The sequence below is a fragment of the Crotalus tigris genome, unplaced genomic scaffold (assembly GCF_016545835.1).
Source record: "Crotalus tigris isolate CLP2741 ecotype Arizona unplaced genomic scaffold, ASM1654583v1 scf7180000023637.1517150, whole genome shotgun sequence".
In the NCBI taxonomy this organism is placed as follows: domain Eukaryota; kingdom Metazoa; phylum Chordata; class Lepidosauria; order Squamata; family Viperidae; genus Crotalus; species Crotalus tigris.
Genome location: NW_024100094.1, coordinates 1403254 through 1517150, shown reverse-complemented (window position 1 = coordinate 1517150; position 113897 = coordinate 1403254). Strand labels below are relative to the sequence as shown.

Genomic DNA, 113897 nt, shown 5'->3' with positions numbered 1-113897 from the left:
TATATAATTTGATTTATAATGCATAATTTAGCAATATTATAATTAATAAAAAGTTTAATAGGTTTCCGTTGGGATCAAGATGAGACTTTATATTATTAGAAATAACACAGTGCTTCCCAGCTGCTAAAAGGTGTTCAGTTTGGTGTTCTGGAAAGGAGAGATGATTTTAAAAATAGTTTATATTTTTATATTTTGCTTTTAGAATCATAGCATTTGAAACTTTATTGTGTTAATTTTATAAGTATATTAGATGTGCTCTAAGGTGAAAAGGGGAAAGGGAAAAAAAACTAGAATTTAATGAAAATATTTTTTTCAATGTTAAATAAAAGACATTTAAAAACCCTCTTTGTGAACTGTAGTGTAACAGCTTGCCACATCCTGTTGCAGTGGCCTCTTATGTGTTGAGCAACAGAAAAGTTCCTTTTTGAGGCCTTTGACAGGTAATGTGACCACATGATAAAGTACTTCTCTTTCATTCTTGTGACTTTTTTGTGTTCATTCTTAAACTTTATGCTCACTTTTTTTAAAAAAAAAAATATGATGTCAGTGGAAAAGTGAGCATGACTATGGAAACTTCCACATTGTAAAATTGGAAAATGTTTTGGGAAACTGTGGGTGTTAACTTGATAATTTCATCAGATAATACATATTTTTAAAAAGTATGCAAAGCATTACTAGGAAGAACTGCTCACCTATAGGAATATTCTAGGGTGCAATAGGAATATTCTAGGTTACAATGTTATATCCCCTTACTTAAAATAAGGTCCATTGAATTAATTTGTGCTTGTTGCTGAGTTTACACATATATACTGTATATGATTGCATCGCAACTACTACACATTAAAGCTTCTAGACTTTGGTCATAAATGTACAGTATGATTTTCAACTTTTCACTTATCTTCCTTAGCTCATTTGAAAAATCAACATCAACCTAATTAATCTACATAGAAAAACATCTTATTTCCAAAAAGATATAATTATCACATTTGTCTCCAAATGGGAAGAGAAGTCATCAATGGAAGAATATAGTATGTAGGAAGGTTTATGAACCAAATAGGTACTAGAACCTTATATTTCTAGCAGTTGGAATCCAGTGTTTCAGAAATAAAATAATCCTGTATTTCAAAATAAAATAACCAAAATAAATATCAAATAAATGGGTCAGGACTCATATTCTACATTCCATAAATGGTATCATTAATAAAATGAATAAAGACAATGATGTCTTATTCTGTGGTTTTGGATCCACTGGAAATGTACCAGAAAACAGACACTAACATTAAAATACTTTATTTTCAACTTGACATGAATTACAATGCTACACACGTCCTTACCTGGGAATAACTCAGTTGGATTTAGTTCCTAAAAACTTTCCATAAAATTTCACATGAAATTTCTTTTCAGTTTCAGACACTTCCTGAGGGAATGAATTTAAAACCACATTTTTATCAATGCTTGTGTGTTGTCCTATCAGTTGCCCACAGAGCTCTGGTGCATAGTGTGCATCAACAGGGATTTGTTGTCCCAGCAATTTTGTCCTCATTTACTTGGAACTAACCTGCAATGGATGCAGGAAACCCTGCTTCCAAGTAGACCTGAATAAGATGGTTCTGTTCCTAGTGACAGCTAAATGCTTTGGTTGGCTAGGGTTCACAAATCAAAGCTTTTTTAATTTGTTTGGCATGGAAACTTATGGATTCCTCCTTGCTGGAGGAGCCCACAGTGCCTCAGTTTATGGAATAGCAGTAGTAGCGTGTAGTGGATATAAAACATCAATTCCTTCCATGTGGAATTGGGCTTAAATGATTTCTGTAGGAGTAGGTAGAATGAGCCATACACTAATAGGATTTCACAGCAGGCAAGATAATGAAACAAGCACTGGAAATAAAATATTTCCTCCTAGCTGCCTTTACTGGTGAAGGACACTGTGATCTGTCCTTACAGTTTCCAATTCTATTCCAGGAATGTTAAAGACGAATATTAACTGCTGGTTAGTTTGTGGCCCTTGCCCCTAATGTAACCAGCACCATGGAGAAGGACTTGACTCTCTTTCCTGGCAGACACACCGACTTTTCAGATTTGATGGAGAAAGTTTGACAGATATCTTTATCATATGCTAGATTTATGTTTTCTTAAGCCTAATTGATGAGATATTCCTTTTGTTATGAACAGGAACCTTCCCATTGTAAATAAACGAAGCTAGGCTGAAAGTCAGTTTAGTGCATCTGCATTACATATTCATTCTCATATTACTGGTGTTTGTATAATGTGTTGGAAAAGTGATTGTGAACAGTCAGGGATTTTCCTGGTTTTGTTCAGTTTTCCCCTAATTCACTTCTGTTAGCAACTGTGTTTACTATAGCATACTTACCTACTAAACTACTCCTTTCTTTCCAGCTCTTCTGCGTCTTTGGAGTACTGATGACACATGGACTGGACCTGTACATAATGCAGGCGGTTATGTTTGTGTTTGCATAAAACATAGTTTCTATTAACATTTCTCAAAGGTCCAGCATATTCCATGTATGTGTGTGTGTGTGAGAGAGAGAGAGAGAGAGAAAGAGAGGGAGGGAGGGAGAGTCAGTCAGTCTGTGGGGTTTTTTTTCACTAGATTGTCTGCCATGTTATAATTTTGTCACATTTTAATTTTCTAAGGTATCAGATCTTGGTCAGATGTGCAAATACATCACTATTGGGAGTCTAGTTTTGACACAAGCTGATAGAGATCCAATGTTTAAGAGGTGGATGGCAGAGCCAAGACCAGGTTAAGAATCAGACTAGGTGGAGAGTGCAGGTCATATTGGGTCTAATAAGGGAACTTGTGTGGCCAGTCAGATCCACCAGTTGTTCAAATTAAGTATGGAACAGCAGAACTAATCAAGCACAGCTCATTTCTCCAGTCATCCAGCCCAGCTTAGTTTAGAGCTGCAGTACCTTTTTGGAGTTCATGCAGGTTACTATAAATTTTGCTGCAAACTGCTTTGTTGGTGTAAAGCTCTGTTACTCCACCATGGCAACTTTAAGATGTGTGGATGTCAACTCCCTAGCTTGGGAATTCTGGGACATCTTAAATTTGTCAAGGTTGAGAAACTCCTTGTAAGGAAGTAAGTAGGTAGGTAAGACACCTCTGGTGCAAGGTTTTTGAGGAGTTTATAAATAAAATGGCAGATTCCTTTCCTCAGTATCTGTTCTCTCAGGGGCATTCTGGGATTTGTGATTTAAGTCCTTTCTATGAAAAATACTAAACCGATCTCACATGCTTTTAAGAAAAGTTCAACAGTGCAGATCTGCAATCTGCGTGGATTCCTCTTGCATAAACACATGGAATTATCTGGACAGGAACGATCAACAGCTTTCAAGCAAAGGGAAATATGGGCTTTCCCAGGATGGTTCCATGACGTGGGCATGTGTTTCCCCTTCCCTGGGATGTTAGGAAAGCTGCAAAGTGGTGACAGCAGTACTGATGACATTTTGCCTATCTCAGTGTCAATCAAGCCATGGCAGGGGCCGCCAAGAGATGAAAAAAGGGATGTTGTGCAGCTCACTGTTGATGGCCTTTGCCAGGTTCAGTCATTTCCTGTTCATTTGCCAAAAATCACAAGTGCTAAATGGACATAACCAGAGTGTGGGAAACTATGCAGCCCAAGAGGAGGAGAAAAAGACCCACAAGCAACAATAATATTGTGCTATCAATCCATGCAGGTTATGCTGTTATTACTACTTTCAAAGTATTGTATAGATAGAAATACTCCTGATGGATTTTTTTTTTTAGCGTATGCACGTGCAGGTGATCATTAAGGAAAATTTATGTATTTTGTAAATACCATTTTTGACAAAGCAAAAACACCACTTTCAGTTCCTTCCTTCCCTCCCTCTTTCATCAGTTCTACTGTGGAAATATCAGCCTATGGAATCCCACTTAAAGAATCTTAGAATATTCAAGGATTCAGGACTGTACCCTATAGTTTTGGATGCTATGCTTGCAAACTTGGCAGTTTATTTGCAGCACATGAGTGTTTATATAGAAATTGTGATCTAATATTTGTGTTCAGAAACATCCCTAATATTTTTTTTTCTGTAAACAATAATGTAATGAATGCATTATAGCCAAGACCCAAGTCCTTTTCTAATGGGATCCCTGATTTTGCATACAAGTTAGCATGACTGTTTGGGTCAATGTTATCACTTATATCACTTATCACTTGATATCTGTTGCTTGCTTATGCCAGTTAGTCTGAAATGCCCTTGGATGTTACTTTAGCACAAAAGAGTGCTGGAAGAATGTAACCAAATGATCTCTAATTCTGTTTTCTCTCTCTCTCTCTCTCTCTCTTTCTTTTGCAGTAAATGAGATAATAAGGAATGATCTTTCCAGCACCCATGTCCACTGACAAATGGTCAGCTAGAAGTTTAGCTGAGATATCCACATCAAATAATTGGAAGATAATCCCCGGTACCATTCTAGTCTTCCATTTTGTTGACTGTTTGGAGCTGACAATTACCTCTTCTCTTTGTCTATGCATATATATATATAAAGGAACTGGTTGACTTCAGCTAAGAAATGCCTCCTTCTAAAAATCATCTCAAGGAAAATGGAGGAAATGAATACAGTGTGGAGTATTTTTATGGTTAAAATAGGAAATGTGATAAAACTGATAACCAATCTCAAAAACTGATTTTGTTTCTTTCGGGCTCTACTGGACAACAACCCTGGAAGTGCCTTATTTTGTTCGTTTGTGGCATCAGGGAATTGTATTGGCAGTGTTTAATTCGTTGCCATCCAAAGTGTTTCTCAGCACAGAAACTGTGTCAATTGGTATAGATAGAGCAGTGTTTCCCAAACTTGACAATTTTAAGGCATGTGGACTTCAACTCCCAGAATTCCACAGCCAGCAACGCTGGCTGTGGAATTCTGGGAGTTGAAGTCCACATGACTTAAAATTGTCAAGTTTGGGAAACACTGAGATAGAGGAACCCTACTGAAAGTAAATTAATGTGTCTGAATTCCAGGTTTTGTTTTTTTTTCCAGTTTTCTCTCTTGAACTGTATTTGACATCCTGCTGCCTTATTCATGGTGCATTTTAAAACCAAAATTCTCATCTCAGCTATACATTTTCAGCCAGTCTCATTTCTTTCCTTAGGTATTGTAGAACAATTAGTAATACTAGCTTGTCGGTATATTGACTTCTCTTTGGTTTCAGCTTAGCACAAGGTAACTGAGCAGCACAAAATATTAAGGTTGATGGACAAAAAACATTTGAAGAAATCTAACTTTTGCTCAACTGATTGATGTATATGCATGTAGCAACCTAGCATATACGCATGCATATTGTGCGTATATGTATGTGTGTGTGTGTACACATACGCAAACATAATATGTTTAGTATATTTAGTTGCCTTTTGAAAGTTTTGAATTTAGCAATAATTTCTGCTTCTAGGAATGCAGTCCAGATCCCAAGAAATGCCGTTTTTGTTTTTGTGAAGTTATTTTGTTTTAGGTAGTTCTGATTTTATTTTTATTTTTTTGTCTCACGCTGATAAGCAAGCACTTTAGACAGTGGAGAAGGATGTGTATCAAATATGCATAAATTCCCAAATGACAAAGAATGGGTTAAAGCAATTGTAAATACCGCTACTGAAGAATGTAAAATATTTGTTCAGTTATAAGATAATTATTCCACTGAAGCCTTATAACTCTCTGCTAAATGTACAACAAATATTACCAAAACCAAATGTTTTAATATGCAGCCCTGTATGATTTCGGAATACAGTAGTTTCATGTTAATAGATACAAATAAATTTAAGCAAGTAATATAGTGTTTAACATTGTATTTTGTACAACCATGTTACATGTAGCTAGTATATTCATTCACATAAATGGAAAAAGCATGGCTTCATTTTTAAAGCATCTTAACATTAACGTTGTGCCTTAGGAAATACGTGTGACCTGTGCCACAGGAATAGAAGTGGTAACTAAGTGCACTGTACAGTTAATGGAAACTCAACCGGTTTCACAAAAAGGTGAAACAGTCCTAACTATTTAGAAATATTACATAATCTGTACAATTGTGTCTTACTTCCTTTTTTAGAAAAAAAAGCCATATTTGTAACATTTGCACATTACTGTGAAAGTATAAGGATATAATATGGCTGTATGTAAATATTATGTTAGTTGGCTGATTTTGCAACTGTTTAGCAAACCATTTATCTTGTACTTAGCTTTGAGGGGGATGCATGCATAACTTCTAAATGTGATATCATGTATAGCTACAGCTAAACTTGTAGCTGGAAAAAAAATCCAATAAAGCACAACTTTCTGCAGAAAGCTACTCCTTTTTTATTTCTGGGTCAGAATGTTTCATGAAAGAATTATGTTGTTACATGCTATGTTGATTTTTTTATTTATTGTATCCTGCCTTTATTATTTTTACAAATAACACATCCAGCAGAAAACATATCCAACACATCTTCCTCCTCTTATTTTTCTACACAACCACAACCCTGTGAGGTGAGTTAGGCTGAATAAAAGTGACTGGCCCAAGCTGGTTTTCATGGCTGAGGTGGAATTAGAACTCATGATATCCTGCTTTCTAGCCTGGTGCCTTAACCACTAGATCCAACTGCCTACAGGTAGTCCTTGACTTATAACCAATTGTGAAAGTGACCACTCAAAGTTACAACAGCACTGAAAACAGTGACTTATGACCAGTTTTCATACTTATGATATTTGCAGCATCCCCATGGTCACGTGATCAAAATTTGGGGGTCATGTGATTGCTATTTGTAAGCTTCCAGCTGACTTCTCACAAACAAAGTCAAGAGGGGAAACCAGAATCTCTTAACAGCTGCAGTGATTTGCTTAACAACTGTGGCAAAAAGGTCATAAAATGAGGCACAACTCACTTAACTGCCTCACTTAGCAACAGAAATTTTGGGCTCACTTATGATTGTAAGTTGACTAGCTGTGTTTAGCTCTCTAAGTAACTATTTTCTCCATACTGCAGGTACTTCTATTTTTTTAATTATTTTCAGTCCACTAAAAATAATCATTTAAAAAAGTCACATAGAACTATTTCCACATAACTTCTATTCATTCATTAACAAAAAAAAAACTTGTACAGAGCTACAAGGTTTTGGAAATAGCTTGCCAACAGAACTGGTTTGTTTTCATGTTTCTACATTTAAAAAATGTAGTTGCCAAGAAATAAATGGATATCTATTGTAATTCTCAGATGTTCCGTTCTCTTACTTTTTTAAAAAGGTAAATTGATTGCCAAAGAACTTTTGATTCGGATACAATAATGTGTTGGGTGAGGTTCCGACCACACAAGCACAATGCTTGATTTTCAACAAAAATCACACCACAATGTTTGATTTTCAACAAAATCAAATAACTTGTTCACACAATGTCAGACTTCTTTCTTTACCATTGTTTTTTATTTATTTCTTTTAAGCTGCTTTGCAGATTCATTACTTCCAAGTCTCATTCTAAAACACAATGCATCTCTTGTTATATGCATTTATGAATAAAAACTGATATCTGAAATTCTGCTCTATTGGGAATTTTGCTCTTAATTTCTGGTTAGTTTTAAGATTGAATGAATACCATATGAAACAAAATGAAGTGGGAACAAGGTCAAAGATTAAACACTGCCATGAAAATAATACATGCATATGGGATTAACTCTACTGGCCAGTTTCTTATTTTATTGTACTGCCTCCATTAGTGCCCAGTTATTTATTTCTCAAGGCTGAACTACCAAATTTGGGCTGCAAAAATCTCAATAACCACTAGATAGGAGGAAATTGATACAGACAATGCTAACACTTTGCTGCCTTCTTATGGCCTTGTGGGTTTTTGCAGGCCACCTTATTTGAGAAAAGCAAAATGCACTAACTTCTCAAATTTTCTTTCTGGCAAAAGTTGTAGATTATTTCCATATTGGCGTTTTATACTAGGGACAAGCATCTTGCCTGTCCAGGATCACATGAAAACCTGCAAATTTCCTTTCTTGATTCCCCACCCCCCACCCCCAGAATTACTGAACCAATCATTTTCTCTGACCCCACAGCCAAAATGTCCTAATTTGAAGGCAGGTAACTCATTGAATGTATAGCATTAAACCTAAATAATTAAAATTAAAAACAATTTCCCCAAGGGGAATAATAGGAAGTTTATTTCAAACGCTTGAATGCTGATATGCACAATATGTTTTCACACTCAACTGTGCTCCCCAAATCTTAAAATGTGGTCTTCAAAAAAATGGCTATCTCTATTTTGTTTTATTCCCCTGCCCCCAAGATGATTTCATAACCTGCAGAATCTTGTATCACCAGCACCAATTGCAACATGGTGCACATGTTCAAGTCACTCCCACCTATTTAGTGTGTTTCACATCCTGAATAATGCCTTGTAAGGAGAACAAAAATCCTAGTTTTGATCCTACTGCTAAGAGATAAATATACATTCAACCAGTACAAATACACAGCTTGACACACTAGCTGTTCCTCAGAGTTGGTGTCCCACGTGATGTTCTCACGCAACACAAAAGTGAGCAGTAAGGACAAACCAGTGATAGGAAATGCAGTTGGTTGAGCAACTACATTCAGACATTTCTCATGATCACGGCTTTCAGGCTTTGTAGATTAACTTCATTGTTTATCATTCTAGGACAAAAATGTCCCAATTCCCTGGGCCTTGAAATTTTGCTAATGATCTCTTGCGTTTTAAAGCCTTTCAGTGCAGCCAGTCCCATTAATAAAATTATGTCAAGATCCAGCTGACAAAAATTCATTACATAAGCTATATTCTGCATGATTGGGGGATGTAATATCAGTGGGAAAAGGAACACACCCAAGAGCATATTTTGGAATACCCAGATAGCTCTAAATACCTTTTACATAAAGTAGAATACATAGCAAAAATAAGGTCCTTAATTCAATTGGAGTGCCTCAGATAAAAGGGCTGTAAAAAAACCTTCAGGTTTTGGAGAACTATTACCAGAGTACACAGCATCAATAATGAATGGCACCATAACAGTTTTAAATAGATTGTTACTGTTAGTTTAAATATCAGGATTTGAATTACTATAATCAACACTGACTAATTAACATTCTAGTTGAAGATACAGACTATATCCATTACTAAAGTGGGTAAACCCAGGTGGGTTGAAGTTGTGAAGTTGGGCCACAAGTCTTATATTTCTCAAGTCTTCTTATATACAGTAAGTAATATCATATTGGAGTTTAAATAATGTCTATATAATTCTATACTGAACTGTTAGCATCTATAACGGGTGTCCAACCTTGGCAAATTTGCTGGCTGGGAAATTCTGGGAATTGAAGTCTACAAGTCTTAAAGTTGACAAGATTGGACATCCCGGATCTATAATAATATATTACACTATCATTTTTTTCAAAGGATACACATGGAAAAAGAAATTCTTTAAAGAAACATTGAAATACAAACCAATCCTTTCTAATACCATCTAAGAACTATTCCATCATTTAAAACAGTGGTTCTCAACCTGTAGGTCGGGACCCCATTTAGGGTCGAACGACTATTTCACGGGGGTCGCCAACAACGCAGTCTGCCATTTTTTCCCCCTTTTCCTTAGCTGTGCTACTCCCTTTTATTTTATTGGCTTTTGAAAGCCAATAGAATAGACTCTCTTGAATAGAGTCTAATTCTATTGGCTTTCAAAAGCCAATAGGAATTGTCCAGGCTGTCTCTGCCATGCTGAGCCCACCAAAAGTCCCATTCTGCAAACGGTGCTGCACCAGTTGAGTAGTCCTCGACTTACGACCGGTTGAGTAGTCCTCGACTTACGACCGGTTGGGGGTCGCGGCATTAAAAAGGTTGAGAACCACTGATTTAAAAGAACATCATTGATTGAAAACTCATACTATTTTTTTTACAAAATATTTCCATTTATTTTACCTGTTGGGTGCTAATGTATAAGAACAGATATAAAGTTTTACATGTATGAGACAATGTTAAATAAGCACGATCGAAGCTGAAATGTCCCTTATGCCTAACATACTTACTCTCTCAAAGAAAAGCTGAACAATTAAGCAAGGAAGGAAAAACAAAATATTTTTAAGACCCAATCATTAATGGTGATATCTTCATTTTATATAAGCAAACAATATATGGGACTGGTTGTATTTTAAAAGATCTAAATTATTTGTCTTTAACAAAGGGTAGCTACCTATAGGTCTGGTAATTGACCTAAAACCTTAACATTTCCCTTTCCGTTTTCCACACACCCTGTATCACAAGATTTAGGAATAATAAACATTCCATCCATTTTCGGCTGACGCACTTCAACACAGGAATTGAGTTACAGCATAACTGTAAAATTTAATGTTAATCGTTTTTCTAAAGGTGACAAAGAACAAAGAGGGATGGTTATTTATCATATTTATCTCGCTAATGTGGCTGATCTATTTGGATCAAAATTAAAGCCATCCTAGATCCAGATTTACTTTTTGTACTTTTGTACGTCCAGATGGAACCTGGAGATCCTTGGAATAGCACCAGATTTGTCACTGACTTCCCTATATGTTTACATGAAACGTTATTTGGTCCTAATTTTCATATGCATCATGGTCTTAAAAAATAGCATTATTGTTGCATGCTGGTTACAAAATGTTATAACGCTGTAATTCTTATACAAGCTAGATTTGTGCACGGTAGACATAGTTGTTGGAATACCACTGTAAATTTGAAAGAACTAAATATAACATACCAAAATACCTGCACTTCTTTGAATGGTTTTTCCTTCTTAGAGTGGGAATTAATTGCTCAATTGACTTCAGAATTTATTTAAGAATTTCTTTAGGCAAGATTTGTCAATTTTGTTACAAGAAGAAATATAATGGCTGTGGTTGTCCACAATTTTGAAAAAGCCCCACACAAGATAACAGGCTATTTCCTTATGATATCTTCCCATTGATTCTAAATGGAAGCTGTAAAACCAGGGAGGCTCCAGATGGCTGGAGATAAAATGATACAGTGACAAAAAGGATACTGAAGGTATAAGAGGAAGAATAGATAAGGGTAAGAAAGAGTGGGGGGTTCCTGCTTCTTGCAATTTTAAAAGTAAGATAAACCTAAGAATCTATAATATTAAAGTCACCAAAATAAGGGAAGGGAATAGCGGAAGAAAATTTTGCTTCACTATTATTTGTAATACCTGCTCTTACATTGGTAAGCTGAAATTCAGAGCGCTATGTCATCCTTCAATGTACATTTTCAAGATCACGTAATAAGGAATGTTCCATTTGGACTTCTAGTGGCCAAATCACTGTTTTGTTCATATATATGATAAGACAAGGTTGCCTATCCCTGGTCCAGACTGTATAGAATGAGGACATACAATTTTTTATATTTTAAACTGCACATGCATAAAAAAGCAATATTCGAAACTGACATGATCCTTGACCAATGGCCATGCTTGCCAGAACTTTATGGGAGTTGGAGATCCATAAAATCCACTGACTGTCCAGTGCCTTTTAAATAAAAGTGTCAGAAGTAATATATTCCTACTTATCCTTTCTGAAACACATGACAGTTTACTGCACAGTAAATGAACACTGATATGTAAAGCTTGCTACTCATGCATACTGGTGATAGTCAGGCTCTAAGATTGATTCTTACATTGAATGAAAATGGATTTTTTAAATATATGTTATACACATGCACACACACGTGTGTGTCACTGTTTTTTCAGTGAACCCTTCCTTCCTTCCCCCCCTCCCTCCCTCCCTTCCTCCCTTCCTTCCTTCCTTCCTTCCTTCCTTCTGTGAGGACCCACCCCACTTTGCATCTTAAGAAGACAGAACTCTTGGAATAATTCTTCCAACAGGAATCCTTTATTAAGAGAAAATGGTTGCAGGCATGCTAGACAGGAATTGGGGTTCAAGCTCTCCCATTCAAGGTTTTAAGGGGTTCCCCAGTAGTCCCACCCAATCAACCCCCCTTCCAGTGATAGTTTCAAGTATCACAATTCCATCCCCTTTCTTCTTCCGTCTGGATGGAGAATTCAGATAACTACATGAAAGGCAATTACTCTTCTTTGATATGTTAAAGCTTAGAGGCCACAATAAACACACATTCAGTCCTTTGAAGTGTGCTGAAGGAAGTGAGGGCCATAAAGCCCCTTTGCTCTCCCCCTTTTCTCCCTCTTATGGCAGAATCCAGAGAAGGCAGAATTGGGAGTTTCTATGTTTGATAAGTAAAGATGAAATATAATTGGATTCTGACATCCGGCCCCTCTGAACAATAAGAGAGATCCACCTGAAAGAAAACACAAGTAAAAAATTTAGTTAGGCTTGTTAGGATACTCTGTGTGAAACTTCTTCAATAGCTTCGGGGCTCTGACGTGACGTTTATGGACCCACTCATTTTGTGAGGCAGGGAGGTGTTTCCAGGCAACTAGGTACTGAGTTGTTCCACTATATCTCCTAGAGTCAAGGATCTCTTTTATTTCGAAGTGTTGTTCCCCCTCCACCATGATTGGAGGTGGTGGGGGGGGGATTTTTGGCCGTAGAGGTGAATGATGCTCTCTTTTCAGCAAGCTGCAATGAAAAATTGGGTGTATTTGCCTGAGGTTTTTGGGTAATTCTAATTCTACTGTTACTGTATTTATGATCCTTTTAATTGGAAAAGGTCCTATATATTTTGGTCCAAGTTTTTTACAGGGCTGTAGGGACTTTAGGTATTTTGTAGATAAGTACACCATTTCTCCTATAATGAATGGTGTAGGCTCAACCCTTTTTTTATCGGCTTGTGCTGTGTATGCCCGCCTAGCTTCATCTAGTGATTTTCTGACTAGTGGCCAGGTGTTTTGTAGGTTTTCCATCCATTCTTTCAGTGAAGGGATCGTTGGTTCTTTTGGGGTTAACTCTGGCATAGGGTTGAAACTTTGGCCGTTGGCTATTTGAAAAGGAGTGTAGCATGTGCTGGAGTGGACTGCATTATTGTAGGCAACTTCTGCAAAAGGAAGTAAGTCCGTCCAATCACTCTGTTGGAAATTTAAAAAACATCTCAAATATTGCTCAAGTACCGACTGGCAGCGTTCCGCTTGTCCATCTGTCTGAGGGTGATGGCTAGATGTCAGTCCTGAGTGGTCCCTAAGAGGGATAAAAATTCCTTCCAAAATGTAGACGTAAATTGCACTCCCCTATCAGAGATGATGCGTTGGGGTGCCCCGTGCAATCTGTAAAGGTGCTGGATAAAAAGTTTTGCTAAGGCCTTGGCAGTGGGAATTTTTTGGCAAGGGATAAAGTGCACCTGTTTGGAAAATAGGTCCGTGACTGTCCAGATAACAGTATTCCCATTGCTTTCAGGCAATTCCACTATAAAATCCATGGCTATTTCCCCCCAGGGGGCTGAGGGACTTGCCACTGGTTGTAACAGCCCTGGCGATTTCCCTTGCAACCTCTTTGCTGATGCACAGGTTGGGCAGCTGGCAACATAACTTTCTATGTCCTTTTTTATTGATGGCCACCAAAATTGCCGTTTAATTAAGTGTAAAGTTTTTACAAATCCCAAATGCCCTGCTGATTTTGTGTCATGGCAAAGTTGCATGAAAGTTAGTCTTTGAGTTGTTGGTATATATAACTTTTCCCCTACCCAAGGCAATCCGTCTCTCATTGTGCACACATGTTTGTTTTTCTTGAACCAATCATCTGTTTCAAAACTTTTCTGGAATGCAATCCCAGTTGGCTGTCAGTTGTGGTTTTATGTTGGCTTGGGTTCTTGTGGTACTGCGTGACGTTGTGATCTGGCCATTATTGTCTAGAGTCTGTGGTTCGTGCGCTGTTATATTGGGGCATGCGAGATTAGTGCATCTGCAGGAAGTTCTTCTTCCTGTAAATGTTGAGCTTAAATTGAATTGGTGAATGCTGGGACAGCGGCTTGTTTGGATGAGTTTCATGAAAGTTTTCAGGGCTTCCAAATTTTTGTGGTCAGTCCACACTTGGAAGGGAATTTTGTTGCCTTCAAGGAACTGGTGCCACGTGAATAATGCCCAACGTATCCCGTATGCCTCTTTCTCCCATACGGGCCAGTGCTGTTCTGTTTCCGTTAGTTTCTTGGATGTATATGCACAGGGTTGCAATACCCCTTCATCGTTTTCTTGTAATAGTACAACCCCCACTGCCACATCACTTGCATCCGCCTGTATTACGAAGGGCTTATCCATGTCTGGGTGCCGTAGTACTGGTTCGGCAGAAAACAAGTCTCTTTAGTCTATCCACGCTGTTGGCACCCATTGTCCAGTGTTAGTGGCTGGCTAGGTTTTACTGAGGATGTTATCCCTTCGTTTTAGTACGGTGGTGAGGGGCAAGGCTATACAGTTGCAAATGAGGGGATGAAATGGCGGTTAAACTTTGCAAAGCCCAGAAACTTTGTTGAGTGGCTTTCTTGTTGCTGGGCGGTGCCGTGGTACGAATGGTGTGGTGCCCATTCTAATACTGCTTTTGGAACCTCTCTGGGTCCATTTCAATGCCCTGTGGGGATATGCGATAGCCTAGGTAGTCTATCCTTTCCTGGTGGAATTCGCATTTTGAGAGTTTGGCATTTAGGTGAGCGGCTCGCAGCTTCTTTAAAACCGCTCTGACAAGTTTGACGTGTTCTTCTTTTGTTTCGGTAAAGATAAGAATGTAGTCCAAGTAAACAAGGACCCCCTTAAACAGGTGCTCCCTTAGAACGTCATTGATTAATTGCATAAAGACTGCAGGGCCCCCTTGTAATCCAAATGGCAAGACTTTGAATTGATAGCACCCCATGGGGCAGTTAAATGCAGTCTTCCATTCGTCCCCTTCCTTGATTCGCACGCGATAGTAAGCTTCCCGTAGGTCTAGTTTAGAAAAAATTTTCCCTTTCGATAGGGTTGACAGCAGTTCTTTCATGAGGCGGCAGCGGGATAGGTCTCTTCACTGATGTATTCAGGCCTATAATCCACGCATAAACGTTAAAGGAGCCATCCTGCTTCTCTTCTAAGAAGGAACGGGGGCAGCCACTTTAGGCTTGGCTGGCTCAATGAAACCTCTCTCCAGGTTTTTTTTTTATAAATCTTTCCATTTCCTCCTTATCCTTTGGGCTCATGGAGTATAATCTGGGCTTCGGGAGTTTTGCCCCAGGCTTGAATTCAATGGTACAGTCTGTGGGTCGGTGGGGGGGAAGCTCATTCGCCCTCTCCTCACTGAAGACTTCAGCAAGGTCCCTATATTCCTATGGTATTTCTGTTAATCTTTTTTCCTCTCCTATGGATGCTTTTTCTATTCTTGATTCTGGTAGCCTCCCTTGGGGTTTTAAGTCCATAGGGTCCCCCTCGGGAATTGGATTTTCTGTCGTCCTCCAATTTTAAACCGGGGTTCCATTTTTTCAACATTCCATCCCTAGAATCATTGGGCTTCCATACCTGGGGTCACCACAAACGTTAAGTCCTCTTCATGGATGCCCAGGGAGAGATGTATTGGCAAAGTGGCTAGGGTAGCTGGCACCCCCCCTGCTATGGATCCATCTAGCTGGCCAAATGAGATTGGTTGTTCCAGTCTCCTGGATGGGATGCCCAGATTCCCCACTGGTGTTGGGCTAATGAGGCAGCGGGTGCAGCCAGAGTCTATTAAGGCTTTCACCTTCACAGCTTCGGGCATGGGGGGGATTAATATAGTCACTGTTTTGAAGATGGGTGTGATGCATCCACTTACCAGGGGTTCGCCCTCCGAGCTTTCATCTGAGGCATCCACCGGCCCTGTGGTGTAGGCTGGAGTCCTTTCCCCTTGGTGAGCAGAGGTGGGGGTTTCTGCAATTTCCATCATTCTCATGGCCGTGTCTTTTGGCTTAGCTGAATACTTTCCGGGTTTGTTGATTGGGGATCTGTCTGGGTTGTGCTGGGGGGCCTTTGAGCGGCATTCTACAGCTCGATGCCCTTCTCTTCCGCACTTGAAACATCTCATTTGCTTCTTGGCTGTATCCCGATGATTTCAACGGTTGGGTGTCAGCAGCTCAGCGCGGGGGGCGGCTCCATTGTTTTCCTCGGCGGTGCCTCTAAATATGTCGATCTCTGCTTCCTCTGCCAAGACGTACCAGTCCTCAAGTCGATGTGGGTCCCCTCGGGGCAGGCAAGCATCATACAGATCATAGTTTAGTCCATCTTTGAAATGGCCAAGGAGGATGTCTTCTGGCCAATTCAGTTTGCTGGCAATGGCCCGGAATTCTTGTGTATACTCAGCCACTGGGCGTTTGCCTTGCCTCATCGTTGTTATTCTTTCACGGGCTTTGCGATCAGCCCGGGGGTCTTCAAATCGTCTTCTCAAAGAGGACATGAAACGGTTGAAGTTACTGAGTTCTGGGGCATTGGAGTCATGCAAGTTCACTACCCAATCTGCAGCTGGTCCATCCAGGGCAGATTGCACGATCCGGATGCGGGCTTTGTCGCTGGGAATGTCCTGCCCATATTCCTCCATGTAGCTGAGTACTTGGGTTAGGAAAAACCCCAAGCGTGTTGGCTCCCCTTTGAATTTCACCTCCAACGGTGGACGTCTTGGAATGGATCGGTGCCTCCGTTGTGGGTGGTAGTGTCTTCCGTCCAGATTGCCATCTGTGGTCCGGTAGGGGGTGGGGGCTCCTGGATCAGTAGATGTCCCTGGGGTTGCAGGTTCCACGTCCCCCTCGGTGTCTCTCCCTTTGTGGCTCCAGGAACTGGGGCGGACGTAGGGCTCAGTATTCTCCTCTCCTAGGGAGCTGAGAGTTCTCTTCATCAGGTCAATAGCTTTCTCTAGGATCCAGTCTGAGTACGGTGCCCAGCTTCCTCCCTCTTCACTTGCGTGCAGGGATTTCTCCATCTCCTGCTTCCATTATGGTTGCTTGGTCCCCCGTCTCAGGGTCACCTTTCTTGATTCCTTTCTCCACTCACTTTTCTTTCCAACGCCCATCGACCAGCGAGGCTTGTGGTCCTGTGTCTCCACCACTTCTTCTCCTGAGGAATCTGACCTCTCGGATCCCAACATCTGGCAAGGTTCCAACTGGGTCAGCGGCTCTCTTTCCAGGGAGTTTTCCCCCTCTCTTGCTCCATTGTCTGACATGGTAAATTTTTGCAAAATCCCCCGGCAAGGGTCTCCCTTCCAGGTGGATTAATTTTGCAAGTCCTGTCTAATGTAAGGACCCACCCCACTTTGCATCTTAAGAAGACAGAACTCTTGGAATAATTCTTCCAACAGGAATCCTTTATTAAGAGAAAATGGTTGCAGGCATGCTAGACAGGACTTGGGGTTCAAGCTCTCCCATTCAAGGTTTTAAGGGGTTCCCCAGTAGTCCCACCCAATCAACCCCCCTTCCAGTGATAGTTTCAAGTATCACAATTCCACCCCCTTTCTTCTTTCTTCCGTCTGGATGGAGACTTCAGATAACTACATGAAAGGCAAATACCCTTCTTTGTTACAATAAACACACATTCAGCATTCAGCTCTTTGAAGTGTACTGAAGGAAGTGAGGGCCATAAAGCCCCTTTGTTCTCCCCCTTCTCTCCCTCTGATGGCAGAATCCAGAGAAGGCAGAATTGGGAGTTTCTATATTTGATAATTAAAGATGAAATATAATTGGATTCTGACATACTGCCTCCAAGCCAGGTTTTGCCCAATCTGTATTTGTTCCTTTGGTTTTTCCTGCCTAAGTATAGGACTTTGCTTTTTTCCACATTGAAACTCATTTTGTTGGATAGGGCCAATTGTTCAAGTTGTCAAGATCTTTTTGGAGCCTGAGTTTGTCTTCTGGGGTGTTGGCTACTCCTGACAGTTTGGTGTCATCTGTGAATTTGATGAGTTCCCCTTCAATTCCCCACTGGTTACTTCTCTCCATGTGTAGTGCCATTGAAGACTACTCACTGAGTACGGTTTGTCAGCCAGTTACAGATCTATCTGGTGATGATGTTGTTTATTCCACCTTTTCCTAGCTTACTGAGGAGTTGGTTGTGATCTACTTTGTCAAATGCCTTACTGAAATCTAGGTATACTACGTCCACTGTGTTTCGCTGGTCTACTAATTTAGTTACTTTATCGAAGAATGAGATAAGATTGGATTGGCATGACCTGTTTTTAACAAACCCGTGCTGGCTGCTAGTTATGACTTAGTTTGCTTCTAGTTGTTTGCAGATCTGTTTTTTTTATTATCTTTTCTAGGATCTTCCCAGGTATTGATATTAAACTGATTGGTCTGTAGTTTCCTAGATCCTTTCCCCCCCCCATTCTTGAAGTTGGGGACCACATGAGCTCTTTTCCAATCCTCAGGTACTTCCCCGGTGCTCCAGGATTTGTGAAAGATGTGGTATAATGGTTCTGAGATAACATTTGCCAGCTCTTTCAGAACTCTGAGATGTAATCTGTCAGGTCCTGGTGATTTGTATTTGTCAAGACTGGATAGGTCAGTGATGGCAAACCTTTTAGAAACCGAGTGCTCAAACCGCAACCCAAAACCCACTTATCGCAAAGTGCCAGGGCCGTATCAGCATTGTGGTGCCCTCAGCGGGAGCGGGTAGACATGGCCCATTGGGTGGGTGTGGCTGTGGTGGTCACTGCAGACTGGGTGGGTGTGGCCATCTTGATGTTGCTCATTGGGAGGATGCCTATGGGGGCCAGGCAGGATTGGGGGAGATCCAGGGGTGTCTCTGATGGGTAGGGTGGTGGGCAGGAGGCTCATCCTGCAGGGTGAGGCAGGGGGCAGGGCAGGGGTGCCATTGCCATGGGGCAAGACAAGGTGAGGTAGGGGCCAAGGCGGATGCTGCCTGACACCATCAGCCCCTGCACACAGAGGCCAGCAAGCGCATGGGGGCCGATGGTGTTCGTTAGCAACCACAGCCTGCTGGCCCCTCAACCAGTGCACTCCGGGGCTCCAAGGCCCACTGCCAATACCAGGCCAGCCCTCCAGTAGCAGGCAGAGTAGGGGAGGGGGAGGCACGTGATGTAGACCACTGGACACACCTACTCCATCCCATCTGTTTCTGCTTGCAGTTGGAGAGCAGGTTGCTGCTGGTCATCTCCTTGGGTCCCCTCACAGATCTTGCTCTTGGCCCCCATGTGGAGCCTGTTCCACTCATGCACCTGACACACCTTGGCCCCGCCTTGGGCTGCTGTCACCAGCAGCTTGTGCAGGTCCATTAGGCCACCATCGCTACCTGGAATGGCAGCCTTGCCCATCACAAAGGAGGCAAAGTGGCTGGCTAGCAAGCTCAAGTAGAGGTGATACAGTACGCCTACGCCCAGCAAGCCAAAGGCCACCCCGAACAGAAAACTCCACATCCCCATCGGCGCCATGGCCCCCCAGTCCCAGCTAGGGTTGTGTGTCTCCCCCCCCCACTGGGCCTGGGTCACTTTCCCAGTTTGGGATGGCTTTTTGCTGGCTGGCCCTGGGCGTGCTCTACTACCTCTATGCAACTGCTGACCACTTTGCCTCCTTCATGCTGGGCAGGCCTGCAGCTCTGGGTGGTGGCCTAATGGACCTGTGTGAGTGGCTGGAGGCAGTGGTAGGTACCGAGGTGCGCAAGGGGAATGCAGGCCAAGAGCAAAACCCTCGAGGGGGTCTTGGGATGGAGTAGGCGTGTCTGGTGGTCCTCCAACTCTGTGTGCTGCTGGTGCCACCACAGTGCTGCTGCTGGAGGGCTGGCCTGGTATTCACAGTGGCCTACGCAACCCCTGCTGCCGGATGCTGTCAGCCCCCACGCATTCACTGTGGGTAAAGCACATTCTCCTCACACACCTCAATACCTATTGTGGTTGCCAGCCATTCGTGCAGGTCCATTAGGCCACCACCCACAGCTGCAGGCCCACCCAGCATGAAGGAGGCAAAGCGGTTGGCTAGGAAGCCCTGTGCAGAGGTGGTAGAACATGCCTAGAGCCAGCAGGCAAAAGGCCATCCCAAGCGGGGAAAGCCAGATCCCCATTGGCGTCATGGCCACCCAGGCCCAGCAGAGATGGGAGGGAGGCATGAAATCCTAGCTGAGACTGGGGGGCTATGGCGCCAATGGGGATCCGGCTTTCCTCACCAAGCAGGCCAGCCATGAGCCAATCTACAACTTCTGTGGCAGCCACCTGTGCTGGCAGCAACAAACAGACAAGAAATGCAGCAAGGGAGGGTAGCATCAGCTGGAGAACTCCCAAGAGTTGATAGTCAATGAACTGATGTATGTCTTCCTGGGAACGAACTTCATCAATTTAACAGGTTTCACACAGCAACCAGTATTTCGGAGAGAATTCGGAGGCTGAGCTCGTCCGGCCTTTAGAGTTATTACGGCGCACCAAAGGGAAGAGCCAAGTGGTGGGAGCTGACGTCGCCCAGAAGATCCCGGCGTTCCTGCTGCCGCCACCCCCCACTTCAGCCGGAGCTGGCGCGAGACCTTGCCTACCAGTAGCAGCCCGCTGCCGCCACCCCAGCCCGCCGCCCCGCCCCGGCCTCCTCCTCAGCCTCCTTGACTTTTTCGTCTGCCGCCTCGGCCGCTTCGCTGTGCCTGGAGGCCGCCGCCACCTCGTCCCCGCTGCCCGGTATGTCCCGCGTCCTGCGTGGCGGCGACCCACAGCCCGACTTTCTGCCGCTGGAGAGTGTCGGCCTGCCCCACCAGCAGCCACAGCCTCCCCCGTGGCAGCAGGCCTCGCCGCAGCCGCCCACCTGGGCAATCCGGCCCGGCGCTCAGCCAACCCTCGCTGCCCCGTGTGTGGCTTCCTTTTCCTTCTTCTCCGCTATCATTGCCGCCGCCGCCTTGTCGTTTTCCTCGGGCTCCACGGCGGTGCCTTCTCCAGTGACCTGGGCTCCCCGCGTGACTTCGCCCGTTGCCTTGGCGGCAACTGCCGCCGCTGCAGTGACAGCCAGCAACAAGAGGAAGCGCGACAATAAGGCTAGCACCTTCAGCTTCAATTGTACGCTGTTGCTGGGTCCCGCCGCATTGGGGAACGGGCCCTTGGGGAGGCTGTCGAGCAGGCCGGAGGAACCGGCCTATACTGGCACCCCGTGGAAGAAGACGAATTACAGTCCCGCCGTGGCTGGGTTGACTTTACACAATTTTTGGATATCCGGAGAAGCCATTGATGAGCTGCACGAGAGGTACTTGGAGAAGTTGACCCAGCTCTTTGAGGAGCATAAGGCCAAGTACGGGCTGCCCCAAGACAAGTACCTAATGATCACCTAACCGGCCACATTGGGCCAGCCTGGGACACAGAGGGGCAATATTTTTTAGAGAATGTTTGTTGTGGGTATGTGTATGTATGTAGATGAATGGTGGCCCTGTTATGTATAAATTTTATTATTGTATTTAGGGCATATGAATGTGAATATTTTTATTTTTATGTATATAAATTGAGTGTGAATGTGTATTGAGTGTTTGGGGTATGAGAATGGTGAAGTCAGGGGCGGAGCCTGGTACCCCCTCTGCTGAGTGCAATAGCAAAAGTAGGGGGGGCAGGACTTACCCTTGGGCTTGGTCTGTATGGAAAGCTAGTCCGGTCAGGAAGGGAGAAGGCTGGTGAGGGTGGGGGTACTCCGGGGAGGAGAGAAGGTCGGAGCATCCCGGTTATGACTGGGATGGGCAGATATGGCGGGAGCCGAGGGGCAGGCCATCTTTGGGGAACGAGGACTCGCTATATTAGAGCGATTCCTTGTTCCGGCCCCTCAAAAGGCTCATCCTGTAGTACTGGTGACAGGGGAGTACAGGGCCCTAGTTGTAGGCTGCTGTTGCTTAATGCCAGGTCCGTTGTCAACAAAGCCCCCCTTGTCCGTGATTTAATATTGGACAGCGGGGCGGACCTGGCATGTATAACCGAAACCTGGCTGGGCCCTGAGGGGGGTGTCTCCCTCTCGGAGATGTGCCCGGACGGGTTTGTGGTGCTTCATCAGCCTCAACATCAGGGCAGGGGTGGGGGAGTGGCAGTTATCGCTCGGAAGTCCTTGAGTCCTCATGGGATTCCTGCCCCGGAGGTTGTTGGGTGTGAGTCCCTCCTATTGAAGTTGGGTTCACGGGTTCAGTTGGGCTTGCTGCTGACGTACCTACCTCCCAGCTGCGTTGCATCAGCCCTGCCTGCGTTGCTGGAGTCAGTAGCCGAGTTGGTGGTGGAGTTCCCCAGACTTATGGTACTGGGGGACTTTAACCTACCATCACTCGGCGATTGCTCAGAGGCGGCACAGGAGTTCATGGCTTCCGTGGCAACCATGGACCTGACCCAGGTAATCCAGGATCCGACTCATAGGGGTGGTCACACACTCGACCTTGTGTTTCTCTCGGGGCAATGGAGACATGATCTGGAATTAGGGGGAATAGAGATCTCACCCTTGTCATGGACAGATCATTTCCTATTGAGGCTGGACTTCAGAGCATCTCTCCCCCATTGCAGGGAGAGGGAGCCGACTAGGTGGTTCTGCCCCAGGCGCCTAATGGACCCAGATCGGTTCCAGGAGGAGCTTGGGGAATACCTGACTCCCTTGTCCACAACTCGTCCGGGTCCCTGGTTGCGGCCTGGAATGAGGCGGCGTCCAGGGTCCTGGATCAAATTGCGCCTTTGCGACCTCTCTGTGGTGGTGGTCCCCGGAGGGCGCCTTGGTTTACTGAGGAGCTCCAGGAGTTGAAGCGCCACAAGAGACGTCTAGAGCGACGTTGGAGGGCCAGTAACTCTGAATCTGATCGATCACTATTAAGAGCCTATCTTAGGACTTATTTAGTGGCTATAAGGGCGGCAAAGCGTGTTCACTTTTCCGCACTTACTGCGTCCACAGAATCTCGCCCGGCCGCCCTGTTTAAGGTGACCCGCTCCCTTCTTAAAGTGGAGGAGGCGGAGGAACCCTTGCAGGGGAGAGCTGAGGAGTTTGTTCAGTTTCTCTCGGACAAAATCGCTCAGATTCAGAGAGACCTGGACTCCAACTGGGCAGTGCCAGCCGAGTTGCCGGGGGCTGGTCTTAGTCATGTTATCTGGAGCGAGTTTGAGCCTGTGACCCCTGATGAAGTGGACAAGGCCGTGAGGGCAATGAATGCCGCCACCTGTTTATTGGATCCGTGCCCCTCCTGGCTGGTTTCTGCCAGTAGGGAGGTGACACAAGGCTGGCTCCAGGCAATAATCAATGCCTCCTTGATGGAGGGGTCTTTCCCGCAACTGGTGGTGAGGCCCCTCCTCAAGAAGCCTTCCCTGGACCCAGCTGTTTTGAAGAACTTTCATCCTGTCTCCAACCTCCCCTTTGTGGGGAAGGTTGTAGAGAAGGTGGTGGCGTCCCAACTCTTGCGATCCTTGGATGAAACTAATTATCTGGACCCTTTTCAATCTGGTTTCAGGCCCGGCTACAGCACTGAGACTGCTTTGGTCGCACTGACCGATGACCTCTGGCGAGCCCGGGATAGGGGTCACTCCTCTATCCTGGTGCTTCTTGACCTCTTAGCGGCTTTCGATACCATCGACCATGGTATCCTTCTGCGTCGTCTCAGAGAGGTGGGGGTGGGTGGCACCGTATTGCGGTGGTTCTCCTCCTACCTCTCTGACAGGTCGCAGTCGGTGCTGGCGGGCGGACAGAGATCGACCCCTAGGCGCCTCGATCATGGGGTGCCTCAGGGCTTGGTCCTGTCCCCCCTCCTTTTTAACATCTACATGAAACTGCTGGGTGAGATCATTCGGCGACACGGGGTGAGGTATCATCAGTACGCGGATGATACCCAATTATATATCTCTACCCCGTGTCCTTTCAGTGAAGCAGTCGATGTGATGTGCCGGTGCCTGGAAGATGTGAGGGTCTGGATGGGGGTGAACAGGCTTAGACTCAACCCTGACAAGACCGAGTGGCTCTGGGTCTTGCCTCCCAAAGGTCAACTGGATGGTCCATCATTAGTCCTGGGGGGGGCAAATTTACCTCCCTCAGTGCAGGCATGCAACTTGCGTGTCCTCCTGGACTCACAGCTAAATTTGGAACAACATCTATCGGCTGTGGCCAGGGGGACCTTTGCCCAGGTTTGCCTGGTGCACCAGTTGCGGCCTTATCTGGACCGAGAGGCTTTACTCACAGTCACTCATGCTCTCATCACCTCAAGACTGGATTACTGTAATGCGCTCTACATGGGGCTACCCTTGAAGAGCGTTCGGAGGCTGCAGTTGGTTCAGAATGCAGCTGCGAGAGCGATTGTGGGCGCGCCAAGGTACGCCCACGTGTCACCTATCCTCCGCGAGCTGCACTGGCTTCCTGTGGGTCTCCGGACGCAATTCAAGGTGTTGGTTATCACCTTTAAAGCCTTCATGGCATAGGGCCAGGTTAGTTACAGGACCGCATACTGCCGCACAGTTCCCAGAGACCGGTAAGGTCCCATAGATTGGGCCTCCTTCAGGTCCCGTCGGCCAGACAATGTCAGCTGGTGGGCCCTGGGGGATGGGCCTTTTCTGTGGTGGCTCCGACCTGGTGGAATCAACTTCCCCCCGAGGTTCGAACAACTCCCACCCTGCCGGCCTTTAAGAAAGCCATTAAAACTCTCCTGTTCCAGCAGGCCTGGGGCTGATGTCCCGGGGGGGGGGGGCGGGACATGATCGGACTTGCGGTATGATTGAATTATTTTATTGTTTTATTTTCGATGATTGTTTTAATTTTCTACGCCGCCCTGAGTCCTTTGGGATTGGGCGGCATATAAATAAATTAAATAAATAAATAAATAAAATAAACTTGGGGTGGCCTTTGGCTTGCTGGGTGTGGGCATGCTCTACTACCTCTACTCAAGCTTGCTAGTTGGCTGCTTCACTTCCTTTGTGCTGGGCAGGGCTGCTGCTCCGGGCGGCAGTGGCAGCCTAATGGACCTGTGTGAGCTGCTGGCAGCGGCATGCATGCCCACAGAGACGGCTTTGAGTGCCACCTCTGGCACACATGCCATAGGTTCGCCACCACTGGGATAGGCATTCTACCATTTTCTTACTTATTTTGATTTTTGTTTCTAGTCTGGCTTTTGCAGTGGTTTTTTTGGTGTGTTGGGCTATGGTTTCTTTTTGTGTGAAGACTGATGCAAAGTATGAGAAGCAGCTCTGCTTTCTCCCTGTTGTTGTAATTTCCTTACCATTTTCTCTCTTTAGTAGGCCTACAGTTTCCTTGACTTTTTTCTTGTTAATATGTTGGAAGAAACTTTTTTTATTGTCCTTGAGTTCCATTACGAGTCTTGTGTTGTTCTCTTTAAATTTGCTTATGACCTCATGAAATCCTATTAAAAAGTTCTATTTACAGAGAACATTGGATAATTAACTGGTTTCAAAAGAGATGGAGTTATATAATCAAGATCATTGGGGATCTTGATTGTTGTTAATTTACTGACAAGTGTAGTCAGATAGCATGAAGTAAATAAACAACACAATATGTAACATTTAAATCTCACAGATTCCCTCAAATACAAAATGCTTTCAGTGGAATCTTTTGGTGTATCTGGGTTATTAAGACAAGAGCAATCATTTAAATAATAAACTTCTAATTGTGATAATATAAAAATTAACCCTCTATTTCTATGAGATTAATATTTTCTTAAACTCTTTTTACTTTCAAAGCTGTTCCAACACAAACTGGGTCCATCTCTGGTACATCTGGTAAGGATAATGGAAAAGATTCTGTGTGATTCATGATGTTTTGAATTTGTTGATTGAACTTTTTTACTTTTGAAATATAAAATATGGTAATAGAAACAATACAAATAGTAACTCAAACATAAACTAGTACAACAAACAAGAGAATACTAAGATTACTTCTCCACACATATAAATAGTCAAGGGAACTGGATATCTATAGCCGAAAAAAAAGGATTAGGGGTGACATGATACCTGTCTTCCAGTATTTGAGGAGCTGTCACAGAGAAGATGAGGTCAACTTATTCTCTAAAGCACGGTGTCAAACTCACCATGTCACATGACATGTCGCGATGTATCGTGACTTTTTTTGCATTGCCAGAGCTGGGGTGGGTGAGGCCTCCGTATAATGCAACCGGCCCATGGGCTGGCAGTTTCACACCCCTGCTCTAAAGCATCAGAGGGCAGGATAAGAAGATAAAAGTAAGATCCAATCTAAAACTGAGAAATTTCATGACAGAGAGAATAATTAATCAATGGAATGGCTTGCATCCATAAATTGTGGGTGCTCCATCACTGGAGGTTTTCAAGAAGAGTTTGGACAACCATTTGTCCAGAATGGCATAGGGTCTTCTCTTCAGACAGGAGGTTGGGCTATAAGATTATAAGACCTCCAAAGTCTTATAATTAAACCCTGTTATGCTGTTATTCTTAGACCCTTCCCTCTTCCCAGTCATATGAATCAGATGAAACTTATTAAGAGATAAAGAATTTCAGAAGCCAAATTTTGTATATTTTCCTAGTTCATTTATAAAGTTAACAATATTTTTCTATAATAGATCCAATACAAAGAATATTATGAGTATTCTGTCTTTTTTTTTTTTTTTTTGCCAAACTTCAAAAAAGATACATTGGCTTTCTTTCTGGATCTGGAATTGGAGAAGCTATTTTTACGCTTCTAACCTGATTCCACATATGCATGAGAGAATACTTAAGGAAATGAGTCATTTCTTTAGTATAGAGAGGCAGGGACAATGAGAATAAAACAGAAGGTAGCAGCCCTTTGCAAACTCTCTTGAAGAGAGAATTTTATAAAATTAAATCTGTATGGGGGGAGAGAATGACATCCTTGCAATTTGTTTTCTGTTTGAGACAGGTGTCTCAGGATTTATTTTAGGGTGAATCTATCTGTTTGGGATCTTGAAATATTTATCCATAAATAAGCATTAACAGAGGGATAGAATCAAAATCACGTGAAGTATTAATACCACTCTTCAATGCCTTGGTAAGGCCACACTTGGAATACTGCATCCAGTTTTGGTCACCACGATGCAAAAAAGATGCTGAGACTCTAGAAAGAGTACAGAGAAGAGCAACAAAGATGATTAGGGGACTGGAGGCTAAAACATATAAGGAACGGTTGCTAGAATTGGGTATGTCTAGTTTAACGAAGAGAAGGACAAGGGGGGACATGATAGCAGTATTCCAATATCTCAGGGGCTGCCATAAAGAAGAGGGAATTAAGCTATTTTCCAAAGCACCTGAAGGCAGGACAAGAACCAACGGGTGGAAACTAATCAAGGAGAGAAGCAACCTAGAACTAAGGAGAAACTTCCTGACAGTGAGAACAATTAATCAGTGGAACAGCCTGCCTCCAGAAGCAGTAAATGCTCCAACACTGGAAGTTTTTAAGAAGAGACTGGACAGCCACTTGTCCGAAATGGTGTAGGGTTTCCTGCCCGAGCAGGGGGTTGGACTAGATGACCTCCAAGGTCCCTTCCAACTTTACTAATATGAACATATGAACATATTTTACAGATGCACTGATAATGTTACCTAGTTTGAGTAATGAAATGTCTTCAAGAAAACAAGCAAGCTCAGAGAGCACCAAGGATCCCTCATTTCAACCCTGAGCTACAAATATTCTCCTTTATTTGTACTACATATGGGCATCAAACACTTCAGACAGTATGCAAATGGGAATTCTAGCACTAATTATGTTACCTAGTTTGAGTAATGAAACATCTGCAAAAAATCAAGCAAGTCCAGAGAGCACCAAGGACCCCACATATATTTCTCACCATAGAGAAGGACCGAGCTTAAAGAAAACATGGAGGTCCTAGTCATAGACCAGATAAATGGTCCCCACGGTAGGACAGGTGCTTCTCCAGGTTGAGCACTTTGCAGATTCCATCTAATGTAAGATCCTGCCTCAGCTATCTTCTCAGGAAAGCATGACTCTTGAAACAGGCATTATTTCAAAATGAACTTTTAGTGAGAGAAAGTGATTCCAGGGAAGCCAATCCTCTGGTGTGAAGATATTATGAGAACTCCAAGCCAAGAAGTTGTCTTCTCAGCACAGTGACCTTGGTAACAGGCTGAAACTGGCTGGAAAAGAGTCTATCCAGATGGCCCTGATAGGCCATTCCCCCCTCCCTATTTCCCACACAGATACATCAAAGTGAAAGCAGCAAATACTTCAATTATCAAGTAATAGTTTCCCTCCACTCAGGATGGTAGAGTTCCGACAGGGACCTGAAAGCCCCTCAAATACTGGAATGCTGCTATCATATCCTCCCTAGTCCTTCTTTTCTCTAGACTGGCCATCCCAAATCCTGCAACCGTTCTTCATATGTTTTAATTTCCAGTCTTTAAATCATCTTAGTTGCTCTTTGCACTTTTTCCAAAGTCTCAACATCTTTTTTGTAATGTGGTGACTAAAACTGGATTCAGTATTCCAGGTGTGGCCTTTCTAAGGCTTTATAAAGCGATACTAATACTTCACATGATTTTGATTCTATGCCTGTTTATACAACCAAGGATTGTTGTAATTAAGTCAGAGGTACAATTAAATATAGATATAAATTATAGGTGTACATATAGATTAGATTACAAATAGATTAGAGAGGATAGGCAATGAATGTATGATCTGCATATGTATATTTGTTTAGGCAATTTTCCTCCTTTCCTTCCTTCCTTTCTCCTTTCAGAGTTTACTCAACATGGTCATTAAGTTGTGCCTGATGTTATATCTTTTTTTGCTATGTTCATTAAGCAAATCCTATGGTTATTAAGTGAATTTGGCTTCTCCCATTGACATTGCCAAAAACCTCAGAAAGGTTACAAATGGCGATCACATGATACATGGTGGTTGTCAACCACCCAAATGTTAATTGTATGAGCACAGAAATGCTGCAACAGTTGTGTGTGATAGCTAGCCATAAGTCATTTTTTCAGCTCCATCATAGTCATTAAATGAATGGTTGTAAAGACTACCTGTATAGTACATTGTTTTCAAGCTTTCAACTAAAGAGAAGAGGTAATGCTTGGTGGATTGGAGGACAGAGCCTTAGAAACAGGTTACTGAACTAAGTTAGGGAAAAGAACTGCAGGTCAGGAAAGTGGTTAATGTGATTAGTATTTCAGAGATGCAGGGAAATGTGAAGCTGAGCACCCGGAAAGCACAAGTGGAGGAAAGAGCACACTTCTCTAAACAGGTATATTTTTTTATTGACCCCTTGATTCTTACCTTCATTATAAGATTGTCTTTCTTTTGCCAAATATCTCTAAGAAGGAGGTGGTGAAGGAACAATCTGTTTGTTTAGTGGGTCAATTTGCTCTTATGATCAACTTTAATTAAGTTATTTGTATGCCAAGAATATTTTTTATCAGTGTGTAGTCTAATAGAGAAAGAAAGAAAGAAATGGAATGTAATTAATGTAACTGAATTGGTTAGTAGTGATATCCATTTGATTCAGTTCTGGAGTTAGTTGTAGGCCTTCTCTAGAAATTAGAACATTAGTTAGCTGTAGGCCTTCTGTAGAAATTAGAACATCTAGAAAATTTTGTCTGTTAGAGAACTTGGTGCATTTCCAGTTTTATAACAATAGTTTGTTAGGTTTTTCCATTATATGAACAAATGGCAAGAGTTCTGATTCTTCTTGTTCTTCACTTCTAGGCTTGTGGTTGCCATTGGTGGGCTCCTCCTTCTCTGTGCCATTGTTTCTGTTTGTGTGAGATGCTACTGCCTTAATTGCCATCCAGGAGAAGATTCTAGTCCTCAGCCGTATGAGGTTACAGTTATAGCTTTTGATCATGACAGCACCCTTCAAAGCACCATCACCTGTGAGTGAAATGACAATTTAGTCATCCTGAAGGTTGAAAAAAAATATGCCACTCAGAAAAGTCTTGCACAAATAGTATACAGGACTTCCCAAATTTTTGAGACAAGTGGGCACCTTCGAAATCCTGAGTGATGTCACGAGTATTTTCAGTTAAATGTTTCCTGGGGCTGGCAATTTAGATAATGACTGCCATTGGCATGACAAGTTATAAAACATCTATTTTTTTAATGAGTATGACTAAAAACAAAACCCTTTCTTTTTAAAAAAGATTTTATTGAGTTTTATAGGGTTGGGAATGGAATAGGATCGGGATAGGGATTAAGATGGGTTGGGATCAGGATTATGGTTGGGAGGGGGTTGGGATCAACATTGGGGTTACCCCCCAATAACATTTTCAATCTTTAGCAAACAGACTATTGTCGGGGTACAAATGTTTAGTTAACAATAGTTGATATAGTAATAAGTGACTGTAATAAGTGTAATAAATGATAATCATAAAAGGTATCAGTTAGTTAATGCATATCATTCTTCTTACTAATATATATTCAAAATAACATTCATTTCTCACTAGTTCGTTTTCCTAACCATTGGTAAAAATTATCCTATGTTTTAAAGTAAACTGAATCTCTCTTTAATCTCTAAGGTCAATCTATCCATTTCTGCACATTCTAAGATTTTCTTAATTAAAACCTCTTCAGTTGATAAGTTTTCATTTTTCCAATATTGGGCAAATACTATTCTCGCTGCAGTTAGTATATGCAATATTAAATATTCATTCTCCTTCTCATAATTAGGTCCTAATATTCCTAACAAAAACAGTTCTGGTTTAAATTCAATCTTTCTTTTAATCATTTTTCCAACCATGTATGTATCTTAACCCAAAATGTTTTTGCTTTAGGGCATGTCCACCAGATATGATAGTAAGTACCTGGCCTTTGTTTACATTTCCAGCAATTATTTGAAGTATTTTTAAACATTTTCATTAATCTTACTGGTGTCATGTGCCATCTGTAAAACATTTTGTACAGATTTTCTTTATACAAGACTGCTTTAGTCAATTTGATATTTCTATCCCATAGAATAGAAATACCAGTCTTCCAAATCTATAGAATATCCAAAGTTTTTTGCCGACACTATCATTGTTTCTTTTACTTGTTCTTCTTCCATCTTTAAATTTAGCAGAAATCTATAGAGTTTCTTAATTAAGTTTTCATCTGTTTTTAACAATATTTGATCAAGTTCTGTCTGTCATTTTCTTTACATCTTTTTCATATCTCATTTGAATTTGCAAATATGCCCACCATGGTAAATCAATACCTTATCATTATAAATCTTGTCTATCTTTCAATTTTCCTTTGTTATCCAAGATATCTTTATAAGTCACGACTTTGTCATGGTTAATTAAATTTGTTTAAGCAAAAGCTTCCATTGTTGAAAGCCATTGATATAAATTTTCTCCTTTATTCTTTCCCATTCTAAAATAACTGCATTTCTTATAACATGGTTTTGAAAATATCTCTGTGTTTTATTCTTCCCGTACCATAGGAAGGCATGCCAACAGATTTGTAGGTCCTGCCCCTCTAGGTACAATAGTCTTTTATTTCTCAGCGTTATCCATTCTTTAAGCCATGATAGAATAGCTGCTTGATAATATAGTCTCTAGTCCGGGAGTCCAAATCCTCCACTATCTTTAGCTTCTTGTAGCATTTTCACTTTAATTCGTGCTTTTTTCCCTTGCCAAATAAATCTCAATATTGTTGTGATTAGGTCATCAAAAAAGACCTTTCCCAGTTTTACAGGAATCATTTGGAATAAGAAGAGTATTTTTGGTAAGATATTCATTTTCACTGTAGCTATTCTTCCTAACAATGACAGTAGAAGATTTTTCCACTTTTTCAAATCCATTTTCATTTGTTTTAACAATCTTTCATAGTTGTCTTCTTTTAATATTGCACATCTTGCTGTTAGGTAGATTCCTAAGTACTTTACTTAACTTTTTAAACTAATTTGTCTTTTTTGTAAGTTGACTTTTCTGTTTATCTGTTAAGTTCTTTGTCAATACTTCAGTCTTTTTTAATTTATTTTCAAACTTGCCACTTCTCCAAACTTTTCTATTCTCTCCAACAATTTAGTAGTTGTTTCAAGTGGCTCCTCCAAGATAAAAAACAAGTCATCTGCAAAGGCTTGTAATTTATATTTTTGATCTTTTATCTCCAATCCTTTAATTTCTATATCTTATCTTTCTAGTCAGTACTTCTAATGTTAGTATAAATAACAATGGGGATAATGGACATCCCTGTCTTGTACCTTTTTTGATATCAAAATTTTCCGTATAGTCTCCATTTAAGGTTATTCTAATCATTTTTTTATGGTAGATTGTGTCAGAATCCAATTATACTTCATCTCCAGTTATCAATTACAGAAAACCCCATTTCTGCCCTCTCTGGATTCTGTCATAAAGAAAGAGAGGGGGGGTGAACAAAGGGGCTTTATGGCCCTCACTTCCTTTGGTACAACTTCAAAGGGTTTGAATGTGGTTAGCACCAAAAGGCCTTATCATAACAAAGGAGGCTATTTACCTTTCATGTAGTTTATCTGAAGTCTCCATCCAGCCGGAAGAAAGGAAAAAAGGGGTGGGATTGTGATGCCTGAAACTGTCACTGGAAGAGGGGGGTGATTGGGTGGGACTACTGGGGAACCCCTTAAAACCTCGAATGGGAGAGCTTGAACCCCAAGTCCTGTCTAAAACGCCTGCAACCATTTTCTCTTAATAAAGGATTCCTGTTGGAAGAATTATTCCAAGAGTTCTGTCTTCTTAAGATGCAAAGTGGGGTGGGTCCTTACAGATTGTTTGAATTGCATTTATGAAATTTTTCCCAAAGTCCAATTCCACCAACTGCTGGAACATAAATTGCCAGTTCAGATTATCAAATGGTTTTTGCACATCAAGAAATATTAATGCCATCTGTTTCCCTGGATGGTTTTCATAATACTCTAAAACATCCAAAATCATTCTTAAATTATTTTTTTATCTGTCTTTTAGGTAGAAAGCCATTTTGGTCTGTGTGTATAAATTCAGTCAAGAATTTCTTAATTCTTTCTAACATTATTGAAGCAAAGATTTTATAATCCACATTTAATAGCGATATTGGTCTGTAGTTTTTTTATTTGTGTGAGATCAGTATCTTCTTTAGATATTAAGGTAATGTTAGCTTCAATCCACGACTTTGGTATTTTAGCTTCCAAGAGGATTTCATTACACAGTTCTTTCAAAGTTGGACTTAATACATCTTGTAATGATGTATAAAATTCTGCGGGAAGTCCATCTGGGCCTGGAGTCTTATCCTTTTTTTTTTTTTCCTTTTTATGGCTTCTATAATCTCCATCATTGATATTTTCCATTTAATATATTTTGAATATTCTCCAGAATTTTTGGCAAGTCTGCTTTTTTTAAGTACAGCTGTATATTTTTTTAGGAACTTCCTCTGCCTTATAAAGTATCTCATAGAAGTCTTTAATGATTTTTTTCATTGCATCATTTTGGAACTGTAATTCTCCTTTTGAATCTTGTAGCTTTTTTTTCTTTTTCTTTCTTCAATCTATATGCTAACCATCTCCCCAGTTTATTAGCATTTTCAAAGAAATTCTGTTTAGTTCATTTAATCTGTTGAGCCATTATTTCCATCTCAGCCAGATTTAATTTATGCTTTATTATCTCCATTTGTTTCTTGAGGACTTTCTTTTGTGGGTTTGTTTGTAACTCTAGTTCATTTTTTTAAGTTCTTCTCTCAGTTTTAACTGTAATCGTTTCTTTTCTTTATTTTTTTTAGAAGCATAAGTTATAGCCAGCCCTCTGAAGTATACTTTGGCCATGTCCCATACTTTTGATGGGATGTTTCTTCTTTCTCGTTTATTTTTTTTTTAAAAATAAGCCATTTCCTTTGTTGCTAATTGTAAGAATTCTTTTTCTTTCAATATAGATTTATTCAGAGACCATCTTAGTTTTTTCTTGGTTCCTTTCCAGGTCATTTTTATTGGGTTGTGATCTGCCCAAACATTAGTTTCTATCTCCACCTCTTGTATTATCATTTTGAAGTCGAAAGATGTCCATATCATATCAATTCTAGACCATGATTTATGTCTATTTGAATAAAATGTATATTGTAGTTTTTCTGGGTTTCTCTCTCTCCATATGTCTTGGATACAAAATTCTTTCATTTCTGAAAATGCTTTAGGTAGTATATTTCCTCCTTTTCTCCCTTGTTTATGGCTTTTATAATCCAAAGTTGCATCTGCTATTGCATTAAAGTCTCCCATTATACAAAGATTTTGGTAACTTAAATCCAATATGTTCTTGTGTAGTTGTTGATAAAATTGCTCTTGCTTATCATTAGGTGCATATATTGCTACCATCAATATCTGTTTTTGATCCACCATAATTTCCACCATTAGTATTCTCCCCTCTTCATCTGCATAGATTTGTTTGGGATTCATCTTTTCTTTAATGTAAAGGGCTATTCCTCTTTTCTTTTGAGATGCAAGTGTAAAATGAAGTTTGCCAATTTTCAATTGTTCTAGGATTTTGAAATGTTGTCTCTTAATATTGGAGGCAAATTATGTCCATTTTTAGTTTTTGTAGTCTTTTAAAAATTTTCTCCTTTTAAGGAGAGTTTAGTCCATTTATATTTATTGATAAAATTCCAATCTCCTCCATCGCTTTCAATTATATCTAGATCTCAATCTTCTAGCTGATCTTATCTGTCTCTGGTCTCTCAGTCTTGCTCCTTCTTTTGGGTATGTATTTTTGATTTCTTCCTCCTCTGTTTGTTTAGCAGCTCCTTCAACTACTGTTTCTTTTTGCTTCTTGGGTTCGGGATCACCTTTTTCCAAGAATGCTTTGTGGTTGTCGAAAAATTCCATTGCTTTGAGTGGTGTGTCCAGTCTGTATCTTTTCATGTCCCAGTAGATTAAGATCCTTTCTGGAATCAACCATCTAAAATCCACTCCTTTTTCAGTCAATTTCCTGGTTAAGAACTGATAGTCTCTTTGGGCCTCTCTTATCCGTCTAGGAATTTATTTGAGAACTACAATTTCTTTTTCTTTATATTTTTTAATGGTTGATCTCTTACTTTTCTCAGAATCCCATCTCTTATGGATCTTTTAAGAAATCTAACATGCTTCCCTGGGCACATTATTTCTTCTAGCATAGTTTGAATTGACTCTAATTGACTCCAATTCTCCTTCCATTTGGATTTTCCGCATTCCTAGAACATCTACCAGTAACTCCGTTATCAAATCCAAGAGATCCTCTTCCTTGTCTTCAATTATATTTTGGAATCTTAAAAAATATGAGGCCTGTTCCATTTCTATAACCACCAATGAGTCTTCCAATTCTCCATTTATTTGGGGCAATTTTTCATTTTCATCTTTTAAAGTTTCTAATTTCTGGTCAACTTCAACTGATTTATCTTCCATTTTTTGAATTCTTTGCTGATTCTGTAATTACCTGGTTAAACTTTTCAATTTGGGAGTCTATATTAGTAATTTTTTAGTTCATTTTGTCAAGACCATTTTTCAGCTCTTCATGATTTTTCGTCGAAGTTGCCGTCTGGGCTGCAATTGCTTGAAAAATTGCTTGAGTATCTTTTTGGTGAACATCCATCTTTTCCTGCTGGAGCATTGTCGTAATTGATTTCTGATATATTGGACTTGCAGAAGTCGAGGCAGGGGCAGAAGATCCTTTTTTCCCAAGTTTAGATAGATTTGAAGCGTTCATCTTGGTCTTTACTTCTTGTATTGTAATTCACCAGGTAGCTAAATGGCCAGCTTTTATAATCCAAAAGGCTCTTATTAATTAGGAGGGGAAATCCATAAAAGTAGTTAAAAAAATAAAAAGAAAAAGGAAAGTAAAAATAGCAACAGGGAAAAAAGGAGGGAAAAAGAAGAAAAAAAAGAGTGAAAAAATGCTCCCAAAATACACAGGAAAAAGGAAAAAAGAAAAGGAAAAGGAAAAAGCAAAAATATCAAAATTATTATTCACCAAAATCTGTTCTGGGAAATTTCTTAATTTTCAATTCTTCTAGGACAGCTTATTATAGTTCCAAAAGATGCAGTGTTTATAATCCAGGGAAGCAGATGGCTCCACATACTATTTGTTTGTAGATATAGTCTATAGTCTATCTTATAAAGCCAAGTAAACCAAGAGAAAGTCTTTTCTCCAGCAAGGTTTCAAGGACTTTCAAATAAACACTGTCTGGGCATGCAGCCAAAATTCTAATCTGAATAAGCTTCAGACAAGGGAAAGTGAAATAGTTCTCAATGTAACCACAAGGTGGCACTCAGTATCCATTCCCAGCACATTTAAAGAAGGAAAAAAATGGTCAAAGTGAAAATAAGAGATTGAAATGTTTAAAAAGTAAAAATTGCACTGGCTTTTCAACAAAGAACAAAGACAAAAAAATCTCTATAAAAACAGGAGCTTCCCAAATTTATCTTAAGCCTCAGACAGCTTTAAAGCATAGAAAGTTTTTAATTTGCCAAAAAGCTTAAACTGCCGCTTGAGTTCAGGAGAGGGAGAGAGAAAGGAAAATTCCACTCCTCCCTAAAAGTAAAAGGCACACTCTCAAGCTGTAAAAGAGCTATTTGCCAAACAAGAATCCACTTCCAGTGAGAAAGAAAAAGTATTCTCACCCAGCTCAGCTGTTTGCTGTCACTCTAAGCTTCTTCTTTGTCTCTGATGATCAGCTGGCGGACCACATAAATGCAGTCTGCCTTTCTTCTGCCAATTCCAGGGGCTCCTTTGGCTCCAGCGAGCCAGCTACCCCTGACCAACGGTCCCCAAAACTTTGCCCCTTGGTGGCCACCTCTCTGGGTTGGCTTTCAGTCCGAATGGACCCACCGGCAGACGAAAATCGGACCCAGGGAGAAGAGAATTTCCCCCCGAATCTATTCTTCAGCTACGTCACCGGAAACTCTTCAACAAAACCCTTTCTCAAGAATCAAGGTAAAAAAATATATTTCAGAGAAAATAAATTGATGCGTTCAAGGACAATATGGCTAAGTGATAGACTGCAAGATGGAAATGGTCCCAAATGTTCCTAAAAGAGAAACTGCTTTTAGCACACAGAATTAATTATAAACATCCCAATCACATTAATACAAATTGTTAAATCATAATGTACCATATGCAATTAATTACTCCATTATATCTCTCTAGTATATATGTTTCTGATATCATCTTCAGTCCCCAAAATGTTGGCTAGCCCAATTACCTTTCTTTCCTGGCCACAAAAAAAATGGCCATACATTATCTGCCATTTTCTAAAAATTAGAATTATTTCTTAGAATGTTTTGGGGACCTAATAAAAATGATATTAGAAGCTAACATTTTTATAATAATAAATAATAAATAGAAGGCTAGAAGAAGCACTCTTGATGAGTGCCATTAGTAACTATCTGCAAAGACACTGGAGCTCGTATAAATACATTGGGATCCAAAGCTGACATTCTAGCATTGTTAGATTCATCTGAATTATTACTCTACCATTTAAGTTCTATTGAACAACCTCTCTGTCCTTCAGTCATGAATAAACATTACATACAAAGCATTGAAAAGGACAAGCCTTTTAAATCAAACTGTTGATTTGAAACTCCAGTCCCAGTCAGAAGTACTGAATAAGCACTTTTGAATTACTTTGGTAAGATTCAAAGAATATGAAGAGCTTCAACTAGCTTAGTAGAATCTCAAACCTCATTTTATCTTTTGAAAACCTACCAAGAAGCTGAGGCAGTGCTGCCTTAACAGAATCAGAGTAGGAAGAAACCTTGGAGGTCTTCTAGTCCAACTCCCTGCTCAAGCTGGAGATCCTATATATACCATTCCAAACAAATGGCTGTCCAATCTCTTCTAGTGATGGAGAACTCACAACATCTGAAGGCAAGCCGTTCCACTGATTAATTGTTCTTACTGCCAGGAAATTTCTCTTTAGTTCTAAGTTGGATCTCTCTTTGATAAGTTTCCATCCATTACTTCTTGTCCTATCTTCGGGTACTTTGGAGAACAGATTGACCCCTTCTTTCTTGTTATAGAAATATTGGAAGACTACTATCTTGTCATGTCTAGTCCTTCCCTTTGTTAGACTAGACATTCCCAGTGCCTGCAAGTATTCATCATATGTTTTAGCCTACAATCCCTTAATCATCTTTGTTCTCTCCTCTGCACTTTCTAGAGTCTCAACATGTTTTTTTCAGAAATGGATGTTATATTTCAAGTGTAATCTTTCGAAAGCAATATAAGACAATACTAACACTTCTTGATATTATCCCTCTATCCCTAGGACTGCAATGGCTTTTTTAGCAGTTGCAGCACACTGTTGACTCATGTTTAAGTGGTTGTCCACTAGGACTCTTAGATCCTTCTGTTACAGTTAATGCTTTTGAGCCAGGTACTACCTGTTCTATACCTGTGCATATCGTTTTTCTTGCCTAAGTAATTACTTTTTTCACCACTGAATTGCATTGTGTTGGATAGAGCTCAATGTTCAAGTCTGTCAAGATCCTTCTGGATCTTGAGCCTATCTTCTAAAGTGTTGGCTATTTCCCCGAGCTTGGTGTTGTCTGCAAATTTGATGAGATTCCGTTCTATCCCTTCATCTAAATTGTTTATGAAGATGTTGAAAAATACTGGGCCTAAGACAGAACCTTGTGTGCACCACTACATCCTTCTCTCCATGTAGATGTAGTTCTAGTAAGGACTACACATTGGCAGTCATGCTATCTATTTTACATTTTTCTATTTTAAGAAAAAGTAGGCTGTGGTTTGTCAACTGTCTTAGTAAAGTTCAGATATACTATATCCACTTTATTATGCTGGCCCACTATTTTAGTCAGTTTGTCAAAGAATGCAATAAGTTTTGTTTGGAACGATCAGTTTTTGACAAACTCATGTGGCTTTTACTAATAGTTTTACTTGCTTCTACAATAGGTATTTACAGAAGCTTGGTTATTTTTTCCAGGATCTTCTCAGGTATTAATGTCAGGCTGATTTGCCTGTAGTTTCCTAGATCCATTTTTTTCCTCCTTTTCTTGAAGATTGGAACTACATCAGCTCTTTTCCAGTCCTCTGTAATTCTCCAGTGCTGCAGGATCTTTGAAAGTTCAGTGCTTCTGAGATAACTTCTACCAGCTGCTCCAGAATGCTGGGATATAATCCACCTGATACTGGTGATTAAACTTGTATACAGTTCATAGATGTTGTCTTATCATTTTTTGCCTATTTTGTCATGTATTCCTAATCAATCTTTTATGTACTGTTTTTGTTAGATTGGAGTATTTTTTTCTTTTGTGTAAAGACAGATGCAAAAAGTGAATTAAACAGTTGCTCATTCTTCCTGCTGCCCATTAACTCCTTGCCATCTTCTCCCATTACTGCATTGATCATTTTCTTGACTTTTTTTTACAAGTTGAAAGAAAATTTTTAAAATTATTTTTGACATTTGTTGCAAAATTTAATTTGCAATAGTGGCAAATATCTGTAGCTTGGGTATAGGATGAGGGTCAAGGGTCGTTCTCTGAGCTTGTGGGTTGTTTTACGAATGTTTCATTACCAGGCTAGGTAATATCTTCAGCAGTGTTTAGGGGATATCAGTGCCAGTGTTCTTCTGTTTATAAGGACTTCAGGTGTGGATGTGTTAAGTGAGGGTCTGTGATGGGTCAGGTGTGAATCATCAGTGAGATGCTTGTGATGGGGAAATTATATCAAGTGTCAGAATCCAGTTATATTTCATTTCTATGTATCTCCTCTGAGTTAAAATCAAATCTCACCTTTCCCTGGATTCTGCCATACTTCCAAGGTGAAGGAGGGATATGTATGCAGGTTTATTGCTTTCACTTTCTCTATTTGCTACAATGTAACCTTTTGGTTACTGACTCTGTGTCTGCTATCCATTACAATGTAACAAATTGCCTCCTGCACTATGCATTTCTCTGAACCTTCTTCTCCCTAATCAGGCAACTAGGAAAAGTGGGAGGGAGAAGAAACACAAGCCTCCTGGACCTGGCTTATCTCTCCATTCTCAAAAGGAGGTGTGAAGAGCTGTGAAACATTGCACTACAAATGGAGCCGGATTGATATTATCTCCCCTTTCCCACGATGGACCTAACACCTGGGGATTGGCTGGTCTGAATCATCCAGATGAACCGTGGGGTGGGGTTTGCTAGGGACACTTTAAGGTAATCGATCTGTAAAGAAATCCCTCAGATCCTGTCTATTATGTCTGCTATCAACTACTCTTAATAAAAGTTCCTGTTGGAAGAAATTGTTTCCAAGAGTTCTGCTTTCTTAAGATGTGGGATTGAAGTGGGTCCTTACATCAGGTCAAGGTCATTGGGAGGTGAACTGCTGGGGGGTTGTGTGGGTTGGTTGAGGGTTGGTGCTGTCTCTGCTTGTCTGTGCAATTGATTTAGATTCTGAGGGGTTTGTAGGCTGGTTGTAGGTCAATGTACTTGTTGATGGAATTGCTTGTGGAGTGCCAAGCTTTGATGAAACTCACAAGCGGGGCAGGGGTAGCGTGGCTGATGATTTTAGTGTTGCTTCAATCGAACTGCTGTTGTTTGGTATTGATGTGGTAAAGATTAAGGATTTGGAATCATGGCATTTGACTGTTCATGGATCCTGGTTTTTAACTGATGAGCTGTTTGTCCCATGTAGAATTGGTTGCAATCATTATAGCTGATTTTGTAGATTACATTATTCTTTCATCCTTCTGTATCTTGTCTTTGGTTCTGGATAATTCTGGGGGAGTATGGCTGTGGGTTTGTGGGCTATTGCTATTTCTAGTGGTTGGAAAAGTCTGGTTTTCATTTCTGACACCCCTTTTGTGTATGGTAGGGTTAGTTTTTGTGTGATGGTCAGCTGTGTGGTGTGGTGTGGTTTGGGTGCTGTGTGTCAGAATATAAAGATTTTTGGATAGCCATTATGGAGAAAGACATTAAGCAGCCATTTCTCTTCTTCTTTTCTTAGTGTTGTGGTGCTGCAGTGTGTCCTGGCCCTTCTGAAGAGGGTCTGGAAACAGCTTCTTTTATCTTCAGTTGGATGGTTAATTGCAAAGCTTAAGATCTGGTCCTTGTGTGTATGTTCGGGGTACTGTCATGCCCCCATCGGAGCCTGAATCTGCTGAGGAAAATGAGCTGGAACTGGAGCCAATGGAGGTCGAGGGAGAGGTGTCTGTTGCTTCAGAAAAATGTGGGGAAGAGCAGGCTGAGGCATGCCAGGGCCTTTCAGGATTGGGACAGGATGAACATGAGAGACAGAGCTCAGGTGAGGAGCAAGGGCCACCCCCTCCTAATCCTAGAGCATGGAGCATGGACAGAAGGAGAGAACAATGCAGGCAGGCTCAACTACTTGGGAGGAGAGTGCTCCACCCCTCCCCACATGGCACACCTGGAGACTGAGACTTAGGAGATGCTGTGGGGAGGGGCATTTGTTGGGAACAAATGCTGAATGCTTGGAGTTTTGTGTGCCATTGCTGATCTTGGAAACAACTCTCTGATCTCTTGTTCTGTGTTGTGATTTCTGCTTGGAAACCCTGAAACTCTGACCATTTGAAAGGCTGACAAACTTGATTTGGTATTCAAAAACCTCGGATTGAATTTTGGCTTCTCTTCTGAAACTGCTCAGGCTAGCTTGTATTTCCACAGACTCGTTAGATTTTGGATGTGTGTTTCTTTCCTTGTTATCTACGTGGCCTTGAGTAAATTACTCTTCTAATCTGTGAGTGAATTGAAACCTGAAGGAGGATGGCTTGTTCCATACACACACTTTCCCTACCTGAAGAGTTAAAAACTTGTGAAACTACTTGCAGCCTTCTGCGGCTTGCCAGAAATGTGGGAACATTTGGGGAAAATTTGGAGCAAATAAAGGGCAGTTTGAACTGCCAGTTGACTGTTTTGCCTCTGTGCCATGCCCTAGATCATCACAGGTACATGCGGGTTTCCACTTCTCCATTGTCCAGTCTTCTTATGTCAATGTTGAGGAATGGGAGTCTGTTGTCTGGTTCATCTTCATGTGTAAATTTGATCCCAGGAATATGTTATTAAGTAGAGGGGGTTGTTTCTTCAATTTGAGAGCATTTGATGATGACCAAGGTGTCATCAACATAGCGTGTCCAAAATTCTGGTTGGATGGTGGATAGAGCTATAGATTCATTGTATGACTGCTTCTGCTATTAGACTTGATATGGGTGATTGCACCGGGGTACCTTTACTTGCTTGTATATTTTCCCATTGAACTTAAAGTATGTGTTCAGGAGTTTTATGATGGTTTCTGTGAACATGGAGTGTTCTGTAGTGGCATCATCTTTGTGTCATGGTTCCAACTAATGAAACACTTCAAAGAACTTCCAGGCATTGTTTATCCTAAAAAGTCTTTATTCTCTGTGTTACAGAGTGTCGGCACGGCATGGAGGAATGCCAAAATCTGAATTTCCTTTCCTTGCACATAACATTCCAGGCTATTCCCCTCTCCTATGTTGCAGTCATAAATCACATTTTCCAATTAGCCTGAAGGGCAAAGATTCACTTCCGTTCCATATATCATGCATTCCTTATCTTTCTCCTCCCCTCCCAGTGTCATTTAAATTAACTCTAAAAATACCAGACAGTTCTGCATATCTTGTCAAAGCAATACTATCCAATATTAGCAGGGTTGACATCCGCCCCCCCCCTTACAAAAAGGATAGGTGCTGTCTGTAAACAAAAGCATATGTCAGGGATTATCTCTTGGTTGGGGTTTTTCCCATGAAACTTTTTGATGAGTCGGTCAGCCTTCACATTGTTAGATTTCACCCAAGTAGCTTCGGACAGCAAGTGCCCCTTCCATTGTACTAGGTACTGCAATTTCCCTATAAAAATTCTAGAGGCAAGAATACATTTCACTTCATAGTGAGTCTGACCCACTACTATGAGGGGCCTGGGTGCCTTTTTGGGGGGAGGTCTTAAAGTGGAGCCCCGATAAGGTTTTAACAAGCTGCAATGGAAGACAGGATTAATTCTCCCTAAAAGTCTAGGGAGTTTCAATTCTACTGTGACAGGGTTGATGATCCTTACTATGGGGAAAGGCCCCAAGTAAGGCAATTTGAGGCGTAAATATTTAGTTGACAGATAAACCTTTTCCCCAACTTGGAATATTCTTTGGGGAGCCCTCTTTTTATCAGCTTGCTTTTTATAGGTCTCGGAAGACTTTTTAAACACAGTTTTCATGTTTCTCCAAACTTCTTCCCAACCCCTTACCCATTGATCAAGTGTCTGGGAGGCGGAGGGCCCCTGAGAGTATTCAGGCATTGGCTTTTCCTATGGCTACTCTGAAAGGCGTGTAGCCGGTACTGCTGTGAACAGAATTATTGTACACCACCTCTGCAAAAGGGAGGAAGTCAGTCCAGTTTGTCTGTTGGTAGGAAACGTAGCATCTGAGATATTGCTCCATCATTTTGTTAGCGGATTCTGCAGCCCCATTGGTTGCCAGATGAAAAGCAGATGATAAGCCTTGAGACGATCCAATTAATTTAAGAAAACTCCTCCAGAACTTCGTTGTGAAGTGTACCCCCCCCCGTCCAAAATTATTCGCTTAGGGGCACCATGCAGCTGGTAGATATGTTTCAGGAACAATTTAGTCAGTCATTGGGCAGATGGGAGTCCTTTGCAGGCATTGAAATGGGCCTGCGTCGAGAACAGGTCTGTCACAGTCCAGATGACAGTATTTTCTCTACTTTCAGGTAGGTCTACTATAAAGTCCATAGCTATTTCTTCCCACGGTTGAGAAGGGTCTGCCACTGGTTGTAGTAACCCAGGGTTTTTCCCTGGGATTCTTTTCATTGTGGCACATACAGTACAACTGTTTACATAGTTTTCCACATCCCATTTCAGCCCCGGCCACCAAAATTGCGGGCAGGTGAGATAGATATCCAAAGTGTCCAGCCTGTTTTACATCATGGCTGTGTTTGAGAGCATTAAGATGGAAGGCTTCGGGCAAATATAGTTTCCCCCTTTGTAGGCCAAGCCATCCCTGCATGTTAGGGAGCTTTGATTATCTTTGAACCATTGATCGGTGAAGAGCTCTTGTTTTATTTTCTTTACCCCACAGTCATCAGGATTTGGGACCAGTGAGGCATAAATTGAGTGGCAGTTTGTGGATTGGAGATAATTGCTTCATTAACCTCTTTGCGCTCGCTTTTGTACTGGGGCAATCTCGATAGCGCATCAGCTAGGATGTTTTTTCTTCCCGGTATGTACTTTAGAGTGAAGTTGAAATGGTTAAAGTACTGTGCCCACTGTACTTGCTTTGGGGACAATTTGTGGGGAGTTTTCAGTGCCTCTAGGTTTTTATGATCTGTCCATACTTCAAATGGAACCTTGCTCCCTTCTAGATAGTGTTGCCAGTTTAACAGCCCCCACCTAATTGCAAAGGCATCTTTCTCCCAGATTGCCCATCTCCTCTCGCTTTCAGTAAATTTTTTAGAGGTGTAGGCACAGGGTTATAGAATTCCACTTTTGTTCTTTTGCAGTAATACAGCTCCGACTGCCATGTTGCTGGTGTCAGCTTGGATTACAAAGGGTTCCCCCAGGCAGGGGTGCTTTAGGATTGGTTCAGCAGCAAATAGTCTTTTTAAATTCTCAAAAACTGTTTGACAGCTCATAGTCCATGTAAGTGCATGGCCCGGTCGCAGTTTTCCTCCTCCTTTCCCTGTTTTGAGTAGTTCTGTAAGGGGTAGGGCAATCTCAGCAAAGGATAGAAGTTGGCAAAACCGAAAAAGTCTGAAGTTGTTTGCGAGTCTTTGGGAGCTGCCACTCAATTATAGTTCTCACTTTGGCTGGATCCATTGCAATGCCCTCGTTGGAAATTCTGTAAGCAAGATAATTTAATTGGGTCTGGTGAAATTCACATTTTGACAATTTGGCATAAAGCTTGGCATTCAATAATTTCTTTAACACCTCTCTCACTAGCTTTATGTGATCAGTCATATTCGTGCTGTATATCAGGATATCATCAAGATACACCAGAACCCCTTTGTACAAGTGATCATGTAGGACCTCATTAATCAACTGCATGAATACGGCTGGGGGCCCCTGTAGTCCAAATGGCATGACTTTGAACTGATAGCTCCCCATAGGACAGTTGAAGGCAGTTTTTCACTTGTCTCCCTCCTTTATTCTCACCCGGTAATATGCCTCTCTCAGGTCTAATTTAGTGAAGACACTCCCCTTAGCCAGATGGGTTAATTAGTCCTTTAGGAGTGGGAGGGGGTATTTGTTTTCCACACTCACAGCATTGAGACCTTTATAGTCTACGCAGAGATGCAGAGACCCATCTTTTTTTCTTTGAACAACACAGGGGCTCCCAAGGTAGATTTGCCCATTTAATGAACCCCTTGCTAGGTTTTTGTTCACATATCATTGCATCTCCTCCATTTTGAGGGGGGGCATAGCATACATTCTCGGTCGTGGGAGTTTGGCTCCTGGCACCAGTTTGATAGAGCAGTCATTGGGTCTGTAAGGGGGCAGGGCATCGCATTCTTTTTCACTAAATGCCTCCACTAGGTCCTGGTGTTCATTGGGGTTGGATAGTTCGCCTGGTGGCAGTGAGGCAGGCATGTGCACTCACTCATTGGGTGGTCTAAAGTGTCCCATAACATCCATTGAATCAGTGGGAGGCTTAGATCCTATAGGTAGTCTTACTGTTCTCATTCCTTTCTCTCACCAGATAAATGTCTTCCATTTGTCCAACCAGGCTAATCCTAGAATCACAGCCTCAGTCATTTTTGGGGCCACCAGGAAGCAAATAAACTCCCAGTGCTCACCTATTTCTAGGCATAGGGGCTCAGTGTGACTAGAGTCCCTCCCATCAGGGAGCCATTGGCTTACTCAAACCTCACAGGTTTGGAGAGCTGTTTTGCCATATGCCCATTTTCATGGCAAATGGCAGGCTAATAATGCATCGGGTGCATCCAGAATCGATTAGCACATTTAAGTCCATTTGTGCCCCTGACTTAGGGATTATAAGTTTGGCGGGCAGTGAAAAAGGTGGGACATGTCAACTCACCATTGGGTCGCTCTCTCCTTCGTCATCACTGTCAAAGGAGGTTAGAGCAGGGGCGGGTCCCCGAGGAGTCCCAGCGTCTTCCTGTGGGGGAGGGTGTAATCTGGGCAACAGGTTCTTGCGTGACCCAGTTGGATTTTTCTCTCATTAGCCGCTGGGCAGGTTTCCTTCTTGCTGCTGGTTCCGGTCTGCTCTGTGGTCGGGGGTAGGGGACTGGACAGTTTGCTGCTTGATTTCCCTCCTGTCCATACCGGAAACACTTGATTGACGGGCCTGCAGGTGGCCTGGGTCTCTCAGCCATCGCAGTACTTGGAGGTTTTTGTGGGGTTGATTGCTGTTTGGGGTTGCTCTGGCTGCTGCTCAGATTCAGGTGGGGGAGGCTTATTATAGCAGGTGAGCTGAACGTCTAGCTTCACCGCTGCCTGGTATCATTCTTGCTTCTGATCAGGTACTGCTCAATAGATGCAGGCCTGAGAGAGGTGATCGTCTAATCCCTCAATGAAGTGATGGATTAGGGATTGCTCAGGCCACACCTCTATTCGACCTGCTATTTGGCGAAATTCTCGCACGTACTCCAGGGCAGGCCTTCCAGCTTGTTTTATTTTGCAGATTTGTTTTCTGCTTTGAGACCAATTGATGGGTCCTCAAATCTTTCTCTAAGCACTAGGAGGAAGAGGTGGGAGGGTCCTCCAATTCAGGGGCTTTCTCATTATATAAATTGTTCAGCCATTCGGATGCTTCTCCCTCTAGGCTGGACGCAATCACATCAACCATGGCCCCTGGGTCTGGGTAGAGATAGGCCCAGCAATTCAAATGAGAACGTACTTAGTTGAGGGGGGGAAAAATCAACTTCTCTGGGTCCCCATCGAAAGTTGCCCTGAAAGGTGGTGCAATGATAGGCTGTTGATTTATGCCCAGGGGTTGCACGTTCGGGGGCTGTGGCCAATCTCCTTGCTGTGGTCATTCTCCCATCAGCTGCTGATCTCCTGGCTTCTGCACCACCCCAAGCTGTTGCAAGGCCTCTATTAGCTGTGGCAAGCTCAGAGGCCGTTGTCCATCTACCTGCGGGGGATGCCAAACTCCCCATTGCTTCAGGGGCCGCAGATTGGAATTCCCTCTCTCTTCAGGGCTGGAGTCTCTGGCAGGGGAAGACAGGGTCTGAAAGGCTGTCTGATCAGCAATGGAAGGGCTGCAGGCTCCTCTCTGCAGGAATTGATTTCTGCCTCTCACCTCTCGCTTTTCAAATCTTTCCAGTGACTCACCCAAATCCTCAGTGGCAGGCAGTCTGGTATCTCTCCACCGATTTGCATTTGTCAGCCAGCTGTTTGTCTGCCAAAATTCCCACAGCATGCTGTCTGTTGCTTCCCCCTCTGGGTTATCAGCAGCTGCCGGGTCTTCAAGCAAACTCCCATTTCTCATGATAGATTTTCCTCCTTAATTTTGCCAGCTTCTTTCGAGCCTAGGAAGAAGAGGAAGGTGGTGTTTAGTGAGTAGGTGGTATATGGTTTGTTTAGCTAGGTCGATGTCAATCCAGGTGAAGAGAGCAGTGATTTTGAAGGAGACCATAATTTCTTTCTTGTTGATCTTGTGTTTGATGCATTGTAGAAATTGTTCTGAGGAGTTTCTTGAGTGTGTTGAGTCGTTAACCAGGTTTCTGAATTTTCTCTGCAGGGTTCCAAGTCTTAATTTGTTTTTAGTGTTTTCTTAGTGTTTTATAATTTCATCTCTATTAGTGAGAAATAAGTCCAGTATAGCTGATCCTCTAGTTCCCTCCTCTACCTTTTGAGTGACAAAATTGTCTGCAAACCTCTTTGTTCTTTCGCTAGATGCAGAGTTTCTCTACCAGTTGATGTTAGGATAAAGTCCCCCATTACTACTGTGGTGTGTTTTCTGCACAACTTAGCTGATTAGAAAAAAATTCATCTATTTCCTTTACAGAGAGTTCTCAGCTGATGACCACAATTGAACTCAAAATTTATGTGACTGAGAAATTTGTTAAGGGAGTTTTGCCCCATTTTATGACTTTTCTTGTCACATTTGTTAAGTAACACAGTTATCACCTATCCAGATATCAACTGGGAGACAAACTCTGCAGTGAGCAGAATATCAAAGAGATTCCTAACCAACCTAACTGACAACTCTGTCACCCAAAAGCTGGAGGAGGAAACTAGATGTAAAGCTATACTGGACTTCATCCTTACAAATAGAGAAGAAGTGATAGAGGCAATTGAAATTTCCGGAACCTTGGGTAAAAGTGACTATGTCATACTGGAATTTAACATAATGCAAACATTAGTAATAGAAATCCAACCAATGTCTTAAACTTCAAAAGAGCCGACTTTAACAAATTCAGAGAAAACCTAGAAAAGATCCTATGGATGAAATTTGTAAAGGGGAAAACAACCCAAGAAGCATGGGAAAGCGATCACAAAAGCCCAGACCAGCACAACACAAATGAAGAAGAAAAACAAGAAATTCAAGAAGAAACCAGCATGGCTGTACAAAGATCTTTCAAACAAACTGAACAACAAAAAGGACAAATACAAAAAATGGAAAGAGGGACACATAACCAAGGCCAATTATCAGCAGACAGCCAGAACATGCAAAGAAGAAATCAGGTAAGCAAAGGGTCAGAATGAGCAAAGACTTGCAACAGAAATCAAGAACAATAAAAAAAAGTTTCTTCCAACATATTAACAAAAAAAAGTCAAGGAAACGGTAGGCCCACTAAAGAGAGAAGATGGCAAGGAAATTACAGGCAACAGGGAGAAAGCAGAGCTGCTTAACTCATACTTTGCCTCAATCTTCACACAAAAAGAAACTATAGCCCAACATACCCCCCCAAAAAACCCACTGCAAAAGATAAACTAGAAACAAAAATTAAAATAAGCAAGAAAGAGTTCTGAAAGAGCTGGCAGATGTTATCTCAGAACTGTTGCACCATATCTTTCATAAATCCTGAAGCACCAGGGAAATACCTGAGGATTGGAAAAGGGCTGATGTGGTCCCCATGTTCGAGAAAGAAAAAAACAGACCCAGGAAACTACGGACCAATCAGTTTAATATCAATATCTGGGAAGAGCCTAGAAAAGATCATCAAAAAAACAGATCTGTGAACAACTAGAAGTAAACAAAGTCATAACTAGTAGCCAGCATGGGTTTGTTAAAAATAGATCATGCCAAACCAATCTTATTTCATTCTTCAATAAAGTGACTAAACTAGTAGATCAGCAAAATGCAGTGGACATAGTATACTTGGATTTTAGTACAGCATTTGACAAAGTACACCACAACCTACTAATTGGTAAGTTAGTAAAAGGTGGAATAGACAACACCACCACCAGATGGATCTGTAGCTGGCTGAAAAACAGTACTCAACAAGTAGTCCTCAATGGCACTACATCTCCCTGGAGAGAGGTTAGCAGTGGGGTACCACAGAATTCCATATTAGGCCCAGTACTCTTCAATATCTTCATAAATGACATAGATGAGGGAATTGAAGGGGACTCATCAAATTTGCAGATGACATCAAACTGTCAGGAGTAGCCAACACCCCAGAATCTTGACAAACTTAAACAATGGGCCCTATCCAACAAAATGAGTTTCAATGTGGAGAAAAGCAAAGTCCTACACTTAGGCAGGAAGAACCAAAGGCACAAGTACAGATTGGGTGAGTCCTGGCTTAAAAACAGTAACTGTGAGAGGGACCTTGGAATCCTAGTGGACAATCACTTGACTATGAGCCAGCAGTATGCAGCAGCAACCAAAAAAGCTAATAGAATCCTGGGTTGTATAAACAAAGGCATAAAATCAAAATCATGCAAAGTACTAGTACTGCTTTACAAAGCCCTAGTAAGACCACACCTGGAATACTGCAGCCAATTTTGGTTACCATATCACAAAAAAGATGAGAGTTTTGAAAAAATTCAAAGAGCAACTAAGATGATCAGAGGCCTGGAGGCTAAAACATACGAAGAATGGCTGCAGGACTTGGGTTTGGCTAGTCTAAAGAAAAGAAGAAATAGGAGAGACATGATAGCAGTGTTCCAGTATCTGAGGGACTGCCACAAGGCACAGGGGGTCAGGTTGTTCACCAGAGCACCAAAGGGAAGGATGAGAAACAATGGCTGGAAACTGATCAAGGAGAGAAGCAACTTGGAAAGAAGAAACTTCCTGACAGTGAGGACAATCAACCAGTGGAACAGTTTACCCCCAGAAATCGTGAGTCTTCCATCACTGGAGATTTTTAAGAAGAGACTAGACAACCACCTGTCTGAGATGTAGAGGTTCTCCTGCTTGAGCAGGGGGCTGGACTAGAAGACCTCTAAGGTCCCCTCCAGCTCTATTCTATTCTATTCCATTAATTCTGATTGTCAGAAGTTTGCAAAAGGTGATCACATGACCCCGGGACACTGCAACCATCATAAATGTGAGTCAGTTATCAAGCATCCAAATGTAAACCATGTGACCATGGGGATGCTGCAACAGTCGTGTGATAAATGGTTACAAGTCACTTTTTTCAGTGCCTTTGGACAGTCACTAAATGTAAGTTGAGGGCTCCCTGCATTTGGTTGGGTAATCTGCAGTATAATAGAACAATAGCATTGGAAGGGACCTTGGAGATCTTCTTGTCCAACTCCTTGCTCAAGCAGGAAACAGTACATTATTCCAGACAAACAGTGTTTGAGCATCCAGTGTTGGAGCATCCATAACTTCTGGAGGCAAGTAATTCCACTAATTAATTGTTTTAACTGTCAGGAAATTTCTCCTTAGTTCTAGATTGGTTCCTTCCTTGATTAGTTTCCATCCAGTGCTTCTTGTCCTGCCTTCAGGTGCTTTGGAGAATAGGTTGACCCCCTCTTCTTTATGGCAGCCCGTTAGATCAGAGGTCCCAACCTTTCTGAGTTGGTGGCCCAGGGCGGAGTGGTGGTGGAGGCGCCCTTATGCATGTGAGCATGTGCATGCATAAATGGGGGTGTGTGCACATGCAACACAACAGGCCATGAGTACCTGTGCAATGCTTGGGCGACGCTAGCGCCCACTCAATGATACAATGCTAGCACAAGTGGGGATGTGTGCACTCACAGCAATACTATAGCCTATATGACACTTGTGGCATTGTAGCGACTGCGCCACACCCCAATGCTAGAGCAAATGGGGTGTGTGAGCATGCACACACGCATGCAATGGCCAGCCACTTATGTGGCCCAATGGCCAAGCCAACAGACCACAGCTTGGTATTGGGCTGCAGACCTTAGTTTGGGGACCCCTGCTTCAGATATTGGAACACTGCTATCATATCACCCATAGTCCTTCTTTTCATTAAACTAGACATACCCAAATCCTGCAACCATTTTATCCTCCAGTTCGCTAATCATCTTTGTTGCTCTTCTCTGCATTCTTTCTAGAATCTCAATATATTTTTTATATCGTAGCGACCAAAACTGGATGCAATATTCCTAGTATGATCTTACCAAGGCATTATAAAATGGTATTAACGCTTCACGAAATCACAGCCTAGGACTGTGTTGGCCTTTTTGGAAAGTGCACCAAACTGCTGGCTCATATTTGAGTGATTGTCCACTAGGGAGAATGAGCTGAAGCAGCAGCAGCACAAGCTTGAGCAAGAGACAGCTGGAGTTGCAGGGCTGTCAGGGCTCAGCAGAAATGCCAGGATCAGCGCCGGTGTCAGAACCCACTTATATTTCATTTCTATCTATCTCCTCTTATCTAAAACCAAATCTCACCTTCTCCTGGATTCTGCCATACTCCCAAGAGGGAGGGGGGATATGCCTGCGGGGTTATGGCTTTCACTTTCTCTATTCGCTACAATGTAACCTTTTGTTTATTGCCTCTGTATCTGCTGCCCATTACAATGTAATAAATTGTCTCCTGCACTATGCATCTCTCTGAACTTTCTTCTCCCTAACCTGGCAGCTAGGAAAAGGGGGGGAGGAAATACAAACATCCGGAACGTGGCTTATTTCTCTGGTCTCAAAAGGAGATGTGAAGAGCTGTGAAACATCATGCTACAAACGGAGCCAGACCGATGTTATCTTCCCTTTCCCACAATTGACTTAACACCTGGGATTGGCTGGTCTGAACCATGTGGATGAACTGTGGGGTGGGGTTTGGTTAGGGATCCTTTAAAGTATCGATCTGTAAAGAATCCCTCAGATCCTGTTTATTATGCCTGCTATCAACTACTCTTAATAAAAGTTCCTGTTGGAAGAAATTGTTTCTAAGAGTTCTGCTTTCTTAAGATGTGGGATTGAAGTGGGTCCTTACAGCTGGGCTCCAGCTGATTGGCACTTCTGCAGGGCTCAGCAGAAGCACTGGGATCAGCGCCAGGCTCCAACTGATCAGCACTTTTGCAGGGCTGTCAGGGCTCAGCAGAAGCACCAGGCACTGATCCTGAGCCCCACAGAAGCATCGATCAGTTGGAGCCTGGCGATGAGCCTGCCACTTCTGCTGAGCCCCACAGAAGCACCGATCAGCTGGAGACTGGTGCTGATCCTGGTGTTCTGCTGATCCCTGACAGTCCTGCAGAAGCACCAATCAGGTGTCAGGGCTCAGCAGAAGTGCCAGGATCAGGGAGGGAGGGAAGGAAGGAAGGAAGGAAGGAAGGAGCTGAGAATGAGAATGAGAAAGAGAGAGAGGCAGAGAGGGAGGAAGGAAAAAGGAAGGAAGGAGATGGGAATGAAAGGCAGGGAAATGAGGGGAGGAAGGAAGGAAGGAGATGGGAATGAAAGGCAGGGAAATGAGGGGAGGAAGGAAGGAAGGAGATGGGAATGAGACAGAGGGAAAGAGGGAGGGGAAGAAGGAAGGAAGGAGATGGGAATGAGAAGGAGAGAGGCAGGGAGGGAGGGAAAAAGGAAAAAAGGAACCCCCCTGACAGTAACCACAATGCTAATGCAGCCCTCAATTAAATTGAATTTGATACCCTGATATAAAAGGTTGTTAAATGAACCTGGTTCCCCCATTGACTTTGCTTGTCAGAAGATTGCAAAAGGGGATCACCTGACCCTGGGACACTGTGACTGTGACACTGTGACTGTCATAAATATGAATCAGTTGCCAAGCATCCGAATGTAAATCACATGACCCGGGGGATGCTGAAATGGTCATGTGTGAAAAATTTTCATAAGTCACTTTTTCAGTGCCGTTGTAACTTCGAACAGTCACTAAGCAAACTGTTGTAAGTTGAGGACTACCTATACTTTATCACGTTTTTCCTCTTTTGGGGGGGGGGTCATCAAGTTTTTGACACCTTGCTAGGTGACTGTTGGTACTCAGATATTGCCATATCCTAAAAGTGGTACAATGGGTGAAAAGGTTGAAAAGCCCTGAACTAGGAGTCAAGATCCCTTTCGCAGTTACTACTGTTGACCAGGTATCATCTATTCTGTACCTATGCAGAATAGGTGATACCTGGTTTTTCTTGTCTAAATGTAAAACCTTACTTTTCTCTGAATTTGAATTTCATTTTGTTAGATAGGTCCCAGTGTTCAAGTTTGTCAAGATCCTTCTATATCCTTCTATATCTTGAGCCTATCTTCTGGAGTATTGGCAATGTCTTTCCTTCTTCCTTTTAGAGAAGGTTTCCATCAGTTTCCCCCCCTTTTCTATAGAGGTGTAGCTATTTTTGTATATATATATAACCCAGCTCTATCTCCTCCTTTATTAGGTCTGTTTATTTTGAACAATTTAAATCCTTCTAGCTGTAGATTGTCTGGGACTACACATCCTCTTCACAACCTGTTTTCTTTGTTACCTTCTGGGAGGAGGCTCCGTGGTATCCAAAGTAGAATATCCAGATTCAATCACAATTTTGTTCCATACAGTATTAACCTTGTGAACTCTAAAGCTTCCTCCTTCCATTATGTATTTAAGATGGACAGTGATTAATATTTATATGCAATGCTTTTTTTTGTAAAAAAAAAAAAAAGCTGCTGCAACTCACATACGTCATACAACCTGCTTTGGCTACCCTACAAGATTTACCTTTATAGTTGAAAAAAAAAACCTTCAATTTTTAGTGTATCTAAAAGACTAGGATTTTGTTCAAGGTAAGTTAATACTAATAATGTTACTATGCATTGTGTGGCTTTAAATTACAAGAAGGCATTTTATTAATTTTTTGGGACATTTACCACTGGCATACCCATTTAGTTTAATGAGTGGAAATGTCAGCTTTCTATGTGGAATGAAATTGGCCCAATAAAACAAAATTTAGTTGCTTGTAGAAGATTGAATTATTTTTAAGAAGTTGTCAAACAAGGTGGAAAAATTTACATTTGGAGTTTAATATGGATATTGACTTGAAACAAATTAAAGTTGAAACTTTGTCATTGAACATATTACTTTTAATTTACCTTTAAGTTAAACCCATTTAATAAATAGATCTGATTAAACCTCACACTGTAGGTCTACTTTTACATCTGACCGATATATTAATATATATTATTATTATTATTAATACCTTCAAATCACAAGACATTGGTTTTATTCTTATTCTTCCCCTCTACAGTTTGTGTATAAAGTATAAAAGACTAAAAAGAGATTTTCATAGACATCCCAGATTTTGAACTACTCAAGGAACTGAAACAGCAAAGTTTTGCTGTTGGGCAAGCTTCCATGCCAGCCACCTTTCTTTCCTCTTGCTTCGCCCCTTTTTAACCTCACACCCTATCTTCTGTAAGGGAGGACAAAAGGCTCACTTACGCTCTTGTGAAAGATGGCCTCCATGTTTATGTGTCTCCCACCGCCACATTGGCTTCCACACCACATGGTCTGACCCAGCCATATGGTCGAACCCAGCCACACGCTCTGGCTGTGGTGCTCCAGCATCTCATGGCTCCTCCTAGAGGAGGCAGGCAGCGCTGAAGGGGACCCCGCTTACACTGTACCACCAGCAGGGCATTTTCAAAAACAAATGAGGATAGGAAGGGAAACAATAGGAAAAGAATGCAACTCTGGAAAATCCGTTGAAAAAAGGTGTCAGAACTCTGTTCTGGTGTGTTCTATGACAAAAAAAAAAGCCCTGCCATTGAAACCAATAATGGCAATGATACCGTATTTGCCTTCATGTACTAGATCTTCAAGTTCATCCTGTTTGTTTCCCGTACTTTGAGCCTTAGTGTATAGGGCATCTGAGTCCTTTTTTAATGACCCTGTGTTTGCTTCCTATCTTGCTTGAATCTTGTTTGTTTAAGCAGTTTTGCAGGGGAAGACAGACTCAAGGTTTAGTCTGGTCTTTAAAAGAATCTGATTTGCTCTTTCTGATGGGCTGAATATGTTTCTTTTTATCTTTCATAACTCTTAATTGCTTTGTCTGCTCAATCTGTATACAATACTGTTTTTCACCTCTTTCACTCCACCCTTTTGCCCTTGATGTCAATGCTGCAAATATTGTATATTCTTACTTTTGACAATATGCAGAATTATCTGGTAATTATGGGGTTAATACAGAGCAGAATGGGGGTGGGGGTAAAGCCCAGGAAAGAAAGAGGAAGAAAACATTTGACCTTTACACTAATTGGATAATGTGATATATGATGGCAATTTAGGGAGGGAACATGCTGATAATTTAATTGCTCAGAGGAAGAGAACTTAGATCCTAGCATCCCTCCATTATGCCTGTGCCGACATTTTGTAACAATCACTGACTTTTAGGAAAATAAATGCCCCTCGATGAGTTACAATAGTTTGGGCTTCTGCAGGACAAGTAAACCATTTCCCCAACTTGGAATGTTCTTTGGGGAGCTCTCTTCCTATCCGCCTACTTTTTATAGGTTTCAAAAGTCTTTTTTAAAGCAGTTTTTGTGTTTTTCCAAACTTCTTCCCATCCCCTCACCCACTGATCAAGTGTCTGGAAAGCAGAGGGCAACTGAGGATATTCAGGTATTGGGTTGAATTCTTTTCCTGTGGCCACTCTGAAAGGTGTGTAGCTGGTACAGCTGTGCACAGAATTATTGTACACCACCTCTGCAAAAGGGAGGAGATCAGTCCAGTTTGTCTGTTGGTAGGAAACGTAGCATCTAAGATATTGCTCCACCATTTTGTTAGCGGCTTCTGCGGCCCCATTGGTGGCCGGATGAAAAGCAGATGATAAACCTTGAGATGATCCAATTCATTTAAGAAAACTTCTCCAAAATTTTGCTGTGAACTACACCCCCCCGTCCGAAATTATTCACAGCCGGTAGATATGTTTTTTAAAATAAAATATTTTCTTTATTACTTTTTAGTTTGGTTTTGTACTAAGGGTCATTTCATACTATGAGTAAGTCAGATATTATGGTTAAGCATTATTGTATACAATTTTTAAATATTTTAATATATTTTACATAGCATGTTATCTATTTTTAAAAGCTATACAGTAATATATTAGTACTGTGCAGAATTTCAAAAGGATGGTCTCTTCAGCAAAGAATTAAAACTGTTTCTCAAATTCAGTGAGCATTTTTGTAGAATTCTTTTAATAGTATATAATCAATCACTCAACACATGGGAATAATTTCTATTCTTAATCATTACTGGATTTTTAGTTGTAATGTTGTACTGTTAGATATAATTAGATATAATTGTAGTTGCAATGTTTATTGTAATCTAAATACTTCTGATATTTTCCCTTTCAGCCCTCCACTCCATGTTTAGCCCAGCTGCTAGGCAAATACTAGCAGTAGCTCATTCCCACAATGGAGTGCCAGCAGTGAATCATCCTGCCCGAACAGAGACTCCCCCAATTGATGAGGAAGCCAGACATATGAATAGATTCACAGTGGCTCAAAGTGGAGAAAGAGTCCCAGATTTGGAGCTGATGCCAGAGGAGAAATAGGTACTGAGAAAGAAGTCCAGGAAGCACATTCCACAGGCTCAGGAGCCAAAGCTCCTGAGTCAGATAATCAGCAAGCCTTCCAAAGAATTAATACCTTCATATTGCTCCTGTTTTACCAGAGCCTTATATCGTATCGACCAAATCCTCTATTTTAATTCTATAATTCTAAAATTGCATAATATAAGAAATAAATTGCATACAACATGCTATAGATACATTTGTTAACAACATGCACCAAAGAACAAGTTTGCAGAAGTTTGCTGGGGTTTATGTGAGCAGAAGTCCAATATATGTGGAGGTAGTGGTGGTTTCAAATAATATAACAACAGGTTCTCTGCCTCACCTTCCCTCCATCTTGGTTGGGGTGGGCTGCTTGGGAGGTCAGCTGGGGTGGGGGCAGGAGGTCCCAGAAGGGGATGGCAGGAGGGTACATTTGGGGGGGGCTGTAGGAGTCTTGGACTGGGGTGGGTGCAGGGGTCAGCAGGTCCTGGCTGGGGGAAGGTGAAGGGTCTGGCTAAGGGGGTGGGAGGGCCAGGATGCCTAGGTGGAGGAAAGCCACTCCCCCACTGGCTGAGCCTCTCATCCACACCATGGTCATGTAAGATTGTGCAGAAGGGGTGCTGGGCAGGGGGCTGGAGGGGGTGGCTGGCAGGGGGGGAATCAGAACCACTGCTGTCTCCCTTCCACAGCCCCATCAGTGTGGGCAGAAATAGCCCTGGGATGGCCAGAAGGGACCCCTCACCTGGCTTGGGCCTTGATAGCTCTGCGGCTCTGATGGGGGCAATGGCTGCTGCTGCTCCTGCTGCTCTGAGCCCCTTGACGAGCTGGCTATGAAGGGAAGCAGGAGGCGGCAGCAGTGATCCTTGCATTATTAGGCCCGGCCGGCAGCAGCTCTGGAAGCAAAGCTGTGCCACCCATCCTTGCGCTAGTGGGGAGCAGTGGTGGGAGAAGGCAGGCTCTGGTACATGCCCCACCCCTCACTGCTGCCACTTTGCATTGTCTCGCACACATCCCTGGCTAACCGCCACTGTCTCCCTTCTGCAGCATAGCATCACCCATTCATTCTGGGCAAAAGGGAGAGTCTTCCAAGCTACTAGGTACTGTGTCACCCCGTGGTGTGTTAAACAGTCTAAAATGTCCTTGATTTCAAATTCTTGTTCTCCCTCAACCGTGATAAGTGTTGGCACCAGGGGTGCAGGAGACCTGAGATTGGAAATAACCTCTGGTTTGAGCAAACTACAATGGAAAACAGGGTGGTTTTTCCATAGATGTTTTGGCAAATCTAGTTCAACAGTCACAGGGTTGATAATGCCCTTAACTGGAAAAGGTCCGATAAATTTAGGCCCCAATTTCTTTGAAGGTTGCAAAGACTGTAAATATTTCATAGAGAGGAATACGCAGCCTCCAACTTTATATGGTTTCTGCTCTACCCACCGTTTATCAGCTTGGGCTTTATAGGCCTCCCTGGCTTCATCCAAGGCCTTCCTGACCACTGGCCAGGTGTTTTGCAATTTTTTGAGCCACTCCTGCAAGGAGGGGATCTCAGGTTCTTTGGTGGGGAGTTCAAGCATGGCGACAAAGATTTGACCATTTGCTACTTGAAATGGAGTGAAACCAGTACTGGAGTGTACAGCAGTGTATTATAGGCAACCTCAGCAAAGAGTAGGTCAGCCCAATTTTCTTGTTGGTAATTAATAAAACATCTTATTGTTCTAGAACTGAGTTAAGTGTCTCTGTCCCCCCCATTCGTTTGAGGATGGTGAGAAGATGATAGCCCTTGATTAGAATCCATCAGGTCCAGAAAAGCCTTCCAGAACTTAGAAGTGAATTGAACCCCTCGGTCTGAAATTATACATTGTGGAGCCCCATGAAATCGATATATGTTCTTCACAAAGAGTTTTGCTAAAATCTTTGCAGTTGGAATTTTGGGGCATGGAATGAAATGAACTTGTCTGGAGAACAAGTCTGTGATGCTCCAAATTACAGTGTTTCCAGCACTTTCAGGCAGTTCTACAATGAAATCCATAGAGATCTCTCTCTAGGGTGCTGATGGACTTGCTACCAGCTGCAGCAGTGCTGGGGATTTCCCTTGTCGCTTCTTGGCTGCTACACATGTGGGGCAGCTGGTCACATAACTTTCTATGTCCTTTTTCAATGCAGGCCACCAAATTGTCTCTTAATAAGATGTAAGATTTTTACAAAACCAAAGTATCCAGCAGTTTTTGAGTCATGTCCTGCTTGCATCACTTTAAAGTCTCAAGGCTGCTGGGACATAAAGTTTATCTCCAATCCATGCGAATCCATCTTTTAATGCGCACAGGTTATTATGGTTATGAAACCATTCATCTGTTTCTAAGGCAGTTTTAAATTCCTGTAATAAAGTATTTCCAACAGGAGCCATTGGTTTTGATTTGGCCCTGGTTACAGGGGCTGCTAGTTGATGAGGATGCAGAAATGGTTTGGCCACTTCTGCTGTCTTACTGTTATATTGTGGTAACCTGGACAAGGCATCAGCTAGAAAATTGTTTCCCCCAGGAAGGTAATGAATTGTAAAATTGAAACAATGGAAATGTTGGGATCACCTTGCTTGTTTAGGGGAGAATTTTCTGGGTGTTTTCATGCTTCAAGGTTCTTATGATCAGTCCATACTTGAAATGGTATTTTATTTCCTTCAAGGAAATGTCTCAAAGTTAGTAAAGCACACCATACAGTGTAGGCCTCTTTCTCCCAGGCTGCCCACCTCTGTTCAGTCTCTTGACAATTTCCTCAAGGTGTAAGCATACGATTGTAATTGTCCCTCATTATTTCTTTGGAGCAAAACTGCTCCCCCAGCCACATTGCTGGCATCAGCCTGAATTATAAAGGGTTGTTCTGGGTCCGGGTGTTTCAAAACCAGCTTCATAGAAAAAAGTCTCTTAAGTTTCTCAAAAGCTGCTTGACATTCTCCTGTTCATTTTAATGGTTGACTGGCCTTTGGCTTATCCCCCCTCTGGTCTTTAACAGGTTTGTAATTGGGAGGGCAATTTGTGCAAAAGATAGGATGAATTGTCTGTAGAAATTTGCAAATCCTAGGAAACTTTGGAGTTATTTCCTGGTTTTCAGGGGTGCCCACTCCAAGACTGCCCTCACTTTCTCTGGGTCCATCTCTATCCCTTCATTTGATATGTGATAACCCAGGTAATCAATACGATCTTTGTGAAATTCACATTTTGATAGTTTGGCATACAGTTTGGCAGAGCACAATTTTTTCAGTACCACTCTGACTAGCTTAATGTGTTTATCTTTTGTTTTGGTGTAAATAAGGATATCATCCAGGTAAACTAGGATCCCCTTATACAAATGATCATGTAAGACTTCGTTGATCAGTTGCATGAATACTGAAGGGGGGCCCCTGGAACCCAAATGGAAGAACTTTAATTTGGAAGCAACCCAATGGGCAATTGAAGGCATTTTTCCACACATCTCCTTTCTTTATTCTTATGCGATAATAAGCCTCTCTCAAGTCCAGTTTTGAGAAAAAAAATTCTTTTGATAGGTGCGCTAAAATGTCTTTCATTAAAGGTAATGGGTACATGTTTTCCATGCACACAGCATTCAGGCTTCTATAATCTATGCAGAGATGAAGAGAGCCATCTTTCTTCTCTCTGAATAATACAGGGGCTGCTATCCGGGGTCTGGCTGGTTCGATAAACTCCCGCTTTAAGTTCATTTTGATAATTTTTCTAGTTCATTCAACTCCCTAGGAGTCATTGAGTTCATTTCACCCCGGAATGATTTCAATTGTACAGTCTGTGGGCTGGTGAGGGGGGAGTTCATCTGCCCTCTGCTCACTGAAGGCTTCAGCCAAATCTCGGTATTCCATTGGGAGGCTTTGCAAGTCTGACTCACTGAGGGCAGAGGCAAAATCACGACGTAAACCATTTTCTTTAGTGATGGGCAGAGCTTCCCCTTGCAGGAATCTCAGTTGCCCTTTCCTCCAGTTGATCATGGGGTTCCACTACTTTAGCCAAGCCAGTCCGAAAACTAATGGCCATTCCATTCCCAGAGCCACAATAAATGTTAAAGTCTCTGTGTGGCTGTCCAGGTTGATGTATAAGGGTCTGGTGGTAAAGTTGGCAGGCACCCCCCCTGAAACTGAACTGTCCAGTTGGCAAAAACTAATTGGAGTCTTAAGTCTCCTGAGGGGAATCCCCATTTTCCTGACTAGTTCTGGGCTAATCAGGCACCTGGTGCACTTCGAGTCCAGCAGAGCTGCTAATTTCATTGTCCTCCCTGTGCTGGGTATGGAGAGTTCTAGAGACACTGTTATGATCAATTGGCCCACTCATCAATGGGTCATCCTCATAGTTGTCTTCCGCCACTCCTGGATCATTGTAATGGGGAGTCGAAGCTCGACCCTCTCAATTGCGATCCCAGGGGAGCTCTATGACTTCCTCAGACCTCATTTCAGTCTCCCTGGGGCACAATGGAGTCCTCAGGGGTCTCCTGGCTGGTAGTCCATCCCCTCTCTTGGCAGGTGTCTTGATGTGTCAACCAATGGCTCAATGTCTCACTTTGCCACATTTGAAGCAGGCAGTGCTGCGAGGTGGGGCAGGTGAAGTTCGTGTGGTCTCTCCTTGCTTCTCAGTCTGCTGCTTCTAGCTTGGTCTCACTGGGTGATGCAGATGCTTGCGTTGATCAATCTCCACTTCCTCAGCTAGCAGGCACCAATCATACAGCGGCCCCGGGGCTCCATGAGCTACACAGGCATTATACAGCTCTTCATTGAATCCATCCTGGAAACAGCTTACTAGGATGTCCTCTGGCCAGTGCAGGTGATTGGCCAACTCTCTGAACTCCTTGGTATACTCAGTAACTGGTCTTCTTCCTTTCTTCACTGTCTTAATCCACTCCTGGGCTTTCTTATCAGTCAGCTGAGTGCAGCCATTAAACAATTGAAGTTTCTCAATTCTTGTGCATTGCAATTGTATAGGGTCACCATCCAGTCAGCTGCTCTACCTTCCAGAGCCAGGGTGACCACTCAAACTTTCTCCACATTAGTAGGCAGTGTTCTCCCATAGATTTGCATATAGGTAAATACTTGTGCCAGGAAATACTCCAATTGCTTCGGGTCCCCATCACACTTCACTGCAATTGGAATTGGTTTCACCTTGGCCAACTGAGGTGGTCTTTCTATGGCTCCTTGAGATGGATGGACCCACGCTGTGCTCCCTCCTGAGCTCCAGCTGCTGCTGTCTCTCGGACTTCCGATTCTTCCTCCTCTGATTCCCCCTCTGACTCTTCTTCCGACTCATGGCTTTCTTTCAGCTGCATCTTAAATTCACCAAGGTTTGTTTTTCACATATTCAATCACTGCTTCCATTGCTCCTGATTTCAGTTCCTCTTTTTCTCCATTTTTATTAGGAGAGTAGGCTCTGATTCTTTTTCTTTGCCTTCTTTTTTCTTCCACCTTGGGTCAGGGTTATTTTTGGGGCTTTTTCTTCTCATTCTTCCTTCTTACCAACTCCAAGTAACCATCTGGCTCGGTCTTCTTCACCAGAAGATCCAGCTTCCTCCAGATCCCTGGAGAGGTTTTCACCAGCTTTCAGGCAGAGGAGATCTTCGCATTATTTCTCTGGCTGGAACTCCTCCATGTAGAAATTGTTTGCAACTCCCCCGGTAGGGAACAGCCTTATGTAAGGACCCACTTCAACTAACAACCCAAGAAAGAAGAACTCTTGAAACAGGCATTGTATCAAAAGGATACTTTTATTAGGGGTCAGTGACAGTAGGGAAATCAAGGCAAGATCTGGGGGAAATCCTGTGCAAACGATAAAGTTAAGCTAGCAATATTTCTCCTCCCACCAAACTCATAATATCCATTTGAAATTCAGCCAATTCACAGGTGGTATGAGGTGTGGGTGATTGGCACAATTGGCATGCATCTCAAGGTCTTCTCCAGCCTTCGTTTCTCTGTAACCATCTCCCTAATAAGGGAGACACATTTCTTTCTCAAGGATAGAGGCAGGAGAGGGAAAGTAGAAAGCGAAGGTTATCCCAAGCTTCCCCTCCCCCCAGCAGAATAGCAGGCCCCAAAAGTAGAATATATATGCAAGGGAAAACACAAAGGCTTTGGGGACCTGACAGGCAGGCTATTAACAGGCAGTGCACGGGCTGCCTGTCAATAGCCTGCCACGTAATAAAGCAGGCAGAACCTGCAACTGTCCGTCTCTTCAACCAGTTGCCCACTAACTCACCAGAGGTCCCACATGATCGGATCCATCCCAGCACAGCTGGTTTCCCTCCCCCAGGTCCCGACCCTCCCAGCCTTGCATGCTCTCCTTTTTCCAGGCACGCCCCCACTGCAGCACCTCCTTAGCTGTCAGCTGGCTATCCAGCTCAGAGGTGGCTTCTCTGAACTGCTGACAGTGGGTGAGGCGGAGGCTGCTTTTTTTTCTTCTCCTCTGAACGGCTTAAGCAGATTCCCCCCTCACCTCCCCCCCACTGTCTAGCCTTTCACTCCCCTTCCAAGCCCTTTTTGCAGCTCTGCCCACATAGCCATCAAAGTGGCAGGTGGAGCACCAGAGCTGGAAAGCACTTTTCTGCCAATGCAGAGCTGTAGAGGTTGCCCCATCCACTACTGCCCAGATGCCCTCACTTCCCAAACCATTTGTTTTCTAACCTTCTTTCCAGCTTCTCCATCACTTCCTCTGCTGCTGTGTGCAGTCCCACAAAAAAAAAGAAGTTTGTGGGACTAAAAAAAAAGTTCAATCAATCAATTCCAATTTCTCGCAAAAAAAAGTTCTTGCAAAGTTGGAATTGATTGAACTTTTTTTTTAGTCCCACAAACTTCTTTTGTTTGTGGGACTGCCCACGACAGTGGAGGATGTGATGGAGGACCGTGTCAGAGCTAGAAAGAAGGTGTCGCACGGGTCCAATTGGGTGCATAGGGGGGCATTTCTGCAGGCATCAGCTGGTTCTCCGAACTCAAAAGAAATTAGCTACCAGTTCTACCAAACCAGTGCGAAGTGGCTGAATCCTACCACTGCGTGGAGGGTGCTAGCTTGGATAAGACAAAAGTAATACAAAGTACTGTACAAAAAAATGTAAAATATCAAGAATGTCAGTGGAAAACAACGCATTTCATTTATACACCAAAGTGTTAATATTTATGGGGAAAGATTATCAGTAGCAGTATTTTTTGTGGTTCTATTAATGTTTAATATGCTTATCACTGCACATTTTTGAGCCTAAAATTTCCACTGCTAAGTAAGACAATTGTTAAATGAATTTTGCCCATTTTACATATTTTCTTGCCACAGTTGTTAAGTGAATCACTGCAGTTGTTAAGTTAGTAACACCATTAACTGGCTTCCCAATTGATTTTTCTTGTCAGAAGATTGCAAAAGGTGATCACATGACTCCTTGACACTGCAACTGTCATAAATATGAGCCAGTTGTCAATAATTCAAATTTTGGCCACCTGACCATGGGGATGCTGCAACAGTCATGTGAAAAAAGGTCATAAGTTCCTTTTTTTAGTGCTGTTGTAACTTTGAATGTTAACTGAACTAATGGTTGGAAGTCAAGGACTACCTGTATATTGATATTTCTGGGAAATTAATTTTAATAAATCTGTTAGTGCTCCTGACTACTTTCCTTCATGATGAGAGGCAAATCCATCTGACCAATAACCAGCCAAGACACAATGAAGGCTTTTTGTTTTGTTTATTGGAGTAAGTAAAAGAGAAGCTTTCAAAGCTTGTTCTCTTCAAAGTTTCAACCCAAAACATTCCCTTTTTATACAATCCTGTCCCAGATGCCACATCCCTTGTTCCCCATTGGCTGAGGTACTATGAAGTTACACTTTGTCCAACCGCTTCCTACATATTTCCTGCTACCTTCCTTAAACATACTAATTCATATTCACATGTACATTAATAATATAAAAATTAGATATATTCAAATGGTTGTTTTGAGTTCTGTGGATATTTATGGTTTTTTTTAGAACTATAGGTTCTTTCCTGGTTTTCAGTTCAGTATGCCTTCACTATTATCTCATTCAGCTTATTTTCCTGTTATTTTATTCAGCTAAGTTTCCCTGGCTAGCCATTTCCTCTTGCAGCTGTTTTTATAGCTTGCATTCTTCCTTTTCCCACTCTAAGACCCTACATGTTTATCTTACATCCTCCCTTTATGCTATCCTTTCCCGGTTCTTATCCACTGTAGTTTCTTTGGCAAACCTGTTTGTCTATTCATTGAATTTCTATTGTACAGTAGATTTGACTGTCTCTGAAGATTCATCATATTGGTACATATTTATCAAATCTGTATATCTAAACAGATGAAAATATAGTTTCAGGCTTCCAGTTTGACATCATGGTGGGATGGGCTCCATCTTTTGCATTTGATTTTGTCCCACTGTGGAACCTGGAAAAGGTCGAAAGTCACCCCATAGAGGCAACAAGTGAGGAGGGGACCCTTGTTGATCACGGGAACATTGCAGCCCTTCCGTTTGATCTGAGGAAGCTCTCCAAACTGGCAGGAGAAAGATTGGCTACATTTATGTAGCCAGTCAGAAGCTGCTGACAATGGAAGACAATAAGCACCAACAAGCAACCTTTCAGCAGTGTGGATGAAACTGGATGAGACCCTATCCTCTCTTTATGACTCTAAGACTTCTTCCTGGAAAAAATTGCCCAAAGCACCCTCCCCAATGAGAGAGGGAAGGGGAATTTCCACCCCATTCCCTCAGGAAAAGAAAAGCGGTGAACTAATTACTTGGGAGAAACAGAGAAAATTACAAGATTAATTTGGAATTAATATATATTTATGGCTTTGAAATTTGGGGAATAAAAGTGCCTTTGAGACTTTTATTTTTTTTTTTAAAAAAAAGAGATTTGAAAAGCTTGTAATATAAGTTTGGATTTAAATGGCGCTAATGACATCTAGTGGTGAATTATGGCACTACAATTTGTTATGCCTAAAGGAAACTTGGCTTAAAGCCCAGATTTAGATAAGACTCTTCCTGACCTTGGAAGCTTTCACTTTGACAACTGCAGCTGGAAAAATGGAAAAAAAATCTTTTGGGCTGCTTATCAGTGTGGCTGAGATGATGAACTACCTTGAAATAGGCCTGCCTGAACTTCAAATGTAAATATTAACTGACTTTCAGAGCTGTGTTGTGGAACTATTTCCCTGCAGGAGAAACACACATCATTGCTTGAGATGATGGAATATTTTGGATTTCAAATCTTTGATTGATGAACAATTTTTATTATAAAGACCACCTACAAAAAATGAAATGGATGTCTCATACTCAGCTTTAAATGGTAAAAAAACATCTCTAACACCTGTCCCTAAAGTCTTCAGTTTGATATACCACCAAGAAAATATGGATGAAGATCAGAAAGAAATTCTCTCCATGTTGAAATTAATACAAGAGACTATTACTTTAGTTTGTAATGAGACTAGAAATAACACAAAGGAGATAAAAGAACTATTTTCTAATCTAAATTTATAAACCCAGAACATGACTACAAAGAAGGAACTAGCAACCCAGAAAATAGAAGGAAAACTAAAGGAAGCAGATCCAAAGACGGAGGACCTAAAGGAAAGGATTAACCAACAGATTTAGAAAACTGGAGAACTAGAAGACGGAGCAATAATATCAGAAATGGAAAAGATATCTTACCAATCAAGATTTCAGAACACATTTGAGGAAAAGGAAGAAGAACTGATTGAATGGAAGACACAGCTGTTAGGAGATCTATGGGGAACTGGAGAAGGAGGGAGGCTGTTTAATGAATATCAATGGGTTCGTTCTTCCAAAAATACTTTAATCAAATAGTCCAAACAATATACACAAAAACAGAGGAAAAATTACTTGATGATTCAAATGCATTGACTTGGAAAGTTAATTGGCAAAGGAAGAAAGCTAGAGTAAGACTGAAGAAAATAGAGGTTTTGATCCATTAGATGGGATATTATATTATTAACTAGATGTTTGAATATGGTGGAGAATAGATAATTGCTAGAAATAGAAGTATTATCATATCTAGAAAGATAAGATTTATAATTAAAATATTAGATTTTGATATGAGAAAGGAAACAGGAAAATGCTAAGAAGTTTGAATAAGGGAAGCTTTTGGTTACCCAAATATAACTTACTTTGAAATTATAAACAATAGAGACATTTTGAACACTGAGGGGAAATTAAAATAAAAAAACGAAAACAGGATACTGATTGAGCATATGGATATTAAGTGCAAATGCAATTAAGATATGTTTTGGTTAGAAAAATTATCTAAAACTGATATTATTGATATTATGAGAAAAATGTAACAGATGTTGATATTCAATTGTATATTTATTAATAACGATAAGAATTGTATTTGCCTAATGTGGGAAAACAGGTACTACTGGAAGAAGAGAGGAAACATTTGATGGTATAATATTGGATCTAGACTGAAGAAGTTAATATATACCACTGAATTACTAATGGACTGTAAAACTAGAAAATTAATAAAATATTTATTAAAAAAAAGAAAATACCGTTTTAAAGGTCACTCTGAATACAGGTAGTCCTCAACTTACAACCATTTATTTAGTGACTGAAGTATGGCACTGAAAAAAGTGACATGACAGTTTTTTACCTGACCATTGCAGCATCCCATGGTCATGTGATCAAAATTTGGATGCTTGGCAACTGGCTTGTATTTATTTTTTTTAATACACATTTTATTGGTTTTTTTAAATTTTAACATCAAACTGCTCAGCAAAACACCGTGGTGAAAGGATGATCAATCATAGCAAAACAAGTCATATATATATATATATATATATATATATATATATATATATATATATATATATATATATATATATATGTGTGTGTGTGTGTGTGTGTAGGTCTTTGGTTGTTCGGGTTTTCTCCCACGTAAAATTGGAAGTGTCTTGGCGACGTTTTGAATAGCTGTCAAGACTTCTTTGATAGGCACTTGGGTGAAGAGGGATATGACATCGAAGCTCACTAGTAGGTCGCTGGGCTGTAAGTTTTGTTTCTTTATGATCTCTATAAACTGGAATGAGTTTTTTACGTGTGAGGTGATGGATTCTGCATAGGGCTGTAGTTGTTTGGCGAGAAATTTGGCTAGGTTTTGTAGAGGTGAGCCTATGGAGCTGACTATAGGTCTGAGTGGGGTTCCTTCTTTGTGTATCTTGGGGAGACCATAGAGTTTGGGGCATCTGGATGATTTCTCTCTGGGAATGATTCTTTGCTGGATCTCTTCGCTAATGGGGGAGGCTTTTATTTTGGATCTGGTGGTTTTTTCTAGGTAGGTGGTGGGATCTGTATTTAGGGGTTTGTATGTGGAGTCTTGGAGTAGGTTGGTTAATTTGGTTTGGTAGTCAGATGTGTTCATAACCACCGTGGCATTGCCCTTGTCGGCTGGTAGGATTATTATGCTGGTGTCTTCTTTCAGGTTATGTAGTGCTGTCTGTTCCTCTTTGGGTAAGTTGCTTTTGGGTGGCTTGCTGGTGCAGAGGATGTTGGTGATTTCGAGTCTGATTCTGTTGGCATCGTCGGGGTTGATTTTGGTCAGGCTGGTTTCAACTCCACATATAATGGTTTCAGTGGGGATGTGTTTGGGAGCGACTGCAAAGTTGAATCCTTTGGAAAGGACATTGGTTTCAGCTTTGGTGAGGATCCTATCTCCAGCCTGACCAAAATCAACCCCGACGACAAAACTTACAGCCCAGCGACCTACTAGTGAGCTTTGATGTCATATCCCTCTTCACCCAAGTGCCTATCTAAGAAGCCTTGACAGCTATTCAAAACAAATATAACCCCCCCAAGCACATCTTAGATCTGACCAACCACTGCCTATCCAACACATACTTCATCTATAATGGACAAAAATACAAACAAACAGAAGGAGCACCCATGGGATCACCCCTCTCACCTGTCATTGCCAACCTCTACATGGAACACTTTGAAACCCAAGCTCTAGAAAAATCGGATCACAAACCCAAACTCTGGCTCAGATACGTAGACGACACCTTCATAATCTGGCCACATGGGAAAGAAAAACTGGACAACTTCCTCACACACCTCAACAGCCTACACCCCAAAATACAGTTCACCATGGAAACAGAAGCTAACAACCAACTTCCCTTCCTGGATGTCTTAGTCTACAAGAAATCCAATGGCTCCCTAGGACACACCATCTACCAGAAGAAAACACACACAAACCGCTATCTGCACGCTCTCTCACACCACCACCCAGCACAGATCAACTCTGTAGCCAAGACACTCATCTCCAGAACAAAACGCTTAGCTGACGAACAACACCTAAAACCCGAACTACACACTCTCACCAATGTACTAACATCCAATGGATTCCATAGAAATAAGATTACAAACCTAATCCAAAAAGAAACCCCCACTAAAATCCAAGACAAAGAACAAGAAAACGGCAAAGCCCTCCTCCCATACATAAAAGGCACCACAGACAGAATCAGTAAGATCCTCCATAAACACAACATCAAAACAGCATTCTGCACAAACAGAAAAATATCCACCATCCTTAGAAACCCCAAAGATAAAATTGAATTAGAAAATCAAGGAGTATACGAAATCCCATGCACCACTTGTCCCACCACATACATCGGACAAACCAACAGAAGAATAAGTGCACGCATTGAAGAACATAAGAACTCAGTCAAAAAAGAGGAACCAACATCTTCCCTGGTCCAACACCTTAAAGCCACAGGACATGAAATTGACTTTAAAAATACCAGAACCATTGCCAAAAGTGAACATTTTAATAACAGAATAATCAGAGAAGCCATCGAGATAGAAAAACGCCCACACAGCATGAACAAGCGAGATGTTACCTCCCGCCTACCAGCCATTTAGAAACCCGCCCTTATTGACAAACGACTCCCTAATACAAAAAATGATACCAGACCCACACTCACAAAAACCACACATGATGTCACCACCACACATCCACACAAAAAACAAACCCAAAGCCAATATATATATATATATATATATATATATATATATATATATATATATATATATATATATATATATATATATATAATATATATTTGTTTTTCTGAGGTTTTCGCGGGTATTTGTATGTAGGTCTTTGGTTGTTCGGGTTTTCTCCCACGTAAAATTGGAAGTGTCTTGGCGACGTTTCGACGAAGTCTCATTCGTCATCTTCAGGCTGGTGTTTTCAGCTTCGTGCTTCGAGCAGCAATGTGTGGTCTTAGCTGTTTCTTCCTTTTAACTGCCAGTGGGGGTATGAACTGATTGGGTGGGAGCTTGGCTGTGTTCTGATTGGGTGGAGGTGTGTTCTGAATGGTTAGGGGCTTGGCTGTGCTCTGATTGGCTGGGGGAGTGTTCTGTTTGGTTGTGCTCAGGTTAGTCTGAGTTGCAGAGGGGTTTAAGATTTTGGGCTGCCTTGCTATTTTTTGGCTTCGCGTTCGTGGTCGTGCCTCATCTTCATGGAGGGTGTCAGTTTGCTTCATGTATGGATTGGAGGGGTTTAAAGTGGCTAATGATGCAGCTGTGGTCTGGCTTCTGGTTTGTGGTCGTGCCTCGTCAGTGTGGCTTTGGGTTTGTTTTTTGCGTGGATGTGTGGTGGTGACATCCTGTGTGGTTTTTGTGAGTGTGGGTCTGGTATCATTTTTTGTGTTAGGGAGTCGTTTGTCAATAAGGGCGGGTTTCCAAATGGCTGGTAGGCGGGAGGTATCATCTCGCTTGTTCATGCTGTGTGGGCGTTTTTCTATCTCGATGGCTTCTCTGATTATTCTGTTATTAAAATGTTCACTTTTGGCAATGGTTCTGGTATTTTTAAAGTCAATTTCATGTCCTGTGGCTTTAAGGTGTTGGACCAGGGAAGATGTTGGTTCCTCTTTTTTGACTGAGTTCTTATGTTCTTCAATGCGTGCACTTATTCTTCTGTTGGTTTGTCCAATGTATGTGGTGGGACAAGTGGTGCATGGGATTTCGTATACTCCTTGATTTTCTAATTCAATTTTATCTTTGGGGTTTCTAAGGATGGTGGATATTTTTCTGTTTGTGCAGAATGCTGTTTTGATGTTGTGTTTATGGAGGATCTTACTGATTCACACAAAAAGATCCCTCCTAGACCGAATTAACAAAGATCTCCTCACACTCCACCTCAAACTCAGCAACAAGATCCACCCCGCACTTTGGGACAAATCCAAACAACTCGCCGTCTGGAGAGCCAAAACACAGACCACCCTCAAGACAGATACACACACCAACAAACTCCGAAGACTACAAGAACGCCAGAAACAAACCCCTCCTCCCTCACAGCCACACATGAAACAAACAGTGCATAACATCTCAGATAGGATCCTCACCAAAGCCGAAACCAATGTCCTTTCCAAAGGATTCAACTTTGCAGTCGCTCCCAAACACATCCCCACTGAAACCATTATATGTGGAGTTGAAACCAGCCTGACCAAAATCAACCCCGACGACGCCAACAGAATCAGACTCGAAATCACCAACATCCTCTGCACCAGCAAGCCACCCAAAAGCAACTTACCCAAAGAGGAACAGACAGCACTACGTAACCTGAAAGAAGACACCAGCATAATAATCCTACCAGCAGACAAGGGCAACGCCACGGTGGTTATGAACACATCTGACTACCAAACCAAATTAACCAACCTACTCCAAGACTCCACATACAAACCCCTAAATACAGATCCCACCACCTACCTGGAAAAAACCACCAGATCCAAAATAAAAGCCTCCCCCATTAGCGAAGAGATCCAGCAAAGAATCATTCCCAGAGAGAAATCATCCAGATGCCCCAAACTCTATGGTCTCCCCAAGATACACAAAGAAGGAACCCCACTCAGACCTATAGTCAGCTCCATAGGCTCACCTCTACAAAACCTAGCCAAATTTCTCGCCAAACAACTACAGCCCTATGCAGAATCCATCACCTCACACGTAAAAAACTCATTCCAGTTTATAGAGATCATAAAGAAACAAAACTTACAGCCCAGCGACCTACTAGTGAGCTTCGATGTCATATCCCTCTTCACCCAAGTGCCTATCAAAGAAGCCTTGACAGCTATTCAAAACAAATATAACCCCCCCAAACACATCTTAGATCTGACCAACCACTGCCTATCCAACACATACTTCATCTATAATGGACAAAAATACAAACAAACAGAAGGAGCACCCATGGGATCACCCCTCTCACCTGTCATTGCCAACCTCTACATGGAACACTTTGAAACCCAAGCTCTAGAAAAATCGGATCACAAACCCAAACTCTGGCTCAGATATGTAGACGACACCTTCATAATCTGGCCACATGGGAAAGAAAAACTGGACAACTTCCTCACACACCTCAACAGCCTACACCCCAAAATACAGTTCACCATGGAAACAGAAGCTAACAACCAACTTCCCTTCCTGGATGTCTTAGTCTACAAGAAATCCAATGGCTCCCTAGGACACACCATCTACCAGAAGAAAACACACACAAACCGCTATCTGCACGCTCTCTCACACCACCACCCAGCACAGATCAACTCTGTAGCCAAGACACTCATCTCCAGAACAAAACGCTTAGCTGACGAACAACACCTAAAACCCGAACTACACACTCTCACCAATGTACTAACATCCAATGGATTCCATAGAAATAAGATTACAAACCTAATCCAAAAAGAAACCCCCACTAAAATCCAAGACAAAGAACAAGAAAACGGCAAAGCCCTCCTCCCATACATAAAAGGCACCACAGACAGAATCAGTAAGATCCTCCATAAACACAACATCAAAACAGCATTCTGCACAAACAGAAAAATATCCACCATCCTTAGAAACCCCAAAGATAAAATTGAATTAGAAAATCAAGGAGTATACGAAATCCCATGCACCACTTGTCCCACCACATACATCGGACAAACCAACAGAAGAATAAGTGCACGCATTGAAGAACATAAGAACTCAGTCAAAAAAGAGGAACCAACATCTTCCCTGGTCCAACACCTTAAAGCCACAGGACATGAAATTGACTTTAAAAATACCAGAACCATTGCCAAAAGTGAACATTTTAATAACAGAATAATCAGAGAAGCCATCGAGATAGAAAAACGCCCACACAGCATGAACAAGCGAGATGATACCTCCCGCCTACCAGCCATTTGGAAACCCGCCCTTATTGACAAACGACTCCCTAACACAAAAAATGATACCAGACCCACACTCACAAAAACCACACAGGATGTCACCACCACACATCCACGCAAAAAACAAACCCAAAGCCACACCGATGACGAGGCACGACCACAAACCAGAAGCCAGACCACAGCTGCATCATTAGCCACTTTAAACCCCTCCAATCCATACATGAAGCAAACTGACACCCTCCATGAAGAGGAGGCACGACCACGAACGCGAAGCCAAAAATAGCAAGGCAGCCCAAAATCTTAAACCCCTCTGCAACTCAGACTAACCTGAGCACAACCAAACAGAACACTCCCCCAGCCAATCAGAGCACAGCCAAGCCCCTAACCATTCAGAACACACCTCCCAATCAGAACATCAGCCAAGCTCCCACCCAATCAGTTCAGTTACCCCCACTGGCAGTTAAAAGGAAGAAACAGCTAAGACCACACATTGCTGCTCAAAGCACGAAGCTGAAAACACCAGCCTGAAGATGACGAATGGGACTTCGTCGAAACGTCGCCAAGACACTTCCAATTTTACGCGGGAGAAAAAACCCGACCAAGACCTATATATATATATATATATATATATATATATATATATATATATATATATATATATATATATATATAAATCTAAAATTAATACCTTAAAAAAAAAGAAAAGAAAATAAATAATTAAAAAATATTTCCCCCTCTATTTACTCACATGATATAACAAATTTAGTTTAATCTATTTCTTCTTAAAATTCAATCGATCCACAGAAGCATCCTACTATTACATCTACATAAATCACTCCTGCTTTTAAGCTCCACTAATTTCAATTAAAATATTCCAATTAGTCTTAAACAAACATATTAATAAAATTTTGGGTATCCCTTCTACAACACACATTCCAGGAATGACATTCTAATATTTTCACATATATTCCATCTCTTAATTTAATACATCATTAATTAATACCCTTTCTTCTCTTGTCATAGATCTCTCTAATTCTTCTGCTATTACAAAATAGTTTTCTATATAAACAGAGTAGAAAAAACACACACACAAACAAAAATCATTTCGGCCTGTTAAGTAAAATTTAACTCTCAACCAAATTAATTATCATATCTAAAACAAACATATTATTACACCAGTTATTATCTTACTGCTTTCATTTACTCAATTAGATTGTCAAATCAGTCCAAATTTCTAAAGCCTTTTTGACCCAATAATTAAGATTTTAAATCACATTTTTAAATCTAACTCTGGCTTTTTTTCTATACCAAGCTGGCTTCTGTAATGTTGCATCTATGTCATCAAATCTCAGTATTTGAGTACTAATGTTTATCAACAAATCAATCTAATCAAAATTCTCTTCCCCTTCTTCCAATATCATATAAACAATATAGTCCATTTTATTCTATATTATAATTTCAGCTTGGTTATCCAGGTTGTCATAACTTTCAATCGATCGCATCTGGCTGTCAATTAATTTTGGCAATAGGAGAACTTCACTTATAGTCATTTTTTTATCTTCAAAGTTCTCCATTTGTACATAGGCTTGTGAAATATCTTCCTCTGTAGTAGTCAGTTGATTTATAGAATAATTATTTAAAGTCTCAGTCTGGGGTTTTGGGTCCAGAATTTTTCTAAAGTTCAATTGGTCAGTAAATTCTTCCATCTCGAATTGTGTACACTGTTGCATATAAGCTTCTTCTTGGCCTGTAGGTTGGTCTTTTAAAATTTGGGACTCAGTTTGTGATTCTAGAAAATGGTCTTTAGTTTTTCTCCATGACTTCATCTCCTCTGTCATTTCCAATATTTTTTCCAGTATCAGCTCATAATCCAGTCCAGAATTCAATTGATCGGTAACTTCTTCTTCCATCTCAGATTGTGTATACTGTTGCATATAGGCTTCTTCTTGGTTTATAGATTGATTTTTTAAAGCAGTGGTTCTCAACCTTTTCAATGCTGTGACCCCAACCGGTCGTAAGTCGAGGACTACCCAACCAATCATAAGTCGAGGACTACCCAACCAGTTGTAAGTTGAGGACTACCCAACCGGTCGTAAGTCGAGGACTACCCAACCGGTCGTAGGTCGAGGACTACCCAACCAGTTGTAAGTTGAGGACTACCCAACCGGTCATAAGTTGAGGACTTTCCCTGCCTGGGAGCGCCGCGCATGCATGGTGCTGCCCCCTGCACCAGCCGAGGCGTAGCTGGCAAGGGGCAGCAAAGGTGCAAGGCACCCGCTGGGCCCCACACGTGCCAGCAACCCTCCCTGCGCCCGCTGGCCTCCCACCTCCCACCCCTGGCCCCCTTTTACTTACATTTTTAGTAGTTGCTCAGCAGAGAGGGGTGGAAGCTTCCAGACAGCTCGCCTTCACTGCAGACAACTTGCAGCACCGTTTGCAGACTGGGGCTTTTGGCGGGCTCAGCAAGGCAGAGACAGCCTGGACAATTCCTATTGGCTTTTGAAATAAAAGAGAGTAGCACAGCTAAGGAAAAGGAGAAAAAAGGAAAGAAGAAAAAAAATGGCGAATTGCGTTGTTTGGCGACCCCGTGAAATGGTAATTTGACCCCAAATGGGGTCGTGACCCACAGGCTGAGAACTGCTACTCTAGGAGATATTATGGAGCGACTCAGTATCTAGTTGCATGGAAACATCTCCCTGCTTCACAAAACGAATGGGTCCATAAACATCATGTCAGAGCCCTGAAGCTATTAAAGAAGTTTCACACAGAGTATCCTAACAAGCCTGACTAACTTTTATACCTGTTTTGTTTTCTCTCAGGTGGATCTATCTTATTTTTAAGGGGGCAGGATGTCAGAGTCCAATTATATTTCATCTCTAGTTATTAACTATGGAAAACCCCATTCCTGCCTTCCCTGGATTCTGTTATACGATGAAGGGAAGGGGGTGAACAAAGGGGCTTTATGGCCCTCACTTCCTTCAGTACACTTCAAAGAGACTGGATGTGGATACCACCAAAAGGACTAACCATAACAATGGGGCTATTAGCTTTCATGTACTCCTCTGTGAAGTCTGCCTCCTGTTGGCAGTGAGAGAAAGGGGGTGGGAATGTAATGCCTGGGACTGTCACTGGAAGAAGGGGAACCCCTTAAAACCTTGAATGGCTGAGCTTGGACCTCAAGTCCTGTCTAGAATGCCTGCAACCAGTTTCTCTTAATAAAGATGCCTGTTGGAAGAAAGATTCCAAGAGTTCTGTCTTCTTAAGATGCAAAGTGGGGTGGGTCCTTACATCCACCAAATATGAAAATAGGTTGCATCTAAGCTACCACATCTCCAACATTTGGGTTGTAAGTTAGGATACATACAAGACAGCTTTCTGGGATCCAGATGCCACCTATAAAACATTTTATAAAAATTTTCCCTTAAATTTTGAGCCTGTGTAAATTTTACATTTCTAACCCAAATTATCTCTCATCAATCCAATGGAATCGGTTCCTAAATATTTTGAGCCCATTTTACCATACAATCTTTAATCAAATCCATCTCAGAATCCAATTCTATTAAAGCATTATAAATTCTCTTTATATGGGCCCGATTTTGATCTTTAATCTGTTTTACCAAATTCTCATCCCCTAAAGTAATACCAACCTTTTGATCTAGACTCCACCTAGCCACTAATTGATTGTACTGGAACCAAGACTGTACAATATTTTTGTGCTTTAACTCAGCTAAGGATTTTAATTGCCAACCACTCCCTAGAGGCCTGAGTAAATCCTTATAGGAAATCCTATCAAAATTCACACCCCTAGATACCCCCTCTATCACGTGTCCAGGAATCCCCCAAATTGGTATTTTATAATTTAACCTGTAATAATACTTCTTCCAGACACGCAATAAAGCACTTCTTAAAATATGCGATTTAAAAGCCTGATCTACTTTTTTGTTATAAATTAGATATGCATGCCATCCATATAATTAATCCCATCCCTCAAGAGAAAGTATATTTTTATTTGTTAAGTTAACCCAATCACTAATCAATGTTAGAGCCGCTGCATCATAATATAATTTCAAGTTAGGCGCCTTAAGCCCTCCTCTTTCCCGAGTGTCTTGTAAGATCTTAAACTTTACTCTTGATTTTTTCCCCAGCCCAAATAAATTTGTTGATACCCTTCTGCCATTCATCCAAATTGGCATCTTTTTTCAAAATGGGTATCATTTGAAACAAACAAAACTTTGGTAGAACATTCATTTTAACAGCTGAAATTCTCCCCAACAAAGATAATTGTAATTTTTTCCAATCATTTAGATCCTTTTGCACTTTTGCCCATAATATCTCATAATTATTTTTATATAATTTTCCATTAGAAGTTGTTATATATACTCCCAGATATTTGACCTTTTTCACTATTTCAAAACCTGTAAGTTTAACTAACATTTCCTTTTCCTTCATAATCATATTTTTTGATAATATTTTAGTCTTGTTATTATTTACAGTACCTTAAAACCAGAAACTTTCCCATACTGGGTTATAATTTCCACCAAATGCCCTGAAGTATTACTTAAAGTATTTTTTTTCCCAAAAAGACAGAAGCTGCTCTCTTAGAACAGGGAAGTCATCTAAAAAGCAAGCTCTTTGCAGGAAAAATAGTTTAAAATGAAGAGAGGGAGGAAAGGTCTCACCCAGATTCACCACGGTAGTGAAACAAAGTCCATGGGGAAGCCATTAACATCTGTGTCACTAACTTAAAAAATGCAGTGATTCACTTAACTGTGGCAAGAAAGAACATAAAAATGGGGCAAAACTCACTTAGCTGTCTTGCCTAGCAATAAAAATTTTGGACTTAACTGTGTTCGTAATTTGAGGACTACCTATACATCCTTCATCCTTCATCCAAATGAGCTTGAATTTACTCATCTGCTAAGGAGAAGGAATAATGGATTCAGGGACATAGAAATCCAAGAATAGAAACAAACCTTTCCAGTTAACCATCACTCATCCCTACTTAATATACTGCTGCTCAGATGTTGTTTTACACTGGTATGAATTTAACTAGACACTAAATGTCAGGCATGTTACACTTACACTGAAAATCACTTAACAGATTCTTTATGCAGGTTTTTGTTGTGTTGGGCTTATAGCTTGGTGGCAGAATTTTTGTTAATCGTTTGGCAGGCTGTAATAAAGATTGTTGATTTGATTTGGTTTGGTTTGGTTTGCAGTGCCACAACTGTAGGCTGGCACTGAGAAAGTGGCATTTATCAGTTCCCTTCCCCCATTATAGATGGGAGGTAGATGAAGCAACCCTGTGGTTAATCTGGAGTTGAACATTTTTAAAATTAGAGATGTTAGTAGATTTTAGGAGTAGCTCTCCTATTCTTCCACAATATTAGACAACACAGTATCAGCAACAGAGACCTTCAATTTTCTGGATTCTACAATCTCCCATGACTTGAGATGGACACCTAACATTAGATTCATCATTAAAAAGGCACAACAAAGAATGTTCTCCCTGTGTCAACTCAGAAAGCTCAGATTGCCCAAGGATCTGCTGATACAGTTCTATAGAGGAATTATTGAGTCTGTCATTTGTACCTCAATAACAGCAACCAAACAGGACAGGTACAGACTTCAATGGATAGTTAGGACTGCAGAAAAAGAAACAATTGCAATCAGCCTTCCTTCCATTGAGGATCTGTATATTGTACAAACAGAAAGAGGGCTGAGAAAATATGTACAGACCACTCACATACTGGACATAAACTGTTTCAACTTCTCCCCTCAGGAAGCTGCTATAGGACATTGGATGTCAAAACAACTAAACACAAAGATGTTTTTTTCCCCGTGCCATCACTCTGCTTAACACCTAATTCCCACAGGACTGTCTTAGGCCTAAAGATATTTACCCCTGTAGTAGGCTGTATTGCTATTATCCTTCTCATCTTTCTCATCTTCTCATCTTTCATACTATCTTCTCTTACTGATTAACTTCTCCTATCTTATAATTTATCACTTATTTGTATCTTATGAGTAATGACTGTAACTATGATTTATGATCTATGACTTATCACTTTTTTGTTTGTATGTACACTGAGAGCTTATGTACTGCAGACAAATTCTTTGTGTGTCTTAAAACATATAAGTATAGAATAATAGAGTTGGAAGGGACCTTGTAGGTTATCTAGTCCAACCCCCTACCCAAGCATTTCTGACAGGTGGCAGTCCAGTCTCTTCTTGAAAGCTTCCAGTGATGAAGCACCAACAACATATGAAGGCAGTATGTTCTATTGGTAGATTGTTCTCACTGTCAATAAATTTCTCCTTATTTCTAGGTTGAATGTCTTCTTGATCAGTTTCCATCCGTTATTCCTTGTCTGGCCTTCAGATGCTTGGAAAATAGGTTGACCCCCTCCTCTCTGTGACAGCCCCTCAAATATTGGAACATTGCTATCATGTCTCCCCTGGTCCTTCTCTTCACTAGACTAGTCATACCCAGTTCCTGTAACCATTCTTCATATGTTTTAGCATCCAGTCTCCAAATCATCTTTGTTGCTCTCCTCTGCACTTTTTTTTAGAGTCTCAACATCTTTTTTATAGTGTGGAGGCCAAAATTGGTTGCAGTATTCTAGGTGTGGTCTTACTTTGTAGAATGGTATTAGTACCTCATGGGATCTTGATTGAATCCCTCTATTAATACAACTTAGGATTGCATTGGCTTTTTTGGCTGCCGCTGACACTGTTGGCTCATATTTAATTGATTGTCCACTAAGACTCCAAGATCCCTCTTACAGTTGCTGCTATTAAGCCTGATTTCACCCAATCTATATGTGTACTTTAGTTTTTCTTGCCTAAGTGTAAGACTTTACTTTTCTCTACATTGAATTTCATTTTGGTAGATAGGGCCCAGTGTTCAAATCTTTCAAGATACCTCTGGATCTTGAGTATCATCTAGGGCAGTGGTAGTCAACCTGGTCCCTATTGCCCATTAATGGGCGTTCCAGCTTTCATGATGTGCGGTAGGGGTTTTGTCCGATACTGAAGCACTTTCCTTTTTTTTAATTTAATTGACTTTAAAAAAAATTTCCATAGCATTATTTAAAAACATTTTCATTAGGTTTTCATAAAATTCCCCGTGACAATTTAAATTTCTGAAAATATACTATTTGTATTGCCCATGCATAAGTTTAGTTTATGTAAGTGAAACTAAATGGCGCTATAGTGCGACCGCAAACAAAAAAGCCTCATCTCAGAATAGCTCGCGCATCTCCCCCCACACCACCCAGCTGTAACAGACAAGCAGAGCTGGTAGCCGGCAGCCCCCCCAAACCCAATCCACGATGGGCGAGAGGCATGCGCAGACGATGATACATGGTGCAGGCTCTTTTGTTTGCGGTCGCACTGGTCAGTACGCAGTTAGATTTGTGAGAGTGAGCACTTGCCTACAGCTTCAAACAAAATATTGTGAGTCCATGTCTCAAAAAAAGAAATATGCTCGTGGCTATTTGCCAGAGTATCTGAAGATGGGTTTCATAGAATCTGTTGTAAATAAACAACATCCAATGTGTTTATTGTATCATAAAACATTATCCAATGAGGCAATGAAGCCAAGTCGATTGCGAGAACATCTTTCTACAAAGCATCCAAATGATAAGGACAAGCCCATTGAATATTTTCAGGAAAAATATTTTGATAAAAAATTTCAAAATTGTTCAACAATCATTGCATCATTTAAGAAACAACATGCAGCGAACGAAGATGGATTAATTACCACTTATCGCATTTCACAATTAATTGCAAAAAGTAGTAAAAGCTATAATATTGGAGAAACTGTAATAATACTCTCTATAAAAGAATTTATCTCAACAGTAATGCATCAGGATATACCTGGAATTTTAAAAACATTGCCCCTAAGTGATAGCACAGTAAAGCAACAAATTGAAGAAATGGCAGTTAATGTTGAAAAAACCTGATAAGTATTCTCCAAAACTTTTCATTTTCCATGCAATTGGATGAGTCTACCATTGCAGATAATAATGCTTTATTAATGGCATATGTACGTTATTTTGATGAAAACAATACATTACGAGAAGAAATGCTATTCGCAATAAATCTCATTACAGATACAAGAGGATTATCTATATTTAATACTGTGAAATCATACTTTACAAAAAATAATACAAATAATATTTGAATAATATTGTTGCATGTGCTACTGATGGAGCACCATCAATGGTAGGTCGCTATTGTGGATTTGTTGCTTATTTGAAGGAAGAAGTGCCAAATATTTTATGTATTCATCGTGTGGTGCACAGACAACATCTTGTAGGAAAATATCTAAGTACAAGTCTCCATTCATCATTAACTATAATAATTCGAGCCATAAACAAGATCAAATCCAATGCAAAAAATGATAGAATATTTTGACAGCTTTGCCAGGACAATAATGAAGATTTTATTACGTTACTTTTGCACACACAGAAGTTTGTTGGCTGTTAAAGGGTACATCTTTGGCTCATTTTGTAGCATTATATGATAGTGTCATACAATTTTTTGAAAGTAATAATGAGACCAATCTGTGTGAACAGTTAAAAACAGTAAAGAATGATGCCTTTTATTTGGCAGATATTTTCAAGAAATTTCATGATGTCAATTTGCAGCTTCAAGGAGCTAATAAAACTCTTATAGGTTGCCAAAGTATTGTGTCATTATTTATTGACAAACTTGAACTACTTAATTATAATCTATTGAAGGGAGAATTTCATCAGTTTCCTGAATTATCATCTATAAAAAATGATGTAACTCCAGAGGATATTGACAGATTCAGTAGCCTCCTCAACGAACTTAAATTGGACATGGAAAAACAATTTGAAGATATTTTGAAATTGAAGGTGTATGACTGGATGAAAAATCCTTTTACTGAAAATATTGAAGAGGCTGATACAACTTACCAAGAAGAACTGTTAGAAATTAGATATGATGAAAAAAGTAAACATAAATTCGACAGTGGTGGATATGAAAACCTATGGCAAAGTAAAAAAATGCCTGTCTTATATCCAAATATGTGGAAAATGATATTCAGTTTATTATTATTTACCTTTCCCTACCTCATATCTTGTGGAATCAGGCTTTAGTGCTGTTAATCATATTATGACCAAAGAAACTGCCTGAATATTTCTGAAAGAGGAGACCTTCATTTGTTCCTTACAAAAATTGAGCCAGATATCCAGTATTTAGTTTCGCAGCATCAGCCTCAGGGATCTCATTAATAATTTAATTAATTAAATGTAATTTCATCAGACTTCATGCTTCTATTTATGCAAAGTATAAATAAAAAGATAGGTTTAACTACAGTAAGTTGTTTTATAAAGATTTATTCTGCCAAACTTAGCGAAAGTACGACATAAAGTATTTGGTAAGTAATTATTATTATATGCTTTAACTTGCTGTAACTCTGCTTTATAAATTTTATAAAATAAAGTTACTTCCCTACTTTATAAATCGCCATTACTGTGGAACCAGTGGGCGGTTGGAACATTTTACTACTAACAGAGATACAAAAGTGGGCGGTAGGTATAAAAAGGTTGACTACTCCTGATCTAAGCATTAAGAAACCATCGTGGATGATCCCGGTGAGATTTTTCCCTCTCTCCTTCTGCCTAACTACTCTCCTGTCAAAAGCCTTTTGGAATTACTTCCCTGCTTTGAAAGAGCTGCCTTTGTTTATCTGGGGAAAAGAGCTTTCCATAACAAAGAAAAAACCTTCTCATTGACTATTTTTACTCTTGGCTACTTGGGGGGGGGGGGCTGGAAAAATCCTTGTCATAAAACTTTATTATTATATCTTCTAAGCTGGAGAATAGTGTCTTCCTATGTCTTGGACTTATTTTTTTAAAGAGATAATTTTTTATTGTTTGAAAAAAACAACTCTATGAGAAGCCAGAAAAGAGACTCCATAGCTCTGACTTTGCTAATCTCATTCTTGATGTCTGGAAGAGACTTTCATAGTTTACTGAGGACATCTTGTGGAGAAATTTAATTGTAATTGTTTTTTGTTTGTGTTACTACTGAAATGGAGAAATCATACTCACAACTCAACTGTAAACTCATATTGGGAAAAAATTTATGAAGCTACTGAGGAAATATGTTTCCAAATAAGAGAGAGAACTGCAGAAATAATAAACAGAAATTTTACTGTGAATTTACAAACTGACCTTCAGACTTTACTTGATCATTCTACAGACCAAAAAGCAACAGAAAAAGAATTAATTTACATATAACCTATGGAGACTTTGGATGACCAAAAAATGATTGTAACTAAACTATCTACAATTGCAAAACTAACAGAAATGGACTTGAAATTACAACTGTTGGAGAATTATGACAACCTTGATTAATCAACTATTAATTATAAAATTGAACATGATTGTTTTATCCAGCAGACAGGAACCAGGCATCAAAAACAGAGGATGGGAAGTCTTTTACTGACCCAAATTATATTACAAGCAATAATGGGAGATCTATTTGCTGAAATAGAGGCTTTGTTATGGAAGCCTGTTGGCGTAGGAAGAAAGCCAGAATAAGACTAAAAAGAGAAATTTACAATTATATGTAATGGATTAAAAAGGTTTTGAGAAATATGGACTGATTTAAGGATTAAGATTTAGAGTTGAAAATTTGTGATTATTAGAATATATATGTTAAATAGAGTAAGAATGTATTTTCTTGAATAATATGTTTATTTGTATGAAAAATATTTCATAATGGAATGAGAATAAGAATATAAAAGAGGCTTTTAGAAATTCAGATAGCTTTAACAACTAATTGAGGGTATTAAGTTAGTAAGACGATGTTTTGTGTAATAATAGATGTGTTCTTTTTTTAGATATGATAATTATTTGAATGAGATTTAAATGCTATTTGAAGTAATAAGAGAGATCTGTGATAAAATCAATGGTTTATGAGATTATGAATTAGAATATATCTGGATTAGTATTTTAAAAGGGATACCCGAAGTGATAATACATTTATCTAAGGTTAAATTGGACTATGGTGATTGTACATTAATAAAGCTCAAAACAGGATTAGGATTTATAGATATGTAATGTAGAAATGGATTATGTTAAATAGGTTATATCATTTGAGGGAAATAGAGAGGGAACATTTAACGTATTTACTTGAGCTATTATATGATTTTGTTTTTGGATGATTGACTACCTAACCACCACGGTGTGTCTTGAGCATTCTGTTGTAAAAGTTAAAAAACTAATAAAATTTGTTATAAAAAAAATAATTGGTTTTAGATCAGAGAAGATAGATAAAAAGGAAATATAACTGAATTCTGACATCCTGCCCCCCTTAAAAATAAGAGAGATCCACCTGTAGAGAAAACAAAACAGGTATAAAAGTTAGTCAGGCTTGTTAAGATACTCTGTATGAAACTTCTTTAACATTTTCGGGGCTCTCACATGACGTTTATGGACCCACTCGTTTTGTGAAGAGGGGAGGTGTTTCTATGTTACTAGGTATTGAGTTGTTCCATGATATCTTCTAGAGTCTAGGATTTCCTTTATCTCAAAGTGTTGTTCTCCTTCCACCATGATTGGAGGGGGGGGGGAATTTTGGCCGTAAGGGTGATTCTCTTTTCAGTAAACTCCAGTGAAAGATTGGGTGTATTTGCCTGAGATTTTTTTGGTAATTCTAATTCTACTGTTAGTGGGTTTATGATTCTTTTAATTGGAAAAGGTCCTATATATTTTGGTCCAGGTTTTTTACAGGGTTGTAGGAATTTTAGGTATTTTGTAGACAAATATACCATTTCTCCTACAATGAATGATATGGGTTCAACTCTCTTTTTATCTGCTTGTGCTTTGTATGCTTGCCTAGCTTCGTCTAAGGCTTTTCTAACTATTAGTCAGGTATTTTGTAATTGTTCTATCCACTCTTTCAGTGATGGGATTGCTGGTTCGTTTCGGGTTAATTCTGGCATGGGGTTGAAACTTTAACCGTTGGCTACTTGAAAAAGAGTGTAGCCTATGCCGGAGTGGACTGTGTTATTGTAGGCAACTTCTGTGAAGGGGAGTAGGTCCATCCAATTCAATTGCTAGAAATTAATGAAGCATCTTAAGTATTGCTCAAGTACTGAGTTCACTTTTTCTGATTGGCCGTTTCCCTGAGGATGATGACTAGATGTCAGTCCCTGAGTGGTCCCTAAAAGGGATAAAAATTCCTTCCAAAATGCAGACATAAATTGCACTCCTCTATCAGATATGATGCATTGGGGTGCCCCGTGCAATCTGTAAATATGCTGCACAAAAAGTTTCGCTAAGGCTTTTGCGGTGGGGATCTTTTGGCAAGGGATAAAGTGCACCTGTTTGGAAAACAAGTCCATGACCATCCAGATGACAGTATTCCCATTGCTTTCTGGTAATTCCACTATAAAATCCATGGCTATTTCCCTCCAGGGGGCTGAGGGATTCACCACTGGTTGTAACAGTCTGGGTGATTTCCCTTGCAACCTCTTGACAGTTGTGCAGTTGGGCAGCTAGCCACATAACTTTCTATGTCCTTTTTCATGGATGGCCACCAAATGGCCTTTTCATTAAGTGTAATGTTTTTACAAATCCAAAATGCCCTGATTTTGTGTCATGTAAGCTGCATGAATGTGACCCTATGGGTGGTTGGTATATATAATTTTTCTCTCACCCAAGGCAGTCCATCCTTGATTGTGCACACGTGTCTATTTTTCTAGAACCATTCATCTGTTTCCAAAGTTTTCCGGAATTCAATTCCGGTTTGGCTACCCAGTTGCGGTTTTAATTTAGCTTGGGCTCTGGTAGTTACTGGCACTGCCAGTTGTGATTCCTTCATAAGTGGTTTAGAATCGGTGGCTCACATGCTGTTATATTGGGGCATGCGAGATACTGCATCTACCAAGACGTTCTCCCCCCCAGCAAGTGCTTGAGCGTACAGTGGAATTCTGTTTGTTTCTGTTCTTTTGTCTCCTCTTGTCGATGTTGTGCTCCTTCATCTAAAAGTGCTCTATTTCTTTCGTCAAAGTCTTCTGCTTTCCATATTGAATCCAATTGGTATCTTGTGTTATTCCAGTTGATTAAAATCCCTTCTGGCATTAACCAGCTAAAGTTTATGCCTTTTGCAATCAGCTTTGTGATTAAAAAATGATATTGTCTTCAAGTATCTCTTACTCTTTTGGGTATCTGATTTAAGATCACAATTTATTTACTCTTATATTGTAATAGTTCCTCTCAAATTCTTCTCAATATTTCATCTTGTGTTGTTTTCTTTATAAAGTTCATGTGCACTTCTCTGGGTAGTTTATGTTTTCTTGCATAGCTTGAATTCATTTCATCTATCTCCATTTGCATCTCTACTCTGTCTGCTTTCAGAGCCTCTGCCAAAAGCTCAATAATCACAACTGTTATATTTTCTTCTCTATCTACAGGGATATTTTGAAATCTTAGGCAGTGTTCCGCTCTTTCCATTTCTAAGATTGCCACTGCGCCTTCAAGATTTTGATTTGCTTGTTTCAGTTTCTCATTTTCTTGCAGTAGTATTTCCATTTTTAATCAATATCTTCTGTTTTATTTTCCACTTTCTGAATTCTTTGTTCATTTTTAAGCATCATTTGATGGTGAAGCTCAAATTGTGACTTTATATCCAAGATTTCTTCGCTTAATTTATCAAATTTACTTTTTGTCTCTTCATGATTTTTTTGCATTAATTCTTGAATCAATTTTAATATGGATTGCATCTCATTTTGTGCAGTGCTTATTTTCTTACGCTGCAGCATTGTTTCGATAGATCCCTGGCTGAACTAGCTGTTCCCACAGAGGGTGCAGAGGAGGTCTTTTTCATAAGTCTAGTAAGGTTTGATGTACTCATTCTTCCAGCCAAATAGCTTAGGCTAAAATCCAAACTATAAAAGGAGCCAACTTCTTTAGGCTAAATCCAATACCTCAGGGAGAGAAAGCAGAATAAAGCAAGCAACAAGAAAAAAGAAAAAAAGAATACTTAGCTTAAATCCAGGTTATCTTAGGTTAAAATCCAACAGGCCAACTTCTTTAGGCCAAATCCAGCTCCTCCAGTCAGGCCTCAGATGTAAAACATTCGCTGTCTTCAAATAATTTCTATTTTAGTTATATCCAGAGTCAACAAATCTAGTTATGAAGAGTCTTTTCACTTAAAAATTCACACAAAGTCACTTTGTTTAGAACAGGTGTTGTCTTAAGGTCACATACTTTGACATTTTTTATTATTTAATATTACTATAATATCTTCTTTCACCACTAGATGTCGTCGTATGCTGTTTAATCAATGTCTGGTCTTAAAAAGTTATTACAAAGTTTTCCTTTTCAACTTCTTTACACGTTATTTACTCTTAGAATTATAGCTAAAAAGATTTTTCCACCTCTTGTAGATTAAGTAGTCTTTCTTTGAGTCAATCTGAGTTCAGTTTTAAGAGATCTTTTGCATTCCTTAAAAAGCCTTCCCACTTATAGTTGCTCACCACCTTTAACTTTCTCCTCTAGTCTTTCTGGGATCTTTACTTTATATGAGCTCTTCCCATCAGGGGGTCAACATTCTTAATTGTAATTCCAAAAGGAAAAAGACAAAAGAACTGGCTTACCCAGTTTCAGCACACTGTTGACAGTCAGCTGTTTCACAGAGCACCATGGCTCCTCACTCTTCTTCCTGCTGGTGATGACTTGGGCTGCCTGGGTGAACCCAGCAGCCTTTCCTCTGTCCTTTCAGAGGGTTTCTTCAGTCCGTCCAGACCGATTGCCGTCTGGTCCGGACTCCTGAAACACCCCTTTTTCATTGCCCCTCCAGGACAACTTTCTGACCCTTTAGGGTCACTGGGTAGAAAGAAATCTGGCTGGGAAGCCAGAGCCCCAGCTTCTTCCACTGTCTCGTCGCACGCCAAACAGGAAGTCCCAGGCAGATGGCTCCTTAATGGAAGGAACTTTACTTACCCATTTAACTGAGCCTATATGCCTAGAAATTAGTGAACATTGGGAGTTCATGCATTTCGTTGTGGCTCTGAAGATGACTGAGGCTGTGAGTTTAGGTTTATCCTGGTTAAACAAATGGAAATCTTTTATCTGATGGAAAAAGGGGATGAAGACTGTGAGATTACCAATAGGGCCCAAACCCCCTCTTGATTCTGCTGATGTTACCGTAGGGCCTAAGCCATCAGCAGAACCAGCAAAATTAACTGCCATTCCCCAGCCAGGTGAACCACTCATCCCCAGTGAGTACCAGGATCCAGTGTAGGTGTTTAGTGAGAAAGAATGTGACCTTCTGCTGCCGCATTGACCAAATGACTGTGCAACTGAACTATCGCCGGGGGCTAAACTCCCAAGACTGAGGATATACGCTATGACCCTCTATGAAATGGAGGAACTACAACAGTACATGAACAAAAACCTATCAAGAGGTTTCATTGAACTGGCTAAGTCCCAGGTGGGGGCACTGGTGTTATTTAAAGAGAAAAAAGATGGGTTGCTTAGGCTCTGCATGGATTATAAAGGGTCAAATACTGTAAGTGTAGAAAACAAGTACCCCCTCCCCCTCTTGAAGGACTTACTAACCCATCTGGCAAATGGATGTATCTTCACTAAATTAGACCTAAGAGAAGTGTACTACCGAATAAGAATAAAAAAGGGAGATGAATGGAAAACCGCTTTTAACTGTACTATGGGCAGTTATCAGTTCAAAGTTATGCCGTTTGGACTTCATGCAGCTGATCAACCAGATGCTACACGATCATCTGTACAAGGGGCTTTAGTGTATCTTGATGACATCCTGATATACAGCAAGAATATGACTGACCATGTAAAATTAGTGCAAGAGGTATTAAAGAAATTGCTAAATGCCAAACTATATGTCAAATTGTCGAAATGTGAATTCCACCAAACCTGATTGGATTATTTGGACTACAGAATTTCCTGTGAGGGCATTGAAATGGACCCTGGAAAAGTAAAAGCTGTAATCAAATGGCAACCCCAAAGACTCAAAAATAGCTTCAAAGCTTTCTAGAGTTTGCAAACTTTTACCGTCAATTCATCCCCTCATTTGCCGAAATTGCTTTACCTCTCAGGGACTTATTAAAAATAGTCAAAGATGGAGGAAAGCCACGATCGGGCCAGATGCTAACATGGACTGTGAACTGTCAAACTGTCAACTGGTTTTGAGAATTTGAAAAGACTATTTGCAGTCAAGCTGGTCCTAACGCATCCCTGCCCAGGGAAACCATTTGTGATTCAAGCCAATGCCAGCGACATGGTAGTCGGAGTGGTACTGTTTTCACTCTGAAAAAACCTTCCGAAACGTATAAAAAACAAGCAGATAAAAAAGGGCTCTCCAGAGGTCATTCCAGGTTGAGGAAAAAGTTTACTTATCCACAAAATATTTACAACTCAAGTTGCTTAATAAGAAATTGGGACCAGAGACTTCTGGTTTGCCAACACGGCCGCCATGGACATTTGGAAGGTGAACTCCATCTTCCGCATCCAGTTTCGCTTTGCTGGGGGACCCTGGAAAGGGTCAAAAGTCACCCTGTAGGGGCAACCAGTAAGAAAGGGATCCTGCTGGATCGTGGAAGAGTGGCAGCTCTTCCACTATATCTGGCACAGCCCTCCAAACTGGTGGATGAAAGACCACCCATAGTAATATGGCTCCTCACTAGGCTGTAGACAGCCGAAGTCACATTTACCACCAGGCGCCTACAAAGCAGTTTGGATGAGACTGGGTGAGATCTACCTCTCTTAAATCCCATTATCTTTTTTTACCTGCATAAGCTGCCTAAAGTAGGGCTTTTCAACCTTTTCACCCATTGTACCACTTTTAGGATATGGAAATATCCGAGTACCACCAGTTGCCTAGCAAGATGTCAAAAATCTGATGACCCCCCCCCCCAAAAGGAAAAAAGTGATAAAGTACAGGTAGTCTCAACTTACAACAGTTCGCTTAGTGACTGTTTGAAGTTACAATGGCACTGAAAAAAGTGTTCCCCCAAGGCACAGCCGAGCAAGACACCTGCCTGCCCACCCGGTAGCGCTCTTCCTCCTATCCGAGATTTTCATTGTTGTGAGCTTTTCTTTTGGGAATTGTCAGCGGGGGTGGGGTGGGAGGTGTTTAGTTTTTATTCCCTCCATCTCTTGGGTGGTTGCAGCAGGTTTTGGTCACTTCACACGACCCTGGGACATTATGACCATCATAAATATGAATCAGTTGCCAAGCATCTGAATGTAAATCACAAGACCCTGGAGATGCTGCAGCATTCCAGCTGATCGGTGCTTCCTCTGGGCTCAGCAGAAGTGCCAGGAACAGCACCGAGTTCCAGCTGGAGCCTGGCACTGACCCTGGTGCTTCTGCTGAGCCCTGACAGACCTGCAGCTCCAGCCATCTCTCGCTCAGGCTTGTGCGGTGCTGCCACCAGTTCACCTCATTCACCTCCCCTGCTACCACTTTTCTAGGATGGTCGCATACCACCTGCCAGGTGCCAATGTACCACAGGTGGTACCTGTACCACTGGTTGAAAAGCCCTGGCCTAAAGGGAAGGGGAATCCTATCCCACTCTCTAAAAACAGCGGTGACTGACTATCCAGGGGAGTTTAAAACACTGAAAGAATAACCTGATTTTAACTGACTTTAATTGGACTTTAATTTTTCTAACGTTTGAGGACTAAAAGATTCCTTATTTTTTATTCTATTTTTATTGAAGATTTGGGTTTTTATCTCTAAAAAGAAGTAAAATTCTTAAATGTATGGGTGACACCTTGTGGCTAAACCTGATGTTACAATTTGTTATTGCCTTACAGAGACTTGGCTCACAGCCCTGATTATAGATAAGATTCCTGCAACCTTGGCAGATATTAGCTTTGAGAAGCCCAGCTGTGTTCTATACTCAGTGATAAAACTACTCTTATTCTGATGAAATAAGAGGCTACAGAAAAGAACAAGATGTCAGCCCAGATATACAAATTCAAACTCTGACTACAACTAAAGAATCATCTGTACCAGGGGTAGTCAACCTTTTTATACCTACCGCCCACTTTTGTATCTCTGTTAGTAGTAAAATTTTCCAACCTCCCACTGGTTCCACAGTAATGGCGATTTATAAAGTAGGGAAGTAACTTTATTTTATAAAATTTATAAAGCAGAGTTACAGCAAGTTAAAGCATATAATAATAATTACTTACCAAATACTTTATGTCGTACTTTCGCTAAGTTTGGCAGAATAAATCTTTATAAAACAACTTACTGTAGTTAAACCTAATCTTTTTATTTATACTTTGCATAAATAGAAGCATGAAGTCTGATGAAATTGCATTTAATTAATTAAATTATTAATGAGATCCCTGAGGCTGATGCTGCGAAACTAAATACTGGATATCTGGCTCAATTTTTGTAAGGAACAAACGAAGGTCTCTTTTTTCAGAAATATTCAGGCAGTTTCTTTGGTCATAATATGATTAACAGCACTAAAGCCTGATTCCACAAGATATGAGGTAGGGAAAGGTATCAATAAACTGAATATCATTTTCCACGTATTTGGATATAAGACAGGCATTTTTTTACTTTGCCATAGGTTTTCATATCCACCACTATCGAATTTATGTTTACTTTTTTCATCATATCTAATTTCTAACAGTTCTTCTTGGTAAGTTGTACCAGCCTCTTCAATATTTGCGGTAAAAGGATTTTTCATCCAGTCATACACCTTCAATTTCAAAATATCTTCAAATTGTTTTTCAATGTCCAATTTAAGTTCATTGAGGAGGCTACTGAATCTGTCAATATCCTCTGGAGTTACATCATCTTTTATAGACGATAATTCAGGAAACTGATGAAATTCTCCCTTCAATAGATTATAATTAAGTAGTTCAAGTTTGTCAATAAATAATGACGCAATACTTTGGCAACCTATAAGAGTTTTATTAGCTCCTTGAAGCTGCAAATTGACATCATGAAATCTCTTGAAAATATCTGCCAAATAAAAGGCATCATTCTTTACTGTTTTTAACTGTTCACACAGATTGGTCTCATTATTACTTTCAAAAACTTGTATGACACTATCATATAATGCTACAAAACGAGCCAAAGATGTACCCTTTAACAGCCAACAAACTTCTGTGTGTGCAAAAGTAACATAATAAAATCTTCATTATTGTCCTGGCAAAGCTGTCAAAATATTCTTTGCATTGCATATCATTTTTTGCATTGGATTTGATCTTGTTTATGGCTCAAATTATTATAGTTAATGATGAATGGAGACTTGTACTTAGATATTTTCCTACAAGATGTTGTCTGTGCACCACACAATGAATACATAAAATATTTGGCACTTCTTCCTTCAAATAAGCAACAAATCCACAATAGCGACCTACCATTGATGGTGCTCCATCAGTAGCGCATGCAACAATATTATTCAAATATTATTTGTATTATTTGTATTATTTTTTGTAAAGTATGATTTCACAGTATTAAATATAGATAATCCTCTTGTATCTGTAATGAGATTTATTGCGAATAGCATTTCTTCTCGTAATGTATTGTTTTCATCAAAATAACATACATATGCCATTAATAAAGCATTATTATCTGCAGTGGTAGACTCATCCAATTGCATGGAAAATGAAAACTTTTGGAGAATACTTATCAGGTTTTTTTCAACATTAACTGCCATTTTTTCAATTTGTCGCTTTCCTGTGCTATCGCTTAGGGGCAACGTTTTTAAAATTTCAGGTATATCCTGATGCATTACTGTTGAGATAAATTCTTTTTTAGAGGGTATTATTACAGTTTCTCCAATATTATAGCTTTTACCACTTTTTGCAATTAATTGTGAAATGCAATAAGTGGTAATTAATCCATCTTCATTCGCTGCATGTTGTTTCTTAAATGATGCAATGATTGTTGAACAATTTTGAAATTTTTTATCAAAATATTTTTCCTGAAAATATTCAATGGGCTTGTCCTTATCATTTGGATGCTTTGTAGAAGGACTTGGCTTCATTGCTTCATTGGATAATGTTTTATGACACAATAAACACATTGGATCTTGTTTATTTACAACAGATTCTATGAAACCCATCTTCAGATACTCTGGCAAATAGCCACGAGCATATTTCTTTTTTTGAGACATGGACTCACAATATTTTGTTTGAAGCTGTAGGCAAGTGCTCACTCTCACAAATCTAACTGCGTACTGACCAGTGCGACTGCAAACAAAAGAGCCTGCACCATGTATCATCGTCTGCGCATGCCTCTTGCGCATCGTGGATTGGGTTTGGGGGGTGCTGGCTATCAGCTCTGCTTGTCTGTTACAGCTGGGCGGTGTGGGGGGAGATGCGCGAGCTATTCTGAGATGAGGCTTTTTTGTTTGCGGTCGCACTATAGCGCCATTTAGTTTCACTTACATAACATGAACTAAACCTATGTGTGGGTGATACAAATAGTATATTTTCAGAAATTTAAATTGTTCCAGGGAATTTTATGAAAACCTAATGAAAATGTTTTTAAATAATGCTATGGAAATTTTTTTTAAAGTCAATTAAATTTAAAAAAAGGAAAGTGATTCTGTATCGGACACCATGAAAGCTGGAACGCCCACTAGTGGGCAGTAGGGACCAGGTTGACTACCACTGCTTTAGACCAATGAGTATCAGCATGGCAAGGAGTGTGGGACAATGCTATGAAAGCATTGAAAATAGCCTCAGAAACATATAAAAAACAGGTTGATAAGGGCTCCTCAGAGGTCATTTTGCATGGGGAAAAAGGTTCATCTGTCCACAAAGTATTTAAGACTCAAATTGCCTAGTAAAAAATTGGGACCAAAATACCTGGGTTCTTTCTCCATAGTGCGAATTCTGAACCCAGTTACTGTAGAATTAAAACTCCCTTGGCTTTTAGGGAGGATTCACCCTGTATTTCACTGCAGCTTGTTTGAAACCTTTCAGGGAATCAACTTTAAGACCCCCTCCAAAGAAAGCACCTGGGCCCCTTATGGCGACTGGGGAGACTCATTACAAGGTGAAACTGATTCTCGATGCCAGCTTGTATAAAGGAAAATTGCAATATTTGGTGCAATGGAAGGGCTATCCATTATCTGAGGCTATTTGGGTGAAATTTACTGACATAAAAGCTGATAGACTTGTTTGTAAATTTTATGATAAACATCTGAACAATCCAAGGGGACATCCTTAACTATGCTTTTGTTTGATTTCCAGGACTTCTCCTTTCTGTTAAGGGGGCTGGATGTCAGCGCTGCGGCAATTGAGAAAACTGTAGCCATTTTACCTTTTGCTTTCATTGTGCTTCTTTCTGCTTTCTGGGATTTTAGATGTAGAAGGGGGTAGGGGGGAATATTTGAGCATTTTCAGTTAGCCATAACAATTTTAGCTATGAGTGAACTCAAGATAAAGTTTTGGTGGGCTGAGAAGTTGGGAGGAGAGCCTGTGTTTTGGATTAATTGGTGAATGTGATTTATGATAGTCTTTCTAAGATGGGAATTGCAACTTGTTACTTTGTATCTGGGGAGGGAACTTTAGTTGTGGGTTCAACTATGTAAGTGCCGATACTTTATTTCCTGAATAAAATGTTCTTTAAGGAAGAACTCTTTGCCTTGAAATTCTTTTAATTGGTTTCATCTATCAGAACCATGACAATATGACAAAGATATTAAACAGTATGGAGTTTATAAAGAGCAGACTATGTTTGACCAGACATTACTAACTTCCAATGAAAAGTTAATTAAAAAAGTGTACAATTTCTTATTAAATCTGAAAATGGAAGATGAACAAGTAAAAGAGATGATGATAGTATGGGGAAAGAATTTTCGATATAATATAGACTTAGATAAGTGGCAAAGTTTGTGGGAAAGAAACTATAAATTGACAATGTCAGTTTCATATAAAGAAAACTTATACAAAATGTTCTATAGATGGCACTTGCCACCAACAAGATTAGCAAAAATGTTTTAAAAATATGTCAGAGAAATGTTGGAAATGTAAACACAAACCAGGTACTTATTATCATATGTGGTGGACATGTGTTAAAGCAAGGAGATATTGGACAAAAAATCACACTTGGTTAGAAAAAATGTTAAACACATAGACTATAAACCTGAATTTTTTTATCAGGTATAATGCCAGAAAACTCGATAAGCAAAGTACATACCTGATTTTACATGTGATAACAGTGGCAAGAATTATATTTGCAAAATATTGGAAGAACAAAAAAATACCACCAGAAGAAGAAATAATTAAAAAAATACTAGACTGTGCGGAAGTGGACAGACTTACTTTAAGGTTGAAAGAAAAAGAAGAAACATAATATTTTCAAACTTGGGCCCTATTTTATCTTTTTTATTGAAAAAGTTTTATTGACAATTAAAAAAAAAAATTAAACCCACAAACCCACCCACCCCACCCCTCTACCCCCCCACTTCCCAGAGTCAAGTACAGGGTTATTACAAACATATTAAACAAAATCTAATTAAATTTAACAAATTATACAATAACTAAATTCATACTTAACCCTTAACTCCCTTTAAACCTTAATATCAGAATATTATAAAGAAATCCATTTTAAAACAATTATTATAAAGAACCATAATAACAGTAAATAAACTAAATAATTTCCATTATAAAATTCTATTAATAATAATTATTATTTAAAATTTAATCATAAAATAAATGGAACATTTTAGTTCCATATTTAATCAGAATATAATCTATCCATCTTCTCCATACCATAATGTATCTTTCTTGTGTATGATCCTTTAAATAAGCAGAAATTTTAGCCATTTCTGCTAAATTAGAAACCTTAAGTGTCCATTCTTCTATAGTAGGCAACAAATCTTTCTTTCAATATTGACCTACCAATAGCCTTGCTATTGACCTACCAATAGCCTTGCTATTGAATCTTGTTACTAGATTCAATATTAAAATAGTTTCTTTAACATCAAAATCCTCAAAAATCCCTAGTAAAAATAGTTGAGGAGTAAATTTTATCTTCCTTTTAAAAAATCTTTTGAATGTTCCACCAAATCATAATCCAAAAAGCCTTAATATTTTTACAAGTCCACCAAACATGAAAATAAGTTGCGTCAGAACTACCGCATCTCCAACATCTAGGCTGTAAATTAGGATGCATACAAGACAACTTTTTAGGATCCAAATGCCACCTATAAAACATTTTGTAAAAATTTTCCCTTAAATTTTGAGCCTGTGTAAATTTAACATTTCTAATCCAAATTATCTCCCATAAATCCAATGGGATCAGTTCCTGGATATTCTGAGCCCATTTAACCATACAATCTTTAACCAAATCCCTTTCCGAGTCCAATTCTTTTAACGCATTATAAATTCTTTTTATGTGGGCCTGATTCTGATCTTTAATCTGAATTACCAAATTTTCATCTCCTAATGTTTATTCCAACTTTCTTATCTAAAGTCCACCTATCCACTATTTGTAAATACTGGAACCATGACTGTAAAATATTTTCTTGCCTTAATACATCTAAAGATTTTAATTGCCAGTCAGTACCTGATCAAATAAGTAATTCTTTATACAGAATTATTTCAAAATTCATCCCCTTAGAAATCCCCTCAATTGCATGTCCAGGAATCCCTCAAATAGGTATTTTGTAATTTAACCTGTAATAATACTTCTTCCAGACTCGAAGTAAGGTATTTCTTAAAATATGCGATTTAAAAGCTTGATCTACTTTCTTATTGAAAATTAAATATGCATGCCAACCATATAATAAATCCCACCCTTCAAGAGAAAGAATATTTTTGTTTGTTAGATTAAGCCAATCACTTATCAAAGTTAGTGTGGCTGCATCATAATATAATTTCAAATTAGGTGCCTTAAGCCCTCCTCTTTCTCGAGCATCTTGCAAAATCTTAAACTTCACCCTTGGTTTCTTCCCAACCCAAATAAATTTATTGATACCCTTCTGCCACTCATCCAAATTAGCATCAAATGGAAATTTGAAACAACAAAAAAAGAAACTTTGGTAGAACATTTATTTTTACAGCTGAAATTCTCCCCAACAATGACAGTTGTAATTTTTTCCAATCATTTAGATCCTTTTGTACTTTTGTCCATAATAATTCATAATTATTCTTATATAATTTTCCATTAGAAGCAGTTTTATATATACTCCCAAATATTTAACCTTTTTCACTATCTGAAAACCTGTAAGTTTAACTAAAATTTCATTTTCCCTCTCAGTCATATTCTTAGATAATATTTTAGTCTTATTATTATTTACTTTAAAACCAGAAACTTTCCCATATTGAGTTATAAGTTCCAACAAATGACTAACCAATCGAGTTGGTTGTAATAAAGTTAAAACCAAATCATCCGCAAAAGCTCTCAATCTATACTCATTCTTATTTATTTTTATTCCCTTAAGTACAGTTGACTCTCGAATCTGAATTAACAAAATCTCCATTGTTAAAACAAATAACAATGGGGATAATGGACATCCTTGTCTTGTACCCTTTTCAATATTAAAAGTCTCTGTCAATCCCCCATTAATAATAATTTGAGCAGACTGTTGTTGATATATAGCCTTGAGAGCATATAAAAACTTATCTCCAAAATTCATTTTCTCTATAAGTAAAAATAAAAATTGCCAATCTAATTGATCAAAAGCTTTCTCAGCATCCAAAAATATAAAAGCCAGAGGGATCTGATTATTCTTATCCAAATACTCAATTAAGTTAATTATTTGTCTTACATTATATTTCATATATCTTCCTGTTATAAATCCAGACTGATCACTATGAATTAAATCCTTCATAACCTGCATTAATCTATTTGCCAAGATTTTAGAAAACAAATCTTATAATCTGTATTTAAAAGAGATATAGGAACCTAATTCTTAGGTTCAGTAAGATCTTGATCCTCTTTCTGGATCAATGATATAAAAGCCGTTCTCCAGGAAGGGGGAACCGGAGCTCACAGCAAAATACTATTAAAAAGTTCTTTTAATGGTTCTATCATCTCTTCAGATAACATTTTATAATACTTTGCTGTTAGTCCATCTGTACCCGGGGCCTTTCCCACCTTTAACTGCTTAATAGCTAAACCAATTTCCTCTGAAATTAAACAATTCATCACATTTTGTTGTTCATTAGAAAGTTTAGGAAAATGTACGCATAGCACAATTCAATATGTGGCTAAAGGAGTGGTGTAAAGGGGAAGGCTTTGGATATATTAGTCACGATGTCAGTAGCTGGTCCAATCAAAAGATGTACAAAAGAGATGGTTTGCATCCATCAAAAAAAGGGACTGAGTTACTCGGCTATAAATTCACAGATTTTCTGGAGGGAAATTTAAACTAAACAGCGGGGACAGGGAGTTAATTGATACGGAACAACCCTGTCCCCGGCAATTTAAAAACTATAGGGCTATCAGTGCATGTAGCACAGATGTGTGTGTGGACAAGAATACCAACCTTGCTACCAATCAAAATGAAGCCTCTAATAGCGAGTGCCATATAAAGTGCACTAACCAAATAGGTGGTAAGACAATAGGGGAACTCAGGCACCACACAGGTTATGTAGAAAGGAAACACAGGGCCACCCACAAAGGACTCAAATGTTTATACACCAATGCACAGAGTATGAACAGCAAACAGGGTGAACTAGAAATTCAGGTTAATGAGGGCAGATACGATATTGTTGCCATTACGGAAACATGGTGGGATGAAACTCACACATGGAACACACAGCTAGAGGGATTTAAATTATTTAAAAGAAACAGACCAAATAAAAGAGGAGGTGGAGTTGCTCTCTATATAAGAAATAACTACATCTCCACAGAAATAGAGTACAACAATGATAAAAACTGTCTTGAATGCATTTGGGTCAATATAAAAGGGGGGGGAAATGACATTGCCATAGGTGTATACTACAGACCACCCAACCAAACAGAGGAAATAGATGAACTTTTTGCTAGTCAGCTAACTAAGGTATGTAGGAAGCACATCACAATAGTAATGGGGGACTTTAACTACCCTGACATCAACTGGGAGACAAACTCCGCACCAAGTGGAAGATCAAACAGGTTCCTGGCAAACCTAGCAGACAACTTTGTCTCCCAAAAAGTAGAGAATGGAACTAGGGGATTAGCCATTTTGGATCTAATTCTCACTAACAGAGATGAAATGATAGACGGTGTTGGAGCCATAGGAACCCTGGGAGGAAGTGATCATGCAATATTAGAATTCAACATTATAGAAGCACAACCAATAGAACACAGTCAAACTAGAGTCTTGGACTTCAAGAGAGCTAATTTCAATAAACTTAGAGAGGGCTTGGGAAGGATTCCATGGATGAGAATCCTCAAGGGGAAAACAACTCAAGAAGCTTGGGAAATTTTGAAAAATGAGATAATAAAAGCACAGTCTAGCACAATACCAACAAAGAGGAAAAATAACAGCTCTCAAAAGAAACCAGCATGGCTGCATAAAGAACTCTCTGACAAATTGAAAGATAAAAAGGACAAGTATAGAAAGTGGAAAGAGGGGAACATAACTAAGTCAGAATATCAGCAAATAGCCCGAGCCTGCAAAGATGAAGTGAAGAAAGCCAAGGCTCAAAATGAACTGAGGCTTGCGACCAAAGTCAAAAATAACAAAAAAAGCTTCTTTCAACATGTAAAAAACAAGAAAAAAGTGAAGGAAATGATTGGTCCATTAGTGGGTGGAAGTGGCAAGAAGGTGACAAGCAACAGGGAGAAAGCAGAACTATTTAACTTGTTTTTTGCATCTGTCTTTACACAAAGGGAAAAAACAGACCAAACTATCAAAAATAGTACCATAAAAAACAAAACAGAAACACAAGTTAAGATAGGCAAGAAAATCGTTAGTGAGCACCTGTCCAGCCTAGATGAGTTCAAATCGCCAGGACCAGACGGATTACACCCCAGAGTTCTCAAGGAACTGGCAGATGTGATATCGGAGCCACTGAACTATATTTTTCAAAGATCCTGGAACACAGGGGAACTACCAGAGGACTGGAAAAGAGCTGATGTAGTTCCCATCCTCAAAAAAGGAAAAAAAATGGATCCAGGAAATTACAGACCTATCAGCCTGACCTCAATACCTGGGAAGATCCTGGAAAAGATAATCAAACAACGAATCAACGAACACCTAGAGGCAAACAAAGTCATTACTAAAAGCCAACATGGGTTTGTCAAAAATAGATCATGCCAGACAAATCTTATTGCATTCTTTGACCAAGTGACAAAATTAGTGGATCAGAGGAATGCTGTGGACATAATTTACTTGGACTTCAGTAAGGCATTTGATAAAGTAGATCACAACCTACTACTTGACAAGATAGAAAAATGTGGGGTAGACAGAACCACCACCAGATGGATCCGTAGCTGGCTGACCGGCCGTACTCAGCGAGTGGTCCTCAATGGAACTGCATCTATATGGAGGGAAGTGTGTAGTGGGGTGCCCCAGGGCTCTGTTCTGGGCCCAGTACTCTTCAACATCTTCATCAACGATTTGGATGAAGGGATAGATGGGGAACTCATCAAATTTGCAGATGACACCAAGCTGGCAGGAATAGCCAACACTCCAGAAGACAGGCTTCAGATACAGAAGGATCTGGACAGACTTGAACACTGGGCACTAACTAACAAAATGAAATTCAATGGTGAAAAAAGCAAGGTTCTAAATTTAGGCAAGAAAAACCAAATGCACAAGTACAGCATAGGTGGCACCATGCTCAATAGTAGTAACTGTGAGAGGGACCTCGGAGTCCTAGTAGACAATCACTTAAATATGAGCCAGCAGTGTGCGACAGCTGCCAAAAAGGCCAACACAGTGCTAGGCTACATTAACAGAGGGATAGAATCAAGATCACGTGAAGTATTAATACCACTCTTCAATGCCTTGGTAAGGCCACACTTGGAATACTGCATCCAGTTTTGGTCACCACGATGTAAAAAAGATGTTGAAACTCTAGAAAGAGTACAGAGAAGAGCAACAAAGATGATTAGGGGACTGGAGGCTAAAACATATAAGGAACGGTTGCGAGAATTGGGTATGTCTAGTTTAACGAAGAGAAGGACAAAGGGGGACATGATAGCAGTATTCCAATATCTCAGGGGCTGCCATAAAGAAGAGGGAATTAAGCTATTTTCCAAAGCACCTGAAGGCAGGACAAGAAGCAACGGGTGGAAACTAATCAAGGAGAGAAGCAACCTAGAACTAAGGAGAAACTTCCTGACAGTGAGAACAATTAATCAGTGGAACAGCTTGCCTCCAGAAGCAGTAAATGCTCCAACACTGGAAGTTTTTAAGAAGAGACTGGACAGCCATTTGTCCGAAATGGTGTAGGGTTTCCTGCCCGAGCAGGGGGTTGGACTAGATGACCTCTAAGGTCCCTTCCAACTTTACTACTATTACTATTACTATTACTATTACTATTACTAAAGCATGTATATTGTCGCTAGCATATAATTTTGTATAAAAATCTAAAAAACTCTTTTTAATCAAATTCTGCTGATAAACCTCACTACCTTTATATTTTACTTTCTCTATAATTCTTGCCTTCTGTTTCTTATGTAATTGATAAGCCAACCACCTCCCAGGCTTATTTGCATTACAAAAGGTATTATGTCTCACATAGCGCAAATTAGTCACAGCCATTAACATATTAAATTGCGCCCTGAGCATATTTATAGAAGCCTTTAACTTATTATGCATTGGGTTCAAAATAAAAGCCTTTTCTTTTAATTTAATCTCTTCTTCTATTTCTTTACGTTTTTGTATCACTTTAGACCTAAGAGCATTATTCATATAAATCAAAATTCCCCTCATGTAAGCTTTGCTAGCATCCCACACCATAGACATTGAAGTACTCTTATTCATATTTAAGACAAAAAAATCCTTCAAATATTCTCTACATTTCTGTACAAGCTCCTCCCGTGTAAATAAATTTTCATTCAATCTCCAAGATCTTCTATTCCCGTCTTCCACAAATAGCTCCAACCACACAGGACTATGATCAGACAATGTCCTAGGAAAAATCTTGACTTTTTTAACCCTGGAAAAAAGATCAGTAGTAATTAAAAAGAAATCAATTCTAGAAAATGATTGGTGTCTATCTGAATAAAAAGTAAAGTCTCTGTCATTTGAATTCCTTTCCCACCAAATGTCAATGAGTTCCAGATCATCTTTCATATCAAAAAAAGCTTTGGGTAATTTAGTTTGATTAAAAGTTTTAAAAGAACCCTTTCTGTCCTTCCTTGAACCCAGAACTCCATTCCAATCTCCCATCAAAATAACAGATTTATAACCCAACTGAGTTATTTTTCCATGCAAAAACTTATAAAATTGTTTCTGTTGCTGATTAGGAGCATGTGATCCAACAATAAGGAATTTCTTGCCTTGTAGTACTAAATCAATAATGACATATCTTCCTTGAGAATCAGAGTCAATTAGTTTAGCCGATAAGTTTTTTTTCACATAAATTACAACTCCCCCTTTTTTCCCTGGAGCTGAAGCTATGAAATGCGATCCCAACCGAGAATTTATCAAATATTTAGAGTCCTTCAAAGTTATATGAGTCTCTTGCAAACATACTACATCATTATTGTGTTGTTTCAAATAATGAAATACTTTTTTTCTTTTCTGTGGTGAGTTCAGACCATTAACATTCCATGTCAGAAATTTTGCCATCTCTTGCGGTTAGGGTTAGGGTTAGGGTAAACCTCTGAAGCATAACTTGAAGATCAGCTGTTGAAGATCTTTTTGGTCTTGCTCCTCCCACAGGCTCTATAGTAATGGTTCCTTCTGTTATTTCACTGGTCTTCTGCTTCTGATCTTTCTCTCTATGTTTATGCACAGCACGAGTCATCCTTTGTTCTTTTATCTCCAGAATCTGTACAGCAGGTTCCACTTGTGATTCTCTAGCAATCAATGAAGTCGCACTTCCAGTTGTTTGCTCTTCTTCAGTTTTACTAGCTTGCGGAGATAAGGGCAAACCTGCCTTCAGAATGGAGGAATACAAATGTTTTGCCTTTAAAACTGTATTTAATCTATAATGCGTTCCTGCATGATTCACCACTATCCCAGCTGGAATCTCCCATCTGAACTGAATTTGACGACGTTTAAGCTCCTCAGATAAAAAAGCAAATTCTTTTCTTTTTCTTAAAATTTTTGGAGGTATTTCTTTTAAAATTATGACATCTTGAGCTGCAATTTGAAACCTCTGTTTGTAAAAAGCTTGTACAATTTCATTACGAATTGATCTTCTGGAGAAATAAATAACCACATCTCTAGGTAGATTTCTTTCTCTGGCAATCCATGAGTTAACCCTAAAATTTTTTTCAATCTCATTCCAGATTTCCTCCGGTCTCCATCCCAAATTAAAAGCAATATCTTTAACCACTAACTCTTTTAGGTCTTCTTGCGGATTTTCTTTCAAACCTCTAATATGCAGTGCAAATTCCATGTCCCTATACTGTGAGATAATTAATTCATCCTGTGTCGTATCTATCTTATTCTCAACCTCATCAACTCTGCTTTCCAATTTCACTGCATTTTCCGTCACCTCATCCAATCTATCATCAAGTCTCTCAATATGCATCGCAAGTCCTTGAAATGCAAACATTATGCCCTCTCTCATTTCTCTATTTTTTTCTTCCAATAATTCTGCCATTACAGCCCTCTCCGAAGTCATTTTATTATCCAAAAGATCAGCTACCTCCTCTTTAATATCTAAAGCAGTTTTTTTTTAAAGCTTCTTGTAAATCTTTTAGTGAAAATGCAGGTGGAGGAGGAGAAGGAGGGAGTGTCTTTGGCTTAGGCTGAGAAACAGTCTGTGTTATCGGAGAGGAAATAGAAGCTTTAGGAACCGAGTAAACAAAATGTTTTGAAGCCATTTTTATTAATTCACAGTCTTATATTATAAAATCAAAAAAAGGAAAAAAAAACAAATTCCCAAAGACAACAAAGAAAGAAAGTTCTTGCCTTGTAGTAGAACAGTCTATTAACTTTGTTGCAAAACCTTCAAACAAGAAAGCGCCATCTTTAACTTCTATCACTTTCCCTTTCTCTTCTTCTTCAAAAAAAAAAGGAAAAAAAATTGGAGAAGATACTTTTCAGGAGTTAAAGTCCCAGATAATCACAAATCTAATTTCTCCTGGTCAGCTCCGTCTGCTTCTAAATACTCACAAGCTCACTTTAAGAAGCAGATGTGGAAGCGGCGTCTAGCTTTGTTCCTAAATTTCGGAACAAAGATGACCTGGAATGCAGAGTTAAACTCGGGCTCCAAGGGAGCTCTTACCCTCCGACTTCCCTGAAATTATGGGGGTCCAGGGGAGCTCTACCTTTACCCAAGAAGCTCTCTTCTTCTTCTTCTCCCAAGGAAATAGGTTTTAAGCCATGAACAGCTGATTTTCACTGTCTCCGCAGACTTTTACGCGATCCCAGGGTGGGTGGCTAGAAGAAAGCCACCATCGGCGCGGCAAACGCCACTGGGAATCGGGACCTATTTTATCGATGGTTAGAGAAAAGATTTAGGGATTAGGAATTTAATTTGTATTAGTGAAGAAGATACCCAGAGAACATGTTTTTGTTGAATGATTACTATTGAATTCTGTTAAAAAAATAATCAACATATATATATATATATATATATATATATATATATATATATATATATATATATATATATATATATATAGGCTCCTCTCCAGCAGTTACAGGAGTGATCCTGCGCTGAGGGGCAGCCTCAGCTTGGAAGAGATCTGCTAAGGCTGTAGCTCCTTCCTGCGGTATCAGCTTCCCAGGTTGGATCAACCTGGTTTTTGGCTGAGCCCCTACCAGTGAGGACTACTCAGTGGTTGGAGCACCAGCCTGTGCTCCAACAACCTGAGTTCCATTGCCGCTACGAACAGTTTCAACTTTCTCCTCCACCTCAGTTTTCAACAGGTCTTTACCGCTCTCCCAAAAGTGAGTGGGTAGGTGACCGGGGCCAGCACCCTGAGAAACGAAGTTTTATGAGACTTGGTTTAATATCATGGTTCTGATTGACAGAGACAAATAAAGCAGAATTCTTCAAAGAACATGTTTGCAAATTCCTCAAATGACATGTTTATTGATACAGAGTATCGGCACTTCAAAAATGAAACCAAGTCTGAAGAGATGCATAACAATTTCCCAATACAAGGTTAAGAAATCCCACCCTAAAGCTATGCAAGCAACTGTGTTTCCCCATTCAGCTTGTTGGTGAGCTTTTCATGAAACGCCCAGCCTGCAGTCTCGAGAGCAGCCGATGAGCTTGGTTCCCATGAGAGAAAGTTGAAGAGAGAAAGTCTGTTTTGTCTAGCGCAACACTTGGCAAACCCCCCTCCCTCCATGCTATGTGGCAACTAGGAATGAGAAGAAAAAAATGGCTGCAACCATGCTCATTCTAAAGTTGACAACTGAAACATAAGCCAATTAGAAAAGATGTTATAGGTGGATGTTATAAGACATATTAGTTTCCTGTGGTTGCGTCAGTGCCGATGGCCGCTGTTTTACAGCTGCCCATCTGGGGAAATCGTAAAAGCTGTAAAAACAGCAACAATCAGCTGTTTTGCGGCTTGAAACTTCCCTCCCGGGCGAAGGGAAGGAGGTGAGCTTTTGCCTGGATAGAGGTAAAGCCTCACAGGTTTCCCAGTTTTTTTTTCTGGGAGGTGAAGTGAGAGCTTCCTCGGAGTCTGGGTGTTTCTCCATTTCCTTGGATGCCTTTGTTCTCTGAAGAGAGAATGAAGCTAGACGCTGCCTCCACTGCTGCTATCTGATGGGAACTGTAAGTTAACTCAAAAGCAGACAGAGCTATCAGGAAGAGAACAATTGATGATTTTACTTTAAACCTAACTCATTTAGAATTAACATCTACTCCTGTTACTATTCTAACTGGAGTGAAGAAATATGGCGGAGGAATCCTCCTTCTTTGTCATCTTCTTTGTTTGAGAACTTTTACCTTCCATTTTTTACTTTCTATTTTTAAACTGGCAACAAAGTTTTAGATTTGGTTTATTTTAAAGGGGAAAAAGTCTTATTCCCCCCCTTTTTAAGGGGGAATTGTTTTCTTTCTTCTCCTTTGTTTTTATATTATTATTTTTTGAAAAAGGAGGGAGGGAAACCCCTCCCTTTTTTAAAAAATGGCTTCAAAACGTCCTGGATTTTCTTCTCTTTCTAAAACTTCAACTGCCTCTCCAGTAACTCAGACTGTACAACAACCCAAACCTAAACCTTCTCCACCTACGCCTCCACCTCAGGCACTTACACTTCAGGACTTACAAGATGCCTTAGATAAGACTTTGGAAAAATCACTAGAAAAAACAACAGAGCTTTTGGCTCAAGAAAGTAATGAGCTCAGGAAAGATATTGTTTTGGCACTCCAAGGGCTTGCTGGCCTTGTGGAAAAGATTGACGACAGGGTGGATGAAGTGGTTGGTAATGTTGAAATATTACAAGATAGATTAGAAAAAATAGAAGAAAATGTGGACGCCACACAGAATGATATTGTAATGTCACAATACAGAGAAATGGAACATGCTTTGAGAATAAGGGGCCTGAAGGAAAATATTAAGGAAAATTTGAGAGAAGAAATTGCAGTAGAACTGGCCTCTATTTTGGAAATTGATCCCGAAGAAATGTTGAAAGATATTGAAAAGATTTTTAGAGTTAATTTGTGGGTTGCAAAACAGAGGAAATTATCAAGAGATGTGGTTGTCTATTTTGTGAGAAAATCACTTCGTAATGAAATTATACAGGCCTTCTATAAACAAAGATTTCAGATTGCAGCTCAGGATGTGATAGTTTTAAAGGAAATACCTTCTAAAATTCTTAGAAAAAGAAAAGACTTTGCTTTTTTGGCTGAAGAACTTAAGAAGTGACAAAGTCCATTTAGATGGGACATACCTGTGGGGATAGTGGTGACTTACACTGGTACACGATACCGTCTTAATACAGTTTCAAAAGCAAGAGATTTTTATGTTACTATTTTAAAAGCAAGTTCACCACCATCTCCAAGATTAAAGAAAGATGAGAGCAAGGCAAAAGTTGTCTGTAGGTTCAATGCCATCTTTGGGAGAAGAATTGTTGGTTGAAGCTATGCAACAGAATTTGCAAATAACAGAAGACCCAAGGGAACAGAGAATTACACGCACTGCTTATAAACGTAGAGAAAGACAACAACAACAACAGCAACAACAACAAAAGGCAGATGATGGAAGTTTACCACAGTCTATTTCGGAGCCAGTGGGAGGAGCAAGGCCAAAGAGATCATCGACTGTAAATCTAGAGGCTTTGTTCCAAAGGCTTCATCCTGCCAAGGATGGCAAAGCTTCTAACCTGGAATGTTAATGGCCTTAACTCTCCACAGAAGAGAAAGAAAATCTTTCATTATTTGAAACAACACATAAATGATATTATTTGTTTACAAGAGACTCATATTATTTATAACGATCAAAAATACTTGTTTAATCCCCGGCTGGGGATACATTTTATAGCTCCTGCTTTGCAGAAAAAAGGAGTAGTAGTTATCTATGTGAGAAAGGAGCTTTCACCGAGGTTAATTGATTTTGACTTACAAGGAAGATATGTTATTATTGATTTACTAATAAATGATATGAGAACTCTTTTGGTTGGTTTATATGCTCCCAATCAACAACAAAAACATTTTTATAAGTTGATTCACCAGAAATTAACTTCTTTGGATTATAAGTCAGTTATTATGATGGGAGATTGGAATGGTGTTTTAGACTCAAGTAAAGATAAGAAGGGTCCTTTTAAAGTTTCTAACCATGCAAGACTTCCTAAAGTTTTTTTTGACTTAAAGGATGATTTGGAACTTAAAGTTATTTGGAGAGAACGGAATACTGAGGAAAAAGACTTTACTTTTTTTCGGATAGACACCAATCTTATTCTAGAATTGATTGTTTCTTGGTTACTAGTGATTTCCTTTCTAGGGTGAAGAATATCAAGATATTTCCTAGAATAATTTCAGACCATAGTCCGGTATGGTTGGAAATTTCATCGGAAGAAAGAACTAGAAGGACTTTGAGGTTGAATGAGAATTTATTTAGATATGAAGAGAATATACAGCAATGTAAAGGTTATTTAAAGGATTTTTTTGCTTGGAATATGAATAAGGGTACTTCGATGCCAATGGTATGGGACTCTTGTAAAGCATATATGAGAGGGGTTTTGATTTCTATGAACAATGCTCACAGATGTAAACAGACCCAGAAACGTAAAGTTCTTGAAGATGAGATTAAATGTAAGGAAAAGATTTTAATATCAAATCCAATGGACAATAAGTTAATAGTTTCTATTACCTTGTTGAAGGAGCAATTTAATATGTTATTAGCAGATCAAATGGCAACTAATTTGAGATATGTGAGACATAATACATTTTGTAATGCTAATAAACCTGGTAGATGGTTGGCTTATCAATTACGTAAGAAACAGAAATCGAGGATTATAGATAAAATAATTTATAAAGGTAAAGAAGTCTACCAACAAAATTTGATTAAAAAGTCTTTTTTAGATTTTTATTCTAAATTATATGCTAGTGAAAGTATACAAATTTCAGATATAGAAAAATATTTACAGGGAGCACATTTTCCTAGACTTACGAGTGATCAATGTGATGGGATTAATGGTTTAATTACTTCTGAAGAGATTATTTTTGCAATTAAACAACTGAAGGTTGGTAAGACTCCAGGTACTGATAGGTTAACAGCGATTTATTACAAGATGTTATCTGAAGAAATGATAGAACCATTAAAGGTACTTTTTAATGATATTTTATCTGGAGCAGAATTACCTCCATCCTGGAGAACGGCCTTCATATCATTAATTCCAAAGGATGACCAGGATCTGTCCCAACCTAGAAATTATAGGCCTATATCTCTTTTAAATACAGATTATAAGATTTTTGCAAAGATATTGGCAAATAGATTAATGCAGGTTTTGAAACAATTGATTCATACTGACCAATCTGGATTTATAATGGGGAGATATATGAAAAACAATGTAAGACAAATTGTTAATTTAATAGAGTATTTGGATAAGAACAACCAAATCCCTGCTGCTTTAATATTTATAGATGCTGAGAAAGCTTTTGATCAATTAGATTGGAATTTTCTATTGAAAGTTGTAGAGGAAATGAATTTTGGAGATAAATTCTTGTCTGCTCTCAAGGCCATTTATCAACAACAATCGGCGCAAATTATAATTAATGGGGGATTAACAGACGTATTTAAAATAGGAAAAGGTACAAGACAGGGTTGTCCTTTATCCCCCTTGTTATTTGTTTTAACAATGGAGATTTTACTTATTAAAATTCGAGACTCATCTAGATTAAAAGGAATAAAAATAAGTAAAATTGATTATAGGCTGAGAGCTTTTGCTGATGATTTGGTTGTGACATTATCCCATCCAACAGATTCAGTCAAAGATTTGGTTGAAATTTTAGTACACTATGGACAGGTCTCTGGTTTTAAGGTAAATAAGAATAAAACTAAAATATTATTATTATTTTTTTATTCTTTATTCTTTTTATTTCAAATGATACCTATTTTAAAGAAAGAAGCAAATTTAGATGAGTGGCAGAAAGGTATCAATAAATTTATCTGGGCAGGGAAAAAACCAAGAGTAAAACTTAAAATTTTACAAGATATACGAGAGAGAGGTGGACTTAAGGTACCGAATTTGAAATTGTATTACGATGCTGTGGTCTTAACATCAATTAGTGATTGGGTCAATCTAACAAACGTAGATATACTCCTTTTGGAGGGATGGGATTTACTTTTTGGATGGCATGCCTATTTAATTTATAATAAAAAGGTTGATAGGGTCTTTAGATCTCATATCTTAAGAATTTCTTTACTTCGGGTTTGGAAGAAATACTATAGAAGTGATTCAAGAATTCCATTATGGGCTATTCCATGGCATGCAATAGAAGGAATAAGGAGAGGAGTTAAGATAGATATTACTTCTTATACACAATTACTTAAGTGGGATGGTAAAAATTGGCAATTAAAATCTATGGACGAACTAGTACAAGAAAATATTATTTATTCATGGTTTCAGTATAGACAATTATTGGAAAGGTGGAAGATAGATTATAAGGTGGGCTTGCTTAGAGAGGATGAGAATTTGTTAAAACAAATTAGAGATCAAAGTCGAACCCATATTAAAAGAATTTATGGTGTTTTGGTGGAATTGGACTCAGAAGCAGAGCTAGTTAAAGATTGTATGGTTAAGTGGGCACAAAATTTTGATGAACCAATTTTATTAGATACTTGGGAGATTATTTGGGTGAGGAATGTTAAATTCACGCAAGCCCAAAACTTACGGGAAAACTTTTATAAAATGTTTTATAGATGGCACCTTGATCCACAAAAAATGTATGTATCCAAACCTGCAGCCTAAATGTTGGAGATGTGGTTGCTTGGATGCTACTTATTATCATATTTGGTGGTCATGTAAAAGTATTAAAGCTTTTTGGATTAAGATATGGTGGAATATTCAAAGAATTTTTAAAAGAAGGATAAAATTTACTCCACAATTGTTTTTGTTGGGTATTGTTTCTGATTGTGATGATAAAGAGATTATTTTAATGTTAAATTTAATTACTGCGGCTAGGTTGTTAATAGGGCAATATTGGAAGAAGGAATTTTTGCCTACTTTGCAAGAATGGTTTTTTAAAGTTTCCTACTTAGCGGAAATGGCAAAAATTTCGGCTTTCTTGAAAGATCAATCGCAAGAGAAGTATCTTTCGGTGTGGAAAAGATGGATAAATTTTATACAATATAAGTATGATATAAGAAAATATTATCTAGCTTTTGAATAATTTATATAAGTTTAAGATATTATGTAGAAGTGTAATTGTTATTATTCTTTAATTTTTTATTTTTTTTATTTCTTTTTATTTTCTTTTTTGTTTTTCCTCTTTTTGTTTCTTATATATAATGGAGTTAAAGTATTTTACAATTTGTTTATTGTGTGTAATTATATTTGCTTAAGGTTTATTTGGGTTTAAAACTTTTTTTCTTTTAAGATCTGTATTCAGCTCTGGGAAGAATGGGGGAGGGTTTGGGGGTGGGTTGGGAGGGATTGGGGAAGGGGGTTTTATTGTAAAATTTTTAAAAATTTTAATAAAGAAAAACTAAAATATTATTGAAAAATATGTCTAGGAAGGGAAAAGATTTTATAGCTGAAACAACCGGTTATGAAATAGTTAATAAGGTTAAGTATTTAGGAGTTTATATTACAACATCTAATGGAAAATTGTATTAAAATAATTATGAGCGCTTATGGGTTAAAGTTCAAAAAGATTTAAATGATTGGCAAAAGCTACAACTATCGTTATTGGGGAGAATTTCAGTAGTGAAGCTGAATGTTCTACCAAAGTTTCTTTTTTTGTTTCAGATGATACCCATTTTAAAGAAGGATGCTAATTTGGATGAGTGGCAGAAGGGTATTAATAAATTTATTTGGGGCGGGAAGAAATCAAGGGTAAAGTTTAAGATTTTACAAGATGCTCGAGAAAGAGGTGGACTTAAAGCACCAAATTTGAAATTATATTATGATGTGGCCACTTTAACTTTAGTAAGTGACTGGCTCAATTTAACAAATAGAGATATTCTTGTTCTTGAAGGGTGGGATTTATTATATGGTTGGCATGCATATTTAATTTTTGATAAGAAAGTAGATTTGGTCTTTAAGTCACATATTTTAAGATATGCTTTACTTCGAGTTTGGAAAAAATATTATTATAAGTTAAATTATAAAATACCTATTTGGGGGATCCCTGGACAAGCAATCCAGGGGGTTTCTAAGGGGGTGAATTTTGACAACATTTCGTATAAAGAGTTACTTACTTGGTCGGGTACGGATTGGCAATTAAAGTCTTCTGATGTGTTAAGGCAAGAAAACATTTTACAATCGTGGTTTCAATACTTGCAAATTGTGCAGAGATGGACTTTGGATAAGAAAGTGGGAATTACTTTAGTAGATGAAAATTTGGTAATTCAGATCAAGGATCAGAAATGTGCCCATATTAAAAGAATTTATAAGGAGTTAATAAAATTGGATTCAGAACAGAGTTAGTTAAAGATTGTATGATTAAATGGGCCCAGAATATTCAAGAACCGATCTCATTGGACTTATGGGAGGAAATTTGGACTAGAAATGTTAAATTTACGCAGGCCCAGAATTTGAGGGAAAATTTTTATAAAATGTTTTATAGATGGCATTTGGATCCTAAAAAGTTGTCTTGTATGTACCCGAACCTGCAACCTAAATGTTGGAGATGTGGTTGCTTGGATGCAACCTATTTTCATGTTTGGTGGACATGTAAAGTTATTAAAGCCTTCTGGATTATGATTTGGTGGAACATTCAAAAGGTTTTTAAAAGGAAGATTAAGTTTACTCCCCAACTGTTTCTTTTGGGAATTTTCGTGGACTTTAATGTTAAAGAAACTATCTTAACGCTGAATTTAATAACAGCAGCAAGATTACTGGTGGGTCAATATTGGAAGAAGGATACCCTGCCTTCTTTAGAAGAATGGGTATTTAAGGTTTCTAATTTAGCAGAAATGGCTAAAATTTCTGCTTATTTAAAGGACCATTCACAAGAGAGATATTTTAATGTATGGAGAAGATGGATAGAATATGTTCAGAAGGAATATGGAACTACAAAGTTTCACTTATTCTATGAGTAATGATTTTGTTTATAAACTTATGATGTCAAAGTTTGAAGAGAGTTAAGGGTTTTTATGATTCTGTTCATTGTATAATTAGTAAACTTAAATAGATTATGTTTAATATGTTTGCATAATCCTGTATTTTGCTCTGGGAAGTCGGGGGAGGATGGGGGTGGGGGGGGGGTGGATGGGTTGAAGTTTAAGTAGTTCAGATAAAGTAGAAATAGTTTTATTGTATATAATATTAATGTTTTAATTTTGAGAGAGGAACTGCTCGGGCATTTCCCCTGGACCGCATCAAGAGGGAGGAGAAGAAGGTGAGAAGTATGTAGGAAAGTTGAGGTGAAGGAGGAGAGGGGGTGAGTGAAGAAAAAGAGGGAAAGAAGTAAGTTGGTTTGAGGTGGGATGCGGTTTGGGGGGAAATGGGCGGGCAAGACCGAATGTGGTGTGTATCAATTTGTTTTATTTTTTATCTGAAGTATTTGTAAGATTGTTATGTATTGTAAAGTTGAAAATAAATTTTTTTACCAAAAAAAAAGTAGTATATGTCTTATAACATATAATATATAATATATGAAAGATGAAAATATTGGGATGGTGCAGGTAAATAAAAAGCTTGGATATTTAGATAATCAAATTCGAGAAAATTAAAACTGATAAGAAATGGCTTGAATAATGAAAAGGATTCATAGTGATCTAATAAGACGACCTTTACAAATACAATTGAAACATAAGTCAACCAGAAAAGATGCTATATAGAGACATTATTGTTATTCTGGAACGTATGTAACCCTAACTAGAGAGCAAGTTTCAGTATGTTAGAATATCTGGCAGTTATTGGGTTAAATCAGTGATTCTCAACCTTTTTAATGCCGTGACCCCAACTGGTCATAAGTCGAGGACTACCCAACCAGTCGTAAGTCGAGGACTTTCCCTGCCCGGGAGCACCACGCATGTGTGGTGCTGCCCCCTGCACCGGCTGAGGCGTAGCTGGCAAGCGACAGAGATGGCGCAGGCCGACCACTGGCTGGGCCATCAGCTGGCCCAGCCCAAGGGAGGTAAGGCACCCGCCAGGCCGCATGCACGCCAGCAACCCTCCCTGCGTCTGCCGGCCTCCCACCTCCCACCCCTGGCCGTCTTTTACTTACATTTTTAGTAGTTGCTCAGTAGGGAAGGGTGGAAGCTTCCAGACAGCGCTGCAGACAACTTGCAGCACCGTTTGCAGAATGGGACTTTTGGCAGGCTCAGCAGGGCAGAGACAGCCTGGACAATTCCTGTTGGCTTTTGAAAGCCAATAGAATTAGATTCTATTCAAGAGAGTCTATTCTATTGGCTTTCAAAA

The 113897-nt window shown here is 39.9% G+C and overlaps 1 protein-coding gene across 1 annotated transcript; it reads left to right on the top strand.

Annotated features, from left to right (window-relative positions):
* The first annotated feature begins 25333 nt into the window (after positions 1–25333).
* On the top strand, positions 25334–94341 carry TMEM52B (transmembrane protein 52B). Its single transcript, XM_039320443.1, has 5 exons — positions 25334–25338; positions 25543–25581; positions 29516–29682; positions 56409–56608; positions 94039–94341. The coding sequence occupies exons 1-4, from the start codon at positions 25334–25336 to the stop codon at positions 56606–56608; spliced, it is 411 nt and encodes a 136-aa protein (XP_039176377.1). The 3' UTR covers positions 94039–94341.
* Positions 94342–113897: the final 19556 nt, after the last annotated feature.

Excerpts from the sequence above, each read along its gene's own strand:
- TMEM52B (XM_039320443.1), top strand. Across the intron at positions 25,582-29,515 it reads GTCCATCTCTGGTACATCTG|GCTTGTGGTTGCCATTGGTG; the intron begins GTAAGGATAATG and ends CTTCACTTCTAG. Across the intron at positions 29,683-56,408 it reads CCTTCAAAGCACCATCACCT|CCCTCCACTCCATGTTTAGC; the intron begins GTGAGTGAAATG and ends TTTCCCTTTCAG.